This window comes from Grampus griseus, assembly GCF_964374135.1.
Source record: "Grampus griseus genome assembly, chromosome: 2".
In the NCBI taxonomy this organism is placed as follows: domain Eukaryota; kingdom Metazoa; phylum Chordata; class Mammalia; order Artiodactyla; family Delphinidae; genus Grampus; species Grampus griseus.
In genome coordinates this window covers 49714928-49836808 of record NC_139018.1, presented here as the reverse complement: position 1 = coordinate 49836808, position 121881 = coordinate 49714928, and the positions used below count along the sequence as shown (strand labels likewise).

The window sequence follows — 121881 nt, the reverse complement described above, 5'->3', positions numbered from 1 at the left end:
GAGGCCATTGCAGTGACCCTAGTAAGGTACGATTCCTTAGACCAGTCAGTTACCTGGTGGCAGTTTAATTAAACCAGGTCCCTTTGATTATGGAGGGAAGAGCAATTTGTCCTCATGGGAATAGATACATAGTCCAGATACAGGTTTACCATCCCTGCTTGGAAAGCTTCTACTAGTACCACAATTATGGACTTACAGAATGCCTTATTTCATCACTATGTATCACAAACAACGTTAAATTTGAGCAAGAAACTCATCTTACTATGAGGAAGTGTGGCAATGGAGTCATGCCCATGAAATTAACTGATCTTACCTCAAACCTATCACTTAGAAGCATCTAGTATGATACAATGGAGGAAAGTCCTGCTGAAGGATCCGTTGGCTGAGAGATAACCCCTATGAGGATATGATATAGGATTTAACTCAGTAGCCAATATATATTGCCATCTACCCCATATTCAGAATGCATGGGCCGAGGAACCAGGGGGTGGAGGTAGGAGTGACCCTTTTATTATTCCTAATAATTCAGTTGAAGAATTTTTGTCTGTACAACTTTGACTCTAAAACATTGGGCTTGGTGGATCTGAAGGCCCTAGTGTGCAAGGGACAGATACTTTCCCCAGATAACCCAGTCACAGTTCCATTAAATAGGAAGCTGACACTACCACCCGGGCTATATGAGGTGTTCAGACCACTGAGCCAACAGTTAGAGAGGGGTTCATTGTACTGGTTGGGGTGATTGGTCTTAATTACCAAGGGGAAATTGGTTGTTGCTCGACAAAGAGAATAAGGACTATATCTGGAACCCCAGGTATACACTAGGGTACCTCTTGGTTTTCATATGTCCACAATTACTGAACAATGGGAAACTGCAGCAATCCAGTAAATATAAGACCAGTAAGGACTTGGATCCTATGGGAGTAAAGTTTGGATCACCCTACCAGCTGAGATACTAGTGGAGGGTGAGGGGGAAATGGAAGCTATGATTATGACCTTGGGCATTCTGCTCAGAAACAATCCTCTTTCTGTATTATCAGAACCACAATTTTGTGGACCTTTTCTGAGTGGCTATGTCCATTAAAGGACACTGAGACCTTCCCCAATCTTAGGGGGTAAATATCGATTGGCCTAGCCTCATTCCTCTTGATAAGGGGATGGTTTAGGCTTAGACCATTGTGGACAATGACACATGAGGAAAAGTCTGCTGGAGTGCTTTTTAACAAGGTACACAAGACATAGACATGCCTTTTTCTGTCTCTAGGCATGGCTGTGTGCCTCTGATGACTGGAATGGCAGATGCCGTTTTGGAACTATGGCAGGAGCTTGCATTAGAAAATAAGCCCACACACAGTATGGTAGAATGCAATCTTGGTCCTAGTGAAAAAGTCTGCTTGTATTCTTCAGTATCCATTTCTCTTCTTTCTGTGGTATTAGATTCCCCAAATTTTAGTTAAATACATGGTATATTTATCAACTGCGTGGGACATGTATGGTCAATGGTATTTGAGTTGAGGTGATGTGTGCAACTTCTGAGTTGTACCTGCAGATTGGATATATCCACTTCTTCCTTTTCTTCCTTTCTACATGGCTGGAATGAGGATGTGAATGTCCAAGCAGCCATCTTGGATTACATGATGGAAGTCCCAAGTTAAGGGTGGAAGAAAGTATAAAGAGGCCACTATATTAGTCCTGGATGGCTTACACTCAGATTATTTCATGAGAGAGAAATAAGTGTCTTAAACCACTGTAGTTTTTTTTTACAGCAGCCAATTCTTTATCCTAACTTATCCATGATAATGTTGCACTGATGAATGAACCACCATAAAACCAACCTGTCTTCAAAAAAATTAGGACAGTAAATGTCCTTTTATTTAAGCCATTTTGAGTTATAGCCAAAAGCGTTCTAACTGATATACTTTAACAGGATTGCTAGTTATAGAGGGAAGGAGCAAGTTGGATCATCGATTACTGAAAAACTCCTGATTGAGAGTTTTTTGGGGGAAAATGAGCATGGTGAAGGAACCAATAGAAGAAAAAATAATTGAGGTTATAGGAGGGAGGGAATAATTTTTGGAGTAATATCCCAGAGGAGTCAGGAGGAGAGAGGATCTAGAGTACTAAAGTACAAATACCTTTTCCTCTTTTTTTCTGATTTAAAATAAACTTGACTTTGACTTTTAAAACACAGCCTTATTGAGATATAACTCACATACCATATAATTCACCAATTTATATAACTAAGTGATTTTTAGTATATTCACAGAGTTGAACAGAATTGATTTCAATAAAAATTTTTAAACATTTTTATTACCCCCAAAAGATGCTTTGTATTCAATAGCAATTGCTCCCCAATTTCTCCCCAACCTCCCACCCACCCTCTCTAGCCTTAGGCAACCTTTAATCTACTATCTGTCTCTATAGATTTGTCAATTGGGGGCATTTTATATAAATGGAATCATACAATACGTGGTCTTTGTGACTGGCTTCATTCAGTTAGCATAATGTTTTCAAGGTTCATCCATGGTGTAGCATTTATCAGTACTTCATTCCTTTTTATGGCTAAATAATATTCCATTGTATGGATATATACCATATTTTGTTTATCCATTGATAGTTATTGGTATTTAGGTTGTTTCCACCTTTTGGCTACTACAAACAATGCTGTTATGAACATTCCTGTACAAGTTTTTGCATGAACATGTGTTTTTCATTTCTTTTGGGTATATATCTATGAGTGGAATTGCTGGGCCAATTGGTAACTCTATATCTAACTTTTTGAGAAGCAGCCAGACTGTTTTCCAAAGTGGCTGTATTCCCACCAGCAGTGCCAGTTTCTCCACATCCTCACCAACACTTTTTGTCTTTCTTTTTGGTTACATTCTGAGGTGATGTCTCATTGCAGTTTTTCAAATTTTGATTTGCATTTCCCTAGTGACTAAAAACATTAAATCATCTTTTCATGTGCTTCTTGGCCATTTGTATATCTTCTTTGGAGAAATGTCTATTTAGAGCCTCTGCCCATTTTTTTTTAATTTAGCTATTTGTGTTTTTACTGTATCATACTGATACCTCAGATTCCAGTTCAACACCACAGGGTTCATTCTGTCCTTCCCCTCTCCTTATTATAACTTCATCTCCAAAACAAGAAATCTGGCTCTGATTACCCACGATATATTTGTTCAACTCTAGTGCAAACATAAATAATTTCAGAATTGCTAACCCACGTATGTCCTGGGAGAAAAAAAAATTATGAACTAAAGAGCAATACTTGTATACAGTTTTTGTCTTTAGTCTTACAGCATACAATCAAAATACTATTTTCTAAAGCTCCTCAGGTTTAGAAAACACTTCAGTGTAGTTATGTTATTCCCCTGTAATATAGTTAGGTTCACTTTTTTTTTTTTTTACTGTTTGTAATTCCATTTTGAGTTCCTTCCACCCCTAGCCCCATATCCTGATTGATTTTATTTTATTTTTTTAATTTAATTTATTTTTTATACAGCAGGTTCTTATTAATCTATTTTATACATATTAATGTATATATGTCAATCCCTATCTCCCAATTCATCCCACCATGATTGATTTTAGTTATTTATTTTGGAGAATGTGAAACATTGCCATGGTTCTAACAGTCAGGGCTTTATGAAAAGGTTACGCTTAGAGAAGCATCAGTCGTCCTAATCCTTACTACCCTATTCCCATTCTTCCATTGCTTCCATCCTATTCCCACTCATCTCCTGTAGATAACTTATCTCATTGGTTTCTAGTTTATCCTGTATTTCTTTTGCACAGATGAGCACATACATTTTTTATATGCTTTTCTTTCTTACAGGATGGGTTAAGCATTTGTGCTTTGGGTTTTTTTTTCCATTTAACAATGTATTCTGGAATTCAGTATGTATCAGTTCATAAAGATCTTCTGTATTCTTTTTTATAGCTACATAGTATTCCATTGTGCACATGTATTATAGTGTATTTAACCACTCTCCTATATATGGGCATTTAGGTTATTTCCAATATATTGCAATAACAAAAATGCTGCAATAAATTACTCTGTATGTATGTATTTTCATACTGTTGGAGGTATTTCTTTAGAGTAGATTAAACTTATGGTTTTAAAAAATAAATGTGTTCTAACAATGTCCACTGAAAGAGTCTTGAAACAGTGAAATTCCAGCTAGCAGTGAGCACAACTAGCATTCAGATCTTGGTTTCTAAATTCCTTTTCTCATTAAAAGCAGCCAGAGTTTCTTGGAGGAACAGTTAATCCTAGTTCTGAGGCAGGGAAAATACAAGGGAAACTTGAAACATTTTCTTGTGCCAGAAAACAAGGAAAATGATCAAAGACAAATAGGACATGTTAAAAGGACACAGGTGTTAACTTGAAGGAGCTACCATTGGTCAAGTTTAGGGCAATTTGAGCATTAGAAAGAATAATGATGGTAAATGATACAGTGAAGTTTTTTTAGATTTTATGAATCCATGAAGTGAACAGTGGTACTCAACAAACAAAGGTGGCAGAGGAAATGCCAATTACTAAATGTAGAATGTAAAAGAAATGGTATAATTATTTTAAAATCACTAATATAAAGTCACTTCATGCAAGGATGTCAGTGGATGCTAAAAACCATTGGATGAAAAAGTTCTTGGACAAGACATTCACACAGTCTCAAGTATTAGCTCACAGATTACTTATTAATTACAGCAGAAAAAGGGTTTTTTGAAAATAAGTTTCTTTTTCAATTAGGAATAGATACTGAATTACATATATAACATTTTGGGGGTGGAATCTACTGTACTCTTTTTTAATGGGATTCACCTGAAAGGGATTTTCAGGCTAGAATGTGAGCTGAGAATTATAGTAAAGAAATACAAGAAAAGCAGAACACGCTTCTTTTTATTCAATGAATTTGTTTTGTAGGTATGGGGTGAGATAATTTCTATCTTCCTATGTTGTCTCATTAGTGTTTAGGGAATGCAACTCTGTTGAACACAGTCCCCTTTAAAACCATAATGTAAACTTTGTTTACAGTGATCTGAGGTCATAGAACCATTAACTGAAATATGAAATGCATAAGATTTGGCAGTGGTGAGTGAGAGACTTTGGTTTTTGACATATTGATTTTGAAGTGTCAGTAGGAAAACAAACTGAAGATGACCTCAGGCAGTTATAAATTCAGCTCTGGAATGATGATTATCTCTCCTCAAGAGAGCTTGAGACTAGAAGAGAGATTTGGGAATCAACAGCATGGATGGAGGTCCTGTCTGAAGCCATCATAGTAAATTACATTGAGGGGACACAGAGTGAAGAGTTGCTTATGATGAGGAGTAAACAGAGACCAAGGATCTGGTAATTAAGAAGCTAGCAGTAATCTCCTAGGCAGAACTGATCTGTGTAGAGTATGGGCAACAACCACATGCAGGTGAAAACTGTGTGAGGAATGGGATGATGGTATCTTGAGGGTCAGGTAGCATGAAGGGACAGTGTTTCTAGGACATTGAAAATTAAGTTTATAGGGAAAGAGGAAGAAACCAGTGAAAAGGGAGAGATTGAGAATTTTTTTTTAAGTATTTACTGCCTTTTGCTTTCAAAATTGTCTGCAACCTTTGTTACTGCCAAGGCTCTTCCAGATTATGTAGTATGACTTTACTTAGAATATTTGTCAGTATAACGCCAGGTGATATCTCTGCAAATGTAGTGGGAAATTTTGCCCACTAGAATGGAGTTAGTTACAGATTATGGTGAATCTCCAGCTTTCATTTATCTTGATCTTAATCTAAATTTGCTATCCTAATTTTAAGACAGGCCTGTTCAGTATACAGGTACAAAAATGCATGATACCCTCTTTACTAATGTGACCTTGCTTTTAAGTTAGGGGGGAAATGGTACCTGGTAGATAAACGCAGATTTTTAAAATTTCTTTGGCTATGTAAATGTTGCCAGCATGTTTCTACTAATTTGTAACTGGTCTAGGAAACAGGTATTTGAACATACAGAATCATGCAGTATACTGGTTTGTGTTATTTCTGACTGTATAATGCTGTTAAATTCTTTGAGAGTGTGTAAGGGGGTGCTATTTATTTGTATGTTTTTTCCATCGAAAATGTTGCAGTACATTGTCTGTCACTGTCTTCAGGCTCTGGGGGTGGGCTGAGGTAGGGAGGGTGTGACGCTGGTATTTGTGTGAACTTGGGCTTGTGATGCTGAGCTTGGTTCATCCCTTTCTCCTCCCTTCTCCTCCCCACTCCTTCCCACCAGCGCCACAGCAACATCCTCAGAGTCTGAGTGAACTGCGCCCAGCGCGGGCACAGAGCCTCCCACCGCCAGCAACCTGCGGCCGGGAGAAGAGCGAGCGCCGTGACAGCGCCCCACCGCCACCAGTTCCCGGACCACCATGGCCAAGAACCGCAGGGACAGAAACAGTTGGGGTGAGTAGCGTATGGTGACTTCTGCAGCCTGCACGGGGACGGGCCCTCCGCCTTCTGCTTCTGGAGACGAGGAGGGCCAAGGGCTGCTGGGCGCCAGCATCCAGGGCTGGGAGATGGCCACCGCCGAGCGGCTCCCTGTCGGGCGGGAGGAACGGTGGCCGAGCGGGACCCGTGGAACCGGCATCTGGCTGTGGGGCGAAGGGGCGAAGGCTGCAGCCAAGCGCAGGCCGGAGACTCCCGCTTCTCCCCACCCTCCCCACCCCACCCCACCCCAGTCCTCCTCCTCCCAGCATTTGGACAGCACCCACCCGGTCGCCTCCGGGGGATTCGCCGGTTCCGCTTTAGCGAAAGGAGGTGGGCAGGAAGGGCGAGGGTGGTGGGCAGGGGGCGGTGGTTACACGAGAGGGGCGAAGATCGCCCACCCCTTCCCCACGAGCTGCGGGCTCCCCGGCCTTGCAGGGCTCGGACTCCTGGCTGGCGGGCAGGCTGGTAGGCAGCGTTGGAACAATGAGGCGGAGCGCGCCGGGCCCAGGTCTGACCTTTGCCAACCCGAGCGACGCCTGAGAAGGGGTGCCGCTTGGGAATCCCCTAAGGCTGCGGTACTCATTTTCATCTGGGGGTTGGGTGGGGAATTTGGGAAGAAGGGGAGCAAAGTTGTGGTTTCCAGTCTTCCGCCCCACCCCGACCTGGTACCCCATTCAGGCCAGCCCTGAGGGTGGCATTGTTCTCAGATTTTACCTTTTGGAGATGCAGGGCTCATGATTCAGCATCAGGCCGAGGGGAGGGGGAAGGAGAGGCTAGGCCCAGTGGGTTCACGCCGCGAGTGGGAGGGCGGTGCTCACGCAGGCGGAGAAGAGAGGGCGCAGTGATGCAGGAGAAATCGCAGCCCCGCCCGCTCTGCTGCTCCAGACTGGGTGCGGACGGACGGTTAGTGTGGGCAGGTTGGGCGTCTTTTTCCTCTTTGGGCTCCCGACTTCTTCCAGCCACAGTGAACCCACTGCCATCTTAGGGCATTTTATTATCTGCACCAGAGCAGATCTCAGACCAGTGTGGCTTAGTGGGCAGAGAAGTAGTTTGTTCATTAGCTTTGAATTGTTATTTGGAAAGTTTACAGGCACTAGGAGTTCAGGGCTCCTTGATTGACTCTCTTCCGTGTCTCAGTGAGATCTCTTCTATAACTGCCCATCAGATTGAGAGGTATAAATTTTAATTAGTTATTTTGGTTATCTTTTATGAAAATTGATTATCTTTTATCAAAAGATCATATTTTTCCTTGCCTCTGATTGGTCACAGGACCAGCTTAACTCCCAAGTAGGCAAAGTCTACATTTGAGAGATTATCCAACGTTTATGGTAGATGCGGGGAGTTGGAGCAGGGAGGGCTGTCTTTAGTTGTCCGAGTTCAAGAGAAATCGGTTCCATTTTCTGATATCACCAAATCCCAATTTTAGTAGGCGTGACTACTGCAATAACACCGTTTTGTTTGCTTCTTCTGAAATATGGGTAAACTTTTTCAGAGTGTCCCCTTTCTGTCCTTTCCCTTGGCCTCCAGAATAGGAGTTTCTTGAATAGTGACAGTTAAGGTGTGTATGTTCAAGTCAATTTTGGTCTTAATCTCTGTGCACTGTTGACTCAACCCTGTTAAGAGACAGGCATGTGAAAATTTATTCTGACGATTAAAATTTTTCTCCTTCACGAAGCTTTGGATCATTATTTTTCAGTATTGCCTTTGGTTACAAATTTCTTATGTAGTGGAGGTTTTTTCTTTCTTGAGAATGTGGTTCTCAAATGGGATTTGCATAAAAATCACACTGGGAACTTATTAGAAATGCAGATTCCCACATCTTCCAGCCAGAGCTTTTGCCTCAATACATCTGAAATAAGGTCTAGGAATCTGCCTTTTATTAGCATTTTAGGTGATTGAGAAGCAGATCATCTTTGGATGTTACCTTCAGAAACACTGTCTTATTTACATTTGATAGAAATGTATTCTAGGCAGTTTACCCAGAAGTCATGAAAAGACTTTTGAGTCAAGTGATGAATTAAGAAAAGAAATACCACAGTTACTATGTGTTCACTGGAAATTTCACAGAAAAGAAATAGTGGAATTGTGGGGTTTTATCTTGATGTTCTATGGAAATGCTTTACTACTCAGATTTTTCTTTGCTGTAAAGTGTATATGACATAAATGACTTAGAAAATGTAGCATATGGAGTAGGACATAGTAGAAGTTTTTGGCAAAGATGTTAGCCATGTCTGTCTTGATTCCATTTTATTACCAGCATCTAGTACAATGCCTAACGTGTAATAGGCATTTAATAATAACAACTAACATCACTGAGCTAATATCATATGAAGTAGGTATTATAATCCTCATTTTACATATTAAAAGGTAAATAATAGAGCTAGGACTCCAAATCTGGCAGTTTGACTTGATTCTTTTGCCATCACCAGTATTTTGTTGAATGGATAATACTTTCTGCATTATTTAGAACTATAGTTTTCAAGACACATTCATCTGCCTTATTGCATGTGATCTTTAGCCTCCTAAGTTGTCAAGACATATTCCCTGTTTGCAGATGAAAAAACTGAGTCTCAGGTAGGTTAAATAACTTGGTGAAAGTCACATAGTATTTAGTAAGTTAAAGGACTGAGATTAGAACCTAGAGTTGTCTTCTAATTTATTTTCTATAACATAATGCTATGGAATGTTTTTATGTTTAATGGGGCATGGTGTGAGGTTAATAGAGAAAACAGGCCCTCATAGAAGGCAGAGGTCTCTGATGAGAAAAAAACTCAGGTGATAGCTTAGAAAGGAAGACAGTAAACTGACCTTATCATCTAGCTAAATACATATTTTTCAGACGAGTTAGAAATCAAAGGGAAGAGGGGAAAGCTAAACTATCCAGAATTGGAAAATACAGGATTTCCAAGAAAAGTGCAAGAGAGATACTTGCAAAATTTGTAAGGGGGACCTAAAGTTCAGATAAGGGCCCTATAGGACCAATAACAGGTATTATTTTTACCTGAGTGGTCAGAGAGCTGTTAGGTCCTACAGGGGCCATGGAAGCTAGAAAACAGAAAAGCATCTCTGCTGACACCCAGAGTTGGGTGGTGTTTGAGGATCATACCCATACATACAACTGGGAAGCAAATCCGTGCTTCCAAAACTGAGAATCCCACCACCTGTACCTGGATCTACACTGAACTAGAAGTTTGAATAAATTTAAGCATTTAAAAGTCAATTCTTGGGCTTCCCTGGTGGTGCAGTGGTTGAGAGTCCGCCTGCCGATGCAGGGGACACGGGTTGTGCCCCGGTCCAGGAAGATCCCACATGCTGCGGAGCGGCTAGGCCCGTGAGCCATGGCCGCTGAGCCTGCGCGTCTGGAGCCTGTGCTCCGCAACGGGAGAGGCCACAGCAGTGAGAGGCCCGCGTACCGAAAAAAAAAAAAAAAAAAAGTCAATTCTTAAAAGGTAGGCATTATTATCCTTATTTTAATATATAAGGAATCTGACACACAGAGAGTATAACTTCCCAGAAGTTTGATAATTTATGTTATAGACCTAGGATTTAAATTTAGGGTTGTTTGTTTACCGGGTCCGTGTGATAAGGACAAGGAATTAAAATAGAATCCAATAGGTGCCACAACAAGCCTGTCTAGGCTTAAGCTGGTATGAGAAATCAATGCTCTATAAACTTGATCGCTTTGGACTAGAAAAGAAGGCAAAGAATATGCTAGTATATGGAAGACAAAGGAGACAGATGAATATCAGAAACAGTAGCCCAGAAAGCAGTCTTTCAATGTTGGGCTTAGAGTTTAAGTACTCCCAGAAACAAAACAGAAGTGTACCCGTTTTTATTTATTTGGTTTTGTTAATCACAGTTGCTTAAAAACTTGGGATGCCACCTGGTAATTTGAGTTTTCAGCAATGTAACAGAAACTGTTGGTGCAATATTGCTTTAGAAGAAGAATATTTGCACTAAAGTGTCAGCTTTTCCTGCCCCTTTAAAAAAAACTCTTAGCTTCACAGTAAGTGTAGGAAACGTCTATTTGTTGAAAAGGCATTTGCTGAAAATTAATTTTTAGGTTTCTGTTTTTGTTTTTTGAGGAAAGGTTAAAAACAATCTTGATTATAGTAATACCCTGATCTTTCTTTTCCAATTGACTGTATTCTGTTTTCCTTGGAATGAGACCCTTTGTCCCTTTGTCTTGCCTCATTTTCTATATATCTGTTCCTCCTGAAACAAAATAAAATTTCTATTGGGTCATACATGTACTTCCCCTACAGACTCTTCCCTCCACATTATTCTAATTTAATTTGCCTTCCCTACATATTTTTTCATATATATTTTTCATATATATATATATATTTTTTTTTTTTTTTTTTTTTTGCGGTACGCGGGCCTCTCCCTGTTGTGGCCTCTCCCGTTGCGGAGCACAGGCTCCAGACGCGCAGGCTCAGCGGCCACGGCTCACGGGCCCAGCCGCTCCGCGGCATGTGGGATCTTCCCGGACCAGAGCACGAACCCGCGTCCCCTGCATCAGCAGGCGGACTCTCAACCTCTGCGCCACCAGGGAAGCCCCCATATATATATATTTTATACTTTATATCTGTTTACCTTGTCTTGATGGCTCTTGGGTTATATCTTTCCTCCATTTCAAACTCTGTAGCCTTTATTATCTTTAGAAACCAGTGACTAGACTGTAAGTGTAACCTGTGATCATCGGCAAAATGATTTACTGTGAGAAACTTTAGTCATAAAACATAGTTGCATATTTTTAAAGTTGGAGGCTCTTTTACATAAAAATTATTCTATAAAAATGTCTATATATACAAAAAAGTAAAACAGATGTTCAATTTTAAAAAGTATAATAATGAGCACCTGTATCCCCGCTCCCCAGCTGAAAAAATAGAACTTTATCAATATTTTGACACTGCTTGTGTGCCCCTCCTTTATGGCAACATCTCATTATAAATACTTCCATAAATTTGGTGTTTCTCATTTCCTGATCATTTTATATATATATATTATATATATGTATGTGTGTATATATGTAACATATATCACTAAATTATATATTATTTAGTTTTACATTTTTAAGACCCTAAAATAAATGGAATCTAGCGTATACATTTTTCCACAAAGTATTTTGTTTACTTATAATACCCACACTTGGTATTATAATAGATGTGAAATGATATCTCACTATGGTTTAAATCTGTGTTTTACTGATTACCAATGAGGTGTGAGTATATTTTCATACATTTATTAACCATTACTATTTCCTACTCTGCCTGTTTGCCCTTTGCTGATCTTTTGTCAGGTTATTTGTCCTTTGCTACTTTGTGATGTGACTTTGCTCTCTTGATGGTATATTTTAGTAAACAGAAATTTTATATTTAAAAATAGTTAATTTAATATTTTCCTTTATGGTTTGTGCTCTTTGTATTTTAAGAAATCTTCCTCTACCTCAAAGTTATAAAATTTTCTCCTATAATATTTGGTTTTAAAATTTTGCATGTCTCTTTTTTTTCATTTTTTTAAAATTGTGGTAAAATACACATAAAATTTACCATCTTAACCATTTTTAGGTGTGCAGCTCAGTAGTGCTAAGTACATCATGTTGTTGTACAACCACCACTGCCGTCCATCTCCAGAATTCTTTTCATCTTGCAAAGCATCTGTACCCATTAAACACTAACTCCCTATTCTCTCCTCCACCAGCCCCTGGCAGCCATCATTCTGCTTTCTGCCTCTGTGATATTGACTGCTCTAAGTATCTCATATAAGTGGAATCAAGTATTTGTCTTTTTATGACTGGTTTATTTCACTTAGTATAGAATCCTTAAGTTTCATCCATGTTGTAGCATATGTCAGAATTTTCTTCCTTTTTAAAACTGAGTAACATTTCATTGACTGTATATACCACATTTTGCTTATCCATCTGTCAATAAACACTTATGTTGCTTCCACATTTTGGCATCTGTAAATAATGCTCTTATGAACATGGGTGTTCAAATACATCTCTTTGAGACCTGCTTTCAATTCTTTGGGTATATACCTAGAAGTAGAACTGCTGAATCATATAGTAGTTATAGTTTTAATTTTTTGAGGAGCTGTCATACTGTATTCCACAGTGGCTGTACCATTTTACTTGCCCATTAATAGTGCACAAAGGTTGTAATTCCTCTACATCCTCACCAGCACTTGTTCTTTTCTGTTTTCTTGAATAGTAGCCATCCTGATAGGTGTGAGGTGGTATCTCATTGTAGTTTTTATTTGCATTTCATTTCCTAATTTCTCTTGTTTATTTCTTCTTTGATTCATTGGATGTTTATGAGTGTGCTGCTTAATTTCCACAGATTTGTGAATTTTCCAGTTTTACTTCTGTTACTCATCTCTAACTTCATTCCACTGTGGGTTAGAGAAGATATTTTTTATATGATATCTGTCTTTTAAAAATCCACTGAGACTTAATTTGTGGTTAGCATATGATCTTGTGGTCTAGCATATGATCTATCCTAGAGAATGTCGTATATATACTTGAGAAGAATGTGTATTCTGTTGTTGGGTAGAATGTTCTATATAAGTCTGTTAGACCTAGTTGATTTACCGTGTTGTTCAGATTCTCTGTTTCCTTGCCTATCTTCTGTTTGATTGTTCTATCCATTATGAGTGTGGGGTATTGAAGTCTCCAACTTAACACTTCACATATTTTGATGGCCTGTTATTAAATGTATAAATGTTTATAATTGTTATATCTTCTTGATGCATTGAACCTTTATTAATATATAATGTCCCTCTTTGTTTCGACTTTTTGAGTTAAAGTCTATTTTGTCCGCATTTACCATTAGAATTGGAATATCTTTTTCCATCCTTTCACTTTCAACCTATTTGTGTCTTTGGATCCAAAATGAATCTCTTGTAGACAACATGTAGCTGGATCATATTTTTTTTATGCATTATACCAGTCTCTGTCTTTTGATTGGAGAGCTTAATCCATTTACATTAATGTAACTTACTGATAAGGAGGGATTTACTTCTGTCATTTTGCTATTTATTTTCTATATGCCTTATAGCTTTTTTTGTTCTTTATTCTTGGCTTTTGGCTTTCAAGTTCTTTGGAAAGCCCAGTTGGGATTTTTTAAATTAAACTTGCATCCAATTTGTAGATTAGTTTGATAGAATCAAGATTTTTACTATATTAAATATTCCTATCCATGTACATGGCACATTCCTTCATTTATTTAGCTTTTGTTTCTTGATGTCTTGCAGTAGTTTAAAAACTCTCCTTGAATGGCCTGCTTATCATTTGTTAGTTTTGCTCTTATGTTCCTTACATTTTTTGTTGTTATGATATTTTCCTCTATTACGATCATCCCTCAGTGTCTGTGGGGGATTCGTTCCAGGACCTTCTGCAGATGCCAAAACTGACAGATGCTCAAGTCCTATAGTCTGCCCTTCATATTTGTGGGTTCTGCTTAGGCAGAGTCAGCCAAACACGAATTGTAAACATAGTGTATGATTCACAGTTGGTTGAATCCACTGATGCAGAACCTGCCAGCATGGAGGGCCAACTGTGTATTTATTGAAAAAAATCCACGTGTAAGTGGACCTGTGCAATTCAAACCTCTGTTGTTCAAGTATCAACTGTCTATATATATATATATTTATATTTATATTTATATATATTTGGCTATTAATAGTATATAAAATGCAGTCAGCTTTTACATATTTATCTTATATCTAGGAACCTAATTAAACTGTCTTATTAATTCAGCTAAATTGCCTGTTGATTTTTTAGGGTTTTCTACATAAAGAAACCTATCATCTGCAGTAGTTATTGCTTTGTTCATTCCTTTTAATCTTTGTCTTTTATGTCTTTTACCTGTCTTAATCAGATTAAGAATGTTCTCCTTTATTCCTAAGTAATATATTTTTTTAAATCATCACTGCATATTGAATGATAATAACTGCTTTTTCTGTAATTATTGAAATAATCATATGGCTTTTATTCTTTCATTTTTTAATATGTTTAATTATAAGATCTTCTTTGTTGAAGTGATCTTGCATTCCTGGAATAAACCGAGGCTAGACGTACTGTATTACCTTTTTAAATACATTGCTGGATTTGCTAATCTTTTAAAGATATTTCCAAGCACGTTTACAACTAATTTTCTTTTTTTATACTTTTCTTTTCTGACTTTGGTATCAAGGTTATATTAACTTTATAAAATGAGTGGGGGGAAATTTTTTTTCTTTTCTTTTTGATTCTCTAGAAGTGTTTATATGAGATTAGAATGATCCAGTGTGGGAAAACTAGTCTATTAAACTATCGGGACCTCCTGTCTTCTTTTAGTAAAATTTTGAACTATTGATTCAACTTCTGTATTGGTTATAGAACAATTAAAGCTTTCTATTTCTTCTTGAGTCAGATTTAATAATTTATATTTTTCTTGGAATTTGTCCATTTTGTCAACTTGGCATGAGATGGTTCTTAATTTTCTATTATTTTCTCTGCTGAATTTTATCTGTATCTTCCCTATTATATCTTTTATCGTTAATCTCTCCTTTTTCTCTTTTATATTTACCTAATTTCTGTTTATCTCTATCATTTCCTTCTTGTACTTTCTTTGGTTTCATTCTATATTCTCTTTTTAACTTAAAAAAAAAGTTGGACACTGAGCTCATTTATTTTGAGCTTGCCGCCTTTTTCTAATATATGCATTTAGGGCTATAGGTTTTCTCTAAATATCAATTTTGCTATATCCTATATGTGTTGTTATGCAGTAGATTCAATCTCAATCAGTTTGAAGTATTTTAAATGTCCACAATGATTTCTTTCTTTACCTGTGAATATACAGAAAGTATGGATTTCTAAATTATATTTTTGTTGATATTGATTTCATACTTAATTTTATTCTAGTCAGAGAATATGTTGTACAGTAGCACCATTTTCTATGCTGATAGAAATGTTCTGTATCTATACTGTTCAATATGTTAGCCTCTAGCCATGTGTCTTTTGGGCATTTGAAGTATGGCCAGTGAGAATGAGGGCCAAACACTTAATTTTATTTAATTTTAATTAATTTGAACAGCCACATGTGGCTAGTGGCTGCAATATTAGGCAGTTCAGGTTTATAGAATACCTGGTGTGAACTTTGTTGAAACTTGTTTTATGCCCTACTACGTGTTTAATTTTTTACACATATTCCATGTAGGTTTGAAAAGCACTTTTTGTTTACTAATTTTTGATGCAGTGTGCTATATATGTTTGTTAGCTCAAGCTTATTAAATGTATTGTTCATATCTTTCAAACTCTAACTGATTTCTGGACTGCTTGATCTACCAGATACTGATATCTGATAGATACTTTAAAATTCTGCGAGATGTTTTAAAACATGACAGTGGGTTTGCCAATTTTCCCTTAATATTCCCTTAAGCTTTGTTTATGGACGTTGAGCTAAGTTGTTAGGTGCACACAAATGTGGACTTGTTACATCTTCCTGATGAACTGAGCCTTTTATTTTTATGTAGTGAACCTCTTCTCCTGAGTACTGCTTTTTGCCCCAAAGTCTATTTTTTCTGATACTAATATAGATGCTTCATATGTCATTTGCTGTTTTAGTCTGTGGGCCTACTGAGCAGGAGTGGCTGGAGTAGGAGGCTAACTGACGTTCACAAAATGAGTCAGTCACCTTGTCCATCTGATTTTTGAGAGCTTCCTCTACAGTAAATGCCCCTTGGTAAGCATTCACATGGGACCACATATTCTTACACTCTCTTCCCACTCCAAAGGTCCAGGCACATACTTCTTGAAAGTACCTTCAAAATGTTGGCTACTGTCTGTGAATTGTTGCAGTTCTGTTCCTTTTGGCATGTGCTGCAAGCCTCATAGGTGCTCACATATCTGGTCACATATCTGTCCACTCTGTTAGAAGGCAGTAAAGCTTTCATCTTCACTCTTGCCTCCAAGTGTCATGAGTGCCTTTCATGGGCAAAATCTAAATGAGAACCCTGCTAAGAAGGGATTGTAAGAATTGTAGTACTGTAGTTTCCACACTTCCAGTCTCTGCAATGTAAAGAAGAGCTTAGAGGGACTTCCCTGGTGGCACAGTGGTTACGAATCCACCTGCCAATGCAGGGGACACAGGTTTGACCCCTGGTCTAGGAAGATGCCACATGCCGCGGAGCAACTAAGCCCATGTACCACAGCTACTGAGCCTGCACTCTAGAGCCCTCGAGCCACAACTACTGAGCCCACACGCGGCAACTACTGAAGCCTGCGCGCTCTAGGGCCTGTGCTCCGCAACAAGAGAAGCCACTGAAATGAGAAGCCTGCACACCAAAACGAAGAGTAGCCCCGCCCCCAGCAACCAGAGAAAGCCCGCACACAGCAACAAAGACCCAATGCAGCCAAAATAAATAAATAAAGATAAAATAATAATCAAAAAAAAGAGAGAGAGTGGCTAAATAAAAAAAAAAAAGAAGAGCTGAGAATGGTGGAGATAGACCTGAGCATGACACAGACAATATTCAGCAGAAAGAGTAGCCACCCATTTTCAAAATAGCTGACTCAGAGATGATTAAAGGATGAGACAGTTCCTTAGAAACCAAATACTATAACTGCATGAGGATTTGTTTTCCTTAATGGGGACTACACTTCCCATGTGCTTTTTTTTTCTTAAAATATGTGAACATATTTTCTCATGATTAGGTATTTTTCTATAACATGCTTTCAAATGGCTCCATATTTTGCATAGTATAGCTGTGACATAATTTATTTACAGTACCCTAGAGTTAGGGATTTAGATTGTTTCCAATTTTTTGTTATATAAATAATGCTGTAATGAACGTTTATGTAGATAAATGCATGTGCACAATCCTGATAGTTTCCTTAGGATAAATTCCTAGAAATTGAATTGTTTCATTAAAGGGTATGTATATTTTTTTAGTGTTTTTTAATGTTTCCAACTCTGAGTGTATATATTTTTTAACCTTTGCAAGTTATAAAAGCTAAAAAGTTTATCTCCTTTTAATTAGCATTATTTCTTTAATTACTGAGAAGACCTAACTTTTCCCCGTGTCTATTAACCATTAGTATTTCTTCTTTTTATCAGCTACTTATCTTTCTATTGAAGTCTTTTCATGTATATACATGAACATATGAAATATATGTGTATGTATATTTTATATATATATATACACACAGTGCCCTAATCATGATGACATTGTTCTTCTAGAGGCATCATTTAACCATTTATGGACTGCTTTTGGATTCAGTATAAATAAAGAGCCTGCCAAATGATTTACTTGTTTCTTCCAAGGCTCTGAAGTTGCAGGACCTGCATTATTCCTTTTAACCCTCTTCCTCAAGGGTGTTGTTAACAGCAGAACAATCTGAGAGTCTGCATGGTAGTGTTTTGTGGTCTGCTATGTGTAATCATCTCATTGTAACTTCTATCTCTACTCTTGTTGAAGCATTCTTAAAATTCGTTTTATGAGTTAATCTTTTGTTTTTGTTTCCTCAACTCTATTTGTCCCTTTCTGTATACACTCCCTTTTGATGTGTTTTTGGAAGTCATTCTCAGGTGCTCATTCAATGTTTTCTCTGTCATTCTTCAAATTCTGTTAGAAAGAGACATAATAGTTAAAGGAGAAATAATATTTCAGTTGCCAAGAGACGGTTTCCTAGGTGCTATGTCTTTTTCTCTATAAAGGCTTCAGCATACTCAGAGTTAGTCATCTTGTGAGGTTTAATTTTTGCTGGAGACATGAAGTATAGATTTTATTTTTACAGAGTTTACAATTAAAATTAGAAATATACACCCACAGCATTTCCAGTATATTAAAATGATTATTCTCCATCTATAAGTTTTTGAAGATTTCCTTTCAACATTATCTTAATTCGGTAACCGAGTGGCCAGCTTCCAGTGATTTAAAACACCACATAGAATGGAAAAGTCCCTAAAATCCCTTTACTGAATATAAGATTTAGTATTTAAAAAGGCGAAACGATATATAGTTTTTGGTTCTCTCCTTGTAAGCTATACATTTGTATTATCCATAGTAAAATGCTAATTCCCATCTGATTTGCTTCTGACCTGTTTCCTGCTTTTTAAACATTTACATAGTGCTCCAGGAATTGAAACTAAGTTTAGTTTAAGCAAAACATATTTAAGAAGGTAGAAATCTGGCGCTAAAGAGATTTGGCGTGCATTCCAATGGACTTTTGGATTCTTTTAGAGCAAGAATAATATTTATTGCTTAGATAAAATATAGTTACGAATAATGAATCAAGCTCAAAATATTTGTTCTTGATTATCCTGTATATTCTAATACTTTTCAGTTATTTTCTATTAAATTCATATAAATATTTATTGAGTGCCTACTGTGTAAGCTTCTGTTACAAGTTTTTAAGAAATGGAAACATGAGTAAGACAATCTCTGCTCTCCAGATATTTTCAGTCTGTGTTTTCAATTTTGACGTTTTTTACAGAAACTGAAGTTTTTCTAAATAGTTTTTTAACAGCTTTATTGAGATATAATTCATATACCATACAATTCACCCACTTAAAGGTGTATAATTCAATGGCTTTTAGTGTATTCAGGGCTGTGCACTCATCACCACAATTTTGGAACATTTCATTAGCCCCCAAAAGAATATTTGTACCTCTTAGCCATCACCCCCTAATCCCCTTCCACTTCCCAGTCCTAGGCAACCACTAATTCACTTTCTGTCTCTATAGATTTGCCTATTCTGGACATTTCATATAAATGGAATCAGACAGTATGTGGTCCTTTGTGACTGGCTTCTTTCATTTAACATTGCGTTTTCAAGGTTCATCCATGTTTTAACATGTATTGGTTCTGCATTTTTTTTTCTTTTTTTTTTTTTTGCGGTACGCAGGCCTCTCACTGCTGTGGCCTCTCCCGTTGTGGAGCACAGGCTCCGGACGCGCAGGCTCAGCGGCCATGGCTCACGGGCCTAGCCACTCCGCAGCATGTGGGATCTTCCTGGACCGGGGCACAAACCCGTGTCCCTTGAATCGGCAGGTGGACTCTCAACCACTGCGCCACCAGGGAAGCCCGGTTCTGCATTTTTTATTGCTGAATAATATTTCGTTGTATGGGTATACCACATTTGTTGTTCCATTTATCAGTTGATAGACGTCTGGGTTTAGCTTATCTAAATAGTTTTATATGTAAATATTGATTACCATAAATATATGTAGAGATTGATGGTAGCAGTAGGTTTTGGATAGGAAAAAACTTTCTTAACTTTAGATGAAATACAAACTAATGATTATATATTTATGAATATTCCATAGATTAATTCGATTCCATTTTTCATTCTATTAATAATAAAATATTTCTGTATTTTTAAAAGTTTCCTTACCAAAAAGGAATATTTAATATGGTAATTGGCTTACATTGTCATGAGACTTTTTCCTGTAAACTTTCTCATTGTTTTAAAGTCACAACTCAGATATTTGTTTTGTTTCACAGTATACTTATATCACACTTAACATATAATCTCCTTCCTCTTCATTTAGCCTGTTGGTAGCTCTTCAAAGACCTTGAACATCTAAACTGAAAGTTCAAAGTTATGTGTCTCATCCACACCTACCATATAAAGGTAGAGTTGGACAGGGTAATCATATACAAACATCCACTGATGCCTTTTCTCTTTCCCTCACCCTCAATATCCAAAATCCTTTCAGATTGGGCCTGTCTTGCTTTGCATGATCCGGCCCTTCATAATCTTCCCAACCTGCTCCATCCATACCATACTCCTTGCTGTTCCTCAAATATGCCAAACACACTCTCCTACACACTTTTTCCCCAGTGATACTATACTATACAATACATACTGTTTTATACCTTGTATTATGTTTTCATAATATATATCGGCAGTTATTTCAAATGAGCTTCCTTATTCTTTGTAACTACCTTGTATTTCATAGGTGAATGAACCATAGTTTATTAGTCAGTCCCTTGTTGATGGGCATTAACACTGCTTCTGTTGTTTTGCATGTGTATGAGTCTGTCTGCAGGATGAATTCTTTGAAATAGCATTGCTGGGTCAAGGAGTATGTATGTTTGTATTTTTGATAATTATTTGCCAAATTGCTGCCTGAAGGTGCTGAATCCATTTAAATTCTGCAGCGTCTGAGGATACAGATTCACATTCCAACTAATGAAAGGAATTATCTTTGATCTTTGTAAATCTGATATATAAAAAATGTATCAATATATTTTTTCATTTTTTATTTGCATGAGAATGAAGATCTTTTCCTATGTGTGGAACCATTTGATATTGTGGTTTTTGTCAGTTGCTTGTTCGTATCCTCTGTCCGCTTTTCCTGTTCCACATTGGATCTAAGATTCCACATTGGATCTAAGTTTTATTTGGAATTGATTTTTATTTATGGTGAGAGCTAGGGATGAAGGTTCATTTTTTTTTTCCTATATGAATATCCAAGTTAATTAGCATCCTTTATTGAAGATCATCCTTTCTTCATTTATTGCAATTGCACATTGTTGTAAGTCAGATGCTTGTGTCTATGTGGGTCTGTTTCTGAAATCTCTAGTCTTCTCTATTCGTGTACTTGTCTATCCTTGTGACAGTATCACCCTGCCTTAATTATTTTAGATTTAAAATATCTATTGGTGTCTGTTAGTGTAAATCCCTCAACTTTGTTCTTCTTTAAGGTGGTCTTTGTGTTCTTGGCTCTTAGCCTTTCCATATGAGCTAGTAAATCTTCATAAAAAGGATTTGTACAAGAAAGAAATAAACTTGTTAATCAACTAGAAATATTGCTGAGAATTTGATTGGTATTATAACCAAATTAAGAATCCAGGAGAGCATTGACATTTATAACAGAGAGCCTTCTAATCTGAGAGCATGTATCAATATATACTTCCTTCAATAATGTTTTGTATATTTCTGTACAAGTCTTAAATATCTGTCATTAGATTTCAGTGGTACACTGGAGCCAGCTTATACTAGCTCATGAGAGATGATCAGGTGCATCTTTACCCAGCAGCACACTCCATGAGTCACACCGGTAGATTGAAAGGGGTCATAGTGGTAGTATTTATATCACAGAAATTGGCAAATGCTACAAATCAGGACTTTTCCACACCCACCTACCTCTAAGAGCTGGTTGTTAAATATCTACCAGCACATCATTTAAATTTATTATTAGATGTATCAGGTTTTATAATGACATGTAACTGGTGTTTTTATTGTTTAAAAAATTAAGGTATAATATACATACAGTAAAATTTCCATCCATATATTTTCCTTAATTGTTCAAGTCTTTTTCCCATTTTTAATTGGGTAATTTATTTCATTATTATTGAGTTTTGAGAGTTCTTTATGAATTCCTTATATAAGTTCTTTACTAGATATATGATATGCAAGTATTTTCTCCAAGTCTATGGCTTGTCCTTTCATTTTCTTAACCATATTTTTTGAAGAGCAGACACTTTTTTTTTGGGGGGTCGTGAATATTTTTTTAGCTGACATACTTATCAAAAATTTTCATGGGCTTCCCTGGTGGCGCAGTGGTTGAGAGTCCGCCTGCCGATGCAGGGGACATGGGTTTGTGCCCTGGTCCGGGAAGATCCCACATGCCGTGGAGCGGCTGGGCCCACGAGCCATGGCCGCTGAGCCTGCGCGTTCCGAGCCTGTGCTCCGCAACGGGAGAGGCCTGCGTACCGCAAAAAAAAAAAAAAAAAAAAATTTCATGACACGGTCCTATGGTATAGAACAGAGAACTATATTCAATATCCTGTGATAAACCATAATAGAAAAGAATATTTTAAAAAAGAATGGGTATATATGTATAACTGAATCACTTTGCTGTACAGCAGAAATCAACACAAAACTATAAATCAAGTATATATATATATATATATTTCTTTTAATAGATCTTTTTGGAGTATAATTGCTTCACAATACCATGTTAGTCTCTGGTGCACAACAAAGCGAATCAGCCATATGCATACACGTGTTCCCATGTACCCTCCCTCTTGAGCCTCCCTCCCACCCTCCCTATCCCACCCCTCTAGGTCATCGCAAAGCACCAAGCTGACCTCCCTATGCTGCTTCCCACCAGCCAACTATTTTATATCCGGTAGTGTATATATGTCGATGCTACTCTCACTTCGCCCCAGCTTCACCCTCCCACCCCATGTCCTCAAGTCCATTCTCTATGCCTATGTCTTTATTCCTGCCCTGCAACTAGGTTCATCAGTACCTTTTTTTTTTTTTTTGGATTCCATATATATGCATTAGCATACGGTATTTGTTTTTCTCTTTCTAACTTCACTCTGTATGACAGACTCTAGGTCCATCCACCTCACTACAAATAACTCAATTTCATTTCTTTTTATGGCTGAGTAATATTCCATTGTATATATGTGCCACATCTTCTTAATCCATTCATCTGTCGATGGACGTTTAGGTAGGTTCCATGTCCTAGCTATTGTAAATAGTGCTGCAGTGAACATTTTGGTGCATATCTCTTTTTTTTTTTTTTTTTTTTGCAGTACGCGGGCCTTTCACGGTTGTGGCCTCTCCCTGTTGTGGCCTCTCCCATTGCGGAGCACAGGCTCCGGACGTGCAGGCTTAGCAGCCATGGGTCATGGACCCAACCACTCCACGGCATGTGGGAACCTCCCGGACCAGGGCACGAACCCGTGTCCCCTGCATCGGCAGGTGGACTCTCAATCACTGCACCACCAGGGAAGCCCTGGTGCATGTCTCTTTTTGAATTATGGTTTTCTCAGGGTATATGCCCAGTAATGGGATTGCTGGGTCATATGGTAGTTCTATTTTTAGTTTTTGGAGGAACCTCCATACTGTTTTCCCTAGTGGCTGTATCAATTTACATTCTCACCAACAGTGTAGGAGGGTTCCCTTTTCACCACACCCTTTCCAGCATTTATTGTTTCTAGCTTTTTTCATAAAGGCCATTCTGACCAGCATGAGGTGATACCTCGTAATACTTTTGATTTGCATTTCTCTAATAATTAGTGCTGATGAGCATCTTTTCATATGCCTCTTGGCCATCTGTATGTATTCCTTGGTGACATGTCTATTTAGGTCTTCCGCCCATTTTTTAACTGGATTGTGTCTTTTTTTGATATTGAGCTCCATGAGCTGTTTGTATATTTTGGAGATTAATCCTTTGTCTTTTGTTTCACTTGCAAATATTTTCTCCCATTCTGAGGCTTGTCTTTTTGTCTTGTTTATGGTTTCCTTTGCTGTGCAAAAGCTTTTAAGTTTAATTAAGTCCCATTTGTTTATTTTTGTTTTTATTTCTGTTACTCTAGGAGGTGGGTCAAAAAAGATCTTGCTGTGGTTTATGTCAAAGAGTGTTTTTCCTATGTTTTCCTCTAAAAGTTTTATAGTGTCTGGTCTTACATTTAAGTCTTTAATCAATTTGGAGTTTATTTTTGTGTATGGTGTTAGGGAGTGTTCTAATTTCATTCTTTTACATGTAACTGTCCAGTTTTCCCAGCACCACTTGTTGAAGTGGCTGTCTTTTCTCCATTGTTTGTTCTTGCCTCCTTTGTCGTAAATTAGGTTCCCATATGTGCGTGGGTTTATCTCTGGGCTTTCTATCCTGTTCTATTGATCTATATTTCTATTTTTGTGCCAGTACCGTACTGTCTTGATTACTGTAGCTTTGTGGTATAGTTTGAAGTCACAGAGCCTGATTCCACCAACTCCGTTTTTCTTTCTCAAGATTGCTTTGGCTATTCGGGGTCTTTTGTGTTTCCATACGAATTGTAAGATGTTTTGTTCTAATTCTGTGAAGAATGCCATTGGTAGTTTGATAGGGATTGCATTGAATCTGTAGATTGCTTTGGGCAGTATAGTCATTTTCACAATATTGATTCTTCCAATCCAAAAACATGGTGTATATCTCCATCTGTTTATGTCATCTTTGATTTCTTTCATCAGTGTTTTATAGTTTTCTGAGTACAAGTCTTTCACCTCCTTAGGCAGGTTTATTCCTAGGTATATTATTCTTTTTGTTGCAATGGTAAATGGGAGTGTTTCCCTGATTTCTCTTTCAGATTTTTCATCATTAGTGTATAGGAATGCAAGAGATTTCTGTGCATTAATTTTGTATCCTACTACTTTACCAAATTCATTGATTAGCTCTAGTAGTTTTTTTGTAGCATCTTTAGGATTCTCTATTTATAGTATCATGTCATCTGCAAACAGTGACAGCTTTACTCCTTCTTTTCCAATTTGTATTTCTTTTTCTTCTCTGATTGCTGTGGCTAGGACTTCCAAAACTATGTTGAATAAGAGTGGCAAGAGTGGATATCCTTGTGTTGTTCCTGATCCTAGTGGCAATGCTTTTAGTTTTTCAGTGTTGAGTATGATGCTTCCTGTTGGTTTGTCATGTATGGCCTTTATTATGTTGAGGTAGGTTCCCTCTATACCCATTTTCTGGAGAGTTTTTATCGTAAATGGGTGTTGAATTTTGTCAAAACCTTTTTCTGCATCTATTGAGATGATCATATGGTTTTTATTCCTTAATTTGTTAACATGGTGTATCACATTGACTGATTTGCGTATATATATATATATATATATATATAAAATTTTTAAGATGTTGGGGGTAGGAATTAATTAATTAATTATTTTTTTTTACTGTGTTGGGTCTTCGTTTCTGTGCGAGGGCTTTCTCTAGTTGTGGCAAGCAGGGGCCACTCTTCATCGCGGTGCGCGGGTCTCTCACTATCACAGCCTCTCTTGTTGCAGAGCACAGGCTCCAGATGCACAGGCTCAGTGGTTGTGGCTCACAGGCCTAGCTGCTCTGCGGCATGTGGGATCCTCCCAGACCAGGGCTCGAACCCATGTCCCCTGCATTAGCAGGCAGATTCTCAACCACTGCGCCACCAGGGAAGCCACTTGATTTGCATATATTTAAGATTCCTTGCATCCTTGGAATAAATCCTACTTGATCATGTATGATCCTTTTAATGTGCTGTTGGACTCTGTTTGCTAGTATTCCATTCAGGATTTTTGCATCTATGTTCACCAGTGATATTGGTCTATAATTTTCTTTTTTTGTGATATCTTTTTCTGGTTTTGGTATCATGGTGATAGTGGCTTCGTAGAATGAATTTGGGAGTGTTTGTCCATCTGCTATATTTTGGAAGAGTTTGAGAAGGATTGGTGTTAGCTCTCCTCTAAATGTTTGATAGAATTCGCCTGTGAAGCCATCTGGTCCTGGACTTCGTTTGTTGGAAGATTTTTAATTATGGCAATTTTGTTACTTGTGATAGGTGTGTTTATATTTCCTAATTCTTCCTGGTTAAGTCTTGGAAAATTGTACCTTTCTAAGAATTTGTCCATTTCTTCATGGTTGTCCATTTTATTGGCATAAAGTTGTGTGTAGTAGTCTCTTATAATCCTTTGTATTTCTGCAGTGTCGGTTGTGATTTCTCCTTTTTCATTTCTGATTTTATTGATTTGTGTCCTGTCTCATTTTTTGTCGATGAGCCTGACTAAAGGTTTATGACTTTTGTTTATCTTCTCAAAGAAACAACTTTTAGTTTTATTGATCTTTGCTATTTTCTTCGTTTCTATTTCATTTATTTCTGCTCTGATTTATGATTTCTTTCCTTCTACTGACTTTGGGTTTTCTTTTTTCTTCTTTCTCTAGTTGTTTTAAGTGTAGGGTTAGATTGTTTATTTGAGATTTTTCTTGTTTCTTGAGGTGAGATTGAATTGCTATAAACTTTCCCTCTTAGAACTCTTTTTGCTGCAATCTATAGGTTTTGGGTCATCGTGTTTTTGTTGTCATTTGTTTCTATGTATTTTTTTTACTTCTTCTTTGATTTCTCTGGTGATCTCTTGGTTATTTAGTAGTGCACTGTTTAGCCTCCATGTATTTGTGTTTTTTACAGTTTTTTTCCTGTAATTGATTTCCAGTCTCACAGTGTTGTGGTCAGGAAAGATGTTTGATACGATTTCAATTTTCTTAAATTTCCCGAGGTTGATTTGTGATCCAAGATGTGATCTACCTTGGAGAATGTTCTGTGTGCACTTGAGAAGAAAGTGTATTCTGCCACTTTTTGGTGGAATGTTCTATAAATATCAATTAAATCTATCTGGTCTATTGTGTCATTTAAAGCTGGTGTTTCCTTATTTATTTTCTGTATGGATGATCTGTCCATTAGTGTAAGTGGGGTGTTAAAGTCCCCTAGTATGATTGTGTTACTGTCGATTTCTCTTTTCATGGTTGTTAGCATTTGCCTTATGTATTGAAGAGCTCCTGTGTTGGGTGCATAAATATTTATAATTGTTATATCTTCTTCTTGGATTGATCCTTTGATTATTATGTAGTGTCCCTCCTTATCTCCTGTAACAGTCCTTATTTTAAAGTCTATTTTATCTGGTATGAGTATTGCTACTCCAGCTTTCTTTTGATTTCCATTTGCATGGAATATCTTTTTCCATCCTTTCACTTTCAGTCTGTATGTGTCCCTAGTCTGAAGTGGGTCTCTTGTAGATGGCATATATATGGGACTTGTTTTTGTATCCATTCAGCCAGTCTGTGTCTTTTGGTTGGGGCATTTAATCCATTTACATTCAAGGTTATTATCGATATGTACGTTCCTATTACCATTTTCTTAATTGTTTTGTGTTTGTTTTTGTGTGTCTTTTTCTTCTCTTGTGTTTCCTGCTTAGAGAAGTTTCTTTAGCATTTGTTGTGAAGCTGGTTTGGTGGTGCTGAATTCTCTTAGCTTTTGTTTGTCTGAAAAGCTTTTGACTTCTCCATCGAATCTGAATGAGATACTTGCTGGGTAGAATAATCTTGGTTATAGGTTTTTCTCTTTCATCACTTTAAGTATGTCCTGCCACTCCCTTCTGGCCTGCAGAGTTTCCACTGAAAAATCAGCTGATAACCTTATGGGGGTTCCTTTGTATGTTATTTTTTGTTTTGCCCCTCTGCTTTTAATATTCTTTCTTTGAATTTAATTTTTGTTAGTTTGATTAATATGTGTCTTGGTATGTTTTTCCTAGGGTTTATCCTGTATGGGACTCTTTGTGCTTCCCGGACTTGGGTGACCATTTCCTTTCCCATGTTAGGGAAGTTTTCCACTATAATCTCTTCAAATATTTTCTTGGACCCTTTCTTTTTCTCTTCTTCTTCTGGGACCCCTATAATTCGAATGTTGGTGCGTTTAGTGTTGTCCCAGAGATCTCTGAGATTGTTTTCAATTCTTTCCATACTTTTTTCTTTATTTTGCTCCTTGGCAGTTATTTCCACCGTTTTGTCTTCCATCTCATGTATTCGTTCTTCTGCCTCTATTATTCTGTTATTGATTTCTTCTAGTGTATTTTTCATTTCAGTTATTGTGTTGTTCAACTCTGGTTGTTTGTTCGTTTGTCCTTCTAGATCTTTGTTAAATATTTCTTGTATTTTCTCAATCCATGCTTCCATTCTATTTCTGAGATTCTGGATCATCTTTACTACCATTATTCTGAATTCTTTTTCAGGTAGATTGCCATTTCCTCTTCATTTGTTTGGTCTTGTAGGTTTTTACCTTCATCTGTGATGTATTTTTTTGCCATCTCATTTTTAAAAAAAAAAAAAAAAAAAACCAGTAGGATTCTGTTCCTGTTTTACTTGTTGTTTGGCCTGAGGCTTCCCACACTGGAGTTTGTAGGCTATTGGGTAGAGCTGGGTCTCGGTGCTGAGATGAGGAACTCTGTGAGACCTCACTCTGATGAATATTCCCTGAAGTCTGAGGTTTTCTGTTAGTCCAGTCGTTCAGACTCTGAGCTCCCACCACAGGAGCTTCCGCCCGCAAGCCACGTTGGGTGGCAAAAAAGGCCCTGGGGGCTGTGGGAGGTGGAACTTAGGCTCAAGGAACAGAAGGGGCCCAGGCATGCCCCCCACCCCTCTTCTCAGAGGGCAGGGGACCTCACGTGGAGCCCAGCAGGCTTTCTGGGCTCAAGTGGGCAGGGCAAATGCCCTCCTCTCCTCTCCTGCTCCTCCAGTCTTGGGTCTGGGAGGGCCCCTCCCTCCTGCCTCTCCTGATCTCCCGGCCTCCTTCCTATGCCCCCAAGGACCCATGCAGCCTGGAGGGGTCTTGGAGGGCAGGGGATCGGCCTGGGAGCTCAGCAGGCTCCTGGGGCCCAAGTGAGCGGAACCATCGCCCTCCGCTCCTCTCCCACTCCCCCCAGAGGGCCTCTCCCGCCTGCCTCTCTTGATCCCCCCGGCCTCCTTCTTATGCCCAAGGACACACCAGACCTGGAGGGGACTTTGGAGGGCAGGGGTTCTGCCTGGGAGCTCAGCAGGCTCCTGGGGCCTGAGTGGGTGGGGCAGTCGCCCTCTGCAAAGAGCAGACGTTCTTAATTGAAGAAGTCCAGTTTATAATTTTTTCTTTTATCGGTGTTATGGTCTGGATATTTGAATCTCCCCAAAATTCATATGTCGAAATCCTGAAGCCCAATGTAATGGTATTAGGAAGTAGGACATTTGGGAGGTGATTAGGAAATGAGGGTGGAGCCTCATGAATAGGATTAATGCTCTTATGAAAGAGACTCCCACAGAGCTCCCTAGTCTCTGCCACCATGTGAGGATACAATGAGAAGTTTGCAACTTGGAATAAGCTCCTTTCCTGACCATGCTGGCACCCTAATCTCAAAACTTCCAGCCTCTAGAACTGTGAAAAATAAAGTTCTGTTGTTTATAAGCTACCCAGTCTGTGGTAGTTTGTTATAGCAGCCTGAAGAGACTAAAACAATGGGTCATGCTTTTGACATCATATGTAAGAAATCATTGCCTAATCCAAGGTCATAAATCTTTTCTTTTATGTTTTCTTCCAAAAATTTAATAGTTTTGGTTTTATCTTTAGATTTATGATCCATTTTGAGTTAATATTTTATATGAGTGTGATATATTGAAATTTACTTTTTTGCATTTAGATATCCAGTTGTTCTAGCACCATTTGTTGTGAAGACTATTCTTTCTCCATTGAGTTGCCTTAGCATCTTTGTCACAAATCAACTGAACATCCTAGAGAAATGAAAACATATGTCCACACAAAAACTTGTTCATTAAGTTTATAACAGCATTATTCATTTTAGCCAAAAAGTGGAAACAGCCTAAATGCCCATCGACTAATGAATGGATAAACAAAGTGTAGTATATCCAAACAATGTAATATTATTTGGCCACAAAAAATGAAGTACTGATACATACTACAACAGGGATAAACCTAGAAAACATTATGCTAAGTAAAAGAAAACAGTCACAAAAAATCACATATTGTATGATTCCATTTATATGAAATGTCCAGAATAGGCAAATCTTTGACAGACTAATGGTTGCCTAGGGCTGGAGGTGGGTAAGGGAGAATGGGGATGACTGCTAAAGGGTGTGGGTATTTTGGGGGGTGACCACAGTGTTATAAAATTAATCAGGGTGATGGTTTGCACAACTCTGAATATATTAAAAACCATCAAATGGATTTTTTAAATTATTTTATTTATTTATTTTTGGCTGCGTTGGGTCTTCGTTGCTGCACGTGGGCTTTCTCTAGTTGCGGCAAGTGGGGACTACTCTTCGTTGCGGTGTGCGGGCTTCTCATTTCAGTGGCTTCTCGTTGCGGAGCACAGGCTCTAGGCACACAGCTTCAGTAGTTGTGGCACATAGGCTCAGTAGTTGTGGCTCGTGGGCTCTAGAGCGCAAGCTCAGTAGTTGTGGTGCACAGGCTTAGTTGCGCCGTGGCATGTGGGATCTTCCCGGACCAGGGCCATCAAATGGATTTTTGACTTTAAGTGGGTGAATTATATGGTATGTGAATTATATCCCAATTAAACTGTTACAAAAAGTCAATTGACCAAGAACAAGTCAATTGACTATATATTTGTGAGTGTTTTTCTAAATTTCATTTTGTAATTATTTGCTGCAAGTATATAAGAATAGAATATAATAAAAAGTCAATTTTATATCTGGAAACTTTGCTAAATTTATTAATAATTATCTGTATATTCTTTTGGATTTTCTACATACATAATCATGTCATCTGTGTTAATGATATGTGATTTCTTGTTCTCCAATCCTTTTATTTTTGGTTAATTATCTTCCCTATTGCACTGGCTAAGACTTCCAATATAATATTGATTAGAACTAGTGATCCATGTCAGATCTCCAATTTCAGGGAAAACTTTCAGTATTTCAAAAATAAGTGTAACCTGGGACTTCCATAGTGGTCCAGTGGTTAAGACTACATGCTTCCACTGAAGGGGGCACAGGTTCACTCCCTGGTGGTTGGGGAACTAACATCCCGCATACCATGCAGTGTGGCCCCCAAAACAACAATGAGATACCACTTCAAACTCACTAGGATGACTATATAAAAAATAAAATTTTTTTTAAAAAGTGTAATATTAACTGTACTTGTCAATACCATTGATCAATTTAAGGAATTTTCCTTCTATTCCTAATTTGTTGAGAGTTTTTTTAAAATTAGAAATAAATGTTGCACTTTCATACCTGCTTTTATGAATCTATTGAGATGATATGGTTTTCTCTTTCACTTAATGTAGCCAATTATATTGCTTGCCTTTTGAATGTTAAACTAACCTTGAATTCCTATAATAATAAATACTGTGTAGTTGTGATGTATTATATTTTTTATTGTCTCTGGAGTTGAATTGCTATTTTTTTTTAAATTTTTGTGTTTATCTTCATGAGACAGTGGCTTATAATATTCTTTTTTTTTTAATGTTCTTATCACTTTTTGGTATGATAGTTATTCTGAAATCACAAAACAAGTTGAGAATGGTCCCTCATTTTCTGTTCTCTGGTAGAGTTTGTGTAAGATGCCTATTTTTTTCTCTAAATATTTGGAAGAATTCACCATGGAAGCCAGATGAGCCTGGAGTTTTATTTTTTGTTTTGTTTTTGCATGAAGATTTTAAAGTATGAATTTAACTTATTTTCCAGATGTAAGATTATTCATATTTTCTATTTATTCTTGTGTGATTTTTAAAATAAATGTTTTTCTTTGAATTTGTCCATTTCATTAAAGTTAACAAATTTGTTAGCATAAAATTATTCATAATATTCTCATATTATCTTTTAAATATCTGTAGGATCTGTAGTGATATCCCTTTTTCATATCTGATATTGATAATTTATGGGGTTTTTCTCTTTTATTTCTTTGCTTAGTTTTAGATTACTAAATTAATCATGTTAATCTGTATTTCTAGTTTATTGATTTCTGACATTATCTTTATTTCCTACCTTTTCTTTGCATTTAGTCTACCATTCTTTTTCTCACTTCTTGAGATGGATATCAGATTAGGATTTTTCAAACATCTTTTCTACTAAATGCATTCCAAGGTGTTAATTTCCTCTAAGCAAGTTTCCAACATGTCATATTTCTCTATTTCTATATAAGATACTATACTCCAACATATTGATTCTAATATTTATATGGAAAGAATCAAAATAGCTACAACCAATAATAATTTTAAAATATGAGGGGCTTGCCCACTATATATAGTGACTTTCCTTGAAGCTATTTTGATTAAGATAGTGTAGTATTGCTGCTGTAGATAGACAGATTGATGAATGGATCAGAACATTCATTGGATAATTTAGTTTACAACATTTTCTAATTTGTTATGATTCCTTCTTTTATTCATAAGTTATTTAGAAATTTACTGCTAAATTTCCAAACATTCAGGAATTTTCTAAATATCTTCTTGTTATTGATTTCTAGTTTAATTTGTCTATTGTCAGAGAACATATTTTGTATTATTTTAATACTCTGAAGTTTGCTGAGATCTGATTTATGAACTGGTACCTGGTCTATTTGGTAAATGTCCCATATGAACTTAAAAAGAATGCATGGTTCTATAATTATTAGATGTCAGATTGGTCAGATTGACTAATGATACTGTTCAAATCTATATCTTTACTGACATATTGTCTGAAATTTTAGAGGATGGAGAAAAGTTCCTAGAAAGATATAATGTACCAAAAGCTTCTCAAGAAGAAATACAAAACTTTATTACTACTAATATAATTATAGCATCATAAGTATTAATAAAATTGAGGTAGCAGTTAAAAATTATCTCACAAAGAAAATATCAGACCCAGATGGTTTTACAGGTAAGTTCTGTCAAAATTTCAAAAAACGGTTTAATGTTTTACTATAAACTCTTTCTGAAGATAGAAAAGGAAGAACTTGCGAATTTATTTTATAAAGCTAATGTAACTTTGATAATAAAACCAGCCAAAGACAAAATGAGAAAGGAAAGTCATAGACTCAACTCATTTATGAATATAGCGTGCAAGGCCTAAACAAATCTTAGCAAACTGCATCCAATAGTGTGTAATTAAGCTACTGCACCTTGAAAATATTAGGTTCATACAAAAGTGAAAAGATATATCACTCACTACATTAACAGGCTAGAGATGAAAAACCATATGATCATCTCAATAGATACAGAAAAGACATTTGATAAAATTTATTTTCTATTTGTGATTTTTAAAAATCAATAGTAAACTAGAAGTAGAACTCCCTTAACCTGATAAGATAAAGTGCATCTATCAACGAAACTAACAAATACAACCTCAAATATTGCACTTGCATTAAAATCAGGAAGTTGTGCCCACTACTACCTCTTTTATTCAATATTGTATTGAACGTCCAATAATACAAGAAAAAGAAAAGAAATACATAAGAATTAAAAAGGGGGAAATAAAACTCATTATTTGTAAAATTATTTCTATTTCTACATTAAAGAAACCAAAAGTATCTACACAAAATTTATAGGAAATAATAGTTTAGCAGAAGTTGCAACATGAGACTAATGTATTAAAGTCAGTTACATTTCGTTACTCAAGCAACAACTATAAAACGTAATTCAAAAAGCAACAATGGGGGCTTCCCTGGTGGTGCAGTGGTTAAGAATCCACCTGCCAATGCAGGGGACACAGGTTTGTGCCCTGGTCCAGGAAGATCCCACATGCTGTGGAGCAACTAAGCCCATGTGCCACAACTACTGAGCCTGTGCTCTAGAGTCTGCCAGCCACAACTACTGAAGCCCGCACGCCTAGAGCCCATGCTCTACAACAACAGAAGCCACCGCAACAGAGTAGCTCCCGCTCGCTGCAACTAGAGAAAGCTCACGCAGCAATGAAGACCCAATGCAGCCAATAAATAAATAAATAATTCTTTTTTTTAAAAAAAGCAACAATAAAACCAGTTATAGTTAGCAACAAAAACTAATGTTTCTGGCCATCAATGTAACAAATCCCTTCTCCCCCACCACTCCAAATTATAAAAATTTTATTCAAGGGGATAAAAGACCAAATATAAATGGAGAGATATCTCATGTTTGTGGATTTGAAGATAATACCATAACAGTATTGATTCCTTCCAAATTGATCTATAAATTTAATGTAACTTCAGAAAATTTAACTAACATATTGATTCTAATATTTATATGGAAGGGTCAAAATAGCCAAAACCAATAATAATTAGAAGAATAAGAGAGGCTGGACCTACTATATATAATGAATTTTTATAAAGCTATTGATTAAGATGGTGTACTGTTGGTGCTGGTATAGACAAATTCGTGAATGGATCAGAATTGAGAGGTCAGAGAGACCTTCAAGATGGCAGAGGAGTAAGATGTGGAGATCTTCTTCCTCCCCACAAATACACCACAAATACATCTACACGTGGAACAACTACAGAACACCTACTGAACGCTGGCGGAAGACCTCAGACCTTCTTCCCGAAAGGCAAGAAACTCCCCACATACGTGGGTAGGGCAAAAGGAAAAACAGAGACAAAAGAATAGGGACAGGACCTGCACCTCTGGGAGGGAGCTGTGAAAGAGGAAAAGTTTCCACACACTAGGAAACCCCTTCACTGGCAGAGACGGGGGGGGAGCTTCAGAGCCACAGAGGAGAGCACAGCAACAGGGGTGCAGAGGGCAAAGCAGAGAGACTCCTGCACAGAGGATCAGTGCCGACCAGCACTCACCAGCCTGAGAGCCTTGTCTGCTCACCCGCTGGGGCAGGTGGGGGCTGGGAGCTGAGGCTCGGGCTTCGGAGGTCAGATCCCAGGGAGAGGACTGGGGCTGGCTGCGTGAACACAGCCTGAAGGGGGCTAGTGCGCCACAGCTAACCACGAGGGAGTCCGGGAAAAAGTCTGGACCTGCCTAAGAGGCAAGAGACCATTGCTGCGGGGTGTGTGAGGAGAGGGGATTCAGAGCACTGCCTAAATGAGCTCCAGAGATGGGAGCGAACTGCAGCTATCAGCACAGACACCAGAGACAGGCATGAAACGCTAAGGCTGCTGCTGCAGCCACGAAGAAGCCTGTGTGCAAGCACAGGTCACTATCCACGCCTCCCCTCCCAGGAGCCTGTGCAGCCTGCCACTGCCAGAGTCCCATGATCCAGGGAAAACTTCCCGGGGAGAACGCACAGCGCGCCTTGGGCTGGTGCAACATCACGCTGGCCTCTGCCACAGCAGGCTCGCCCCGCATTCCTTACCCCTCCCTCCACCCGGCCTGAGTGAGCCAGAGCCCCCGAATCAGCTGCTCCTTTAACCCCATCCTGTCTGGGCAGGGAACAGACGCCCTCACGTGACCTACACACAGAGGCGGGGCCAAATCCAAAGCTGAACCCCAGGAGCTGTGTGAACAAAGAAGAGAAAGGGAAATCTCTCCCAGCAGCCTCAGGAGCAGCGGATTAAATCTCCACAAACAGCTTGATGTACCCTGCATCTGTGGAATACCTGAATAGACAACAAATCATCCGAAAATTGAGGCGGTGGACTTTGGGAGCAACTGTAGACTTGGTGTTTGCTTTCTGCATCTAATTTGTTTCTGGTTTTATGTTTATCTTAGTTTAGTAATTAGAGTTTATTATCATTGCTAGATTTCTTTATTGATTTGGTTGCTCTCTTTTTTAAAATATATATATATATTTTTTTTCCTTTTTCTCTTTTTGTGAGTGTGTATGTGTATGCTTCTTTATGTGATTTTGTCTGTATAGCTTTGCTTTTAACATTTGTCCTAGGGTTCTGTCTGTTTTTTGGGGGGGGGGTTTTAGTATACTTTTTAGCACCTGTTATCATTAGTGGATTTGTTTTTTGGCTTGGTTGCTCTCTTCTTTCCTTTTTTTATGACTTTTTAATTTTTAATAATTTTTTATTTTAATAACTGATTTTATTTTATTTTACTTTACTTTCTTTCTTTCTTCTTTTCTCCCTTTTTTCTGAGCCCTGTGGCTGACAGGGTCTTCGTGCTTGGGCCGGGTGTCAGGCCTGTACCTCTGAGGTGGGAGAGCTGAGTTCAGGACATCGGTCCACCAGAGACCTCCTGGCTCCATGGAGTATCAAATGGTGAAAGCTCTCCCAGAGATCTCCATCTCAATGCTAAGACCCAGCTCCAATCAACGACCAGCAAGCTGCAGTGCTGGGCACCCTATGCCAAACAATTAGCAAGAGAGAAACACAATTCCACCCATTAGCAGAGAGGCTGCCTAAAATCATAATAAGGTCACATACACCCCAAAACAAACCACTGGATGCAGTCCTGCCCACCAGAAAGACAAGATCCAGCCTCATCCACCAAAACATAGACAGAGGCCTACACAACCCACTGAACCAACCTTAGCCACTGGGGGCAGACACCAAAAACAACGGGAATATGAACCTGCAGCCTGCAAAAAGGAGACCCCAAACAGAGTAAGTTAAGCAAAATGAGAAGACAGAGAAACATGGAGCAGATGAAAGAGCAGGGTAAAAACCCACCAGATCAAACAAATGAAGAGGAAATAGGCAGCCTACCTGAAAAAGAATTCAGAGTAATGATAGTAAAGATGATCCAAAATCTTGGAACTAGAATGGAGAAAACACAAGAAACATTTTACAATGACCTAGAAGAACTAAAGAGCAAACCAACAATGATGAACAACACAATAAATGAAATTAAAAATTCTCTAGAAGGAATCAATAGGAGAATAACTGAGGCAGAAGAACAGATAAGTGACCTGGAAGATAGAATAGTGGCAATAACTACCACAGAGCAGAATAAAGAAAAAAGAATCAAAAGAATTGAGGACAGTCTCAGAGACCACTGGGACAACATTAAATGAACCAACATTCGAATTATAGGGGTCCCAGAAGAAGAAGAGAAAAAGAAAGGGACTGAGAAAATATTTGAAAAAATTATAGTTGAAAACTTTCCTAATATGGGAAAGGAAATAATCAAGTCCAGGAAGAGTGGAGAGTCCCATACAGGGTAAATCCAAGGAGAAACACGCCAAGACACATATTAATCAAACTATCAAAAATTAAATACAAAGAAAAAATATTAAAAGCAGCAAGGGAAAAACAAATAACATACAAGGGAATCTCCGTATGGTTAACACCTGATCTTTCAGCAGAAACTCTGCAAGCCAGAAGGGAGTGGCAGGACATATTTAAAGTGATGAAAGGGGAAAGTCTACAACCAAGATTACCCTACCCAGCAAGGATCTCATTCAGATTCAACAGAGAAATTAAAACCTTTACAGGCAAGCAAAAGCTAAGAGAATTCAGCACCACCAAACCAGCTTTATAACAAATGCTAAAGAAACTTCTCTAGGCAGGAAACACAAGAGAAGGAAAAGACCTACAATAACAAACCCAAAACAATTAAGAAAATGGTAATAGGAACGTACATATTGATAACTACCTTAAATGTAAATGGATTAAATGCTCCAACCAAAAGACATAGACTGGCTGAATGGATAAAAAAACAAGACCCATATATATGCTGTCTACAAGAGACCCACTTCAGACCTAGGGACACATACAGTCTGAAAGTGAAGGGATGGAAAAAGATACTCCATGCAAATGGAAATCAAAAGAAAGCTGTAGTAGCAATTCTCATATTCAGACAAAATAGACTTTAAAATAAAGACTATTACAAGAGACAAAGAAGGACACTACCTAATGATCAAGGGATCAATCCAAGAAGAAGATATAACAATTGTAAATATTTATGCACCCAATATAGGAGTACCTCAGTACATAAGGCAAATGCTAACAGCCATAAAAGGGGAAATAGACAGTAACACAATCATAATAGGGGACTCTAACACCCCACTTTCACTAGTGCACAGATCATCCAAAATGAAAATAAGGAAACACAAGCTTTAAATTATACATTAAACAAGATGGACTTAACTGATATTTATAGGAAAATCCAAAAACAACAGAATGCACTTTCTTCTCAAGTGCTCATGGAACATTCTCCAGGATAGATCATATCTTGGGTCACAAATTAAGCCTTGGTAAATTTAAGAAAATTGAAATCATATCAAGTATCTTGTATGACCACAGCACTATGAGACTAGATGTCAGTTACAGGAAATAATCTGTAAAAAATACAAACACATGGAGGCTAAACAATACACTACTGATTAACCAAGAGATCATTGAAGAAATCAAAGAGGAAATCAAAAAATACCAAGAAACAAATAACAGTGAAAACACGATGACCCAAACATATGGGACGCAGCAAAAGAATTTCTAAGAGGGAAGTTTATAACACGACAATCCTACCTCAACAAACAAGAAATACCTGAAATAAACAAACTAACCTTACACCTAAAGCAATTAGAGAAAGAACGAAAAACCCCCAAAGTTAACAAAAGGTAAGAAATCATAAGATCAGAGCAGAAATAAATGAAAAAGAAGGAAATTATAGCAAAGATCAATTAAACTAAAAGCTGGTTCTTTGAGAAGATAAGCAAAATTGATTAATCATTAGCCAGACTCATCAAGAAAAAAAGGGAGAAGACTCAAATGAATAGAATTAGAAATGAAAAAGAAGTAACATCTGACACTGCAGAAATACAAAGGATCATGAGAGATTACTGCAAGTAACTATATGCCAATAAAATGGACAAAGTGGAAGAAATGGACAAATTCTTAGAAAAGTACAACCTTCTGAGACTGAACCAGGAAGAAATAGAAAATATAAACAGACCAATCACAAGCACTGAAATTGAAACTGTGATTAAAAATCTTCCAACAGGGCTTCCCTGGTGGCGCAGTGGTTGAGAGCCCGCCTGCTGATGCAGGGGACACGGGTTCATGCCCCAGTCCAGGAAGATCCCACATGCTGCAGAGCGGCTGGACCCGTGAGCCATGGCCACTGAGCCTGCACATCCGGAGCCTGTGCTCCGCAACGGGAGAGGCCACAGCAGTGAGAGGCCCACGTACCACAAAAAAAAAAAAAAAAAAAAAAAAAAAATTAATGCACAGAAATCTCTTGCATTCCTATACACTAATGATGAAAAAACTGAAAGAGAAATTAAGGAAACACTCCCATTTACCATTGCAACAAAAAGAATAAAATACCTAGGAATAAACCTACTTAAGGAGACAAAGGACCTATATGCAGAAAACTGTAAGACACTGATGAAAGAAATTAAAGATGATACAAACAGATGGAGGTATATCCCATGTGCTTGGATTGGAAGAATCAACATTGTGAAAATGACTATACTACCCAAAGCAATCTACAGATTCATTGCAATCCCTTTCAAACTACCAATGTCATTTTTCACAGAACTAGAACAAAAAATTTCACAATTTGTATGGAAAAACAAAACACCCCGAATAGCCAAAGCAATCTTGAGAAAGAAAAACAGAGCTGGAGTAATCTGGCACCTGGACTTCCGACTATATTACAAAGCTACAGTAATCAAGACAGTATGGTACTGGCACAAAAACAGAAAGATCAATAGAACAGGATAAAAAGCCCAGAGATAAACCCATGCACATAGGGTCACCTTATATTTGATAAAGGAGGCAAGAATATACAATGGAGAAGACAGCCTCTTCAATAAATGGGGCTGGAAAACTGGACAGCTACATGTAAAAGAATGAAATTAGAACACTCCCTAACACCGTAAACAAAAATAAACTGAAAATGGATTAAAGACCTAAGTGTAAGGCCAGACACTATCAAACTCTTAGAGGAAAACCTAGGCAGAACATTCTATGACATAAATCACAGCAGGATCCTTTTTGACCTACCTCCTAGAGAAATGGAAATAAAAACAAAAATAAACAAATGGGACCTAATGAAACTTCAAAGCTTTTGCACAGCAAAGGAAACCATAAACAAGACCAAAAGACAACCCTCAGAGTGGGAGAAAATGTTTGCAAATGAAGCAACTGACAAAGGATTAATCTCCAAAATTTACAAGCAGCTCATGCAGCTCAATATCAAAAAAACAAACAACCCAATACAAAAATGGGCAGAAGAGCTAAATAGACATTTCTCCAAAGAAGATATACAGATTGCCAACAAACACATGAAAGGATGCTCAATATCACTTATTATTAGAGAAATGCAAATCAAAACTACAATGAGGTATCACCTCACACCAGTCAGAATGGCTACCATCAAAGAATCTACAATCAATAAATGCTGGAGAGGGTGTGGAGAAAAGGGAACCCTCCTACACTGTTGGTGGCAATGTAAATTGATACAGCCACTATGGAGAACAGTGTGGAGGTTCCTTAAAAAAAGTAAAAATAGAAGTACCATTTGACCCTGTAATCCCACTACTGGGCGTATACCGTGAGAAAACCATAATTCAAAAAGAGTCATGTACCACATTGTTCATTGCAGCTCAATTTACAATAGCCAGGACATGGAAGCAACTTAAGTGTCCATGGACACATGAGTGGATAAAGAAGATATGGCACATATATACAATGGAATATTACTCACCCATAAAAAGAAACGAAATTGAGTTATTTGTAGTGAGGTGGATGGACCTAGAGTCTGTCATACAGAGTGAAGTAATTCAGAAAGAGAAAAAAAAATACCATATGGTAACACATAAATATGGAATCTAAAAAACAAATGCTTCTGAAGAACCTATGGGCAGGATAGGAATAAAGACACAGACATAGAGAATGGACTTGAGTCCACGGGGAGGGGGAAGGGTATGCTGGGATGAAGTGAGAGAGTGGCATGGACATATATACACTACCAAATGTAAAATAGATAGCTAGTGGGAAGCAGCGGCATAGCACAGGGAGATCAGCTTGGTGCTTTGTGACCACTTAGAGGGGTAGAATAGGGAGGGTGGGAGGGAGACGCAAGAGGGAGGAGATATGGGTATATATGTATATGTATAGGTGATTCACTTTGTTATATAGCAGTAACTAACACACCATTGTAAAGCTGTTATACTCCAATAAAGATGTTTAAAAAAAATGTTAAAAAAAAAGAAAAAAAAATTGCAAGGTCAGAAACAAAGTCTCTCTTTCTCTGTCTCCCTGTCTCTTTCTGGGTCCGTGTGTGTGTGTGTGTGTGTGTGTGTGTGTGTGTATGTGTGTGTGTGTAACTCTTAACTATGACATGGCAGACCACTAGACTCTTTGTTAAATAGAAATCTGAAAATTTTGTTACTCGTATTGAAAAAATCAAGTTGGAATTCTATCTCACCTCTTATACAGTTAGCAGCTCCTGGTTGATTAAGAACTTAAATATCAAAAGCAAAACTTAAAAACTAGAACAATATATATGAATGTCTTTTATGATTTTGTAAGGAATAATTTCTTAAACATGACATACAAAGTGCTAATGATAAAATAATAAAATCTATTATGTCAAAAATAATAATTGCTGTTCATCAGTAACAGCTTAAGGAAAGTGAAACGACAAGCAGAGGATTTTTGCTATACACATAACTAACAAAAGTCTAGCATTCAAAATATATAAAGAACCACTATAAATCATTAAGAAAAAGACAATCTAATAGAAAAAAATGAACAAAAGGCATGTCCTCACTTCATTAGCATTTAGAGAAATGTACGTCAGGACTACAGTGAGAGACCACTTACTTATTTTTATTATTTTTTTTTGCGGTACGCGGGCCTCTCACTGTTGCGGCCTCTCCCGTTGCGGAGCACAGGCTCCGGACGCGCAGGCTCAGCGGACATGGCTCACGGGCCCAGTTGCTCCACGGCATGTGGGATCTTCCCGGACTGGGGCACGAACCCATGTCCCCTGCATCGGCAGGCGGACTCTCATCCACTGTGCCACCAGGGAAGCCCCACTTACTTATTTTATACCTATCCAATGGACAAAACTTTAAAAGTCAGGCAAAACCGAGTGTTGGAAAGAATGTGAATCAATAGACTGTCTAATAAACTGCTGGGAGTGGGTGCGGAGTGAGAATTTGCTACAGCCACTTAGAAAAAATTTCTGAACACGTTGTGAAGTTGAATATTTGAAAAAAATTACAACTGAGAAATTCCATTCAGAGTACCTCTTGCATATATGTAGTTAGCTACAAGCAATCTTAGAGAATTATTTCAGTCTGTGGAAAGTTGTGATCTAGTTTTCAACTCTGAAGATGTTTTTCTATCCAAAATATTATGTCTAGCCAGCCTTCCTGATTCACATCAGTTGTATATGCAGATTAAAACTACACCATAGGTAAGGAGGTTCATCAAAGAATGTGTGTTGTTGCCCTCAGAAAGGACCTTTTACTGAGGCTGAAATTAGATGGGTAAGTAATGCTGGAATAAAATATGAATAGGTAATAAATAATAGCAATATTAGGTGGTCACCATCATTAGGCACGTAATATTTATCAAGCTCTTTGGTCTTCATTTAATAAATATTACTTCATTTAATCATCACAAAGCCTCGGATGTAGGTACCATTCTTTTATTTATTTATTTATGGCTGCATTGGGTCTTCGTTGCTGTGCGCAGGCTTTCTCTAGTTGCGGTGAGCGGGAGCTACTCTTCGTTGCAGTGCACGGGCTTCTCATTGCAGTGGCTTCTCTTGTTGCGAAGCATGAGCTCTAGGTGCGCGGGCTTCAGTAGGTGTGGCTCACAGGCTTCAGAGCACAGGCTCAGTAGTTTTGGCACAGAGGCTTAGTAGCTCTACAGCATGTGAGATCTTCCTGGACCAGGGGGTCGAACCCGTGTCCCCTGCATTGGCAGGCAGATTCTCAACCACTGCACCACCAGGGAAGTCCCGTAGGTACCATTCTTAATCTCATTTTTCATATGGAAGATGGTGAGTCATTAGGAGGTGAAATAACTTACACAACTTCTTATATGTGTAAGTTGTGAAGCTAGGATTTAAACAAAGACTCTGACTCCAGCATCTGTGATATGGCAATATAGAAGCTATTGTCTGTTAGATGTAAAATCAATTTTTCTTAACTTTGCAGAGAGAACAACTGTGATTCATGGCTAACGCAGTGGTTTTGTTGTCTGCAGATGCTTCATACTGTTGCTCAGAAAGTAATGGTGTATATCTATCTCCACTAATGAAAAACTAAAATTATGTGTTAGATTTGTAGTATTTCAATGGCATTACCTTATAGATGAACAGCAATATATGTAGTTATCAATGTGATATATGTGTATACATACATCAATATGATCTGAAAACTCATTTAAAATTATGCTGAGAAATATAACTGCCTTGTTTTTCTCTAGTTATGAGACTTCTTATCAGACAGACATAATGAAGAATGTCTATTTAAATATGTTTTCAAAAATTTGGATGAAAGGTTATTTAAGAGCCCAGTTTATTTCAAAATTAATATTATTAAGGGTTGATTTGAGGCTAGGTCATATATCTGATCTGAGGAATTAATTGATGTATGTTTTGACTTTCTGTTCTTTTGATAGAAAGCAAATGAGCCCATTTATGTGTTGTCCAAAAGTTATTTGATTTCCACTAAAGAGGCAGAATATTATAGTGGGAAGTTCTGAGATTAAAGTTTAATTACCTGGGATCTAAACCGAAATTGACAGTTACTATGTGAACTCTAGTGGGTGTGATCTTGGGAAAGTTACTTAATCCAGTTAGTTCTTCCTCATGTGTCAAAAATACAGATAATAATAAATACCTTCCTGCGATATTGAAAGCAATAAATAACACAAGAAGGCATCCATGGTAGGTTGCCTAATATAGAAATTGCATTTATTTCCCTTGGGCAAAGTCAGTTACATATTTGGCTTTAGTTTCGTAAATCTATAATAATGCTAATAGCATATACCAATACATATACCAGCCAGTGTTCTAAGTGTGTTACATGCATATATTAATTCACAGCAACTTTATGAGGTAGACACAAAGCGGTTAAACAACTTATCTAAGGTTACTCAGCTAAGAAATGGGGAAGTCTTGATTGGAATCTCAGCAGTCTGGTTCCAGAGCCTGTGTTTTTAACCACTACACCATACTGCCTTTCTAGAGGAAGGGGTTGTAGGGTGTATCAGTTATTTATTGCCTGTTATGTTGCATAATAAATAGTCACAAAACCTCAGGGGCATAGAACAGTAGTATTTATTGGTCACATGTTGAAATGGTTGTTAGACAAATCTGTTGATCCTGACTGGGCTCCCTCATGTGGCTGGGGGTTGGCTTGCTGTGGGCCTTGGCTGGACCCGGGCAGTTTGCCTCTGCTCCAAGTGTCTCTCATCCTGCAGCAGACTAGTCTGGGAATATTCTCATGATGAATGGCAGAGACCAAAGCGCAAAATGGAAACACACAAGTGCTTTTTCAAGTCTCTGCTGTGTCATGTCTGCTAAAACAAATTACATGGCTGACCCCGGAGTCAAAGTGGGAGGACATTACAAAGTTACATTAAGAAGGCTATGGATATAAGAATGTGTCACTTGACACATTGAAGTTGTTTTGTAATATACTGCAAATGCCAAGGTCTAGCGTTCTAAAATTCTTGTATATTAGGGATGATTTCTAAAAGAGGACCTCTGTCAAAAACAGTATTTCTGACAATTAAAAAGAAAACTCTGAAAACACACACATGTGAACACACACATACATGCACACACAAACACATATAAATTTATAGAAAATAGGCAGAAACTTCTGGGAATACTTAGTTCAGTTTATAATCCCAAGGTAGTGGTGGTGATGATGATGATAATAGCTAAGCTTTATGAGCTTGCTGTGTGCCAAGCACTGTTCTCAACACTTTACATATAGTACCTCCCTTAATCTTTTCAACAACCCTATTAAATAGGTACTATTAATAGTTTCTGTTTTACAGTTGGAGGAACTGAGAGATTTAGTAATTTCCCAGAGTCACAAACCTTTTTTATAAGCTCTCCACACAAAGTAACTTTCAAAAAGCTTCTTATTTTTTTTTTATTGAATTATATCCAGACCTCTCTTCCATAGATTTGAAGGTCTTCTGTAATCTGGCCCTACCCAATTTAATTATCTGTAACTTCCATTGCTACAAGGTATAATTTTAGACAATTAAGAGTCTAGGATTTTGTAGGTGGGTTGCATGCATTGGACGGAGCTGAACTGGGTGCTTTAGAGATTTATTCCAGTTTCAAGAATATGTGATTTTGAGTCCCTCTGTGTATTTCCGCATATGCATGTTCAGCTTTAAGAAGTGTTGCAAGGATCTTTCATGTGAATAACTAAACTTATTTCTAAGGGATTAAGTGTAAACTAAGGCTATTTTATTCTTCTCCAAAAGTAGAGCCCTTTGCTTTGATTTTTTTTTCTTACTCAGCAAACAGAGATCTCTGCACTGATTTAGAGCTTTCTTAAAAATAAAATTCTGTTTGATTTGGCCACTTGATCAGAAAGACCAGATGTAAGTCGGAGATATGGTGTAAATGACATCAATATATGTCAATAAAATGAGCATTTCTAATTCCACTGTGCTCCTGTTTCAGAGGTTTGAATGTTGAGAGGTACATATACATTTCCTGTGTTTTGAGATAATTTGCTGAATAAATTCTTATTTTATTCAATAGGCGGCTTTTCAGAAAAGGGGTATGAATGGAGCTCTGAAGAGGAAGAGCCAGTGAAAAAGGCAGGACCAGTCCAAGTCCTCATTGTCAGAGATGACCATTCCTTTGAATTAGATGAAACTGCACTAAATCGGATCCTTCTCTCAGAGGCTATCAGGGACAAGGAGGTCGTTGCCGTATCTGTTGCTGGAGCATTTAGAAAAGGAAAATCATTCCTGATGGACTTCATGTTGAGATACATGTATAAGCAGGTAGGGAAGAGGTGCTTTGAAAAGTTTTCTGATTTCTGTGCTTTTATGACTTTGTGTTTTTATTTAGTAGTAGTGTCCAATATTTCCATTATTATGTTCCCTAAAGATGAACTAGTTTAAAAATGCTATCGTGTAACCATTCCAACTTTGGTGCTGTCGGCACCAAACTATATAGGCCACTTTTGTCTGAAGCCACTTTGCTACATTTCCCTTAGAACGTAACTTATTTTTTAAGCTCTTTTGAAAATAGACAAGTACAGTGATACGGTTATAAACTTTACATGTTAAATAGTGTTTAAAATGTCAAATAACTTTTGTCATAATTTTTATTATAATCATTTTCCCCCCAACATTTATTATGACATTTTTCATGCATGCAGCAGAGTTAAAAGAATTTTACCGTAGACACCTGGATAAGCACTACCTAGATTCTACCATTAACATTAATATTCTTGCTTTATCACATGTGTCTCCAGCTATTCTTCCCTGTTTCAATCCATTGCTCCATCTTATTTTTTGGTTCATTTCAAAGTAAATTGTTGACTTCAGTATGCTTCCCTATAAATATTTCAATATACATCATTATTATATATTTCAGTATTTATTTAGTTTTTTTCTTTTGTTGTAAAATTTACATATAGTTACATGCACCAATCTGAAGTGTACATTTGCTTTTTTTTGAAAATCTAAATACCTGGGTAGCCTATCAAGTGTATCTTGCTGTTATCCCACAAAGTTCTGTTATCTTTTCCCACTCAGTCTCACCCTTAACCCACCCCCAAAGGCAGCCAACAGTGACATAACATTTGAGACAATAGTGTGGCATAGAAAGGAGACTTTAAGGGGCCTAGGATCAACCAAAAGCAGAAGAATAAATAGGAGATTACTGTCGGGGAACAGAAGGTTAGGAGTAGAGAGCACACCAGTATTTTTTTTCTACCCTTTTACCCTTAGTAATTCGGGTGCCAATATGAATGTTGAGGCAGAATAGACATACTACCCAAAGGAACTTTGTATTATGCATTTATATCATAATTATCCATTTCGGATTGATCTTTTATAGGTAGGGTATTTTTGAACAACTTGGTAATGTTAGCTTTAACATCTTCTATCTCTAGCCTCAGTCCAAACAAATTAAGAACAAAACAACCAAAATACTTCCAGGCTTTGAAAGCAAACAAAATTCTTACCACTTTCTATTTCTATCATACCAACATTAGTACACACTTAACGTAGGTGGGAAAATTGAGTGAACAAAATTAGTATACTTTCCATTCTTTGGGATTATATAGTTTTAGGCATATTCATAATTTAAACTGTGCGATAAACATTACAATGAAATAATAACGCTTGTCATGTTGCTTATGTTAAATAGCATTGGCTCAGATTAAAGTGTAACAGATTGGTTTTTTTTTTTTTACTAGGTGCTTCTCCTCCTGCTGTTCACTCCCTCCTCTCCCAATAGCAAAACATTTGTGTATATTATTATTGTGTATATCCTGACATAATATGCTCTCTCATACCTTTATTTCTTTGTTTCTGGAATGCCCTCCCTGAGTTTGCTCACCTGGAAAGTTCCTAAACATCCTTCAAGTCTTAGCTTTAATATCACTTCTCCTATGAAGTCTTAACTGACCAAGAGTTAGTTGTTTCTTTTCCTATGCTTCCATGTATATCTAATATACACGCCCATTTTGGCATGCATATAGTGCATCATAATGGTTTGTTAGCATGTCTGTCCCCCTGTTAGGCTGTGAACTTCCGCTTATCTGGAATGATATCTTTGTATCCCCAGGATGTAGCATAAAATGTGACAGATGGTTGCTCCTTCATAATTATTTTTTGGATGAGTAAATAAAGTAATTGTATCAATATAATAGATGTGCATACGTTGTTTCCTTTTGTCTAGAGTTGGAGAGGGATACAAACTGGTATGGATGAGTGGAAGAACCTGTACTACATATCTAGTTCAATATCATAGACTTTCTTAATTTATAGGAATCAGTTGATTGGGTTGGAGATTACAATGAACCATTGACTGGCTTTTCGTGGAGAGGTGGGTCTGAACGAGAGACCACGGGAATCCAGATATGGAGTGAAATCTTCCTTATCAATAAACCTGACGGTAAAAAGGTATGGTGTGAACTTCTTAAAAAAAATTGAGTTTTCACTTGCCAACAGTTACCACTTTTCAGGATCCTCCAAAATGCTCTTTTGAAAACTAATTGTGACCGCTTGACATGAAGTTTAAAAGGGAAGTGGGTAGCATCCTATTTCATGTTCCCAGTTTCCCTTTCTACTGATCACAGAAGGCAAAATCATAGGGACAATAGAACAGCAGATCAGCTAGCTAACATCTGTATTTTGTTTCAGTGCTATTTCTGTTATGTTGGATTACCAGTGAAAATTAATCATTATACTAGTCAGCAGGTAATTAATATTTTTATTTTCAGTGGCATTCATGGCACATGTGAAAAATTACCTATTAAGTATTCATTGCTAATGGTTTGCTTTAGTTCTTATGGTGTTAACTTTGTAGTAACCCTAATACCCTGCATGTTCTATAAAATATCAATAATGTACTCTACTTGCCTATAGGTTGCAGTGCTATTGATGGATACTCAGGGAACCTTTGATAGTCAGTCAACTTTAAGAGATTCGGCCACAGTATTTGCCCTTAGCACAATGATCAGCTCAATACAGGTATGGAATAAAATAAATCCATTTTGATGGATGTTTCTTTAAATAAAAATTATGAATATATGTATTTCTATATACATGTGGTAGTGAGACAAACAACAGAAATGGTAAATTATATCTATTATTTGACTCAATTAGCATACCAGTTCTTATGATTTCCTTAAGAGTGGAATTGTTTTATTACTATAATCTAATTTCTGATCAGTTTTCAAATTGCCTGCTTTAGTCAGAAAATGTTATATTGTCTTATTGATAATTTTTTCTATTTCAAGCCTACAATAAAGTCAATAATGTTAAATCTTATAATGTATGTAGATACACTGAGACTACCTATTATTAGTTACATTTAATGAAATAAGATTTATAAATGCAAATTTTGTTTTATATAGCCAGTAGAAACATTTACATATGTTCACAACTTTTTATAGTATCTTAATGTGCATTTAGGAAAGTAAATGTCTTTCTTTCCTTTTTTCCTCTCTCTTTTTTTAAGTATTGTTTTTGAAGTTATTGTGTGCTTTATAAATTGTCCTGAAAGTCCTTGAGGGTTTTACTATGATCACAGAACACATAGCCTAAAAATTTTAAGACAATTTTTAGATTTTCTATTCACCGGAAAGAGCAAGAAGAGACAGTAACCAAGAAGCAGACCATCAAAGAAAGGTAAAATAGTTTTAAACGGTAGGAAAGGCAAAGTGGTTAGGATGAGTAAGTCAAAGCTGAAATTATAAGTATGTGGGGAGAATGGAGCTAGTGAACCGGCAACCAGGGCATTATGTGTAGTTAGGACAGTGAAAGGATGGATAGAAGGAAGACTGAATTTTTTTGTAAAGGACTTTAAAATAAGTCATGATTATAACCTATGATTACCTAGCTTTTTAAAAAAATTATTATATAAGTTTCAGGTGTATAGCATTATAGTTCAACATCTGTATACAGTGATCACCACCACAAGTCTAGTTACTACCCATCACTATACAGTTACCCCCTTTATCCATTTTGCCCAGCCCTCACCCCCCTTCTCCCCAGGTAACCACTAATCTGATCTCTATGAGTTCATTTTTATTTTATTTGTTCATTTTGTTTTTAGATTCCACTTATGAGTAAAATCACATGGTATTTGTCTTTATCCATATGATCTATTTCATTTAGCATAATACTATCAAGGTCCATCCATGTTGTCACAAAGTCTGGATTTCCTTCTTTTTTATGGCCAAGTAGTATTCCAGTGTGGTGTGTGTGTGTGTGTGTGTGTGTGTGTGTGTGTGTGTGTTACATCTTCATTATCCATTCATCCATTGTTGTATGCTAAAGGTGTTTCCATATCTTGGCTATTGTAAATAATTTTGCATTGAACATAGGGGTGCATATATCCTTTTGAATATTGTTTTCATGCTTTTCAGGTAAATACCCAGATGTGGAATTGCTGGGTCATATGGTAGTTCTGTTCTGAACTTTTTGAAGAATCTCCATACTGTTTTCCCTAGTGGCTGCACAAATTAACAATCCCACCAACAGTGTATGAGGGTTCCCTTTTCTCCACATCCTCTCCAACATGTATTATTTCTTATCTTTTCAATAATAGCCATTCTAACAGGTGGGAGGTGGTATCTCATTGTGGTTTGTTTTGCATTTCCCTGATAATTAGTGATGTTGAACATCTTTTCTTGTGCCTGTTGGCCATTTGTATGTCTTCTTTTGAAAAATGTCTATTCAGATCCTCTGCCCATTTTTAATTGGGTTGTTTGATGCTGAGTTGTATGAGTTCTTTATATATTTTGGATATTAGCCCCTTATTGGATATATGATTTGCAAATATCTTCTCCCATTCAGTAGGTTGCCTTTACGTTTTAATGATCGTTTCCTTCACTCTGCAAAAGCTTTTCGGTTTGATATAGTCCCATTTGTTTATTTTAACTTTTGTTTCCCTTGCCTTTCAAATCAGATCCACAAAAGCATAACTAAGACAGATGCCAGTGAGGTTACCACCTGTGTTTTCTTCTAGGAATTTTATGGTTTAAGGTCTTACATTCAAGTCTTTAATCCACTTTGAGTTAATTTTTGTGTGTGGTGTAAGATAGTCATCTTGTTTCATTCTTTTGCTTGCGGCTGTCCAGTTTTACCAGCACCATTTATTGAAGAGACTGTCCTTTCTCTTTTTTGTACATTCTTTGCTCCTTTATCATAGATTACTTGTCCATATATGTATAGGTTTATTTCTGGGTTTTCAATTCCATTCCATTTATTTATGTGTCTTTTTTGTGCCAGTACCATGCTATTTTGATTACTATAGCTTTGTAATAAAGTTTAAAATCAGGGAGTGTGATACCTCCAGATTTGTTCTTCTTTCTCAAGATTGTTTTGACTATTCAGGGGCTTCTTTGATTCCATTCAAATGTTAGAATTATTTGTTCTAGTTCTATAAAGTATGCATTTGGCATTTTGATAGGGATTTCGTTGAATCTATAGATTGCTTTGGGTAGTATGGACATTTTAACAACATTAAATACATGAGGACTGAATATCTTTCCATTTTTTGGTGTCTTTAACTTTTTAATCAGTGACATATAGTTTTCAGTGTACAGGTTTTTCATCTCCTTGGTTAAATCTACTCCTAGGTATTTTATTCTTATTGATGCAATTGTAAATGGAATTGTTTTCTTAATTTCTTTTTCAGATAGTTTATTATTAGTATATAGAAATGCCACGGGTTTCTGTATATTGATTTTGTATCCCATGACTTTACTGAATTCATTTATTAGTTCTAACAGGTTTTTCTGTTGTTGTTAGAGTCTTCAGGGTTTTCTATATATAGTATCAGGAAGTAGCAAACAGTGACAGTTTTACTTCTTTTCCAGTTTAGATGCCATTTATTTTTCTTGCCTAATTGCTGTAGCTAGGACTTCAAACACAATGTTGAATAACAGTGGCAAGAGTGGGCATCCTTGTTTTGTTCCTGATCTTAGAGAAAAATCTTTCAGCCTTTTGCCTTGAGTACGATGTTAGCTCTGGGTTTGTCATATATAGCCTTTGTTATGTTGAGGTACATTTCCTCTATATATCCACTTTGTTGAGAGTTTTTATCATAAATGGAAGAATTTTGTCAGATGCTTTTTCTGCATCTATTGAGATGATCATATGATTTTTAACCTTCATTTTCTCTATGTAATGTGTTGTGTTGAATGATTTGTGGATGTTAAATCATCATTGCATCCCTGGAATAAATCCCACGTAGTTATGGTGTATGACCCTTTTAATGTATTGTTGGATTCAGTTTGCTGATATTTTGTTGAGGATTTTTGTACCTATATTCATCAGGAATATTGGCCTGTAGTTTCCTTTTTTGTGGTGTCCTTCTCTGGTTTTGGTGTCAGGGTAATGCTGGCTTCGTAAGATGTGTTTGGAAGATTTTCCTCCTCTTCAATTTTTTGGAATATTTTTAGAAAGCTAGGTATTAAATCTTCTTTGGATGTTTTATAGAATTTGCCAATGAAGCCATCTGGTCCTGGGCTTTTGCATGTTGGGAGATTTTTGACTCCTGTTTCAATCCCTTATTAATAATGAGTTTATTCAGACTTTTTTTTCTTCATGATTCAGTCTTGGAAGATTGCATGTTTCTAGAAATTTATCCATTTCTTATAGGTTGTCCAATTTGTTGGCATATAACTGTTCATAGTGGTCTCTTATGATCTTTTGTATTTCTGTGGTATCAGTAGTAATTTCTCCTCTTTCATTTCTGATTTTATTTATTTGAGCCCTCTCTCTTTTTCTCTTGGTTAGTCTAGCTAATGACTTGTTGATTTTATTTTTTCAACTACCTCTTAGTTTCATTGATGTTTTCTATTTTTTGTTTTAGTCTCTATTTTATTTATTTCTGCTCTGATCCTTATCATTTCCTTCCTTCTGCTAACTTTGGGCTTTGTTTGTTCTTTTTTCTAGTCTTTTTAGGTGTAAAGTTAGATTGTTTATTCAGGATTTTTCTTGTTTTTTTGAGGTAGGCCTATATTGCTATGAACTTCCTTCTCAGAAGCATTTTTGCCACATCTCATAGATTTTGGTATGTTGTATTTCTGCTCTCATTTATCTTTATGTTTTTTTAAATTTCTTTGATTTCTTTGATGGTCCACTGGTTATTCAGTAGCACATTGTTTAATCTCAGCATTTTTGTGGGGTTTTCCCCGTTTTTTTCCCTTGTGATTGATTTCAAGTCTCATACCATTGTGGTTGGAGAAGCTGCTTGATATGATTTCATTCTTCTTTGAATTTATTAATATTTGTTTTGTGACCTAACATATAATCTGTCCTAGGGAATGTTCCATGTTCACTTGTGAAGTATGTGTATTCTGCTGCTTTTTGATGGAATGATCTTTATATATCTATTAAGTCAATCTGATCTAATGTATTGTTTAAGTCCAGTGTTTCCTTATTGATTCTCTGTCTGGTTGATCTATTCATTAATGTAGGTGTAAGACTAACTTTTAAAAATATACTTCTTAATTTAATTAGCCATTAAAATACCAACTTAATATCTAACTTCTTCATAGTCAACAGTATGTGCAATTTACACAAGTCAATTAAAACCAGATTGATTTTGCCTTTTAAATATTTATTATTTACTATTTATATTTTTCCTGGAGACATTAGATATTTTTGCTGAAAACTCTAAGTCCTTTGTAATGACTATTTTTTGTTATTATCTGAGAAGTGGTCTGTTATTTAAATAAGTACACAAAGTATACTGTTTGTATCAGTACATAAACATATAAACATCATTAACTTTTCTTTGAAGTTACTGATATTAATCCTCCTCCTTAGAAAAAAAGAATTTCACCTTAATGCTGTGATCTGTTCGTGAAGCAATAATGCATATGTTTGAGGATGTAAGCATGATATTCAGAACTTAACTTCCATGTGATGGCGCTTTCTATAGACTTAAATAATTGATTGTAAAGAAGCCAACATAATTTTTCAAGACAAAATTTTATATATGGGTTATTAAGATCTAGATCATTATTATTTTCATATGCTTGTAAGAATGATTATTTTATTACTAATTGTTGAATTAGGTTCATAAAATAATTTTAATGTTCTGTCTCCAAATCAGGTAGCTACTGTATTTCTGGAAAAATTTTATGATCATTGTACATTATTTATTGTCTCTCAGGCTTTCTTTACTCCTCTCTCAAGGTCTTATAAATATATGTGAGAGAGTTTGATTTTGTGAAATTGATATTTCAAAAAATAGAGAATAACAAAATAAGTGCTTAGTATGCTGCTAATTATTTTCTCATTTTGACTTTATTTCTTAATCAAGGTATATAACTTATCTCAAAATGTGCAGGAGGATGATCTTCAGCACCTTCAGGTAACAATATTCACAGTCTCTTTTGTATATCTAGTAATCTTTTGGGCATGTACAGCAGAACTTTAGGATTTTGGGGGGTCTTTTTGTACTTGGAAAACATAACAGTCAGAAAGATTTAAAAACATAACCAAATGGAGGTTGTCCCATTTCCAGGTTTCTAGTTCTAGCCCTGTATGATTATATTCTTTCTAATTCAGTTTTCAAAGTCCTTTGTTTCAGTAAAGCTATTTGCTGTCAACCCTGTATATGGAAAAATATATGGCAAATTAGAGTGGAGAAAGAACCTTTGGTTTAAAAATGACCCAGAATGTGAAGTTGAAGTCCTATGGTCAGGGATTTAATAATTGTTAGTATGATATCAGTTGTATGCCAGATTTTTTTCCCTGTGGGCCGCTTTATAGCGAAGAACTATGGGGGACTACCTGATGATTACTCATAGAATTCTATTTTAGATCTGAAAAAGATCTCAGTGACACCTAATTTATCCTTAATATTTTATGGATGAGAAATTTTTTTCTGAAAAAAAAATGACTTGCCTAAACTCATGTGGCTAGTAAGTGGCAGAGTGGGAATAGAAATTTGATCATCTGATTGGACTCGGTGCTTCTTCCACTCTCCAAGCAGCATTTAAATCTCAAATAAGTAGAAGATTAGATGTTTCCTAAAGATAGTTTGCATCTCTGTCTACTCTTTTTCAATTCATGTTATTCTTGGCTACATAGAAAAACCTATTGTTTCTCTGATAGTTTTCCTCTGCATATTTTATAGAAAATTTTGCTTTCAATGTATTATTTTATCTTGCCAATAAGAGCCCTGTGCAGTTTAACAAATAACAAAGGATGATAATGCAGGGTGATCTGTGAGAGTGGAAATATCATTTGGAGTTCACATCTAGCATTACTCCCAAATATGTTTCTAGTACATCACACTGACCATTTATGACAAATAGACAATATGCCAAATTGTTAGATGTTTCCTAGAATGAGTGCAATTGCTTCTTTAGGCATGTGTCATAACCTAGCCAGTTGCTTTCCAAGTTAATGACATGGCACTGTTCAATACCAGTTTAGGATTTCTAAAAAAAGGACTGATTTGGGGCTTTGATATTAAGTGATAGTTTTTGAGATCATTTAAAAATTTTCCTGTAAATGACAACACCTCATCCTTCCTCAAAAAAGATTGTGAATTCAAATTATGTTAGTAAATGATTCTAATGAGAATGAGTAATGATTCTAATCCCTGGACCTGCTGCCTTTTAGACATATTCTAGACTTTCATTTAATCACTCTAATCAGATGCCTAGTTATTACCATTTGCTTTCTAGATTTCCATAGTTTTCACAGGGGAGGCAGTGTGGTACTTTGGGAGCTATTCTAAAGGGGCAAAGGAGGGGAATCCTCTGTGTCGGCATCCTTCCCCAGCTCTGAGAAGCCTCTGTGGCTTGGTACTCTTGTGTGATGAAGCGGCATTTCCTGTGTACATATGGGGAAATCCACCTGGCTAGTCTGGACGGAACTCTCACCAGAGGCCCAATCACAATCACCCCCTCAAGTCTATGTTCTCCAAAACCTTACATTTCTGGCAACACAAAATGATATGGTACCTCTCAATTGGGAGCAATAAAAAAATAAAAGAAGTTGGTGTATTTGATTCTTCACTTCTTAAACCAAATGCCTGTATGTCTTTGTAATGATCAAGACCATTGGGACGTTAAATTTCCTCTGGCAACAACAGTAAATTATCCTACTTAGTTTATAGCTCTCTGGTCTAATCTATGAAAGTTTTGCTTTGAAAGGTCATTTAACATGTTTCTTTGTCCCCCATCTTCCCCACAAAAAAAATTGTCCTACATTTTAGATATAAAAGGTGTTACCTTTAAAATGGAAACTTCATTTTTAAAATGTACTTTATGTCCTTAATTTTCAAATATATAATTACTGTAGCCCTGCTTTATCTAATACTTAGTTACTTAAAATGATTATTTTAATCTTAATAATACAGTATTATGTTACAGCTAGAGAAAAAAATTAGTGGAAGAAAACCAAGAAGTAAAACTTTGCAGATACTGAAGTTTTCTCTGTGTGTGTGTGTGTGTGTGTGTGTGTGTGTGTGTGTGTGTGTGATTTTCCTTGTAGCTTTTCACTGAGTATGGCAGGCTGGCAATGGAGGAAACATTCCTGAAGCCATTTCAGGTGAGTGGGTATAAAATGATGATAAATTCTTATTAGAGTTTCCTGAAGATTATAACCAGGTATACTAACTAAGAGGGTCATGTTTCTTTCTCCATTCACAATAGCAAAAAAGAAAAAAAAGCTTTGATAGTTAACTACCAAAATCCAAAATATAAAGACCTTTATGGAGAAAATATTTCCAAAGTTGCGTTAAAGATCATAAAGGAAAATTTATACAAACCAGAGAGATATAATATGATTCCAGACAGGATGATTTAATGTTGTAGAGAATTTATTTTTCCCCAGATTAACCAATAAACTCAGTGCAATTCCAATTAAAACTACAACAGGATTTTTTGAGAAATTCAACACATTTTTCTATAACTTATATGGAAAAATTAAGTTCTCTTTTGATCTGTCAGTTTTTAAAAAGAAAATCCAAATTGGGGGATTGAATACATACTAGAAAACCATAGCAATGAAAATGGTGTGATTCTGCACAGATACGAGAAAAACAGATGAAACTAAACAGAGTTCAGAAATATCCCTCTATATATAGAAACGTAGTATGCAGTAGAGGTCATGTCATAAACCAGTGGGAAATGGATGGATTAATAGCTGGGGTTTGGAAAAACTAATTCACTTTTTGAAGAAAAAGTTGAATTTCTACTGAACACCATATGTGGAAGAGAGCTCCAGTTGTATTAAAGAACTAAATATGAAATTTAAAACTATAAAGTTAATAGAATAAAATATTGGAGAATATCCTTCTGACCTGGAGTGAAGAAACAGTTATTCACTAAGACCCCCCCCACTAAAAAAAATGTAGTAAAAAATTGATGGATATTACTATATCAGAATAAAGTATTTCTATTTATCAGGAGACTCTATAAGCAAAGTAACTGGATTGGTAGAAGATAATGACAATGTCAAAAGTCAACAAGGGATTAATATGTAGAATGTGCAAGGAAGTTTTGCAAATAAGACTGATATGCCCATCAAAAATAGGCAAAGGAACCGCTACACACCTATTAGAATGGCCAAATTTCAGAGCACTGACAACACCACATGCTCCACAAATGAGGATGTACAGCAACAGGAACTCTCATAAATTTCTGGTGGAAATGCAAAATGGTACAGCCACTTTCAAAGATAGTTTGGTAATTTCTTAAAAAACTAAACCTACTCTTTCCATACAATCCAGTGATTGTGTTTTTGGTATTTACCCAAAGGAGTTGAAAACTTATGTCCACATAAAATCTGCACACAGATGTTTTTAGCAGCTTTATACATAATTGCCCAAACTTGTAAGCAACCAAGATGTCCTTCAGTAAGTGAATGGATATTTAAACTGTGGTACATCCAGATGATGGAATGTTATTCAACACAAAAGAAAAGAAATGAGCTATCAGCCACAAAAAGCCATGGAGAAATCTTAAATGCGCATTACTAAACAAAAGAAATCAATCTGAGAAGGCTACACACTGTATGATTCCAACTATATGATATTCTGGAAGAGGCAAAACCATAGAGACAATAAAGAGATCAGTGGTTTTGGGGTGGGCCGAAGGTGCAGCATGAGGGGCAGAGAAAAGAACAGGCAGAGCACAGAGGATTTGGGGGGCAGTGAAAATACTCTATAAGATATTATAATGATGGATATATGTCATTATACATTTGTCCTAACCCATAGAATGTACAACACTAAGAGTGAACCCTAAGATAAACTATGGACTTTGAGCGATTATGATGTCAATGTAGGTTCATTCTTGCTTAAAAATATATATATACCATTCTAGCGAGTGATGTTGATAGTGGGAGAGGCTATGCATGTGTTGGGACAGGTGGTATATATATGGCAAACCTTTATACCTTCCTCTCAGTTTTACTAAAAGAAGGTCTTAAAAAAATCCCAAGCCATTCACAAATGATAAACTGAACTTAATAAAAAAAATTAGGCAATGGATGTATAGACAATTAACAGAAAGGAAACCTGAATGGCTAACACATTTTCTAAGGGATGTTAAGTCTTATTGATAATCAGTTAAAGATTAAAACAATGAGATACCACTTTATACTCATTAGATAGGCAAAAAGTAGAACATGGGGATAAATATGAAATGATAGCTAGGATTTGAGTATATGGGAACACTCAAGCCCTGTTGGTTAAAGTGCGGATTGGAGCAACCATTCTGTGGAGCAGGGCAAATATATAAGGATACTCACTGTGGCACTGATAGAGTTGTAGTAGCAGGAAGTTGTAGGCAACTTAGGTGTCCATCACCAGAAGAACAGATACATAAAATAGGGTGAAAAGCATACTCTGAAATATTTTGCAACATCCAAATGCAATGAACCCAAAGTATAGAGTGGCATGAGTAAAGTGTTAAAATTAATACTGAATTAAGTAGGGAAAAAGTTTGAGTTCTATAGCATGATACTATGTGTGATTTTAAAACTTCTACATACACAAAATAATATATGTTAGAATAAGTGTGGTTGAGAGCAGACAGTTGAGGAATGGGAGTGGGAATCTGGGAAAAAATATGATAAAGTAAAACAAGAAAGGGACCTTTGCATGGAGAGATGTTGGTGTGCTGTGACGGAAGGAGTATGAATCTCTCCTCTCACATCTGGCGAAGCAGGTGGGGAGAGGAGTTGATATAGAATGAAATAAGTCCCTGCATACCATCTTCTGTGTAGTTTACAATACCCGTTAGACTCTGTTGTCTTTTTTAGAAATCATTCATCACGTTGATAGTTGAAGTGTTGTATAGTGATTAGGCTATTTGCTTTGACTTTTCTCTTTTCTGAACTTGCTACCTCAGGACTCATTGACATAGATTGGGTAACTCCAGAGTAAATTCTGGAAAGGAGTTTTCAGTCTTACCAGCAGATGTCACTGCTTCTTATACTTTGCTAGATAAACTAAAACCAAAAGAGACAAACCAGTGCTCTGTTGATAGATAGATGGATAGATAGGCAGGCAAACAGGCCTTCGGTAAAACAAAACAAAACTAAACTAACTAACAAAAAACAACAAACTGAAAACAATAGAAAAAACTTTAAGAGATCACTACTTGTTGGTAAACTGTTGGCGTTACAAATGTCAATGAAAAGAAAAAGTTTTGACTGAATGAGTCAACAGTGACTCCTGAACAGGTTTGGACTTATAAATCTAAGTATCTGAAATTGAAATGAGAAACTCGTTAAGTAGCAAAAGTAGCTTCCAAAGCTACTTTAATAATATTTAAGGGACTTCCCTGGTGACGCAGTGGTTAAGAATCCCCCTGCCAATGCAGGGGACACGGGTTCAATCCCTGGTCAGGGAGGATCCCACATGCCGCGGAGCAACTAAGCCCGTGCGCCACAACTACCGAGCCTGCACTCTAGAGCCCATGCGCCACAACAAGAGAAGCCACTGCAACGAGAAGCCCGCACACTGCAACAAAGAGTAGCCCCCACTTGCCACAACTGAGAAAGCCCAGTGCGCAGCAACAAAGACCCAACACAGCCAAAAATAAATAAATAAATTTATTTAAAAAAATAATATTTAAAATTAAAGCAACCAAATTCAAGACAAAAATACTACACATCATGAAATTAAAAGATAAAATGCAAATATACTTAAATCTTAGAACAACATTTAAGATATCAGCAAAATAATTCACATTTAAATTAGAAAAAATTCCAAAATAAAATAACTTTTAAATAAAAATTTAATTAATTTCAGCAGTTCTTTCAGCAGGTCAGTTTCTACTCTCTTCTATCTGAGAAGATAGTTTTATTTATTTGGATAAAATTGTGGAGAAATTTTAAATACTGCCTGAGAAAATGAAGTAAGGGGCAATAATATTTTTAAAATAATAATTTTTACTAAAACTAAATTTAACAAATTTAAAATAGAAGAATTCTTAACTCTGAAACAGAGTGAAATTATAAATAATAAACAAGATCTGTCTCAGGCAGCAAAAGTGAGGGCAATTAGCCAATGAAATGAATAGCTGAATTAAGAGATTAATTGGATTCTTAAACCAAAAGCCAATTTATACCAAGCAAACAAAATATCTGTAATTGTATTTTAAAACTATATTTAAAAAAAGAGAACTAAAAGCTAAGTGAATTCAGTTTAAAAGTGATTTTGAAGTGTTAAGTTTAGCCAGTGGTGTGCTGGTTAATGTTTACAACTGACTAGGGAAGCAGGGGAGGTGGGTCTGATTTGTAGCATTTGCTGATTTCTGTGGTGTAAATACTTTTACTGTGGCCAGTTTCAAGCTACCAACATGCTATATAGCTTGTTTACAAACCTGATTTGTAATATTCCTCAAACTGTAATGTCTTCCTTGCAAGCCTATAAAAGCCAGCTGTAAACTACACTCCAGAAGTATAATCCAAATTAAGACATAATATAGTGTTCTCTGAGTGACATTACTTATTTTCTCACTTGCTTTGCTCACTATGAGCACTTGAATCTTAAGTATAATGATCCACTAGGAGCTACCTCATTAATATAACTCTTCTTTAAAAATAACTAGGTTCTTTAGCTTCTCTACCTTAGGACATCAAGAGGTTTGGTTGAGAATGAATACATTTCCATTAATTTAAACATGTAATACCCATACATATTTGACAAGGACTTTAGGTAATAATTTCCAATTTGCTCTAAGGACCTGGTGAAAATATCTCATCAGGTGTGGTAGGAGATTTGTCTCTATTTGGGTCTATGAATTTTTCTTCCTTGGTCATAAGGCCCCACATAGCTCTACAGTGAGATGATTACATCCTTGTGTCGAAATCCTTATTACTTATTACAAAATCCTTATTAGGAGTTTTTCAGATTGTTAGACCTTATTTGAAGTGCACCTTAAATGAACTGTTTCATTTACAGACTGTCTTTCAACACCAAGCAAGACTGGCTTCCTCTAATGCTCTGTGCTAAATGGTCAGCCATTAGTTACTTCTTACGCTGGGAAAGGCTCCTTTTCCATTGCGTGGCTCTACAGCTTTCTCTCTGTGTGCTTGTCATTCATGTTCTCTCAACTCTGCTGGGCTGAGGTAGTGGGGAGGGTTTCCACTTGTTCTATAATGTGGTGATAACAGTAAGTTTGCTGTTGGGCCTGAGCTGAAAAGGATTCCCCAATATGCTGGAAAGTGGACTCTAAGAAGCCTTTATGTCATTAAATGTGCCTTTTGGTTATAGCAGCCCAGGAGTTTACTCTTTAACCATTTCATGTCCTCTAATTATATAGGCTACATCCCCCAATTTACTGAAGTATATTCTCAAGCTTCACTTGAACCAATTTTTTAGATGTCAGTACATTTCCCAGTGGTAATTCTGTATGGTGGGTATCTTTATAAGCCAGTCTACAAAAGCCTGTTTAATCTCAAGTAAATTTAAATACTAGCCATAATATTCCTCAATCCTGGTCCTATTCCTCAATCCTGGTCCCTTTAAGCCAGAGCCTTGAATATATCCAATAATTCCTGCACCTCTCTGAGGCATGGAGCCCTGAGATAGGTTGGTAAGACTGCTGTCAGTATTTAGCTTGTGTGCTAACACAGAAGAGATGGCTTTTAATGAGATCTGCAGCCTTGGTGATAGACACAGAGCAAGATTTTATGAGCACGTAGATTGGAATTACCTGGTGAACTTATTAGTTAGATTTCTGAGCTGTATCCCAGTTCTTTTGAATCAAATCCTTGTGTTGGGACCAGGGAATCATTACTCACCAGGTCATTCTTTTTTTTTTTTTAATTTATTTTTATTTTTATTTTTGGCTGTGTTGTGTCTTTGTTGCTACACATGGGCATTCTCTAGTTGCAGCTAGCGAGGGCTACTCTTTGTTGCGGTGCGCGGGCTTCTCATTGCTGTAGCTTCTCTTGTTGCGGAGCACGGGCTCTTGGCACGTGGGCTTCAGTAGTTGTGGCACGTGGGCTCAATAGTTGTGGCTCACAGGCTCTAGAGCGCAGGCTCTGTAGTTGTGGCACACGGGCTTAGTTGCTCCACGGCATGTGGGATCTTCCCGGACCAGGGCTCAAACCCGTGGCCCCTGCATTGACAGGCGGATTCTTAACCACTGCGCCACCAGGGAAGCCCCTCGCCAGGTCATTCTTAAGTACATGATATTTGGGGACTGAATTAGCAACTGGGCACACCCCAGCAGAGGATATCTATGATAGGGGAGGTTCTGGTAGCAGAGAGATAGGGTACCATTTATATGTACAGTTCTATGCACAGGTAGTTAGTAAATTAAGATTTGCCTGTAATAGAAGAATAAACCCTAAAAAAATTTTCTTGCACACAAACTTGAATTCCCTTCTCTTAGAAGCCTATGCTCAAGAATGAAAGATTCTTGAGCATACGTTTTAGGACTAATTACATTTATTCTCTTCTCTTTCATCTTCTCAGTCTTAAGTACTCCATCTCCTGGATTAATTCATCCCAGTTTTCTCCCATAGCATTTTTTTTTTTTTTTTTTTTTTTTTTTTTTTTTGCGATATGCGGGCCTCTCACTGTTGTGGCCTCTCCCATTGCGGAGCACAGGCTCCAGACACGCAGGCTCAGCGGCCATGGCTCACGGGCCCAGCCGCTCCACGGCATGTGGGATCTTCCCAGACCGGGATACAAACTCGTGTCCCCTGCATTGGCAGGCGGACTCTCAACCACTGCACCACCAGGGAAGCCCTCCCATAGCATTTTTATTAACCATTTTTATACACTTAAAGGCCCACCAGTACCCTAAACCTTAGAAGCAGATTTGACTCTCCACATACACACACACACAGATGGTAACTATGTGAGGTGATGGAGGTGTTTGCTAACCTGATTGTGTTAATCATTTCACAGTATATAGGTATCTCGAATCATCACGTTGCAGACCTTAAATGTACACAGTGTATTATATGTCAATTATATCTCAAAAAAAGTGGGAAAAAAAGATCTGAATTCTTTTTGTGAGATAAGAATGAAACTCAATTCTTCATGTTCTTGTCAGTGGATTTGTATTATTTGAGAGGAGATCAGTCCATGCCAGTTTTAAGGTTAAACTGAAGATTGCTAGAAAATAATAGTAGAGGAAGCATATAATAATGTACTATTATATTAGGATAAACCTGTTTCTCACAATTTCCCATTCAAATTAGGCCTACATATGGCAAATTAGGAACTATTTTACACTAGTTTACTTAATTATATTTAAGGACCCTTTATTCCCATGATTTAAGAGTGTTCCTCTACAGAATAAAATTCTTTGATAGTGATTTCAGTGACTTTGAAACAAAACATCCTTGATCAAATATCTATGATGACTGCAACTGCTAAGTCATACCAGAGGAATCCATGATTTCACTGAGAAAATGAGAAGCTGTTGTTTGGCTCCTTGGGCTGTAAATGAAAGGAAAAGACACATTGGTAGGGCTGAGGAAAGGGAAAAGCCTTCTCTCTGTCTGAGAAAGTTGCCTTATCCCACGTTCTGTTCGGAGAGCAATTTAGGTGATCTGAGAATTACATGAAATTAGAATAAAATATTCATCTGGTTACACAGAATTAGGTAAGCAGTGTAGACCAGGATTCTCCCAATGGCCACAGGTAGGTACCTGAAATGTCTGGAAGGCCTACATAGTAATAATTTATTGAGCACTTTTTTTTTTTTTTTTTTTGCGATACGCGGGCCTCTCACCGTTGCGGCCTCTCCCGTTGCAGAGCACAGGCTCTGGACGCGCAGGCTCAGCGGCCATGGCTCACGTGCCCAGCCGCTCCGCGGCATGTGGGATCTTCCCGGACCGGGGCACGAACCCGTGTCCCCTGCATTGGCAGGCGGACTCTCAACCACTGCACCACCAGGGAAGCCCTAAATATGTTTCTTACATGATTCAAATGAATGTTCATTATAGTTATATAAAATAAGTAATGTTGTTACTCCTTTTTATTCTTTTCTTTCTGTTTTTTAACTGATGAGGAAACACCAGGGCTTAAAGTATTAAGAAACTTGTCCTTGGTCACATGTATCCTTAAGTTGCAGAGCTGGCCTTCAACCTAGGCCACAGGCTCAAAGCCCTTGCACTTCACCACCACCCCTTAATGTCTCTCTTCCTCCTCCTAATCCTAGGCACTTATTGAGCTATAGCTTGTGGTCTTATATTTGAATGTGCACATCCCATCCCACTAACTAAATTATAAATATTTTAAGAACAGGAGCTTTGTAGTTTACTTTTTTTAGTCTAGAGCACCTACTTTTCATACAGCAGATGTCCAATTAATGTTTGCTAATTATGGTGTTATATGCATATTTAGAATTGTATATAGTTTTTATACAAGTAAACTCATTGGACTCAAAATTGAAATACGTGGATTCAGGATTTGGTGTGCTATTATGTATCCAGCCTAGTATTACCTCTTTACATTTTTAAGAAAAAGTCATAAATTGGTGTGAGAGTGTCCAAAATATTTATACTAGGTGCCATGGCCCTTCTTGAACTGCAGAAACACCATCATGAAATTATTTTTCAGTGGATAAAGTTAGTAGAGTTTCTGAATTGAAAGTATTAAATCAATGGATGGTAATACCAAAAAAAAAAAAAACCAACACATTTCATTAGTTAAGACGAACAGAAAAGAGTGAGGTGTTTTCAGTTAGCAATAGTGATTGTATGTTGTACCATCAGATTTAAAGGTGGTCCTAGTACAGTTTGTAGATGCTTCAAGTAATTAACAAGGCTGCAACTGCTCTGAGGCAAGGAGGATAAGCCTTGGCTACAGAAACAAGGAATAGACCATAAAAGGCAGTGAGTCTTTGATGTTTACCGTGTTGCTGATTTAATACCTACCATGACCTAATCTTTTTGTGTATATAAAAAAGAAAGATTTACGATAATTTGAAACGGGTTAATCTGGACTCTTATAGAGTCTTCTCTACTTTTTCTGTCTATATCCTTAGAGACTTTTACTCAAAGAGATTCTTCAGTTTCTTTCTGAATCATACACACTGTAGGTATCTTTAGCTAATATGAAACTTTGTTTCTTCCAGTGGATTTTCTGCTTGCAATATCTGTCCTTATGGACAGGCTCCCTGAGTCTTAGAGAACAGAGGATATTTTGGTCGTTTTTATCTGGAGGGCCACAAATTTTTTTATTTCTACCTTGTTAATTATCCAAGCCCCTCTGAAAAGCCACCCATAAATTGGAAATTTCTAAGTTGATAATTTCTCATTCAAGTTTTTTTCTGATTCCTGTAGTTTATGTCTGAGCACATTTTAGAAAGAGAAGACAAGGTTCCCTTTACTTTGACTATTTAGGTACCTGGAGTATTGTTTGAAAATCTCCTGAAGTCTATTTTTAACGTTTCCTATTGATTCATTCTTATATTGTTCACAATTTTGAATCTATGTCCAATTCATCTTGAAGAGAAAGTCTTCTGAAACGGCCTTGTGTGGTGTTTTTTCTATTTTTCTTGCCCTTGAAAGGCTATTAAAAATTTTTAATTTAAAAAACTTTTTTGTAATGACCTGAGTTATTTAAATGTCCTTCTGGTCTTTCTTACCCTACTGCTTTTAACCATTTTTTCCCACCTGAGGGACTAACAATTAAGTGAACTAGTTGGAAAATAACTGATAGTTCAGGACAGTAAGTAACAAAATCCTGAATTCTGCAGCAAATTTCTGTCTTCCTGGGCTAAAAGAAATTCCTTAAAACTGAACTCTAGACCAGGGTTTAAATTCAGCTTCTTTACAACAGGCTTCTGGTCTAGCAATTTTAAGTAGTTTGGGGCAATGTGACTACTTTTTTTCCTGCAAAAATTCCTTAGGAAATGGTTTAGGAGGTCAGGGGAAGGAGCAGAAGGAATTGAAGGGGTGAAGTGATTGGTGAAGACAAAACTGAGTAGAGAGAGATACGGGAGGGTAATTTCAGAAAGTTAGAGAATCAAACAGATTATTTGGGAGTCAGCAGTTTGTTTTGAGGCCTCAGTTTACTAATCAAAGAAGCTAACTAATGAGTGTTTGATATTTTCTCTTCATTTTTATAGAGCACCTCTAAACTGTATTAATTATTTATTTTGACATGTCCAGAGCTCAACACAATGTTATTCTAAATTTTTTAAAAGATCATTTATTATTGTAAGTGCAAATATTAGGCTTATAATGCAATGCAAATAGGAAGCAGAAATTCTTCCAGGAGGAGATTGCAACTTTGATATATACAAGCCTGTAACAAACAAGTTGGTCAAATTGTGTGTTTATGAAAAGCATCTGGTTCCTCAAGCAATGAGAGGTTAGAACAGTGCTGTACGATCAATAATCTGACAATCATTGATCCTGCATTATGGAGTAAACAAAGAGCCTCGCAAATTGACAAGAGCGAGAGTGTCCTCTTGAAAGCTTTGTTAGAGGACCCAAGGCAAAATTTGACTAATTATTTTTGCATAACTTTGTTGCTAGTTTAACCGACCTCCAGCCATTAGTCTTTGGGGCATCCTGATTAATCTGGGGACCTTTTAGGCCTTTGCCTCTATCTGTCCTTTATAGAACACTTCCTTGTACATTCAGTGACAAAAGACAATTCAAGATAAAATCCATGAGACAAGACTTTGTACAAATTTTCAAACAAAAGAAGGTAAAGCAAGTAGCAAAACCATAAACAGATTAATGGCAAAAATATTTCCTAAATAGTATACCTCTAAAGCAAAAGTTCTAATAACCTTATACAGAAATTAGGTATCATTATTTATAAAATGAGTATACTTCCAAAACTAAAGGTTAAACAAAGACTTAGAACTAATGACCCATATAAAAAGCCACTGAGTCTTTATAACAAAAATCCTAGGATAACAAATTAGCAACAAGAGCTCAGTGAAACAAATCAGAACTCAGATCAGATCGTTGTTGAGATAAATTCACCTGCAAGTAAATTCGAAGGACAAATGAAATTTGGGAACAAAGGACAGGGAGAATGCACATGTTAGTCTGAGGGTCATAGGGAAAGCTGCCAAGTGAGGGCACTTAAAACTGTCTCAGTGGAACTTCTAGAATTGCCAGAGAATGAGACCGTCACTCAAAATCTGATACAAAAACCAAAGCTGAATTTATTGGCGAGTTAAGTAAAAGAGTTATGCTTGTGAGGCACAGTCTCATTGAGCATAACAAACTAACGATTATATGCAGGATTTAGGGGCTTGTTTGTTTTGGATTTTCATGGTTTAAAGAAACAAGAATGGGTTGACATCAGTTTTTGAATGATTTTTTGTCGTACACAGAAGCATGTTTCGTGTTGGTTATAGAGGTGAGAAACGGGTTGACACCAGCCTCAGTCAGTTTTCTGGAGCGAGTCTTCTGCTACTTGACTGAGTTTTAAAGTATGAAGCTGTCACTGGTTGGCTTTCAGTGGGCTGTTGATTGAAGTGAGTTGTTACTTAATTAGATGGGTTTAAAACAAGTTATAGTATTTACTTATTACCCGAAACTGAAATTAAAACTGAAATTGATTGATTAAACAGGTTACAACCAGTTTAGGTATTTACCGGCTACATGGCTCTACAGAGTTTTTTCCTGGAAGTTTGGGAGTATTTTCATGTATTTATAATGGATGTGTACATAAATTTAGCATTATAATTCAAATAACATTGTTTTATATAGTTGGGGGTTTTTTTGCGGTACGCGGGCCTCTCACTGTTGTGGCCTCTCCCGTTGCGGAGCACAGGCTCGGGACGCGCAGGCTCAGCGGCCGTGGCTCGCGGGCCCAGCCGCTCCGCGGCATGTGGGATCTTCCCGGACCGGGGCACGAACCCGTGTCCCCTGCATCGGCAGACGGACTCTCAACCACCGCGCCACCAGGGAAGCCCCCACATGGCTTTTATATACTGATATAATCAACACATGTATTGATATATTCCACATTTTGTAATATTAATAGCTATGTAATATATTAATATGCCATAATTTGTATAGCCATTCCCAATTAATTGTTAAGCATTTGGGTTTTTTTTTTCCATTTTCATTACTACTAATAGTAGTGCTATAGCACTCCTTTTGAATAATTTCCTAAAGGCTATGGTCTCCAAAGGGAAATAAACAAAGGTTATGATGTTTTTCATGATTTAAAAAATATGATCATTTGTAGGATACGCATGGTGTAGGTCCATCATTTGCCCCAGTTGCCTAACTGGATTTAATTTATTTTAAAAAGTATGACTTAAGATATTCTTATCTGAGCAAACTAGGGTAATTTGTATCCTTGATTTTTTATCTCTACCTATATGTATGAACAAAGTTCAGCAGTGTGGAAAAATGGATGGCTTTTGAAATAAGAACTGAGCTTTATAGCATTCCATACAGGATAAATGTAAAGCATACAAATTGTTTTGGGAGGGGATGGGGCCAGTGGTGGTTCTGTACCTGGCTCATACCACTTTGAGAGCTAACTAGTAAATATTCAGGAATTATATAAGCCAAGTATTAAACTGTTAGTAGCTTGACATCAGCCATGGTAGGCAGGTTTGCACAACAGAAATTGTCAAATGCTACAAATCAAGGCATGTTGCTGCTGCTGGAGAGCCAGTTTACACCAGCACGTCACTGGATGGGACCATTAGGCAGGGAACTTGGAATTTGACACTATAGGGAGATAGAATATAGATTGCTTATTAAGAAAATAAGACTTCATCTTTGATCCTGTTCTACACATGGTCCTCATTATGTTGACTTGGGAAGATGCCCAGTGAAAAAGACCAAGAAATGAAACTAAACGCTCCCAAGAAAAATGTGAAAATTGCCAAATCCACATAGTTGGTTTCATTTATCCTGGTTCATGAGCCTCTATTTCGCAAAAGTTGCTTCTTAGCTAACCTCTGTTTTCAAAATGCATGTTTTAGGTAGAAGTGTTCTAAATACAAATTATCATATTTTGACAAAAGAATGGCCATCTATCTAAAGATAGTGAACTATTTAAAGATAGTGTATATAGGTGTTTTAAAAGCCTCCTCTCCACAAGAACCTCTCCTCTCTCCACAAGAATCCACAGAACACACACACACACACACACACACACACACACACACACACACGAGAGAGGGGGAGAGAGAGAGAGAGAGGTGAGAGGGAGAGAGGGGTGGGGGGTCAGGCTTTCACTGTAGTGAAACAAGAAATATCCATAATGCAAACTAAGAAGTGTCCCTGTTTAAGGTAAGAAAATGTGAGCCAAGGATTTTATATCCAGCAAAACTGACTTTCACTTATAAAGGGCACAAACTGTTATCAGCGTGTAAGAACACAAAGAATGTTGTTTCCATGAGCCCTTAATTAGAAATCTACTGAAGAATGAGCTTCAGTTAAGCAAAGATGACATAACTTCACCAAAGGAGAAATAATCATATACTATGTGCCTCCTAATAAAAGAACACTCTGCTTCCTATAGTCTTGCCAAAAAAATAAAACCAGAGTCAGATCAAGCCTCTGCATCCAGCTGCCAATTTGCAGGAAATCCAGAGGACAAAAGAACATGTTGAACTGCCCCGTGAATATGCAGTCAGCAAGGTCCAGACTGTGGGAATCCTTACATGTCAAATTCCCAGGTTCTTCAACAGATAAACTGTAAAGGGAAAAAAGGGATGAAAAAGGAACCTATAGCTTAAAAGAGATAATAAATTTTAATGGGGAAGACTAAAAGCTTCAATTAGAAACCCAAAGATGTAAACTCTTAGAATATTTAAAGATAGCTAATTTCATTAAATATTCTTACTTTTTCTCAACTTCCTATGTTTTTACAGAAACTAAAATTTGAAGTATAACTTAATCTAACTTATAAAAGAGTGCTTTAATGCCTCAGATTGTAAACTATATGTTTTATACTTAACTTTGAGGCAGTGCAGCAGGGATTTTGAATAAGTCCCCAGTTTAAATGCCAACTCTTCCACTCTGGCTGTGTGGCTTTGGGCATATTAATGTCAGGTGAGGGTGGAGGTGATCTTTATATATCTCTTTTAAGGTGAATAATAAATTATAACCTCTCTTGGGGCTGTTGCAGGAGTGCATGAAATACCATGTATATAATTCTGGTATTGTGGTTGGCTTATAATAGGCACTCAATAAATGAAAGCTACTCTTACTTTGGTTTCAGTAGGTATGGGGTGGGACCCAAGAATTCTGTACTTTTAGAAGCCTCTTGAATGATTCTAATGATTACTCTAATTTGGGAAACAGTTCCTGATAAAATCCTTCTGGATGTGAACAAATATTCAGCTTCAAGAATGTTTATCAATGTATTTCTTAGAATAATAGAAAAACTGGAAGACATCTAGGAGAATGGCAAAATAAACTATGGCCTATCCATGTACGAAAATATTATGTGGCCACTGAAATCAAAATCAAATAGCTAACGTAGCATTAGGTGCCTGGCGCTGTTCAAAATGCCTTATATATATTATCTCATTTAGTATTCCTGTGAGACATGTTCCATTATTATTTCTGTTTGACAGATGAAGAAACTAAAAATGTATATGATATTACAAATAACAAATTGTGAAGCTGAAATATTTCTAAACTATTAATAATAAAAACATTTTTATAATAAAAAGTTTTGCCCTTGTTAGAGGAAAGACTGAATTAGCTTTCCAACAGAAAATATTTCAAAACTATCATATGAAGAAGTGATCAAAGCATTTGCAGCTGAAAACTTGGGGAAAAAAAGTATTACAGAGGTATCTTACTCTAAATAAATATTAACTTTTAAGCCCATTTTTGTACCTTTTTCCTATTGAGCCCTCCCCCGACCCAGATTGTATAACCTTCAGGGCCCCACAAAACCTGGATTCTCACCCCTCTGCCTACCAGATATGCATAATGAGAGCCCCTGCAGAAGAAGGTAGAACAAATGTAATAGAGGAAAAATATTTAGATGAAAGGAGAAAACTTTCCTCAAATAAAACTTGAATCTTCATAAAAAGCTTCCTGAAAACTGACAGACATGCCCCAAACTGGCTGAATGGCACTATGTAACTTTAATAATCAGTTTGGGAGCAGGTTTCTGTTCACATTCAGTGCAAACAGGGAGGATGATCTCAGAGCGGGGAGATTGCTCAGAAACAACTTTCTTAGGTTTTATGTTTGCTTATTAATTCCATTATGTGGAGAATAACACTATTCAAATGACAATAATATCTAATATATTTCAATAAAAAACAGAGGGAGGAAATTTAGAGTTCCTTTAACAATCTTTTCTTCTTATTGTTTCTTAGAGTCTGATATTTCTTGTTCGAGACTGGAGTTTCCCATACGAATTTTCGTATGGAGCTGACGGTGGCTCCAAATTCTTGGAAAAACGCCTCAAGGTTTGTTAACTATTTAGGTGCATGAAATTTCGCTAATAGTAACCTAAAGTATTTTTGAACGATTTGCTGAATAGATACTCAGTAGCCACAGTCTCATTTGACCTTCATAGTATCTCTATGAACAAACTAAGATTGATACTTAAAATAATGTCAGAGTTACAACTGTAAACATTATCAATAATTATGATACAGAAAAAGTTCTTTTGTAAATATCTATAAAACCATGATTTATTCCTAAAGATAAAACTTTTAATTTGAAGAATTAAATCTGTTCAAGACTGACAGTACAAATATATGGATTCGTGTTTTAGTAGAGGTTTAAGGTCAATTTAACAGAAATATTTAATTTTTGAAATCCCCAAAGTCAATCTTAGGACATTTTGCTAGTAGTTCACAGAAGGTGATATTAGGAGGCTTTCCACTTGCTGTGTCATGATAGTTCAATAGTGAGTGAATTATTTACACTGAACGGATATCTCCCCAAATACCTACTGAGTAATCAGAAAAAAAAAAATGGAGATTAAAAAATCTACCTCGATAATCAGAATCTCTAAGCTTACCTTTTTAAGTTATGGTTACTTTTAGGGTAGTTTGTACTGTTAAATGTCAAATACATGTGAAAAAAGGGGGCAGTTTAGCTTTTAAGTAAACATCCAACTATCCAGATGCCTTTCTAGAATTTAAATGTATACCTACCAGGTGACAAGAGGCTGTCTTGAGCACCTCCTGAAAAGAAGGTAGGAATATCTTATGATCTACTCATGTCTCTTGTGAGTACTTTGATTTAAAATTTGAATTTGTAGGAACTAGCTAGAGTAAAACCCCACTGATTTATACTAAAAAATGGGAAGGCCCATCTAAGTTAGCGTAAGAGTAGACATTTGTTAATTGTAATAATAATGCCATATGTATGCTATACTTAGATATGGCCATGTGGCAAATTCACCCCAAACTTTTCCTTATTTAGTATCAGCCCTGTCATGTCATTTTTTTTTTTTATCATTGTGACCAGACAGACACAGCAAGTATAAATGCCACAGAATTCTTTTGGAGTTCAATTTGTGTTGAAAGTAGTTTAAACTTCAGAATGATTTACTGCAGGTCTCGGGGAACCAGCATGAAGAACTACAGAATGTTAGAAAACACATCCATTCCTGTTTCACCAAAATTTCCTGTTTTCTGCTACCTCATCCTGGCTTAAAAGTAGCTACCAATCCAAACTTTGATGGAAAACTGAAAGGTTTGTCTGTCTTTTAATGTCTTTGTTTATGTCACTTAGTCTGATTACAAAAATGTCATTTTATCCGTTGGGTTTATGGCTGCTAGTTTCGTTTATCCACTGATGTGAGGCTGATGATTGGAAATTTTCAGGAGGATTGGGAATCCCGGGCTCAGGCTAGAGTACCTCCTTGGTGAACTATGGGATTCTATGGGTACTGAATACATACACTGAGAAAATAGGCTAAATCCTGCATTCACCTGGGAGGCAGTAACCCTCGCCCTTTCTCCTAGGTTCCTGCTCACCTCTGTATTGAGAAATGCTCCTTAATATCTTCCTTTTTAATTTTCCTTATTTACATGAAATAGGAAAATAGATGCCTATATTATTGGAATGTTTGTGTTAAGTTATATAATTAGAGATAGAAATATTGCATAGTACTGAAGTGAAGCTCTTTAAAACTGCTGCTAAAGAATTTAATTATACATCATTAAAAACTTCAGTAATAATGAAATCCTCTTCTGGATGAGGACCAGTTTCTTAAAAAACCAAAAGCACCAGAGTGTTTTTCAAACTAACAGCATGTAATTATCTCTTAAACAGAGGCATGACTAATGTTTAAAGATTCCAAAGCAACTCAAATTGTTAAAAAAAAAAACGGGGGCGGGGGTGGGCAGTGGGAGGTGGAGGCAGGGGTCTGCAGAAGCAGAAGCTAATCTTGCCTAATAATCACCAGGTCTTTAGATATTTGCTTTGCAGTTGATACAAGGTGGTACAAAGACATTTCTGACTTTTTTACTTGTAAGCCTAGCATTGAGTACACCACTGAGTTTGGACATTTGCTTAATTTACTGTGGCCTTTCTGCATTGTGCCAGGGGTGATGAGACAGTGACATAACAAGCTTTGAAGCACAGTTGTTCTCAAAGGGCTTTGAAATTACTTTTAAAAAGGACAACATAACATTGTGTCCAGTTTTATGCAACTGGCAAGTTTGAAAAGCAAACCTATTGTTTTCCCCATGTATCCATGGCGTTTATTCTCAGATACCTTATATTTCACTATGGCAGCTAATATCATAAATAGAACCCCCAATTTCTCGATCATCAGCATTGTTTTTATACATGTTTTAAATTGTCTCTTCTTTATACAACAGAACAGACAGCTGTAGGCACATATTAACGCATGGATTCCAGGATCCTACAATTTCACTGTCACTTACGAATTCCAACCCGCTAGTGAGCACACAGACCTCTTGATACTGTGCAATTACCTAATGGCTTCAATGTGTTTTGAATAAGTTACATAAAGAGAGGGCTCCCACAAGGCCTTTCTTTCTTCTCTGGGGGTTGGAGAGCCATAAACAGGCAGAGCAGGGGCAGGCCTTCAACAACAGTCCTTTACTGGGACAAAAAAGTACTCTGCCTTGTTTCATTCCTGTAGTACACAGCTACAGTTCTTAAATTAATGGATACAGTTTGCAATGAAAGAACTCAGGGAGAGAGTTTAAGACAAATCATGCAGATATAAATTGTACTTTTTAATAGATTTGTTCTCCATCAAATTTTACTCACATGTCTAAACATATATTGACTCGTACAGTTGGTTTACAGTTATCCGTACGTTGCGAGTTTACCAAAGTGGCTAGCCCGAGAGAAAGAGAAATGAAAGGCAGCTTTAGTTGCCCATCAAATTTCCATTTTAATTGAGGCTTTATAGGACTGCTGCTAAATCCTTCTGTGTGCCCAAATGTTCTGCTTTGCCTCAGTGTTTCTTTGGGCAGTTTTGAAAGTCTGCTATCTACATTATTTTTCCATCCTGAATCTTATAATGTGGTGTTATTTCTATCCAGGATGTCTTGTCTGCTGGCCATGCTGTTCTCCAGAGGGCTGGCATCTGAGTGGTTGCCTCTGGGGAAGAAATGTCTTTGAACAAACAATTGTGCAAAAATTCTTTGATGATAGTTTCTCACATACTCTTTCAGCACACTTGTAGAAATAGACTATGGCTAATGCTATCTTCAGAACACATTTTTAATCCAAATGTATGCTGTGACACTGGTTACTTTGATGATAATTAACACAGTTGTTGGTGCATTAGATACACAGGTTGTATCTTATTCCATTAACAATTTTATAAGGAAATTTGTGGGGGGAGTGGAATTTAAGTACATGTTCTGAAGGTGATTTTAAAGTGGTTTTATAAGGAGAAATCTTTTTGTTTTATACAGAAATTCAGGAAGAATTCATATATTCTAGATATATAGTAATATTCTACTAATGTTGAAAAAAAGCATAAAATCATATAGCAAAAAAGAAAACTGTTAGCATCAGTGAATACGAATACATTGTAGGCAACAAAACACAACAAAGGAACATAGTAACATAATACAAATACCAGTATTTCAGTGAAAATTGGTAACTAAAAGCAAACCACAATAATAAATACATTTGAATAAACCTATACTAATACAAAGCACAATTATCAGTAAAAATTGGTACAGTGCAAACAGAAAAATAAATTTGAATAAACTCCTGTCCAAGTCCTCATGAAATATGGACACAAATTTCAAAGCTGTACAAAACATGAAGCAAAAAAGTTGGAAGAATTTCCAGTGGCATGCTCATACATGTCATAAAAGCAGTAAGCAAGAGAAGAGAACCATAAATTCTTATGTAAACTAGTATTTCAGTGTATGTTGGGGTCATAATAACAAGCAGGGAACACGCAAACACAATCATAAGGTTTGAATCTTTATCCTTAAGACCTCAGAAATCACCAATCCCAAAGCCTGAAAACTCAGTGACTCTGCTGAAATTCAGATTTAAAAAATTATAGGCAGTTACTGCATTTTCTTAGCTACCAAGTCTCTGGACATATCTTGCTTCTTGTGTAGTTTTCTATATGTTTTGAAATAATGATTTAAAAAATTATTGCTAAAAAAAAAATTATTGCTGTGTTCAAAAGACTTCTCTGAAGATCTGTTTTCTGTATTACTGTGCTAAATCTGTAATGTTAAGTTTGAACCTAATGCTATAAAATGGGTTATGGGCAATCAATTGTACCAAATAACTCAGACTACCTCTGATCCACTAGCTATGAGGCCTCCATTGCCTTTTTCAATGTTTGGGTTTTTTTGGGGGGTTTTTTTGGCGGTATGCGGGCCTCTCACTGTTGTGGCCTCTCCCGTGGCAGAGCACAGGCTCCGGACGCGAAGGCTCAGCGGCCATGGCTCACGGGCCCAGCACCTCCGCGGCATGTGGGATCCTCCCGGACCGGGGCACGAACCCATGTCCCCTGCATCGGCAGGCGGACTCTCAACCACTGCGCCACCAGGGAAACCCAGCCTTTTTCAATGTTATTTTGTGTTGCTGTGTTTCACTACTAGAGGCAGCAGCAGCATCACTATCTTTTGGAACTTGAGTCGTAGTAACCACACCTTACCTACTTCTATACACTTGTCCTACGGTGGGCACACTAAATACAGAACAACTTTTGGATACATTTTCTGGAGGGAATACATCTTATAAAGCAGTAAATATCCACCCTTTCCCCCCTTTATGACCCTATATATATAAAACCATGAACCGTGAACAGGACTTAAAGGCATCAGAATACATGAACTGGTTATGTGAATGGGGTGTAAAACATTTGTATAGCATTTAATATCAAGAAAGCTATTTTATAGGTGGAAGACAAGATAAATAAGTAATTGGAGTGAAGATAAGAAAGATCAGCCATAGGAGTTTGGGCGAGGAGTATCGTTCACCCTGAGAAAAGTGGGTTTCGGGAGTAATTTAGAGGATGGGAAAGTAAGTAATAGCTTTATCACTGTGGAAGAAACAGAGGAAATCAAAGGATGTTTTATTTTATGGCATGGAGGACTGGATAGGATTTTTAAAATAATGATGAATTTGCTTTTACTTGTAGAAATAGATGAAGAATTCATCAAAAACTTGAAAATACTCATTCCTTGGCTACTTAGTCCTGAGAGCCTAGACATTAAAGAGATCAATGGGAACAAAATCACCTGCCGAGGTCTGGTGGAGTACTTCAAGGTATCACTCTCATTTCTAGAGAAGTTGTGAGTACTTAGATTTGACATGTTTGGGAATGCGGTTCCTGTTTTAAACAACAAAAAATTATAGACTTTGTAATATAGGGGCAAAGGCATGAGGAATATACAGAAATGATTTTTAAAAAGGTTAGACTCCCAAGAGGAGCTTGCTTTCTGAAATTATTTTTTGAGAAAACTCCTTGAGGTAACTTTACTATCGCCTTTCATCTTGAGGGAAATATATTTTGAAACATAAATGTATCCTGGAGTTGGAAAAGTCTATCTCTTTTTGGGGGAGGAGGTGTTTCCCAGGGTTCATACCACTTAGTCTTCAGTCATGACCTATACTGAATTTCACCTTCATTCTGAAGATTTTCCCTAACAGGCTATACTTTGCCTTCCTCCTGGAGAAAATTCTTCCACACTTCCTGCTCTCTGCACCAAGGGCCAATGTGAAGTGGAACTATTTTAATTTGCATTTACCTATTTACCTCCGGGAGCCCCAAATACAACACTTTTTTTTGTAACCAACACACATATGTAGTAGATTTCGGTTACCAATATAATTTTTAGATTGATGCTCCAAGGACTAAAATATCAATTTGTAAAATCCACGTTTTGTCATTTAAAATGTGGTTGTATGTCTCCTGTGTGATTATTTACCTTCACCACTTTCAGCAATAAATGACATGTTATTTATCTAAAATTTGAATTCTTGCTGTGCATAAAACACTGTGGAGGAGCTTAGAATTTAGTAGGAGACTCAGGGCCCATAAAGCTTGTGGCAGCAGCAGGTACAAATTCCTGTGAGTAACTGAAAAAGAAATGTTACTCCTAGCAGAGGGATCTGAGAAAGTTTTAAAGGAGGTGGTATCGAGTTAAGCCTTTAAGAAGGGTGGGATTGGCAAGTGGAGATGTGTGAAGAGGACCTTTCAGAAAAGGGAACAAGAATTAAGAAAGAGGGAATTAAAGTATGAGAAAGAGATAACAGTTCCTGAAACTATCAAGACCTTATTTTTTTTTTTGAACCGTCAAGACCTTAGACCTTAGAATACAATTTAACAGGCTTAGAGAAATACTGAACGCAATTACTTGAACATGAGTCTTTTTTTTTCTTTTTCTCTTTTTTTTTTTTTTAGGCTTATATAAAGATCTATCAAGGTGAAGAATTACCACATCCCAAATCCATGTTACAGGTATTTATTCATCAGGAGGCTTGACATTCTAAAACATACTGTCACTAGAGCTAAGCTAACGATATGCTCCAATCTGGCTGTTGGAAATCACCAAATAAAAATAGTAGATGGAATGACTTATTGGAAGATTATTTTTCTAGTAACTACCCATTTGTGTGTTCATCTAAACATTTTCACATACACATATAGCAGCCTCACTTAGCATGCTGAGATACAAGAGTCTGCATTGTCTTTGTACTAAATTTGTTTAGAGAAGACTCAGACTGTGGTTTAGATTCACACATGTAACAAGAAGTAGAAAAGCAGGTTTTAAACAAGTGGCCTCTATACTTAGAAAAGGAAAAACTCACTTTTTCCATACTTACTTCTTAAATTTCTTAAGTTCTTGATGGTTTCTTTTTGTTATCAGTGATACATTGTTCTATCAGTAATCCTTAAAGTTGACATATTTTTATATATATTAGTATATATAAAATGTACTATATATTATTTCCCATGTATTTGTATTTATAGATCCCCCCCATATTTGGTGAAAGGCTTAATAATATTTATAAAGAGGAATAATCTTCTAAATGAAAATTCATTTTAGAACTATGGTTTATTGAGTAAACTATATTTTATGCATTTTGAAGTTTTAATTTTACTAATTTTAAAAGATGTAGTAGAAATATTTCAACACTTTTCAAATTATGTGATGACCTTGAGTTCTTGCATATTTCTTGCACATAATGCTCATATATGAAAACTGCCTGTGGAAGTTTAATAAAATATGAATTCCATTTTACATCATATTTTGTACTTTGTCCAAAGGCCACAGCAGAAGCTAACAATTTAGCAGCCGTGGCAACTGCCAAGGATACATACAATAAAAAAATGGAAGAGGTAAGAATTAAATAGTATTTTAAATGTTTTAATTAATTAATTGATTGATTTTTGGCTGCATTGGGTCTTCGTTGCTGTGTGTGAGCTTTCTCTAGTTGCGTCAAGTGGGGGCTGCTCTTCGTTCTGGTGTGCAGGTTTCTCACTGCGGTGGCTTCTCCTGTTGCAGAGCAGGGGCTCTAGGCGCGCGGGCTTCAGTAGTTGTGGCTCGCGGGCTCTAGAGCACAAGCTCAGTAGTTGTGGTGCACGGGCTTAGTTGCTCCACAGCATGTGGGATCTTCCCGGACCAGGGCTCGAACCCATGTCCCCTGCATCCCCTGCATTGGCAGGCGGATTCTTAACCACTGCGCCACCAGGGAAGTCCCTTAAATGATGTTTCAAATAAAATCAGTATTTCTTCCATGAGCTCATTCTTTTTTCTTCCAAGTTACCCTGTATACACATTCAGAAGTGGCTTTGACTTATTCTTTCTCAAACTGTGTGTATCACATTTTTATGGTATTCCTAAAATATTTTAAAAACAAATCAAGAAGAGAACATGATGTGTGCACAATTTAAATGTATTTTAAATGAATTATCTCTTTATAACACACACATTTTGTGGGGGTGGAGGGGTACAGATTTTCCCACTATTTATAAGATCTAGTGGCTAAAATAACATATGCTACCCTCTCCACTATACCTCCCTACATTCCACAGTCCAATTTCTATCTTAAATATAAAAACCTGTTAGAAAAAAATAAACTGCAAGGACCAATATTTCTAAGTACTATATTTCCTCTTTTTAACATTCTGAATTAGGAGGCATCTAATGATTATGGTATCTACTAATGTGATGAGTTTTCTTTCCACTGAAAATGTTATAAAATCACAATTGCATCCAAAATTGATAGAGTCTTAGAATCAAGAGAAATATAGTATATGGAATGGTGTTTACAACATAATTAAAGGGGAGGTGGAATGAGAGTCTCCTTTATATAATTAAATCACAAATAACTGAAGTGAATGGTATGGGTAACAGAGATTTCCCATGTAACTTTTGAAAAAAAAGTTGAAAATTTGGTCCAAGAACATTTAATATGCTTCCATTTAGTCTCTTGAAGAAAATACCGAATGGGCTCCAAACAAAAATCAGTGAAACTGCTGAAGGAAATGTTTTTCACAGTTTTACTTTAGGGCTTTATAGCATTGCTCATTGTTTTAAATTAAACTTCATTTGGTCAAAATTAGTTCAGTGTAGTTAGAATAAATTTCCTACAGGAACTTCACTGTAAGTAGTTTTCTTAAATTTGGATTCATTCTATGAATGAACTGAGTTTGCAGTTCACCTCCACATCTTGAGGAAATTGGATTAAGTCATGGATATTCCTTCCCATGTCGAAAAGAGAATACAAATTAAGAAAGGCTTTATATAAGTCACCTATGAAGTACCAGTCCCACTTATAATCCCGCCTGATAGAAATGGAGTATGGAAAGATGTGGGTTGACAAAACGTAATGCAGGCTCCTTCGGATTAGTAATGTGTTCTAACAAATTCAACTAGCTAAGTGCAAAATTGTGATACAGTTGCTAGTTGTACTGTGCACTGCGTGAATACTTCTCTATCCGATACAGATCTGTGGTGGTGACAAACCATTTCTGGCCCCTAATGACCTGCAGACGAAACATCTGGAACTTAAGGAAGAATCTGTGAAGCTATTTCGAGGGGTGAAGAAGATGGGTGGGGAGGAATTTAGCCGGCGTTACCTGCAACAGTTGGAGAGTGAAATAGATGAACTTTACATCCAGTACATCAAGCACAATGACAGCAAAAATATCTTCCATGCAGCTCGTACCCCAGCCACACTGTTTGTTGTCATCTTTATCACATATGTGATTGCTGGTGTGACTGGATTCATTGGTTTGGACATCATAGCTAGCCTATGCAATATGATAATGGGACTGACGCTTATTACTCTGTGCACCTGGGCATACATCCGGTACTCTGGAGAATACCGAGAGCTGGGTGCTGTAATAGACCAAGTGGCTGCAGCCTTGTGGGACCAGGTAGGAACACTTAATTCTCTTCAACTAAATGCAGCACACATTTGAATGCTATCTATGTTCCAGACACTATGTTAGATGTTGTAAATATACAGGAGAACAGGAGACTTGGGCCCCAGTCTTCAAGAACTTTAGAATCTGTCAAGATGGCCAGATACAAACAGCTAACTATAATATAACATGTAAAGTCCTACACAACTGTTTTCCAGTCAACATTTCAATATTTTTCAAACATACATGGATTAGGTAGTGTTTTCACTTTTTCTTATCCTAAAAGTTAAAGCTGTTAAGTTAGAAAACACAATCAAGTTTTTATTTAGCTGATTGTGATTCGATTATGTGTTCATTACTTCATACTTACAACCTATCATTTGACTAGCACTGGCTTTGTTAGGAGCACATATAAACCACCATCTGAAGTCATAGCACTGTCTTTTAGTAAAACCCCTGAACACAGCATCTGATCACTTCACATTGTCTCTATTTGAACTTTACATTTGTACCAGGCCCTGGCATGAGTCCAGGTCAACCTCTGGATCAGCTGCTTAGGGATCAGTTGTCCTCTATGGTCCACTTAACCAACCCAGGGTCACCATGGTCCACTGTTCAAATAATTGAATATGGATAGGGGAGACAATTATAAACACACCTAGAATAATCATCAACTCACTATGTCATTCTGGAAGTGTCTTCAGTTAAATTTAGGGGAATTCAGTGAAGCTAAAGTTGAGATTCTTCATAAAAGTTTGGAGTTAAGAATATTTATGGTCTCCAGGTAGCAAGTAATAGCTACAGTTCTCCCAGCATTAAGAGTGTAATTATACATACTCTTTAGAAAGAGAATTGTAACTGATGGATTTGCCGTGTGTCTTTGAAGAATCTAGTTGAGATAAATAAATGGTAACACTACGGGAAAAGAATGAATTAAAATTGGATCCTCTGAGCCACTGCCTCAACTAGCCCTTCAACCTCAAAAGATGAAGAGAGGCTATCTGAGGTAAATCCCAAAGCCCACCTAGAATATGATGCTGAAACCTGTGATGAATATAGAATTGGGTTCTTCAAAAGATTCACATTAAATATGTAATCTAAACTGAAAAACTCTGCAGGGTTATTTGTTCTTAAATGCTCACAAATTACTACTGTAAACAAAGTTGATTATCATAATGCTATTAATGAAGCAGGATATATACTTTTCTTTTCTCCCTTTTAAACTGCCTTTGCCACAGGGAAGTACAAATGAGGTAAGTTAAATTTCTTCTTAAATTAAGAGCATGTATTTATAAACATTATGATATTCTTATTTTATAAACCAAGTAGCCATTAAAGGATATCTCAATGTACATTAAAAAATCTTTGGTGACTACAGCTCCTATGTTCTTCTAGCATTTACAATTTTAATTGTGATTTTTGGCAATGGTTTTAAAATACTTAACTTATTCTGGACATGATATATGATTTTATCTGCATATGAAACATAAGAATTGATTATCATGAATATTTTATGTTTTGTTTCCTGAATGTTTACAAAATTTCAAAATTCTTAAGCTCCAACATTGGGCATTTTGCTCTACTGCAGAGTGAAACAAGTACAGTTATGAATCTTCAGGAAACTTAACTACTGGAGAGTAAACGGAGCTACAATCTTTAGAAGTTGTTTTTAACTTTGGCTTCTGAGTTACCTATACCACTTTAAGGTTTCAGACCAGTATGCAGTGTAACTTTCCTGTAAATTAGTGTTCACTTCTCCCACTGCACATGTACAAAACTCCATATCTGAAGAAAAATCTAAGCTTCTAAGAAGGAATCACTTGTTACATAAGAAAAATTATCTCTGTGGAATCATTTAGGTCATTATCTTCAGGAAGCAAAACTGATCTTCAACAACTACAGAGATAGCACATAATTCCTCAGTTTCTGCTGTTATATATAACTAGATTATGTCCTCCAATCAAATACCAAGGATACATGTAATATTTACAAGTCACAAGGAATTATTTCATGTAAGATTCAGTAAAATAAATTCACTAAAAAGGTAAAAACAAATTTCAACTTTGTAAATCAAGTCTTAAGAAAAATATCTAAGCTTTTAAGAGAACATGGATTAAACTGAATGTGTTAGAATCATAATACAGTAGAACTAAGGTTGCACCAATATGCATTCATAGAATTGATGATAGTACAATTCAGACTTAAGAAAATCAAAAGAAAGTAGCCGTGCAGACTCAAAAACATAAAAATGAATGGAATTTCCTGGGGATTGATTACTATTTAAGGATATCAGGCTTTTATCCAACTTCTAAAAATATTCAGACTTTTTACAGACTTCAGAATTACATCAGATAAACTGGCCTTAACTGAGTGCTCATTATGTGAAAGTTAGAGGAGGTAATGAATCTTAGACACTAGCTGAGGGGAAAGAAAAGAACATAAAAATATTTATGGACACATAAAGCAATAAATTCCTGTGATTCAAACACTCTTAAACAGACAATAACAGAGGTAGTTTTAATGAAGACTCTCTGACGTAATGTTTCTGAATAACGTTTTGTAAGATATGAACTTACATATGGAATGGAAACAATGGCAAGAGAGCATGTTTGAGAGAGCCCAGTGTGGCAGGGGAGAGGGTAACACACCTGCTTATCTGCATGACCATAGCAGGAAATCATGGAGAATAAAAGTGGTCCCTTTTTGAAAAACCTATCAGGAAGCTCCAATAGCAAGTGGTCTACCTATGTATAATAAAGTAGCTATTGGCAGTCAGAAGTTATGAGCTCCTATAATTCCTCTAAAACTAATAATATTCACAGTATGAGTTTTCAACACACCCCTGGGGCACAGTGGTTAGGAAGCTCTGCTCCAAAAGGTGTGAAAGGTAAAAGAAAATGCAGTCTGAGGATAGAACATTTACCATGAAGATCGACCCACACATTGGACAGCTGAAAATACTTTTGTGTTCTAAGATAATAGCTATTAATGTATATCTCATACAGATTAATGATATAAGGATTCCAAATTTAGCATGCTAAATTTGATATCATACCATAAACTAATTACACTAAGAAGGAAAAAAGTTATATCTGTGTATTTATACAATGTTTTATAATCTTGATTCTTTTATTTCTAGGCTTTATACAAGCTTTATAGTGCAGCAGCAACCCACAGACATCTGTATCATCAAGCTTTTCCTGCACCAAAGTCAGAATCTACTGAACAATCAGAAAAGAAGAAAATTTAATCCAAAATTTCAAAAATACAGGTGTGCATGACCAAATTGTCAGTTAAATATTGTTTTCCATCTCCATGCAAACATTCAAAGTGCTTCCATCAGAACAGGGTAAAATACCAAGCACCTCTGAAGATTGCAAAATGGTTTAGTTCCTTTATTTCAGTGTTTAATAAGCAGATGTATGTATGCATGGTTTTATTTTGTTAACATGTACAGTTTCCTGATTTTGTCTTCAAATATGCTGTTATAATTTAAAGAATTTGTCTGTTTATGATAACAGTACATGTGTTCTGCTTGAATTTACTAAATTCTACTACCGGGTTATAGTTAAACCATGTAGTAATATTACTCCACATTTGGATATGCTCATTTAATTTCTACAGAAGAATTTTTAAATTATTTCACATAGCCATTTGTTAAAACATAGCATCATAACTCAATAGGCTTGATTCAATCTATACCATCTTACATATACCATTAGCTCTTATTATAAAAGACATATAAGAGAGCTTTTCAGTTGCTTTATCAAAAACTATATATTGCTTTTCTATCATGATTTAATATAGAATATAAACCTCTTGATCAAAAATGCACAAAAAATCACTTTGTATATGTATTTGAGTTTCACTGCATTGTATATTTTTTCATTTGGTACACAAAGAAATGTATTCATCATAGGTTTATTCTTTTAACATGTGAACTATTATTAAAGTTTACTCTGGTTCCCAATATTAAAAACAACTGAATTTGGAAATGTTTGGGAGGTGATGATATAGAATGATGAAGATTTCTATCTCTTTTTTTAAATTCAAAATGCATTTTCTTTCATGTTGACACCATTACAAATTTAGGTTTCCATTTTAAGGAATGTACACTAAGCCCTTTTAGGTATCTTCCAATTCTTTTAAACCAGTGATTCTATATTGTTTTTATAATTACTAAAATCTGTAGTGGAATTTCATTGAGCTTACTTTCTAGAGGAAAAAAAAGTGTGGTAATGAAAAAAAAAGTAATGCCTCTTATCTGGGAGCTCTAAAACAGAGTAATTTCTAACTTTCTTAGAAATGGCTAAGCCTTAATTAAATAAAATGGTAATATTTAGTAAGGAGTAAAGAATGATTAAAACAGAAGAGTGTGTGAGAGTTCATAAGATATTTAAGCTCACATCTTAGGAAAGTCTGATCACATGCCCTGCAAAATAACTTTTCCCACTGATAACATTCCAACTAGTCTATTTTCATTTTGGAATACCCCTTTCATTATACTGCTTCCTTTGCCTATGGGCCTCTGAATGGAAAAATCGAATACATATAAGTGCTATGCATAAAACATGGACTCAAACGCAACACATTTAGTTTCCACAAAAATATATTTAATAAGCTTGTTATATAAAATCAAACATTTAACATTTTCAACATTTTATCAATAATTCAGATTCACTGATATCTAACTGGGAGTGCTTTATATTTTGGAAGATTACCTAAACTAAAAATTTATTTACATATTTACAACACATGTAAATATAACTGAAGAGCTATTTCAACAAGTTTTGAAATTCACAGAATTCTAGAGATTTATAGGCTAGACGTGCCATAAATTTGCCTGCAATCAAACGTACTGTGCTAATTATGAACAATGTCTTAGTAACTATTAAACCAAAGGAAAAAAAAACTGGGAGAGAAATACTGGGTTTTAAAGTTCTGTGACAAACTCTTAGAAGATAAAAGATATGTAGAATCAATTTAATGACCAAGATTTCTTAATGAATCCCTGATTGTCATTTTTGGCAGTTCAACCCAGTCTGTTGGGATGGCAACGTGCTATGCTGTTGAAAAGCCTCCACTGTCTCATCAGCACCATGTTACTAAATGCCATAAAAGCCCTGGTCCAAAGTAAGGAAGTACTGTAATGTTAGCAACTCTTGAGTGCTGTGCACACTTTTCCCACACAGGCCTTATACCTAAATTTATTCCTGAAACATTATAGACCCTTCACCCTTTCATACCAAAAAATACTTTCTCAACATGTTTTAAAAGGGTTCTTTACATTCGGGGGAGGGGGAGGGAAGGTGACTCCATACGTTACATATAAAAATTTATCACAATAAAGGTCCCAAATCCCATTTTATGTTTTGCACTATACAATGGTAATATTTAAACCATCCAATTCCAGACAATATTCCACACTAAAGCAGTAAACATTTTTTTAAATACTGCATAGGTTATCTCTCTCGTTCTCTGTTTTTTGAAGAAAGGTACTGCTACTGTGAGAGTTTACCAACTGATCATTTCCTATTTAATATCTGGTTAAATGACATTTCTTGTTGCATTTGTCTCCATCGAGAATATTCAAAGCAGTTTCCAAATATACAGCATTTAGAAGTGTCTGCCATGTTGGCTCTTAAAATGATAAACTCATTTTTTTTCTCAATAAAAGAATATTTTTAATAACAAAATACATGTAAAATTAGAATTTTATAATTTCAAAAAAAGTAAGCTGCCTTTATTAACCAAAGTACTTGTTTGCAGTTTTTTAATCTGTGAAAATATTTTAAAGCCCTTATAATAAAACTTAAATTTTATTTTTAAAAAATTAACTTAAAAATTCTTGCCATGTTGCTGGGCATACCACTGCTGTCTCTGCTTGCGATTTTCCAACTCCGTGAGAAGAGCCTGTCTGTAGGCTTCATACATTTTAACAATCTGTTCCAGTTCTTTCATGAAAAGCAACTTTAGCATTCCCTGGTATGTATCCAGGTCAGCCAGCTGGAAGAGTTCCCACTTCAGAATGTGGTCATATCTGTTTTAAAACACAATCAGACATATGTTCACAACATATTCATAAATATGTATTTATAACAATAAACTGTTCTATTTTTATAAATTTCAATTTTATTATAACTAAACGATAAATTTCAATTTAAAATAACTGAGTTTTTAACTGCTAGTTAAATACACTATTTTTTAGGGAGAGGAGAAAACTACTAATATTACTTCATTTCAATCTAAGTTTAAAAATACCCATTTCCATTCATCTTATGTATCAGTTATTCTAATATTAATACTAGATAATAATGAAGATTTCAAACCACTGTGGTTCTATAATTTCTGAAGAACATATTCCATGCTACTCATAAGTTCATCCAAAGTTAATTGTCAGGAAGGTAAGAATACTTTAGACCACATTGTTCCTGCAATGAATAATATAGAAAAATAGGCAAGATCATCTGTGTCATTAGTGTTGATAAAGCTTTTTGAGGCATACTGTTTACTACAGCAAACAAGGAACTAAACAGGTAGAGGAAAAGGAACCATCATTTGTGGGCTGAATAATCCTGAGGTTGAGTATACAATATTACAAACAAACAACAAAAAATACAGAAAAACTCAAGCAGAAAGGAAAGAATAAGCTGTTTTCAAAATGACAGAATAAACAGACTGTAGAAGACTGCACCATGTGGGGCCGGACTCACATAAGTTTTTATTTATATACAGTTCAGAAGGTGTTTAGTCCTTCTTCAATGCTAAGTAGATCACATACTGAGATGAAGTATACAACAAACTACTAAAGCAGTAATTTACACTTTGAATTGAAAGAGACCTGAAGACAGCGCTCTACTCCAATCTTCTCATTTTATAGATGAAACCTAAAGAGGCTATATACATATCTCTTGCAAAATTCTTTAGTGATTAAAAGATCAGAAAGGCAGAGAACTATATGGACTAAGGCACATCACAGTAATAGTTTTGAATGATAATACCTACTAAGACTAGAGAAAAAACTTGAACAAGTTTTTATAGAGCAAGGCATATACCTATATTAAAGTTATACTTCTCAAATCATATTGCACAACAGACATAATAGGAAGAACTTTAGTTGTAAATTCTAATAAATTTATTCTTAATAATCATTTATAACATTTCCTACCCATTTCCTTTGTTTGGTAATTCATTTACCATCTTATTCCAAGGGGATCACGTAATATTTTTTAAAAAAGGGAAACAGTAAACAAATACAGAGCAGCCAGTATGAGCTACAGACTGTGCTTGGTATGTTGACATACATTTCTGAACAACCTGGTTATGTGTTCCAGGAATACCAAAAGCACAGCACAGTACACAAAAATCACAAGGTAAACGTATTTTGTTGGATCCCAAATTTACTAATTTACTTACTGAGCACTGCAAATTTACTAAAAGATATACTTGGCAGAAAGCTTTATATTCTCTTTAGTGGGAAACTCCAACTATTTGCCAACATATATTGGAGAAATACTACAAGAAATACTCAATGAGCCTCCATGAAGAAACAACTGCAAGGTATTTCCTAGAACCTCTGCCATTCATGTACCTTAAGATTTTATTTGTTTGAAACAAATTCATAACTCCTAACAAAAAACCTTAATCTTCCCAAGTCTGAATTCCATTGCTAAGGGGCATTTCAGCAATGTCTACTGATTCAAGATACATAAATTTATGCCAGGTGAACTGTAAGAACGTTAAAGCTCATTTATCATCTGGGACATTCTAGCAAGGAAAAGAAGGGAGAAGAATATGGTAATATTGATAAATATCAAACTTGTTTGTAACACATGAATATCATTCTGTATAAGCATTCAAGTTTTTTTAAAAAAGGAAAAAGAAAAAAGCTTCAGACAATTTTGACTTCCCAATCACAGCATTTAGCATCAAGAATAGAATTGTGTGTAGAAGCAAGAAAATCAGAATATTTAGTGAAAATACTTTGGGAAGAAGAAAAAGTACTCTAAGGAAAACCACAGATGAGAAAAGTATGCAATGTGTCAATTTCCATTCCAAATCCTTGCCCCTGCTGTTTCTATATAGTGACTTCCCTTCTGCTTATGCCTGCCATTTACTTTTCTTAAGAAAAGTATGTAATTCCCATTCTTTTCTTAAGGAGCCAAATAATCTGCTTCAGTTTAACTTCTTAGCCACTACACTCTAAATATACAGGTAAATCATTCAGAAAATAGGCTGTTTACTCCAGTATCCTTTTCTCATAGCATCTCTCTTGCTATATTTTTCCTACAGCAGTATTCTATTCAAACAGTACTTATAAATAACCCATATAAGCAAACAACAATTGCTGTAATGCTACCAAAAAACCTTGTTCACACTCCAGTGGATGCTGCCTTCAGGAGCCAAAGTACTGCTATTCCAGCCCCGGGTATTGTAATGTAGCCCAAGTTCCCTGTGCCTGTCTTATGTAACAGTATGCCCATTCTTCCTTTCCTCCTACACCCAGAAGTGAGTCAGCAGTGATACTGCAGGATCACAGACACAGGGATAAAATAGAGTCTGTGCCACAATGCTGTTGGGGACTGGTGTTGGGGAATGGGGCGGGCATGAGGAATAATGGAAAGTAAACATGTTCCTGATGGTCTTTTTCCCGTTAAAGATTAAATCTTTTAATTTTATCCTATAGTTCAGCTTGCTTACAGGTGCATGATACGTTACAGACTTTTGAGAGAAAACTTAGAAACATACCTTTACTAAAATTAACAAATAATTTAGAACATCTGTTCTAAGTCAGTTCTGGAAGTATATGCAAAAATTATTTTGGTAAGTTACTGCTAGAGATAGAAATAAAGCATTTTAGAAAGCTAGATAATGTCAATTGTTTGTTAAACAAAAGGAAGAAAGAAGCTAATTTTTTGGATAAGTAATTGATTCTCCATTATCTAATTCATGGATAACAACTCACCTTCTGTTGATAGAACAGTATTAACCATTTCCAATCCTCTTTAGAGACAAAAATTTAGTATCAACTAAAAGGTAGACCTAGACCTCTTGTTTTAAGCAGTAAAGAAGTACTTGCTCTCTTTTCTCACTGGCCCATTCTGGGAAGAGTTCTGATCTATTTGAAAAAAACTTAAGTTGCTAGTTTCCTAAAGTTCTATAGTTAGTCACAGAGCCAGAGTTGAAAGGGACTGTAATCTTTAGGAGTCTGTTTCTTTTCATCAGAAGCAAAGAATTCCATTTAAGTACCATCTTTTTCCCCCAAGAAGGAAAGCTTTTTATGTTATTTCTTTCTAACAACAGCTATAGAGTAGAAATAACATAAAGAAGAAAGAATAACCCTACTCAATCTTATCAACTCCCAGAAATAACAAAGGTTAACAGTTAGGCACATATTCTTCCAGACTTAAGGAAATATAAATACATGCACATATTATATATGACTTAGGATCAGCATATGAACAAAGGCCACAGAGAGCAGTAGATCAAGTGGTATCAAGAGTGAAAGAAGAGAGGGAAAAAGGGAAGAAAAGTCCATCTGCTATCATTCCTCATCCTATTCCTACAGTATATGGATATTATCAGATAAAGAGGTTTCTGTAGGTTAGTTAAGACACCAAGCCATGCTTAATTTTATGGATGAATGTCTACGTAATTTCAAATAAACTAAAATCAAACTTCTGACAAGCACTGTTTATACTCTGTATAATAATATCTATAATTAAAACCTTTTTAAAAATTACACTGACAAGGCTTAAATTTAACTTAGGAAAAAAAAAAACTGATGATTTTAGACTACAACCCTCATAATATCATCTTGTCTCTCTGCATCAGGCCACACAGATCAACAGCCATGAATTTATAGACTGAAAAGATCAGAGGGAATGTAAGGGAATGTTATGTTGGCCAAGAATTAACAAATAGTTCATAGTAAATGACCAGTGACTTTATAAGATTTAGTTATTTTATTCGAAATTCATTGTACAATCATCTTAAACTTTCTAAAAACTCTTCTTTGGGCTATCTTGTGCTGATAGTTTTGGTTTTTGAAATACAAATGGAATATTAAGAGTAAGGCTGCAAAATGTCACCTTATATAATTGTTAACAGTACTGTACATGCAATTATTATGTGTAAAATACGTAGCAAAGTACCAGGAATTTAAATAGATACTCAGTAAGTGATAATTATTATTAAATAAGAAGTAGCAATGACAAAAGTTAAGAGTATGAACTTTGAAGTTAGAAAGGTTTGAAATCTACCACTTAATATTTGTGTGATCTTAGCAGAGTTTTTTTCAGCTGTAAAATAGGTTTTGGGAAGATTATATGAGATAACATATGTAAAAACTTAGCACAGTATGGTACAAGAAGCACTGGATTATCAATAACTATTTACTTTCAGACATCCCCTTTTCTGAAATCATAGCACTTTGTATATACCACTGTCACTGATCCTTACCACGCTGGATTATTGATCTGAGTACCTACTTCTGTTTTCCCAGAAGAGAGACGCTCTTTGAGGCAAATATTTCATTTATTCATGACTATATTCCAAGAACAGTGCCTACTATGGCACCCAACAAATATCCTCAATGAGCCTAGCAAACTCATAGCCATCTTTAAAAACTAGTGCATGGAGTTTCCTTTTGGTGCAGCTTTCCTTGCTCACTCATAATAGTAAGAAACCATTGTTAAGGGCTTACTCAAGTCAGCCACTGTGCCATTTGATTTAAAATGCATGATCAGGGACTTCCCTGGTGGTCCAGTGGCTGGGACTCCATGCTCCCAATGCAGGGGGCCCGGGTTCAATCCCTGGTCAGGGAACTAGATCCCGCATGCATGCTGCAACTAGAGTCTGCATGCCACAACTAAGACCCAGTGCAGCTAAAAATAAATAAATATTTAAGAAAAAAAAGCATGATCACTTTTAAGCCTCACCACACCAAGTAAAGTAGACAAGATTATTATCCCCTGTATTTCAGTAGAGGAAAAACACTTAGAACTAAGTTCAATAACTTGCCCAAGGTCATTCGGTAAGTAGGTGATGGAGACAGAAATCACGCTTTCCTTCCAGACAGTTTCCTTCCTGAGTGATCTTAACCACTATTCTATACCTTTACCCACAATAATAACAGTAACCATTTACTAAGCTCTCTCAATGTGCAAGACACTGTGATACATATTTTAGATGCATTATTTTATTGAATACTCAATAACCTTAAGAGAAGGTACTATTACTATCTCCAATTTACAGAAAACAAAACTTAGTTAAGCACCCTTCCCAGGGTAACAAAGCTATCAGTGAACACAGATCACCTCCTCCCAGAACTTGAGCCACCACACATACTATTTCCTCAACACCCTTGTGTCCCGCTTTGATTCACCTATGTACCTAGGACTTACCTGGTTCCTTCCTTTTATCACAGGTATTGCATCACTTATTTACAAGTTATTCTACCCCTATGAGAATGTAAGCTTTTTATTGCATCCCTGTAATAGCCTAGGTCTGCACACAATAGAAAGTGAAGATTCAATAAATATTTGTAAAACTTCTATTTCTAATCAATGACTTTTCAACTTTATAAGCTGTGATATCCCTTCTTTAAATAACAATGGGCTTTTAAATAATATTTTTTAAAAAATGGTGCTGTGTGCTTTAAGCAGCCCAGAGACTCCATTCAGGCTTCTACTCACCACTCAACAAAAATTTGTGCTGTAAATTCACTTACTTCACAGGGGCTCGAGCATAAACCTGAAGCCAATCAGGAATTTCTGCAGTATGATAAGGATTTGCAGGTACCAGAAGGGACTGATTTCTTTCAGTTTGCTGTGGCTGGTATGTGACAGGAGGAGGTTGATCATACCGAGGTACACTAAGAAGAAACAATCAATGTTCATTAGGATAAAGGCCCTAAATAAAACATGAAATACAAGAATAATATTTAAGTGTTTTTCAATGTGCCTCTTGCCCAAACTTCTACCACCTAAAAAACATAAGGATCTGGCTTTTTTTTAAACCATACTATAGGGGAAGTAAAATGCACCTTCTCTTGGAAACTTGTATGTCACTAGTGATGGATATAAAACTAAGCTAAATCTTTACATATTTTTAAGAGATTTCATCTGGCTGATATTTATTCTTTTCAAGGGCAACTTTAAAGAAGTTTATTAAAAAAGTCAGAGCTAAGTTATAATCTTTATAGAGGCTTAAAACTAGAATCAAATTTTAGTAATAACTAGTAATTAGCTATAAATTTATACTGGAAAAGTTGATAATTTTTCTCAAAATAAGAATGGATATTTTCTTTCTCCTTTAGGCTGAAAAGGGGGTTTGGAACAGGTACTACAGTAGGAGTGAGTACTGTGCTTGAAATATCCACATAACTATACTATTTCCTTTCTACTTTTACCACCTTAAGAGAGCATATGGGAGTTAGGGTTGATTAGAACCTGTTTTTAGAACCTGTTTTAAGTCAGAGACTTAAAAAAAAAAAAAAAAGACCATGCTTTTAATTAGTTCTAACAGCCTATAAGTTGGGGGAGGGGGGAAGGAAAGAACAGCAAGGTGGGGTAAGGGCTCTTAATGGGAAGATGCTAAGGAAAGCACTGACCCACTTGAAGGTTAAAGACTGAATTCCGGGAGACCATAATGGCCTATTCCAGACTTGGAGATAAAACTGGAAGAGCCTGCCTCCAAACATAAAGGTTTATGTGTGTATCAGGAAAGATCATTCCAATACTAAACCAGGACTCAAGTAACTGTTGGATTAGACTGTAGTTAACAATTTAAAGATCAATGTGCAAATGGCACTGAATTTTATCTTCAACTCTTCTTTCATAAGTAGGTGCAAAGTGAAATATTCCTTGATAGCACAACTGGGAGGTGGGAAAGAACTGAGGCTTCGAAGTCAGATACACCCTGGGGGGTGTGCGGGTTAACCTCAGTTTGGCCAATTACAAGTTGCACGAATGTAAGCGAAACTGCTTCACTTCTCTAAACCTTAGCCTTTTATTTGTAAAACCAGAATAAATTCATACCAAAAATGACTCTTCTAAGGATTAAATGACCTAATATATGTCAAGAGTTCTGTATAAGGATTAGCATAATACAGACAACCAAATAGATGCTAATACTACCTATCTGAGCTTAAGGAAGGTGTTTATTCTCTCCTGCTTCAAGTCTACAGAGTTGCTAAGAGAAGCAAATTAACTAATTGTGAAAATGCTTTGTAAACTATAAAATTCTATAATAATATTCAATATAAAATTAATGATGATAAACAGAAAACTAGGCTCAATATACTCTCAAATCTGGTTATATGGACCAGAAAGCCTCTGAGATCCAGTGACAGCAAACTGTAACCACGTTTTGTTGGGGGTTTTTAGGGTTTTGTGGGGTTTTTTGCATTTCTATCATTTATTCATTCAACAAAACATCTACCTGTGTGTGTGTCTCTGTGTTTGGTGCCGGGGACACAGCAGGAATACGTGGAACTCATCCCTGCCCTTGGGTAAGGGTTGTGATCAGGTGGGAGGGAGGCTACAAATTACCCCTATGTCACAGGCTGGCAAATTGAAGCCAGGGAGAGCAGCAGCTTGCCTGAGATGGTAAGGAGAGCAGGCAAAGGGGCCAGAGCCCAACACAGGCAGAGAGGCTGACTTGGTTCTTTTGAAGGGATGACAACCTCACTTGCTCAATAAACACTGAGTGCCACTAAATGGAATCACTGGAAAAAAACTGTTTTTCAAACTTGAATTAAAAATCCAAATATGTAAAATGATTAAAACAGCACAATAATGACAAAGCTTAGTTTTCTGGGTGATAATATTAAAATGTAGGGACTTCACTGGTGTTGCAGTGGTTAAGTCCGCCTGCCAATGCAGGGGACATGGATTCGAGCCCTGGTCCGGGAAGATCCCACATGCCATGGAGCAACTAAGCCTGTGCGCCACAACTACTGAGCCCACATGCCTAAAGCCCGTGCTCCACAACAAGAGAAGCCACCACAATGAGAAGCCCGCACAGTGCAATGAAGAGTAGCCCCCGCTCACTGCAAATAGAGGAAGCCCACGCACAGCAACGAAGACCCAATGCAGCCAAAAATAAATAAATAAAATAGATAATCTTCACTTTCTTGTGTGGCAACAGTTAAAAAACATAAAATATCTGTAAATTGAATAAAATCAGCAAAACATAATTCAAAATATATTCTGACACATTAGAAGGTAGATGTGTATTTTTTATAGAAATTTAAATGTAAAGAGGCAGATATTCTATTTATTTACTTTAATTTCTGGGTATCTTTAACAAAAGCATTCTGGCATATTAAAGCAGAATCTGATCATAAGAATATTGATCCTGTTTTTCAGGTTTGTTTAAAAGTTGTTTTTTAATTATTAAAGTCATTCATTACTAAATGTAAGTCCAGAGGAAAAAATCTCATAAGCTGTGAAAAATAAAGTTTTCAAATCAAACTTCAGGACATCTTTCTCTTTGATGAAAATATGAGTTCAAAATCTAACATTAGACAATTTCAAAACAAAGAGTTAAGATAAAGTTGATAGTCTACCTCGGAGCACAGGGATGCCTATATTGAGCCTTTTTATTTGTGTGATCTACATAATAGGTTCCAAATTCTGATGACTCAACTCGCTCCCATCCTGGAGGAAGTCCTTCTCGCTCAAGAGGATGGCTCCAATGAGTTGTATTTGTGTTGTGATCTATGTAATATTTCCTCCCTCTCATTGTCCAGTCCACAGACCAGCCAGGAGGAAGGGGTAAATCTTCAGAACCATGGTTAGTTAAATTTCCTAAAGATGTAGCAGCAACTCTCCCAATACCTGAGAAGAAAGAGAAAAAGAGAAGAAATAGGACAATTATTCATAGCCAAAAAATATGCCATATGAAAAACACTTACAAAATTAACTATCCCAATCATACTCTTCCTGTTAAAAAAATCATGATTTTACTGTTGCAAATAAAATTTTTCATAAAACTAGCCAATGTTACTATTATTTAATTACAAAAGAAGAGAGAAACTAGGCTCCCTCTTTGAAATCAGGCTTTTTTGGTTGATGCTTCCATCACCAGGCCATACAAATATTTAACTACTAACAAAGCTAATAAGTAAATATTATACGTATACTGCTAAAGAAAAAGTGAGGAACAGAAAAATTCACCTCATTCAAGATTTAAGATTTGACATTTCATCTAAAACAGCAAAAATGAACTTATAAAACTATTCCCAGTTTGTAATTTCTTAAAAATAACCTGGCTGTACCATAAAACTATTAAGTTTACCAAGATAACACAGTATAAGGTCAACATACAAAAATCAATTTAATATCTCTATACTAACAACAATTAAAAATAAGTTATACCACTTAGCTCCCAAAAATTAAATATTTACACATCAATCTAACAAAAAAATTGTGAGATCTGTATGCTGACAACTACAAAACAATGACGAAAGAAATGAAATGGGTGTGGTCAAGATGGTGGAGTAAGAAGACCCTGAGCTTGCTTCTTCCCTTGGGCGCACCAAAATTACAACTATTTACAGAGGAACTATTGATGAGAAAGACTAGAAACCAGCAGAAAAGATCTTCTACAACTAAAAATACAAAGAAGGAACCACAACAAGACTTACAGGAAAGGTGGAAACACAGTATGGTCAAGAACCTTACCCCCACGTGGGCGACCCACAAACAGGAGGATAATTACAACTGTAGAGATTCTCCCCAAGAAGCAAGGGGGCCCAGGTCCCACACTGGGCTCCCCAACCCAGGGGTCCTACACCAGGAAGGACCTTGTCCAGGAAGACAAGCCCCCAGAACCTTTGTCTTTGTAGGCCAGCAGGGCTCACTTTCAGGAGAGCTGGAGGGCTGTGAGAAATAAAGACTCCACTCTTAAAGGGCACACACAAAACCTCACACACTCCAGGACCCAGGGCAGAAGCAATAATTTTAAAGAAGCTTGGGTCAGACCCACCTGCTAATCTTGGAGAGCCTCCCAGAGAGGCAGGAGGAAACTGGAGCTGACCCTGGGGACACAGACACTTGTGGCAGACATTTTGGGAGCTTCTTCTACCACCACAAAGACACTGGGTGCTGGCAAGCACTGTTTTGGAATTCTCCCTCTAACTTATTAGCACCAGAACCTGGCCTTGCCCACCAGCCTATGGGCACCAGTATTGGGACACAACAGGTCAAGCCAAGCAATTAGCCCAGCTGGGACACAGCCCCACTCACCAGCAGGCCATCTGCCTTAAAACCCCCTGTGACCGCAGCCACTCCAGGATATGCCCCTGTTCACCAGAGGGGCTAGGACCAAGACCCACACACCAGGGCACCAGCACTAGTCCTGGAATCCCCAGGACCCTGCAGCCAGATAACTCAGAACCTGGCTCCAACCACGAGTGGGCAGGCACTGGCTTCAGAACCCCCTGGGACCTGAACCCGCCCACCAGCAAGCTGACAAACAACTCTAGGACCCCCAGGGCCCTGTAGTCAGAGACCCCAGGACCTAGCTCCGCTCACCAGTGAGTTGGCACTAGTCCCAGAACCTGGTTTCACCAACTGGTCGGTGGGCACCAGCCCCTGGATCCCCTCAGCCCCGGCCCCATCTGCCAGCAGGCAGACATCAGCCCTAGAACCACCACAGCCCTGCAGCCTGGCGTGTCAGGACCCAACCCACCCACCAGCAGGATGGCACCAGCCCCAGGACCCCCTGGGCCCTGGCACCATCCACCAGCAGGCCAAAACCAGATCTCGGACACCTTAAGCCAATTTAGGCAGCCAACCTGGGATCTGGTCCCACCAACCAGTGGTCCAACACAAGCTCTGGGACTGCCAGGACCATGCCGACAGCTGTATAAGGAACCAGCCCCACCCACCTGCGGGCCAGTACCAGCTCCAGGACCCCACAGGGCCCTATAGCCAGGGACCCTGGGACATGGCTCTGCCCAACAGAAAACCAAGTATAAAGCTATTAGGAAGGTTGAAAGACAAAAGTAATAAAATCATCTATATCCACAATAAGAAGTTAAGGGATACACAAACCAAAAAGAAGTAAAACATGACAAAACCGGTAAATGTCGGGGGGAGGGGTAAAAATGCAGGGTTGTTAAAAGGCATTTGAACTTAAGAGATCACCAACTTAACCACATATATATACACACACATATATATGGCTATATATAAACCTCATGGTAACCACAAACCAAAAATCTATAATAAATACACAAAAAAGAAAAAGAACCCAAATATAACACTAAAAATAGTCATCAAATGACATAAGAGAACAAAAGGAACTACAAACAACCCCCCAAACAATTAAGAAATGTCAATAAGTACATATCTATAAATGTAAATGGACTAAACACTCCAACCAAAAGACATAGAGGGGTTTGATCACAGGACTTCCACAGGACTGGGGGAAACAGAAGCTCTACTCTTGGAGAGTACACAAAAAGTCTCGTGCTCACCAGGACCCAGGGGAAAAAAGCAGTGACCCCATATGAGACAGGGCCAGACCTACCTGCCTAGTACTGGAGGATCTCCTGCAGAGGTGGCGGGTGGCTGTGGCTCATGGCAGGGACAAAGACACTGGCAGCAGCAGATCCAGGGAGTATGCATTGGTGTGAGCCCTCCTGGAGGTTGCCATTAGCCCTACCCTACAGCCTGTAGGCTCCAGTGCTGGGGTTACCTCAGGCCAAACATCCAACAGGGCAGGAACACAGCCCCACCCATTAGCAGACAAGTGGCTGAAAAGTCTCCCTGAGCACACACAGCCCTTCCCACCAGAGGGACAAGACCCAGCTCCACCCACCACTGGGCAGGAACCAGCCCCTCCCACCAGGAAGCCTGCACAAGCCTCTTAGACAGCCTCATCCATGAGAGGGCAGACAGCAGAAGCAAGAACTACCATCCTGCAGCCTGTGGAAAGGAAACAGCAATCACAGGAAGTTAGACAAAAGGAGATGGCAGAGGATTAGGTCCCAGATGATGGAACAAGATGAAACCCGCAGAAGAACTAAGTGAAATGGTGATAGCCAACCTACGGGAAAAAGAATTCAGAATGATAGTGAAGATGATCCAAGATCTTGGAAAAAGAATGGAGGCAAGGATTGAGAAGATGCAGGAAATGTTTACTAAAGACCTAGAAAAACTGAAGAACAGACAAACAGACATGAACAATATATAACTGAAACGAAAAAAAAACACTAGAAGGAACCAATAGAAGAATAACTGAGGCAGAAGAATGGATAAGTGACCTGGAAGACAGAATGGTGGAAATCACTGCCACAGAACAGAATAAAGAAAACAAAAATGAAAAGAAGACAGTCTAAGAGACCTCTGAGACAACATTAAATACACCAACTTTCACATTAGAGGGGTCCTAGAAGGAGAAGAGAAGAGAAAGGACCTGAGAAAATATTTGAAGAGATCATAGATGAAAACTTCCCTAACACAGGAAAGGAAACAGTCACCGAAGTCCAGGAAGTACAGAGGGTCCCAGGCAGTAAAAACCCAAGAAGGAACACACGGAGTCACACAGTAATCAAACTGACAAAAATTAAAGAGAAAAAATATTAAAACAAGAGAAAAGTGACAAAAAAACATACAAGGGAACTCCAATAATGTTATCAGCTGATTCCTCAGCAGAAACTTTGCAGGCCAAAATGAAGTGGCATGATACATTAAAAGTGATGAAAGAGAAGAAACTACAACCAAGAATACTCTAACCAGGAAGGCTCTCATTCAAATTTGATGGAGAAATGAAAAGCTTTACAGACAGACAAAAGCTAAGAGAATTCAGCACCACCAGACCAGCTTTGCAACAAATGCTAAAAGAACTTCTCTAAGCAGAAAAGACCACAACTAGAAACAAGAAAATTACGAATGGAAAAGCTCACGGGTAAAGGCAAACATACAGTAAAGCTAGAAAATCATTCACATACAAGTATATCAAAACCAGCAATTGTAAGAAAAGGAGAACACAAATGCAGGGTATTAGAAATGCATTTGACATTAAAAGACCAGCAACTTAAAACAATCTTGTTTATATATAGACTGCTATATCAAACCTCATAGTAACCACAAACCGAAAATCTACAATAGATACACACACAAAAAAGAAAAAGGAATCCAAACACAACACTAAAGTTAGTCATCAAATCACAAGAGAAGAGAACAAAAGAGGAAGGGAAGGAAGTTTATAGCAATACAAGACTACCTCAAGAAACAAGAAAAATCTCACATAAACAATCTAACCTTATGCCTAAAGGAACTAGAAAAAAAGAACAAAACCCAAAGTTACTAACAGGAAAGAAATCATAAAGGACAGAGAAGAAATAAATGAAATAGAGACTAAAAAGGCAATAGGAAATGGGCTTCCCTGGTGGCGCAGTGGTTGAGAGGCCGCCTGCCGATGCAGGGGACACGGGTTCCTACCCCGGTCCAGGAGGATCCCACATGCCGCGGAGCAGCTGGGCCCGTGAGCCATGGCTGCTGAGACTGTGTGTCCAGAGCCTGCGCTCCGCAACGGGAGAGGCCACAGCAGTGAGAGGCCCGCGTATCGCAAAAAAAAAGCCATAGGAAAGATCAATGAAACTAAGAGCTGGTTCTTTGAAAAGGTAAGAAAAATTGATAAATCTTTAGCCAGATTCATCAAGAAAAAAAGAGAGAGGGCTAACGTCAATAAAATCAGGAAAAAAAGGGAAAAGTTACATCAAATATCATAGAAATACAAAGGATCGTAAAAGATTAATATGGATAATTACACATCAATAAAATGGACAGCCTAGAAGAAATGTACAAATTCCTAGAAATGCACGATCTCCCAAGATGGAACCAGGAAGAAATATTTAATAGAAGATACAAACAGACCAATTACTAGTAATGAAACTGAATCACTGATAAAAAATACTCCCAAAAAACAAAAGACCAGGACCAGACAGTTGCACAAGAGAACTCTACCAAACATTTACAGAAGAGTTAACACCTATCCTTCTCAAACTATTCCAAAAATTGAACAGGAAGGAATGATCATGAAATCATTCTACAATACCAGCATCACCCTGATACCAAAACCAAAGACACCACAAAAAAATTACAAGCCAGTATCACTAATAAACATAGATGCAAAAATCCTCAACAAAATATGAAAATCAAATTCAACAATACATTAAAAGGCTCATACATCATGACCAGGTGAGATTTATCCCAGGGATGCAAGAATGTTCAATATCTGCAAATTAATCAACGTGACACACCACGTTAACAAGTTGAAGAATATAAACTATATCATCATCTCAACAGATGCAGAAAGAACTATTGACAAAACTCCACAACAATTTACGATAAAAACTCAGCAAAGTGGGTATAGAGAGAACATGTCTCAACACAATAAAAGCCACTTATGACAAACCCATGGCCAACATAATACTCAACAGTGAAGAGCTGAAAGCCTTTCCACTAAATTCAGGAACAAGACAAGGATGCCCACTCTCCCTGCTTCTACTTAATACAATATTGGAAGCCCTAGCCACAGCAATCAGACAAGAAAAAGAAATAAAAGGTATCCAAATTGGAAGGGTAAAGGTAAAACTGTCACTATTCACAGATAGGATATTCTATATGGAGAACCCTAAAATCTCTGCACAGAAACTATTAGAACAAATAAAGGATCTCAGCAAGGCAGCAGGATACAAGATTAATATATAGAAATCTGTTGCGTTTCTATACACTAATAAGGAAATATCAGAAAGAGAAAGTAAAGATAAAAACAATTCCATTTAAAACCTCACCCCAAAAAAACAAACACAAAAACAAAAAAACCTAGGAATAAACTTAACCAAGGAGGTGAAAGACCTATATGCTGAAAACTACAAAACACTGATAAAGGAAACTGAAGAGGATTTGAAGAAATGGAAAGATATTCCATGCTCTTAAACTGGAAGAATATTGTTAAAATGGCCATACTACCAAAGCAGTCTGTAGATTTAATGCAACCCCTATCAAAACACCCATGACATTTTTCACAGAATGAGAACAAATAATTTTAAAATTTATATGGAACCACAAAAGACCCAGAGTTGCCAAAGCAATATTGAGAAAAAGAACAAAGCTGGAGGTATCAGTCTCCCAGCCTTCAGACTATACTTCAAAGCTACAGTAATCAAAACAGCATGGTACAGGTGCAAAAAGACACACATAGATCAACGGAATGGAATAGAAAGCCCAGAAATAAACTTACTCACCTACAGTCAATTATTCTATGACAAAGGAGGTAAGGATATACAATGGAGAAAAGACAGTCTCTTTCAACAAGCAGCACTGGGAAAGCTGGACAACTACATGTAAAACAATGAAATTAAAACATTCCTTCACACCATACAGAAAAATAAACTCAAAATGGTTTAAAGACCTAAATTTAAGACATAACACCATAAAACTCCTAGAAGATGACATAGGCAAAACATTCTTTGACATAAATCGTAGCAATATTTTCTTAGATCAGTCCCCAAGGCAAAAAAAAAAACAAAAACAAATAAATGGGACCGAATCAAACTTACAAGCTTTTGCACAGCAAAGGAAACCATAAACAAAATGAAAAGACAACCAATGGAATGGGAGAAAATATTTGCAAACAATGCAACCAACAAGGGGTTAATATCCAAAATATACAAACAGTTTACATAACTCAATGTTAAAAAAACAAATAACCCAATCAAAAAGTGAGCAGAAGACCTAAGTAGACATTTCTCCAAAGAAGACATACAGATGGCACATGAAAAGATGCTCAATGTTGCTAATTATTAGAGAAATGCAAATCAAAACTACAATGAGGCATCACCTCACACTGATCAGAATGGCCATCATTAAAGAGTCCACAAGTAATAAATGCCAGAGAGGGTGTGGAGAAGAGGGAACCCTCCTACACTGTTGGTAAGCATGTAAATTGGTGCAGCCACTATGGAAAACAGTATGAAGATTCCTTAAAAAACTAAAAATAAAGTTGCATATGATCCAGCAATTCCACTCCTGGGCATATATCTGGAAAAGAGGAAAACTCTAACTCGAAAAGATACATGCACTCCAATGTTCATAGCAGCGCTATTTACAATAGTTGACATGGAATCAACTCAAGTGCCCATCAACAGATTGGCTTAAGAAGATATGGTGTATATATGTGTGTATACATATATATATGTATACACACACATATATACACACACACATACACAATGGAATATTACTCAGCTCTAAAAAAGAATGAAATATTGCCATTTGCAGCAACATATGGATAGAGAATATTATGCTTAGTGAAATAAGTCAGACAAAGACAAATACTATATGATATCATTTATTTGTAGAATCTAAAAAATAATACAAATGAATCTATACACAAAACAGAAACAGACTCACAGACATAGAAAACAAACTTATGGTTACCAAAAGGGGAAGGGAGGGACAAATCAAGAGTATGGGATTAACGGTTACAAATTATTACATATAAAATAGATAAGCAACAAGGATTTACTGTATAGCACAGGGAATTATACCCAGTATCTTATAATAACCTATAGTGGAATACAATCTGCAAAAAATGAATTACTATGCTGTACACCTGAAACTAACACAATACTGTAAACCAACTAGACTTCAAAAAAAAATTAGAGAGGTATAATCCCTAAATCTAATATACATACAAAAACTGCCAAAAGCAGCTGGGCTAGAAGAAGAACAGTAAAGAAAGAAGTGGAAATAAGAACACAGCACTGCGCAAAACCAAGCAGCCCAAAACACTACCCTGGTAATTTTTCCTTTTCCCTACACAACCCCTTACACCCCTCGCAACCACAGGAGCCAATTTCAAATAACTGGCAGAGAAAAACCCTAATTATTCAATAATGTATAATTAGGACAGCACAACATCAATTCTATAAGAAAAATTAAAGGGGCAAAAAGGTACAAAGTTGATTAAAAAAGAACATTCAAAAAAATGTTGCCCCATGGACTTCCCTGGTGGTGCTGATGCAGGGGACATGGGTTCGTGCCCCGGTCCGGGAAGATCCCACATGCTGCAGAGCGGCTGGGCCCGTGAGCCATGGCCGCTGAGCCTGCGCGTCCGGAGCCTGTGCTCCGCAACGAGAGAGGCCACAACAGTGAGAGGCCCGCGTACCGCAAAAAAAAAAAAAATAAATAAAGAAAAAAGACAAGACTAAGAAATTGTAATACACCAAAGAACAATAAGGAAATATGACAACTAAATGTAATGTGGTACTCTGCACTGGATCCTGTAACAGAAAATGAGTATTAAGGAAAAAGCTGGTGAAATCCAAATAAAGCTTGGTATTTAATTTTTTTTAAATCCTCGAGTTCATAAAGACACTAAAAAAATAAACCTCATTGGTTACCTCTGGAGGTGGTTAGGGTATCAACTGACTATTCTGAAAAATAGTAAGTAAAGGAAAAGATCTACCATTTATCCTGTCTTATATGAATAGCAATATTGGATCTAGCCAATAATGATTAATGGCTTCCAAATCAATAGGTGAAAAGCTGATGGACAACATCATGATGATGAATTGGTATGACATCTGATCCCATAACCAAATTTAATATCACAAAAAGAGAAATCAGTCATTATGTGTGTCTGGAACTGATGCAATAGAATGTACACAATGCCACCTATGAAGTACTCTGGCAGAACGGAAAATGCAAGAAAGAAAACAAAATCACTCTTGCTCAGTACCTTTTGGGAAGAAAGGCATACATTTCTAAAACATATGGTGACTATAAAACAAAACAAAGCTATCAAGTCTTTTGGTGAAACTGACTTTGGCTTCTGTCACCTGCAACTGAACGTTTATTTAGTAAGTGTAGCTTAAGCAACGTCAGTACTTAAAGAGAAAATATTTAAAGAGAAAAGAAATAAGCCAATGTACTAAAGACAAACACATAGCAAATAACTAAAATCATGCTGTTCAAGCATGCAGTGGCTTTATACTTTCTCATACTTCCATCACTAAAAATGTTGTAGTACTAGCCACAACCAAGGATAGCAATTTTTTAAAAGAATTATAATCAATTCAATGTATTCATATTGAGTTATTGATAAGACCCATAACATTCGGGCCCAACAGAGGTCCCCCTGGAAACACACAGATTTCTAAATGTAGCGTTAAAAACAAAAAACTATTATAGTAATTTAAAACTGTACAGGCTTAGAGAGTTTGTGACAATTTCATTCATCTGCTTAGCAAATCCAAATTTCCATATACTGAACTTGCCTAAATCTAGAAACACATGTACTGTTACATGTAAACAATAGTAGGTACCAAACAGCAGATTTTAAACCATGATAAACTTGAAATTCACGTTTAGAGGAAACACAAAGACCTCTCTGGAAAACCTCTGTGTCCAGGAACTAAACCTTGCAAGTTATTGATAAGGGAGCCATGAAGTCCACAAAGTCCCAAATAGGCTCATCAGCTTTACCAATGCCATGTGAAACCATGATTCCTAACCTTTTTAGTTAGTTTCAACAACAGTTTATTTAGTTTCAATGACAAACCACCCCCCCACTTTCTGAAGCTGCCATGTGCACTAAATTTTTTTCAAACTATTATTTGGATAATTCTATAAAACTAGTGAGAGATGAATGTACTGTACAAAAAGACTGGAAACCACCAATCTAAAACATAAAATATTATCAGTAATAAAATAAGTCTAGCAGACTTAAAAAAAAAAAAAGCTATATCAAGCTCTAACACACCAGACCTCCACTCTTAAGTTCAGTTAGAAAGCTGAAACTTCAATAACCAAACATGCCAAATCTGGAAAAAGCATACAAGAGCATATGATACCTTACAAAAAACATGAGCACTAACAATTATGAATGTCTACTCTGTCCCTGGCCCTTTCCATATGTACTATTTCATACTCAATCAGCGCTATGAGGTAGTGGTATCATTACCAATTTACAGATGAGGAAACAAAGGTTCAAGTAAGTTATTTTACCAAAGGCCACACAGATGATATAAGGTCAAATGACAAATTTATTACCAACCACGTAATCTTACCCCAAAAGATCAACTGTAATTCTTCAAAGAAAATATGACTGCCACTAATAAAAGAAAATGCAATCTATAATTCTGAACTTGTTTCTGAGCTACAAGGGAAAAAATAGTTTTCCATAATTTCAATTATTAGTCCCAGAAAAGAATGAGTGGCATTCATAATCTTCAAAATAACTTCCATTTGCAGGAATTAATGGCACAAGCACCTTCCACTTACATAAAATAAACTAGAACATTAATAAGCTACATACATGATTTCCCAAAGACACAGATAAAGTATTACTTTGTCTCTCCACCAAGCTTTCACTAGATATGCCTCCAAAGAACTTACTGTCATACAAAAGTGGCAGATACCTACAAGATCTGTCCTTAGAGACAAGCTCAAAAATTCTAGTTTCCTAATGTTGAAGTGGCTACAGAGAATAAAATAGAATATGGAACTCTAATGAAGGTTACAACCTCCAGGGTAATACTAAACATTACAGCCCATGTTATAATCAAGATGCTGATAAAAAGATATAAGGATTAAACTAAACCAACTGCTTTTTTTCCTCCTCTCCAAAATAACTACAAATAAAGTTGTGCTCCTAAGGATTATTAACATTTCCTCAAAAGAAGATTCTGGTTAACTAATACTTATGCATTTCCTGGAGCAAACACAACTCCAGTAATTTTTTTTTTTTTTTTTGGTAAGGCCTGGAACTTTTTAATTTGATCTTTATTACTTGATTTCTTTAGCTGTCTTTAAAAATAAAAGTTAAAAGTTTGTTACTTACAATTGCATAGAACTAAATTATTTAGGAGCAGAACAAAGGAATTCAATCTGCCTTTAGTATTCCAACTAAAGACTTCCTGTTAACAGCAGAATTCCTTCCTCTGGCACATACAGTAACTGCCTGTAGGCCAAAATGTTAAAGGTCAAATTTCACAGCTAAATGTAGAACGTGCTAGGCCGTAAAACCCGTTAAGATATTATACAACTTGTTTTTTGTACTTCTGCTAAATACAGTAAGATGAAATTAACCCCTGAGATAAGGCGTTTCCTAAAAGTCTAAGTAATAACTAATTGGCAGGAATTACTACCGTCAAGTCATTACAAAACTATTTTCTTTCATACCTTTTTTATGATTACATTAGTAACAAATCGAAATTTAAACCTTGTGAAAATAAATCTGTCTACAGCACATCCTTACTCTCCCACAAACTTACTTTCTCCTTTCCATTCATTCAAATTCCCTGAACTCTCTCCAGCATAAATCTGGAAAATATAAGAAGTTTCAAGTCTTTTCAAGATGAATTCAAGAAACTTCCAGCTATTGTCTCATATTCAGATTGTTTTTCTTCTGGAAAAGACAGCTGTTAGGCTTTTCTGTTTGGTTAATAATTGGTTGTTAATCCTTCCCTGCCACTTAGGAGATCCCTGCAAAGAAGTTCCGTTTTTTTCTGAAAGGTAAAACATTAATCTTATTGCCCTGATGTAAATTAATGTTAAGTGAAATTTCTCAAGCATGTATCACTGTCGTAATAAGTGCAAATCTTTTTTTAAATGACATTCTTTAATTTGAAAAAGTATCCAATTAACTTGTATTTTATTTATTTCTAAAATATGACTGGGGAAAGCTGTTTTAAAGTCTGTCATTAAAATTACAAAAACTATATCAAATTGCATAAAAAGGGTTCTAAGAGAGGATCCGTAGAAATTTAGTTTTTACAGTATTTCCTCAAAGATATTTTGCGAATCAGAATTTTAAAATAAGATTTTTAACCTGGTATCATTAATTCTTCATACTTCAGGCATAAAAGTGTCATGAGCTATCAGTGATGGTTGCAACATAAATATACATGGGAAACGTAAGTACGAAGAACAGCAATCTGTATTAATGAAAAAGATTGTTATAAGCTATTATTCCCGCTACCCCTTGGCTACCAAAAATGTCTTAAGACTCCAGACTTGAAATCTGTGGATCCATTCACTTATTCAACCATTTATTTTTAGAGCACCTCTTATACAATCAGGTGCTTTGCTAATCCTATCTGACTCTTCTCTTTCCCTCATCCCTCAATACCCATTATTGGCCAAGGCCCATCAATGCAGATGCGTCTCACTTCGCCCCTTTCCAAATGTCCCCAGCCTAGGTCAAATCCTCATTAACATTTAAAATATTAACCATAAGACATGCACCAAATGGAAATCTATGGAGCTTTGAAACTACATATAAATAGTGTTTAACATTCAGAAACTCATTAAAGTAAAAAAGCAAGGATATGAAACTGTACAGAGTATAATCACGACAATGTTAAAAAGAAATGTCATGGAAAAAGATGAAGGAAATAACTAAATACAAAGAATCTCTGGCATAATGAGTGCTTTACCTTTACTTTTCTGCATTTTGCAAATTTCCTATAATAAGCAGGTATTACTCTAAAAAATATATAAAAATGAACTTTATTTTTAAAACATACTATTTTGATTGGATAACAAATCACTTCTGAGGTTTAAAACTACACGATAGGGCTTCCCTGGTGGCGCAGTGGTTGCGAGTCTGCCTGCCGATGCAGGGGACACGGGTTCGTGCCCCGGTCCGGGAAGATCCCACATGCCGCGAAGCGGCTGGGCCCGTGAGCCGTGGCCGCTAAGCCTGCGCGTCCGGAGCCTGTGCTCCGCAATGGGAGAGGCCACAGCAATGAGAGGCCCGTGTACCGCAACAACAACAACAAAAAAAACGACACGATATCAGAACTAGCCAAAAGAAACACTGAAGTATGCAACTGTCTAATCCTTTAACCTAGAATTTAAAAACAAAAAAGGCTCTCACCTATTTTCATTACAGTATTTCTATATGCCTAGAAAACCTCTCCTCTTCAATATCCCAGTGAGACTTGAATGTCAGCTTTCACAAAATAAGCTGCTCTTGCCAACTGTTCCATACTATTTTCAAAACTTCAGTGATTTACTTTCTCCCCAAACCATAATTAAGTCTCATTTTTCCTCCAAAAGCATCATAGATTTGCACTACCACTGGTACCTGAGGTTCTCTTTTCTCTAGCAACCTATCCTGAGTACAGCTAGTAAACTAATCTTGAACACTGCTTTCATAAAATGAAAATCTTGTCCTTTTGAAATCTGCAATGGCTTCTGCTTGACTCGAGTTTAAATCCTACAGTCTGTTGTTGCATCACTAATCTCCACTCCATCTTACAACTTATTTCTTCAAATTAGACAGAATTACACAGTTACTTGGATTTACATGTCTGCTGTTTTCACTGATTATTTCACCTAAAATGTCCTTCCTATATCCCGTGTCAATCTACAGTCCAAGCGCAAATAAAAATAGTTCAGGTCCCACCTCTTCCATGGATCATTCTCTAAGTATTCTAGCCTACCCTGATCTCTCTCTCTTCTGGCTCCCTATCGCACTCAATCAGTACCACATAGTATAACAACTGTCTATCATCATTTTTCATATATTGGTTTTGTTCTCCCAAATAAGGTACCAGAAGTCAGATACCAAAAGGGAAAATGATAGACACATAAATGATTAATACTAAGTGAATGAAATGTTTTCTACACTCAAAACGCTCATACACCAAACTGTTTTTAAGTCACTTTATTTGAAGTTTCATGGGCTAAAAAAGTAAATGTCTCATGTATTTTTTATTTTTATCCTGCCAAAATTTAAAGCCTACAACTTACTAGGAAAAAAAACAATCAGATTAAAAAGTTTAATTTTCAGCTTGCTTCAGTTTACCTAGTGTAATCTAGTACTTTAGGAATAAAGTAAAACTGTGCATTTCTCCTATCTCTTCTGCTCCCTGTCAGGAAAATTATCCCAAAGTCAGGAAATATAGAGAGTAGATTTTTGAAAATTATATGGCAAATATTTTTGCTCATTGCAAAAAGCACAACAACAAAAAGACACACTTAACACACAATTAATCATTTGACAATAAGTCTTTTTAAACTAGGGAAATAATTCTTTAACTACAAAAACAGTTCTGTTAAAAAAGAAACAGTGCAAGTGTTAGCTAAGTAATGATGCAGTTGCCCGTGGTATCATCTACCATGCACAATTCTTATTTGCCTTTCCTTTCCCAGGTTTAAGTCCAGTTTCTCTGAATCCCTAACCGTCCCATTCTACTAAATCTAAACATAGATTCAATCCAACTACAGACATTAAAATCTCTCTAAGTTTTCAAGGTTCATACTGTTAACAGTCTAGATAGAATTCAGATACGTATCAAGTTTTTACAAAATAATTAGGTGAGTTAATGGACACAAAATTCTTTCCCTCCATGTAGGTTAATAATTATTTGCAAGCAGGCTTAGCAAGACTGGCAAAATGGAGTAGTAGTTCTCTAGGAGTATCTGTTAGCTTCCCAAGAAAATCTAGAAACAGAACATCTTTTTAATGAAGTGTTAATAAACCTAAATACAAACTAATTTTAAGTTACCTGAAGCATGCCTCCCCTGATTCTGTGGCATTCTTTGGAAGAGATCATGGTTGTATTCATAATATCTATAGTCTTCGTGTGCTCGATCTCCAAGTGGGCGCCTCCTCTGACCATCAAAATAATTATCTGAATAATAATATCGGGAACCAGCGTCTCCATTTTCAACAGCAAAATTAACTTCTGTTAAAAATGACTGAGAAGAGCCATATTCCCTAGGGACATCTGCTAGACTCCTGGCAAGGTAAGAAGGTGCAGATAATCTGTTGCTTTCTCTTCTCATTATTTCATGAGGTGTTCTTTGAATTGGAGTTCTAAGGAAACTATGGTTTCTTGAAACTATTCCATCTCCAGAAGCTGCAAAGGCATTAGAGCTTGAATCTGGAAGACAGATATCAGTTCGTCTTGGAATTGTTGGACCATGCCGGATAAATGAAGGCATAAGATCTATAACAGAACAAAGAGTAAAATGACCAGTAAGTAATACACTTTTCAAAAGTTGTTCATTTATATCTATCACCCCAAAATGAAAAATTTCAATGGACTTAAGAAAACACAGTTTAAAATTTGGACTTAAGAAAACACAATTTAAAATTTTAGGAAAGTATTTGTGTTTGTTTGTTTATTTATTTATGGCTGCGTTGGGTCTTCATTGCTGCGTGCAGGCTTTCCCTAGTTGCGGCAAGCGGGGGCTACTCTTGGTTGCGGTGTGCGGGCTTCTCATTGCAGTGGCTTCTCACTGCAGAACACGGGCTCTAGGCACATGGGCTTCAATAGTTGTGGCACGCGGGCTCTAGAGCGCAGGCTCAGTAGTTGTGGCGCACAGGCTTAGTTGCTCTGAGGCACGTGGGATCTTCCCGGACCAGGGCTCGAACCCGCGTCCCCTGCATTGGCAGGCGGATTCTTAACCACTGCGCCACCAGGGAAGTCCCTGGGTATTTAAAAATTGAGGCTGGTTGATGTCTTCCCACTCAAATGATTTATGATTTGTATAAACATGTCATATGTAAGCTCTGCCAGAATCGGACGTATTCTGCATACTACCATACGTGATATGATTAAACGTCAATAAGCTTAACTATGAAATACACATTAATGAAACACTCATGAATAAACATGTAAACGATCTAACAAATGGATACAGAGTTAACCAGCATAACTTAACATTTCAGTTTGTTTTGCTGATTTTACTTCATTTTCAAAATTCCCCAAGCCCTTCTTCAAGCAAACACGATTTAAAAAATAAAACAGAACATAATGCTATTCCCAAACACGTAAAGGTGAATTCCTCTAAAAAGATTTTAATATTATTAACCTGGCCTTCCTACTCTTGGAATTATGTAGCAGTAGTACAGTAATCAAAACATGGAAAAACTAAAAATTTAACTATGAAAATTAAAAAATAAAAAAGATCTCATTTCTGGGACTACCCTGGTGGTCCAGTGGTTAAGACTCCGCCTTCCAATGCAGAGGGCGCAGGTTCCATCCCTGGTCCGGGAACTAAGATCCCATATGCCACAGGGTGCGGCCAAAAATCTTAAAAAAAAAAAAAAAAAAAGAATCTCATTTCGAAGAGACACACAAATGTTGAACCAGTTCAAAAAAACACCAAGTCTAAAACTATGGCTCCTTTAAGAACAATTATAACTCAAAACAGAAGATAAGAGAAGAACAATGGCTTTAAGGATACAGTACTTTTTTTTTTTTTTTTTTAATTTTTGGCTGAGTTGGGTCTTCGTTGCAGTGCACGGGCTTCTCATCTTGGTGGCTTCTCTTGTTGTGGAGCACAAACTCTAGGCACACAGGCTTCAGTAGCTGGGGCACATGGACTCAGTAGTTGTGGCTCCTGGGCTCTAGAGCACAGGCTCAGTAGTTGTGGCACACGGGCTTAGTTCCTCCGCGGCATGTGGGATCTTCCCGGACCAGGGCTCGAACCCATGTCCCTTGCACTGGTAGGAGGATTCTTAACCACTGTGCCACCAGGGAAGCCCAGGATACAGTACTTTTGAACACAGAACTTAAATAGCTTAGGTATTCCTGGTTAGAAAGCAAATACCTTTATAGCAAGAAGAAAACTGGATTTGGAGACTGTTTTATTAGTTCATTAACAGTATCAAAGAGCACTCATATTAATATGCAACAGAAGCTAACTAAGCTAACTAGACAAAAATAAGTATCCAAATAAACAAGGCTCAACATTTGATGAAACTAAAAAAGTACTATATCAAAAGTTATTTGCTTAAAGGTGTGGCAAATGTATTTCATGATTTCAAGTAATGTTCAATAAACTTTATTTGCGCAGCAAACTGCAAGCTATTTTAGCCAAAATCCTAAGAGAATGTGTAACCGAAAATCAAAATATTAAAAAAGGCTTAAAAATCAAGTTTCAGGTTACTGATGTACCCATCTGATCTCTTCTGTTCTGTAAGAAAGCACTGCAAATACAAGGATAAATCTGTAAAGTTGATGATGTGGTTGTAATGGAAAAAACATGCTCTCCACACCTTTCTGTGTGATCTTGGGCAAATATTACTAGGAACCTCTATGAAAAGCTTTCCCAATTACAATATGAGGTAATGCTTAAGTCACAAAGTCACCAGCTTCCAAGAAGGAAACTTACACAAAGGACCCAGCAGTATGAGCACCAAAAAATTAGCTCCTTAGCTCACAAATGTTCTGAACACACAAGCAAGAATTAAAAATTCAAAAGACTCCGCCGGAAAATCAGAGTCAAATACTTAAATTGAAAATTAGAAAAGTGCCAGTGTTCAGCGGGAAGAAAAATGGACTCTATTAAATTTTTTTTAAAAAACAGAAAAAGAAACTTTTTCGTAATATACCCTGAAATATGATAGAATTTGAGTACTTTCTTTTTGGGGTCTCTAGGGTGCTTTATTTGAAGCAATTCTCACGACGAACACAGCCAAACATGTAATTTTGGCTCCTCCACCCTGAGATCTACTATTGATGAGGCTTTGGGTAGTGGCTACAATAGCGACGGTCAGCTTTCACCTCCTTACTTCGGCATCCAACAGCTGACGGGCTAAGGAATTCTACCCAAGCGTTCGCACGGCTGCCAGCACGGGTGAGTGACACCCTCAATGTTTACAAACACAAGGCAAATCTCGACGTAACGAGAAGAGAAAAACATGTGCCCCAGTGTAATCACTTTAATTCCTATAAAATCAGGGGATCAGCAATTTAAGTGTTTCCTAAAGAACCTCTTTCTTCCCGTAATCAAAACCAACGACACTGCCACAAGGGGACCGGAAAGTCTGTGGTTATTTGGGGGGAGGGGGGCGAAGGTGGACTAATCTAAGTTTCTTATTCTTTATCAGCTTTCAAACAACGAACACCACTCCAGGCATAATAAAATTAAAAAACAAAACAAAAACCAATATTCCACAGAGACCAAAAAGGAATGCGAAGCCGCGGGGAGCGGCGTCCGGCACCCCGCCCGGGTCCCCGCAGCCCGTGGCCGCCCCGGCCAGGTGTGGGCGCGGCGCCCGACACTCACTCCGCAGCAGAGGCGACGTCTCCTTCTTCACGTACTTCCCCTGCACCTCGGCCGGCTTGGACACTTCGTTTTTGGTTTTTTTTCGGGACAGCATCCTTGTCCACGAGGCCCCAGGCCACACCAAGCAGCCGCCCTAGGGCTCCGCGCCGGGCGCCGGGCGTCCCCGCCGCCACCTCCGCCGGCGCCGCCGCCTCCTTCCCTCCCGAGCCGCCGCCGCCGCCGCCGCCGCCTCTCCGCAGCCCGGGGTCGCCCACAGGGACTGCCGCATGTTCGGGGCGCTAAGCGCGCCGGCCACCACTCAATCTCTTGTCCGCTCCTTCCCGGAAGTCTGCCCGCTCCGCGATGCTGCCCGAGAACTCAGGGAAGAGAGGCCAGGGACGCCCGCGCAGGGCCATGGTCCGCTGCGGGCCGCCTAATAGCCGCTACGACTGCCGCCGCCGCCGCCGCCGCCTACGTCCCGTAAACTTTCCCCGCGGCCGCTGGGAATTCTGGGAAACTCGACGCAGCGCGAGCGCCGCCGCCCCTCCCCCACACCAGCTCCGGGGCGCGGCTCGGACTGCCGGATGGTTGCCGAGCTCCTAGCTAAAGGGCTGGCCCCGCTGTCTGCAGGAGGGGTAGCGGCTGCCCTCACTACCCCTCGGCGAGAAGCAGGTCCCGCGGACACGAAGGACGAAACCCTCCCGCGGGAGGCCGTGGCACGCTCCTGCAAAGGAGCCTCTTCTACCCGCAGATTTTTCTCTCAGGACCTCGAGGGAGCCGGTGACGCCCCCAAGATGCGTTCCCGTCCCCGGCCACGAAAGAGGACGTCCCTCTTGGAGTTTTTTGGGCTGGTAAATTCAAGTCCGTGATAGCACAGAACGCCAGTAGAGTTGAAGGAACACCACCACGCTTAGGCTAGTGCCGCACCAAAAAAAAAATCTAGAGCCCTCTTTTTGTTGAAAACATTAGTCTGGCTAATACTAATTAAACAGTATGAATCTGTAGTCTCCCAAGTGCCGGGGAGTGTGCATCTTTCTGATAAAGGAAAAAACGGAGGAAGAGGCCAAAATGGAGTTTCTACGATCTTTGATGTAAGATAAATTTGATTATTAGCATAATTTATTTAATCACCACTGTCATTATTATACGAACTAACCACATATTTCCTCTTGGAGATGTCAATGGAAAAAAATCAATAAATAATCTACAATAGGCATAGAAAAGAGTTTTATTTGAGCCAAACTGGGAAGTATAAGCCCAGAAGACAGCTTCTCAGATAACTCTAAGGAAGTGCTGGGGGAAGCATAGTTTTCCCCGTAGGTTTGTGTCTAGTGGGAACAAAGAACATTCAACAAGTCAGGGATGCGTTCCTTCAAGGTTTCCAAAAAATGTATCAGTTTGGAATACAGCGAGTCAGTATGGCCTTAGCACCTGGGAAGGGAGTCTTATCATTGAAGCAGCAACAGCATTGGTGGCCCAGCAAGGGAGGCATTTAATTTTTATTTTTAACATGGACATTCTTTAGTTTTGGTAAGTGAGCTCTTTTCTTTAATAATTAAAGCAGATGTACAATGTGTGTTTGATAGGCCACAGGCTGTTTTAGCTAGCATAAAGTTAACTCGTGTAATCCAGAATGACTTCCTTATACCTCAATATGTGAACATTTCTTTCTTAAATATTCCAGTATTAGATTTTTTGAGAATTTTGAGCACTAAAGGTCAAGACCTGGGATTTTTTAATCAAAAATAGACCCTACTTTCTTCTGTATAACTTAGCAGAGGGGCAAAATGTACAGGATAACATTTAGAAAATAAGATGGGATCCACCCCCAAGTGACCAAATTGAGGCTTTGACAATGGAAAGTGCTTTCCCTGAGATAGGAAACATCCTACAAGAGATGTAAACAGTTAACAAAAGGCAAGGAATTTTCTACTTATACAAGGTTAGGAAGCTGTTCAAATTTTGTTTTGCCATGAACAAATAAGACATTTTGTCTAGTGCCTGTCTCCATCTTTGCATATTGTTATGGTCCCTTGGTACAAATCTCTCACAATTCATTCAATAACCAACAAATATTTATTGATCACCCACTCTGCTAGGCACTGTTCTAGGTGCTTGGGATATAGCAACAGGCAAAGAATCCCTACTCTCATGGGGAAGAGAGACAATAAAGAAGAAAAATAAATAAAATGTACTGTGCTACATAGTGATAAGTGCTGAGGTGAAAATTAAACAAGAAAAAGAGGGTTTGTGATTTTAGTGGGACTAGCTCATGAAAAGGAGCCTTTGGAGTTAAGTGACAAAGGAAATTGGCAATGCAGCTATCTGGAGGAAGAATATTCCAGGCAGAAAGAACAGCAAGTGCAAAGTCATTGCAAGTTACCATGTTCCTGGCTGTTTGAAGTGATGTAAGAAGGTCTGTGTAGCTGGAGCAGAGGAGTAGTGGGAAATGAAGTTAGAGAGGTAACAATGGCACCTAGGGCCTTGTAGGTAAGGAATTTCACTTTGAGCAGAGGAGTGACATGATCTAACTTAATGTATTTAAATAGGATGGTTTTGGATGCTGTGTTGAAAATAGACTGAATGGGAGCAAGGGTAAAAGTAGGGAGATCAGTCAAAAGCTATTGCTGGCTTGGACCAGGCTAACAGCAGTGGAGATGATGCGAAGTGGTCAGACTTTGGATATATTTTAACGACAGAGCCAACAGGATTTGCTAACAGATTGAATATGGAGTATGAGAGAGAGAGAAATCAAGGATCACTCTTGTGGGTATGTAAATCTTAACAATAGAACAGAAATATTATGTATAAAATAAATAAGCTACAAGGATATATTGTACAACACAAGGAATACAGCCAATATTTGATAATAACTATTAATGGAGTATAACCTTTAAAAATTGTGAATCACTATGTTGTGTACCTATAACATATAGTATTGTATATCAACTGTGTCTCAATTTAAAAAAAAAAGAATAGAATAGAATCTCAACAGAATAGCAGATTGTACTGTGAGAGGAACATCAGAAAAGCAGTTACTTGTTCCTGTTGTTCAGATAGGACCAGTACAAAAGTGTTGATCGTGTGGATGGAGAGGAGTGTTGAAACATAAATGGCGAGACAATGGGGTTTTGTTACAGATAGGGTATGGTGTCAGGAGATGAAGGGAGGGAAGGGGGAGCCAAAGAAGTGCCAGGTTTCTGCCTAGGGCTTACTTCAGAAGGATAAGAGAACAAAAGCATATTAAGACCTCGTTAATATAGCCAACTCTTCACACTTGTGGTTTTCCTAGAGACTGAAATACAGGATGCCTTTCACATTTATGTAAGAAAAAATATAGGATTTTATAGTTAGAAAAGAATCTTAGATCAGCTAGGCTAACCTCACTTTATTAATGTGGAAACCAAGCTAGAAAAATTAAGTGATTTGCTTCAGATTTTATTCCTGGTCATTAGCAAACACATCTCAGGATTGGAGTTTTCTATTCCCATCTTGGACCTTTTCCTGTTACAGCACATGAAGAGTCCCACTAATGCGAGTCCAGTTTCTAACAGTTATTTTGAAAGCCATTCATGTTCCAAACAAAGAACTCCCCTTTTCAATGTTATTTCAGTTCTTTGAATTGAGAGAAAGCCTCAACTAGGTGCTCTTTTTAAGAGCTGTAATTTGCCTTTTTATCAAGGAGGGTGCATTCCAAGATCAACAGTCTGCAGACAGCATCAGCAGTAGCATTATGTGAACTTTGAATTCAAATCCTTAAATCCAGACACTTTGAATTCACATCTGTTTTCTAGAAATTCCTGGATTTCTGGTAGTTTTTATTAAGGAATCTAGATTTTGCAGCTCTAATTCTCCAGGCATAGCTTTTGAGAAGGCTAATATTATATTACATAATAGCGATATTTTTTTTTCCCCTTGCAGTTGCATTCTCTATGGAGAAAATCTTAGTTTTCTCACATGAAAATTAAGAATTTGAACTAATTGTTTTCCAAAGTGTCTTTCAGGCCTACAGTTTTGTGCCACATAGGCAGAAGGAAATATATAAAAATAAAAACAATTATCCTAGTAGTATAATAGGGATATAGGTGATTTCTTTAAAAATATTTATCATTGGGCTTCCCTGGTGGCACAGTGGTTGAGAGTCTGCGTGACGATGCAGGGGACGCAGGTTCGTGCCCCGGTCCGGGAAGATCCCACATGCCGTGCAGTGGCTGGGCCCTGAGCCATGGCCGCTGAGCCTGCGCGTCCGGAGCCTGTGCTCTGCAACGGGAGAGGCTGCAACAGTGAGAGGCCCGCGTGCCGCAAAAAAGGGGGAAAAAAAAAAATATATATATATATATATTTATCATTATTGTTATGGTTTTATCTAAAAACTGTTATTTAAAAGATTAAATAACAGTTTTTAGATAAAACCATAGCAATAAAGAAAATATTTTAATTAATTAATTTTTAATTAAAAGTAAATTAAATTTAAAAAACTGTTAAAGCAAGTGTTAAAATATCAGCATCATATAAAGTCATCATTAGCATAAAAATAAAATTTTATGCCAAGTTGCTACTTTCAAAGAGAGCCAAACGGGGCGGAGGGAGTGGTGGTGTGATGAATTGGGAGATTGGGATTGACATGTATACACTGATGTGTATAAAATGGATGACTAATAAGAAAATAAATAAATAAACATTAAAAAAAAAGAGAGAGAGCCAAAGTTGTTATCCTATTTTTACTTTCTCTTGCTAGAAGCATGTGAAATTTAAAAGGGTGAACTATCTAATGGAGGATTGTCCAAGAAAGAACCAAGTGGAAGTGGAAATAAGCCCTATATATGGAGCCTCTTCAGGAAAAAAAAAAAAAGAGAAGAGGATCTTCTACTCTCCAACCCACTCTTCCTGGTCATATAACAAGATAAACTTAATCTGTCTCAGGAAGAAGTAATGATTATGCTAGAATATAGGGCTCTTCAAGCCTCCAAAGTTTTACTCTTAAAATCTGGGAAGGTAAATTCCTGAGTAGCCTTTTAAGCAGAAGCTTTAATTGTTCCCTATGAAGGAGAAGGATTTGTGATGTCTATACAGCTCTGAAAATATATACTTAGTATTAACAACTAAGTTGGGTTCCCAAACTCTTCTAGTGTCTGATGAATCATCCCCCACCCCCAAATAATGTAGAAAATTAGTATCACAAGTCTGATCAAAAGGAATCAAGCTAGGAGATTCAGTGTTACTGACCTTAGGTCTGGTTCCTATATACTATTATTGCCTGGATTTAGAGGTCCTCTAAAACTGTGATAGGTAGCCAAAATGAATCTTTTATGCTTGGCAATGCTAGCCTTTGACTTCAGTTGTCTGTCTTTATAGACCTTTCTGTCTCTCTGCCTCTCTAACCCTAGAAACCTTTATCTTTCTTCCAACATTGGCCATGTCTTCAGTCACTTTCAACTTTGTTTTTTTAACTACTCTTTGCAATGATGAATATTTACTTGGCTTTTAGTAAGTTTTTTTTTTTTTTTTTTTTGAGAACTCAGTAAAACTTCACCCAGGGTTCTCATTCTGAGGGGTCTACTGATGTATATCTACTGTGGAAACACCTGCATCCCTTCTACACCACATGGGAGCCAAGGGATAATCAGAAATACCATCTAACAGGCCACACCACTATTTCTTTTTTGCTGTGGCCATTCCAGGCTGATGCAGAGGCCCCCTGCAAAGATGATTTTCAAGAGTCTCAAATGGAAATCAAGATAAAGCATTCCTCTGTCTTCAATAGCTGTGCGGATTTCACTAGACTCTTAATGCTACCATCTCTTACTCAAGCCTGGGACCTACTTTCTGTGCTCAAAATCTTTCTTCTCCCTGCCAAAATCGCTTTACTTCCATTTCATGTCTTGTGGGAACTTCTTCTATATCACCTCTTCCCTATATTGTGGCCTGCTTTCTTGAAGGACCCAGTGATCTTTTTCTTTGGGGCAATAAGCTTAGGCTTAGGGTGCAAGGTAAACATATTTATGGGGAAGGGGGGAAAGAAAAATACACTTGTTTGAAATATTTTCAAGAAAGCAGTTTAAGTAGAATTCTTGCAGTTAGAGCCAGAATGCAAAGCTCTAAGGGAAACAAAATGGAACTGTCCTGTTCCATATGGAGACTGACCACATAAATATATCTTCTCTCCCTCCTGGAACCCCACTTAAATGACAATGAAAAAATAAAAGGGGAATGAACTCATTATGAGAACACAGGATGGGCCACTGGTAGACATGACGTCAATGAATTTCAACTACAGAGTGATGGGATTGAGGCAAGGTAGAAAAGAGGTTGAAGAGAGCAAAGGAAGGAGGACAGAGGAAGCCACAGCCTAAAATATATGTGAAAGCACCTAACAGCCAAAGATCTAGAAGAGACTTAGGACGCACAAGTAACTGTTTCAGTTAAGAAAGTTAGGAAAGAGGGACTTCCTGGTGGTCCAGTGGTTAAGACTCCATGCTCCCAATGCAGGGGACCTGGGTCCAATCCCTGGTCAGGGAATTAGTTCCCACATGCTGCAACTAAAATAAAGATCCTGCATGCTGCAACTAAGACCCAGCACAGCCAAATAAATTTTTTTTTTTTAAAAAAAAGGAAAGAAATGTGGAGCTGGAAAAAGGCATTAATTGAAAGTCAAACTTCCCAGAAAGGGGATCTTAGGGTTCTTTTCTGGAGAAATCAAATGGCCTTGTCAACACAAAGTTCTTGACATTCTAACATTTGTAGGTCCTGCAACAAAACAACCAACTCATCTCATGGGGAAGTTTGCCAGGCGATGGACCCTGATCCCTCATAGAGACTCCCAAGTGTTTTTTTTTAATGTGTTGTTCTTAAATATAAATACACAACTGAGGATTGCTAAAAATTTTAGGAAATTTTTCAACATAAGTGATAGCAAGATAAACAGAAAAATAGGCCCCAAAGAAAATACATAATTCAGGGAATAGATGAGTATGGTAAGATGACTACTTTAATACTTACTACCATCAACAGAGAGATTTGATAAAAGATATTGCATCCCTAAGTCAACAACAGGATGCTGTAAAAAAGAAACAATCATGGCTTTCCTGGTGGCTCAGTGGTTAAGAATCCGCCTGCCAATGCAGGGGACACAGGTTCGAGCCCTGGTCCGGGAAGATCCCACATGTTGTGGAGCAAGTAAGCCCATGCGCCACCACTACTGAACCTGTGCTCTAGAGCCTGCGAGCCACAACTATTGAAGCCCGCGTGCCTTGACCGTACTCCGCAACAAGAGAAGCCACAACAATGAGAAGCCCGTGCACCGCAACCAAGAGTAGCCCCTGTTCACCGCAACTAGAGAAAGCCTGCATGCAGCAACAAAGACCCAAAGCAGCCAAAAATAAATTAAATAAATAAATTTTTAAAATTAAAAAGGAACAATCAGTAATACAGAGCTCTTAGAAATTAAAGATAGGGGTTGCCAAGTAAAATATTCAGAAGAAAGTTAGGAGAATAGGTTGAGCAAATCTCCCAGAACACAATAAAAAGACAGAGGTGTGAAATGTGAGTGAAAAGATAACAGAAATAGGTTCTATATAAGAGGCCCAGTATCCTGAAAATGTGAGTTCCAGAAAGAGATAATAGAGAAATTGGAGAGGCATCATCAAAAACGAATACAAGATATTTTTTCAAAGATGAAGGAAAGAAAAAAAAAAGATGAAGGAAAGGAATTTCCCAATTGAAAGGGTTTCCCAAGTGCCCTACAAAATAATGGAAAAAGATCCATGTCTTAATGTGACATTGTAAAATTTCAGACCAAGGATAAAGAGAAGATCCTAACAGCTTCCAGTGAAAGTAAAGGTCAATTATAAAGAATGAGAATCAGACTAGCATCATATTTTTAATCATCAGGGACTGCTAAAAGACAATGGAACAATGCCTTCTAATAAATGTGGGAAAATCAGTTTTAGTTTACAATTCCATATCCACCCAAAAGGGCAATCAAAAGCTAGGGGAGAATAAAGACATTTTGGGGCATGAAGGGACTTGGAAAATATCCTATCCTAGTAAGTTACCAGAAGATAAGTTCTAACAAAATGAGCTTATAATTCTCACACCACAAAGAACAAACAAAACAAAGTTAGGAAAATGGAGATTAAAGAAATAGTGACTCTAACTCAGGAGAGAAATGAACTTGTCTCAGTATCACAGCTGCACAGCTGGAACTCAATTAATCCAGATTGGAATTTACGAGGATTCTAGGAGGAAGTACCTAGAAAAAGATGGAACTTAAGAAATCTGTACAATTTGGAACAAATTAAGAAGATGATAAAGGCTGACCATTCAAGGAAATAAGGCAATGAAACATGAAAAACTTGAGGGAATACA

At 37.1% G+C, this 121881-nt stretch overlaps 2 protein-coding genes across 4 annotated transcripts; one reads left to right on the top strand and one right to left on the bottom strand.

Annotated features, from left to right (window-relative positions):
- Window positions 1-6395: 6395 nt before the first annotated feature.
- Window positions 6396-84296, top strand: ATL1 (atlastin GTPase 1; the record flags this gene model as incomplete). 2 transcript variants are annotated; one of them, XM_082648070.1, is made up of 14 exons in its annotated part: window positions 6396-6429; window positions 45296-45543; window positions 47542-47676; window positions 48142-48246; window positions 53558-53608; window positions 55744-55800; window positions 71004-71096; window positions 72198-72336; window positions 76244-76371; window positions 77510-77566; window positions 78377-78448; window positions 80060-80491; window positions 81718-81732; window positions 83619-84296. In XM_082648070.1, 14 exons carry the CDS (start codon window positions 6396-6398, stop codon window positions 83727-83729), a joined length of 1677 nt encoding a protein of 558 aa, XP_082504196.1. In that variant the 3' UTR covers window positions 83730-84296. The 2 variants fall into 2 exon arrangements, with proteins under 2 accessions (XP_082504196.1, XP_082504195.1); XM_082648069.1 differs by lacking the exon at window positions 81718-81732.
- Window positions 84297-85070: 774 nt separating this feature from the next.
- Window positions 85071-113956, bottom strand: SAV1 (salvador family WW domain containing protein 1; the record flags this gene model as incomplete). 2 transcript variants are annotated; one of them, XM_082648071.1, is made up of 5 exons in its annotated part: window positions 113536-113956; window positions 110022-110465; window positions 95052-95322; window positions 92211-92354; window positions 85071-86519 (listed from the first exon to the last, which is right to left on the bottom strand). In XM_082648071.1, exons 1-5 carry the CDS (start codon window positions 113627-113629, stop codon window positions 86318-86320), a joined length of 1155 nt encoding a protein of 384 aa, XP_082504197.1. In that variant the 5' UTR covers window positions 113630-113956. The 2 variants fall into 2 exon arrangements, with proteins under 2 accessions (XP_082504197.1, XP_082504198.1); XM_082648072.1 differs by lacking the exons at window positions 85071-86519; window positions 95052-95322 and having other exon boundaries at window positions 92212-92354.
- Between the last annotated feature and the right edge of the window lie 7925 nt (window positions 113957-121881).